Source organism: Dermacentor variabilis, chromosome 8 (genome assembly GCF_050947875.1).
Source record: "Dermacentor variabilis isolate Ectoservices chromosome 8, ASM5094787v1, whole genome shotgun sequence".
Taxonomy (NCBI): Eukaryota; Metazoa; Arthropoda; class Arachnida; order Ixodida; family Ixodidae; genus Dermacentor; species Dermacentor variabilis.
The window spans coordinates 125680633-125819209 of NC_134575.1; the positions used below are offsets into that span (position 1 = coordinate 125680633).

At 45.2% G+C, this 138577-nt stretch overlaps 1 protein-coding gene across 1 annotated transcript; it reads right to left on the bottom strand.

The window, feature by feature from the left end:
• Positions 1 to 24199: 24199 nt before the first annotated feature.
• LOC142591263 (glutathione hydrolase-like YwrD proenzyme) lies at positions 24200 to 106735 on the bottom strand. Its single transcript, XM_075703601.1, has 10 exons — positions 106564 to 106735; positions 103398 to 103551; positions 90961 to 91114; positions 66200 to 66403; positions 63880 to 64135; positions 44461 to 44629; positions 43321 to 43483; positions 42806 to 42976; positions 40563 to 40657; positions 24200 to 24565 (listed from the first exon to the last, which is right to left on the bottom strand). The coding sequence occupies exons 1-10, from the start codon at positions 106673 to 106675 to the stop codon at positions 24325 to 24327; spliced, it is 1719 nt and encodes a 572-aa protein (XP_075559716.1). The 5' UTR covers positions 106676 to 106735; the 3' UTR covers positions 24200 to 24324.
• Positions 106736 to 138577: the final 31842 nt, after the last annotated feature.

A 138577-nucleotide genomic window follows, 5' to 3' on the forward strand; every position in this document is an offset into this window, starting at 1 on the left:
TGAGGATTACACATTGCTGAATAATGGCCATGTCCTCTGCTATAGAGTTCTCCGGGATAAGAAGCAATACGGGGTAGGATCCCTATCCATAAGGACATAGCGGGCACCATTGACGAATTCTACAGCATCAACGAGAGGGTAGCAGTAGTGGTAACCAAACTCAATAAGAGGTATAGATTAAAGGCAGTACAAACCTACGCTCCAACGTCCAGTCACGAGGACGAGGAAGTAGGTCAGTTTTATGAAGGTGTTGAATTAGCGATGTGAAAAATGCAAACGCGGTATACATTAGTAATCGGGGACTTCAACGCAAAAGTCGGAAAAAAGCAGGAGTGTGAACAGGCATTTGGCAACTGCGGTGTCGATTCTAGAAACGCTAGAGGAGAGATGCTGGTAGAATTCGCGGAAAGTAATAAGCTGAAAATAATGAACACCTTTTTCAGGAAACGCAGCAACAGGAAATGGACCTGGAAAAGTCTTGATGGTGAAACAAGGAATGAAATTGATGTCATACTTTCTGCCGACCCCAGCATAGTGTAGGATATAGAAGTGATAGGCAGGGTTAAGTGTAGAGATTACAGGTTAGTGAGGGCCGGGATTCACCTCAATTTGAACAGAGAAAGAGTAAAATTGGTCAAGAAAAACAGGTCAACTTAGAGACAGTAAGGGTAAAAGCAGAGAAATTTAGGCTGGTGCTTGCAAACAAATATGCAGCCTTAGAACAAAGAGATCAAGATTATGACATAGAGGTAATGAATGAAACCATGACGAGGCTGACGTGAGAGGCAGCAATTGAAGTGGGAGGCAAGGCACCAAGGCAACCAGTAAGCAAGCTCTCCCAAGGAACGAAGGACCTAATAAAGAAATGACAAAGAATGAAAGTGTCCAACTAGGATAGAAATAAGTAGACAGAAAGATAGATAAGATCGAATTCGCGGAATTGTCAAAACTGATCAACAAAGCGAAAATAAGTGATAATAGAAGTTATAACGTGAGAAAGACTGAAGAAGCAGTTAAAAACGGACGCAGCCTGAAATCAGTGAGAAGAAAGCTTGGCATAGGACAAACCAAAATGTATGCGCTGGAAGATAAGCAGGGTAATATCATCAGAAATAGAAGCCATAATAAAAGCAAGGGAAGAATTCTATACTTACCTGTACAGTACCCAGAGGTCTAAGGAGCGCTCTATTGGAAGCAATAAGTAACTGTACACAGAAGGAAGGAAGGAAAAACTTTAATGCTCTATTTACAGCTTTCAGCGGCTAACAGAGGTCTTCATGTTTTACTGAAATCTCCGTCGTCTTGAGTGGTTGGCGCCCCTATTCCATAGTACCACTGAGCCTGGCCACTTTGAGAGCGTGTTGCATCAATCCTTTATGGACTGTGAGCACGCCGCTGGTGAGCAGGCCCACCCACTGCTCCGCACTGGGCTTTTTCCTTTCTAGAAAGTGAAGTTGTTTCTGCGCTCCATTTGATGTGATATAGTGTTGGAATGGCCCCACCCCATGGGCATGTGTCCCTGTATTGGTTGGGAAACATTTCATGTAGGATGTGTAGATTGGAGAATGTTTCCGTCTGCAGCCTTCGCCAGGCGACTGCTTCGTGTTGTGTTAAATATGGGTGGGGTAGTGGATATGTTATCCTTTTGCCTCGGTGATGGTTTAGTATTTCCGCGTATGTTGGTTCCACCATAAAAGGGCACCATTAATTGATCCATAAATATAATGCACGTAGCGCTGATCACAGAATTGCATGTGGTATGAGGCAATCAAGAAAGTCGCAGTTTCGTCCCAAAGGCGAAGCATCGATTGCGATAAAAAATTAGTGTCCATTTATACGAAGTAATGATAGTAGTTTTATCAGCCCTATAAGTTTGTAAACATAGACATTCTGCGCTAGTGGACAACTTTCTGTGGGATTGAAGGGACAGCTACGGGCGCGAGGCTGCTGCACATGTGTTACCGCGCGAACAAGTCTGATAGCGTTTGACAGTGGTATTTGATAGCTCGGAGCAGACGCGGAATCGACGCAGCTTCGCCTTGAGACGGCTTCGTGTTTCCCCAGTGGGTCCATAGAGTGTCCCACTCGGTATGTGAGCTCGCGAGCTAGACTGTCGGCCCTCTGGTTACCCTCTATTCCGGTGTGACCCGGCACCCACAAAATCGTATGCAGTATCTTTTCGTTCGGAAGCCCTGCCTCGAGGCCCCTTTGTTGATTCTACCTGCCGTGTAATTTACACCCAGTGTAATTACTGGGTGTAACTCCCCAGTATTATATAAATTATTTACTGAAATAATATCCAATAGAATAAGCCAACATTGAGCTCCAGTCAACCAAGGGAGCAGGCTGGCTTCAGGAAAGGTTGCTCTACAATAGATTGTATCGATGTCATTGATCAGGTTATTGAGAAATCCGCGGAGTACAATAAGCCTCTCTATATGGCTTTCACAGATTACGAAAAAGCACTTGATTCAGTAAAGATACCAGCAGTCATAGATGCATTGCGTAATCAGGAGTACAGACCACTTACGTAAATACTGTGGGCAGGCCATGTAATGCGCAGATTAGATAAGCGTTCGAGCATTTGGTTGATAGAATGGGTATCAAGAAAACAGAAGCGCAGTAATGGGCGGCAGAAGACTTGATGGTGCGACGAAATTAGGAAATTTGCGGATGCTAGCTGGAATCGGTTGGCGCAGGACAGGGGTAATTGGAGATCCCAGGGAGAGACTTCGTCCTGCACTGGACAGATAGGCTGATGGTGAAGAAGATGATGATCATCATGTTCGATATTGAACAAGACAAGGCAGATAAGTATGATAAGTATGCGTAGGGGTTTTGTCATGGTACAAAGTTTACGCAATTTATCACACTTATCAGAGGAGTTTCTGCTTTAATTTTCTGTTTGCTAGAAGCTCTTGGAATGTTTATTCGAAAATTTTTCAACTTTGTCTACTTAGGTAAATGGCCCAATCAAGGCAACGATCTCAGTATCAGTGAGAGGCGCTTGCTCGATAACCATAGTTCGGCAATTTCGCAAAACTTCTCTGAGCCACATATAGGTCTAAATTAAATTGAGGCAGAACTATTAGTATGCAGTTAGAAAGATATGCTTGGCGGTGAATAATCTTTTAGTCTTTTAGTGATAGCTTTTCATAATTCAAACATTTGCGAGCCTGGAAAATCGACTTTTTCACTTGTAGTGAATAACCCTTTTTTCCAGGAAATCTGAGCTGGGTCTCGCATATAGACGGTTTATTCCTTTCTACAGAAACATTTTACCCCTCCCCCCCCCCCCCCCGACGTAAAAATTTTTGGTCGAAAGAAAACAATATTCGCCCCGCCACCGACGCTGCTCCATTGTCCTCAGTCTGCTCTTTTCTGAAAAATCTGGTATCATAGTGTCCAGCAGGTGAGTTACATGTGCTACAGCGCTTGTGCACGGATTACACGTAAATACATTTTCTCAGAATTTATCAAGAATATTGAGAGCAAAATGTTTATTTTTGTGAGCTTTTCCTTTAAAATTTTAGTATAAATGATGGTGTACCATTTATAACAACTGCGCGCCGTGGGAACGTGAGCTTTGCCAATTTCCATAAAAGGGCACCATTAATTGATCCATAAATATAATGCACGTAGCGCTGATCACAGAATTGCATGTGGTATGAAGCAATCAAGAAAGTCGCAGTTTCGTCCCAAAGGCGAAGCATCGATTGCGATATAAAATTAGTGTCCATTTATAGGAAGTAATGATAGTAGTTTTATCAGCCCTATAACTTTGTAAACATAGACATTCTACGCTAGTGGACCATTTTCTGTGGGATTGAAGGGACAGCTATGGGCGCGAGGCTGCTGCACATGTGTTACAGCGCGAAGAAGTCTGACAGCGTTTGACAGTGGTATTTGATAGCTCGGAGCAGACGCGGAATCCACGCAGCTGCGCCTTGAGACGGCTTCGTGTTTCCCCAGATGCGGAAGGGAAAAGCTCCAAAATAACGAAACCTTTACACTCAGCGGCGTGTTCTGTTTAATGCAACTGTTCCGAATAACGTGTTTAAGCTTTGTCTTCGCAAACCGAAAGTAACGTGGAATAAAACGCGCTACTTTTATTAGAAGTGCTCTCCCTTCTGCCTGATTTGCCTCCGTAGCTTTCCCTTCATTGGCACAAGAAGTTGTGCGCGAGTGTGACAAAATAACAAGCATGGTGTAACGCGTGCGCATGCCAGCATGAGCACATATCACTCGATGAACGTGGAAACTCTCTGTCAAAACGCTGCAGTGAGGAAACGCTGCAGCAGCAGCGAGCGTGTCCACCTTCGCGCAGTCGCTCGCATCAACGGGAACTACGCCTTGAGAACACAGCGCACCACAGACTCTGTACCCGTCGCTGATGTCTTACAACATACAGTGGCCAGGCGGGCGCGCGGGGCAGCCTGGGTCGCCGGGAGTAAAAGGGTGAGTCACGATCACCGGCTCACCCTCGCCCGATTTCACTAGCACGTACAGCATACTACGCGCTGCAACGATATTATCGCTCGTGACCTTTATACGGAACCTCACGGCGACGCCAACGACTACGGCAGAAATGGGCCTGGAGTGTGCATATAATTGCTATTGCAACAATAAAGACTCATAATCATGTTTTCCGGCAAAACTTCGCATCCAAGAAAAAAATCCTAGGATTTAACAACGAAATTGCTGTCGACTTGAGCTGGAGTACAAGAAAATTGGACGCTGTGTCGACTCGGCAATCTGACGGATTATATTGTGCACGCACAAAAGGCTGCCGTAAGCGCGCGTCAGTGGAACAAAGGCAAATACTACGCGACTGGGAAGTTTCCTAATCCGCAGAACGAAGCTGAAATTTCGAAGTTTTTTAGACTACTTCCAAGCCCTCAGGCTATTGTGAATAGTTATTTAATATACAATCTATAGTGTATTGTCAATACACAATAGATTTGTGTATTGAAAATTTAGTGAGGGCTTGGACTTACTGGAGTAAACTTAAAACGGGGGCAAAATATAGTAGCACTGCAGAACAAAAACAGCAAGAAAGAGCTGGTGGGCTAGTTGAGAACCTCGGCATGCAGACAGCAAATCACATAGGCACGCCCACACACACAGGTAACAGCGTGAGCAGGGACACAACAACCGATCGCGCGTACACGCTAAACATCGAAGACGCACAGTGAGCATCACTAAACGAAAATTTCGGGAGTGATCATGATCTGATTCGTATTTCACTCTCCACCCCCAAATTACGTAGAAAGATTGGCGCAACGAAATTAACCGAGCGGTCAAAATACAGGGAGCTCCAACGGAACCTCGACACAGCAAAACCCTCCGGAAAACATACAAGAATGGACAAAACTCATCCAGTCAACACACAAGGACACTGCCAAAACCAAAGAGCACACGTGGGTGGCCCCCGTGGTAGACTCCCACCTAGTAAACTTGTGGGACGAAAGACACAGATTAGTTAAGCGTTGGAAAGAACAACGCCTCAACGAACAGATACGTACCCGCAAACACTTCTGTCGGAGGAAGCGCAACTCCACGCAGACGAATTAGAAAAAAAACGAGTGGGTTACGTTCTGCGGGTCCCTCTCGGGGACCTTGGGAATGGTTGGCGCGTGGCTCATTCTTCGTGGGATGCCTGACCCGGATAGCAGACGTACGGAAAACAACAAATGACTCAAAATCATAACGAACTGTTTCCCAGGCACAGATGCGGAACTACCAGAGAAACTGAAAGAGCGATACTTAGTACCGCCACTGGACACAGATTCCCCAAACGAGACGCGACCATACCTTGGAATGGCGAATTCGAAATTAGATGAACCTTTCACATATGCAGAAGTCTTTGAGGCAGCTCAAACAGCAGCAAAAAACTCGGCTCCTGGCCCTGATGTCATCACGAATGCGATGCTTCGGAACCTGGACGCTAGTGCACTGACTAAAATCACAGAACTGTTCAATGGCGAGAGCTGGCTCAAAGGGCAATTGCGCCTGGTATGGAAACACGTTAAATTATCTTGATCTACAAACCAAGAAAGACCCCCTCAATAGAGGCTCTGACGCCCATTTCTCCCACGTCCTGCCTGGGTAAATTGTACAAACTAGTAGTACCAATAGGACTCCAGTGGTAGCTTGAAGAAATAAAATGGTTTCCACACACGATGATAAAGTTCCGTACGGGGCTATCCTGCCAAGACGCATTCTTACTGATCAGAGAATAAGTTATAGCTAACAGCGCCCGCGGAGAGGGAAGACTAGTGCTCGCACTAGACCTCAAGGGAGCATTTGATAACATTTCACACAAAACAATATTGGAGGAACTCCAATTGACGGCTTCCGGAGAACGAACGTACAACTATGTGCAGGCTTTTTTGCCAACTGCACCGACACAATAGGAATCGGTAAAACCGCGTTCCAAAAGTTCAAGATTCCCAGTAGGGGAACACCCCAATGAGCAATATTCTCACCTTTGTTGTTCAATATAGGGATGTGTCGCCTGGCGCGACAAGTGGACCAAATCCCCGATTTGGGTTACACACTGTACGCGGACGACACAACGCCGTGGGCAGCAAGGGGCTTTCTGGGACACAAAGAACAACTACTAAAGAAGCAGCCGAGGCAGTAGACAAATTCTCGAGGAGTAGTGGCCACAAATGTGCCCCTGAAAAATCGCAGGTCATTCGGCTACACTCGAGGGGCTACAAATCCAATGAACCTGTCAACATCGTTGTGAAAGGACACACGGTCCAAGTAGTTAAGGTGATGCGGATCATGCGTTTCTGGCTTCAAAGTAGCGGGAAAGCATCCCACACCATAAAACATTATAAACCACCGCAAATAACGTCGCGCAAATGATCCGTCGCGTAACTTGTCGCAAAGCAGTCATGCAAGAACAAGACACGCTGAGGCTTGTCCAAGCACTAGTGGTAAGCCGAATCACGCATGGTGTGCCCTACCACTTCCTAAGTGGTGAGGAGGAGAGGCAATTCGACCTCATAATAAGATCCGCATGAAGCGGCCCTGGCACTACCCAAGAGGATGCCCGCAGAGCTCCTGCTAGCCTTAGGAGTAAACAACACATTCGAAGAACTAAAACAAGCCACACTAATCTCCCAGAGGGAATTGAGCCAGAGTCACGCAGGACGGGCCTTACTGAAAAGGGCAAGTATTTTACCACACCCACAATTTATCAGTGAACACGTATTACCACTACCGACCTCAACACCCGCTCGAATAACAGTGGCCCCCATACCCAAAAACACCCACCCTGAATACAATAAAGCAAGGAGAAAAGCACGCGCACAAAATACTAGAAGAATGTATAAAAATAATCCCACGTACAACACAATATACACGGGCGCAGCCGCGAATTCGAACGTGCACTGGAAGGCCAGTGATGCGCAAAAGAACGTCAGGAGATACGCAATGGCAACAATTTACGGCATCCGTCAAGGCAGGTACTTCCACGGCTGCCGAAACCTTTGCCTTGGTAATGGCCCTCGCTCACACGGAACGCACGCAATAGAGCGCACCATAATAACAGACTCACAAGAAACATGACACCGTTTTCTCAGGGGCCTCGGGACCAAAACATGTTACTCAATAATACCGACGAAATTCACGCATCACCGGATCCTATGGTGTCCAGGTCATACAGTACTTGAGCGGAACAAACTGGCCGATTCACTAGCCCGAGGTATTATTAACCGGGCCGACTCTACTGGGACGGTCCGAGGTAGCCACTGTAATGACCCCAATCCAACAAATGACCGGGAGATTCTCGCTCATCAGCGTGCAACCAGAAAAAGATACCCTGCCCCTCACCTACAACTCAGTGGAGAGGAAGCCGCCAGCTGGTGCAAAATTGAGACTATGGTATTTCCCCACCTTAAATTAGAGAATGCCTTGTTCCTCACTCGCTACAGGTCCATACTGCCAGTGGTGCGGCGGCATACCAACACTACAACACATTACTTGGGATTGTGAATGACACTCGTTTGATAAAACACGCCACACAATGGAGCAATTGGAGGCACAGCTAACCAGCTCAGACCTGGCAGGACAACAGTCCTTCATAAGACAGGTCTTCCGGGCAGCTGAGGCCAGCGGGACCTTGGGCTAAAGGGGCTCCGACCACTGCACGTAAATCGTTTAGGTCAATAGAAGTTTCTCTCTTTCTCCCAGCCATTCTTTCTTTGCGTAAATAGCATGAATAAGAACACCAACACGCTATAGTGATTGATTTTTTATGTTTGCTAAATATGATTATACGTGGAAATCACATTTAGCCATGATCACTTCCGCTCGCATATGAATCTTCAAAGGTGCGTCGGTTCAAAATTCGTGTCTAGTGGTGCCAACTGGAAAATAGTTGAGCACAATTAACCGACATGAATAGTTCCGATATTTTTCTTTACCATAGTTGCATGGTATCAGTAAGTGCCAGTCGCATTATGTATTATGTTTACCATGTCTAATAGTTTTTTGAAGCATGGCACAAAAGCGTTCCACATACAATAACAACGTCAATGCCACTTACAGAAGCCTATCATGAATTATTTGTCCAGAAATTACTATGTCCATTCATGCAACATCACCACAAGTAATGATGATATCCATATGCGTAATAACTCTTGCTTTCATTCGGCAATAAGAAAATTTGATGCTCAGCATCATCACAACTGACACCTAAGTGCCATTGGCGATGCGTGATTTGATGCGTCTAGAATGCATGCTTGAGTAGATAGTGCAACTTTAACATACTTATTTCATCAAGCAACGTACGGTAGAATGCCATTTCAACGCGATCGGGGTGCCCTGATTGGCAAGAAGGACATTCTGTTAGGCGTGCGTAAACGCTTCCAAATTGCCCTCCTACCTAAATTTATGCATCCTACCTACAACAAATAGAGGAGAGCTCAAAGAGCTAAGGCTCTACAAAAAAACCTTAAAAACACCCCGCGCATAAAGTAACGTACGTGGACTTCACTGCGGCAGAGACAGGGTTGCGGTATCGACGGTGGTTGATGGCGACGGGTGCGTTAAGTGAGCGTGCTCCACGTGCACGAAGGACGCCTGTACAGCAGAGGAGATTGCAGTAGCGGTTGCTTGTGCGGCTACAAAAGCGGGAGACATATTATGTGATAGCAAATTATCTATCCGAAATATTAGTAAATGGGGAATCTCGGAAGCGGCCCTCCAAATTCAACAGAAAAACCCTCCTAAGAAGGACATAACCTTTAGTTCGGTTCTGGCTCATTAAGAAGTCCCAGGTAACGAAACCGCTCAAGAGCACGTCCGAGCAGTCTACCACCGGGCCACTCTAGAGCAGCCAGTTCAGGGATCAAAGATTACATTAACACGTACAGGGAAATCGTAGATCATTACAAAGCCGAAAGAAGAATCTATCCGCCTCTGCATCGGTCTCTCTCTCTGGAGGACGCTCGCATTTGGCGGTGCCTCCAAGGAAACAACTGTACATCACCATATTGGATCTACTTAAGTCAGGCGAGGGTCTATAACGACGCCCTCTGCAATATTTGTAAGGGGAAATGTAGGCTAGACCATGTAATATGGGAGTGTGCTTGCCCCCTAGGAGCCAATGAAAAGATTGACAGCAGAGAAGTCTAGGAGGCTTTGCTCAAGAGCGAGGCCGAAGACGACTAGCGTCGAGCACTCCACCTCGCCGTTGAAGCCGGGAAGACTCAACGTCCTCAACGTGCGGGGACTGCGTTGTCCTGCCCCCTACCTGCGTGCAAGTTAAGAGGCGGGCACTCCAGCTCAGTAGAATATTAAAGTGTTCAATCAATCATTCAATCGTTCTATTGTATTCTGTAAAAGCAATCACCGAAAAAATATTTAGCGCATACGAGGAGTCCCGTTTACTCAGAAATATTTGCAGAGGTGTGGCACTATCTTTCATGCAACCTCATTACTCAGTGCCTTGGTAACATGTAAACTATCTTATACATACATTCGGCACACAAAGAATTGAACATAACGACTGGTTTGTCCCGTGGTTTGAGTGCCATCGGTGGCGTCTGGATTCACCTGACTAGATATGTTCGATTTCTGGGAGGCACTAACGACCAGTCAAAGGAAACATAAAAGAAGCAGCTTTGTGAGAAAGGAGAAGAGTCCATTGCGATAACAAATTATTTGACAGGCGTACTAAGTAAGTGTAGTAATATTATTAGCCGTATAAGCTCACGAACATTCACTCACTAAATAAATTAGCAAGCGTAGTGTCACGCGCGCACAGGCAAGCATACACAGGCAAAACGTAGACGCTTGCTTTCAAAGCGCTGCAGTGAGAAAGAGCGGCGGCAACAGCGAGCAAATTCACCATCGTTTTCCTTCCCGCTTCAGCGCGAACGAAGCGGCGAGAGCATATTACACACGAAGGTATCAGCCCTCGGCGCACCTAGACTCTGTACTCATCGCAGATCGCTTTGGAGATAGTGCCCGTACAGACACGCTGAGCTGCGTCATATGCAGCTGTCATCATGCATCATGCTGTTGCATGATGCATGAATGTTGCATGCATCATGCAACATTCATGCAGCCATCAGCAGCTTCGCACAATGGAAAAAACACTGCTTAACACTGATGAGAGGCAGTAGTAGCAATGATGACTAACATACTCGGTAACTACAGTCTTAGTCTTCGAAATGCCAAACCCAACTTCTATCGGACGAGAAAGCAATTAAAACGGTCATAAGAATTTACAAACTGAGCTATCAGATGTCCAAAAAAGCTAGACGATCTGGAAGAAAAATTTAAATGTTTAGAACTTTCGTATACTAATCAAACACGCATGCAAGGCACTGTAAATAGTCTACCTGCAAAGGACAGCTCCTGGGTTATTATGTCTTGGTGATCTGCAAGACAGGTTTTGTGGCGATAATTTTCTATTTGATGGCGTACTTCACTAAAACGAGACCTGGCAGCAGACCAAGTGACAACTAACCGCGGCACTAAACGCTGCTCTTGACTCTTTTCCCCTGCAAGTCAATTCAGCGAGCCCACCGGCCCAGATTTTTCGCAAGTACCAAAGGTTGCCAGCGCCATTGTCTCTGGTAGTAGCACGAGGATCACCTGTTAAAATAAAAGCTAACAGGCGTAAAAGCGGAACTGGCTACGTTCGTGAAGTCTGTGGCACAAACGGCGGTTACAAGCCTTCGCGAAAATCAATCGCATCTACAATCCTTCGCTATGTGACCTTGCGTGAAACCGGCACAGGTGAGGCTCATCCGCCGTGATAGAGAGCCGCCACTAATGAAACGTTGTGCTGTGGAAAAGACCTCAATGTATGTTTAGCTTTCCTAAATACTTCTGACAACTTCGAAGATAATTTTTGCACTAGAGCTTCAAGTCAACGTAGTTGATCCAGGTACTGCAGCAGATGATTTAGTTCTTTCTGTGCTTTTGTCATCCGTAGCGTTGTGCCAGCTTCTGCTTGTGTATTTGATCCAGCCGTGCAAGCCGTCGACGGCTTGCAAAGCTCGTAAGAGTTTACCACCAATCGTGCTGGCAGGATTCCCAAGAGGACCTCCCGTTTCATTGAGAACTAATTAGTGGCGCTGGTTCTAAAGGGATGGAGACTCCACACATGCGCTGTACTTGTTCATGAAGGTGTCGAAGTTGAATAATCTTTGATATTGGGGCGTGACTATGCACTCTCGCTACTACTACTGCACAGTTCTTCCGAAGCATTTGTCGTGCCAACAGTTCATAAGGCAGAGGCACCATTTCCACATCCTGGCAACACAACAGTCAAAAAATAGCCACAAACAATAGATTTGGTCAATAGTTCTTCACTGGGGTAATATGCGTGCACTGAAGTCCCTAGATATAGTTCCTTTATTTGCCAAGCAGCCTCCCCCGCACCACCTTGTTGTCGCCGCCATTATCGTCCTTCACATTCTTTCTAACTCGCACGCACAAAATGGCGCAGTACAGAACTTCAGGTAACCCATGGCTTTGTATACGTCACGATAAAAAATCGCCGCTGATGTCGACGTCGTAGGTTCAATTCCCGCCTCTGCGGCCTCATTCTCACGGAAGCAGCATGCAAAAACCTATACCTTAAAAAAGCGCAGGTTGACAACACTAATTCGCAGCCTACCTCTACGGCATGCGTCAGACCGTAATGGTTCTCGGAACATGCACAGCGTTGTGCTGCTGAGACGGTGAAGTAATTCTTGTATTAGTGCTGATCATCGAAAAAAAAAATATTCGCGTCTGAGATCGTGGCATCACTTTCGGTGATCGGTAGCCTTGCCACGTACTTGGTTTTCAACAGCGTCAGGTCGCGTTAGGAAGAAGATACTGGACGTTGCTGCCACCAGGCGGGAACCCAACGCCGACTAATAGGATGCGCCGGCAACTCCTCAAATGTTTATGCTATTCAGGCTTTAAAGGAAAAATCCACGACAACCCAGCTATGGATGAATGCTGATGGTAATGCGGTTAGCATTGAAACATTGCAGGGACACACCCTTTTGCCACCGGATGTGTGCATCATGCATGATGTGTGTGTGCAGCCAGGCTCCTCTCTCGCGCTGTGATGTAGGTGCTGACGATTTATTGGCATTCCCTTTAAAACACAGCGGTGGCAAATCGTCAACTAGCCTACACAGGCCAATTATACAGTCTTTGCTTGCTTATGAATCTACGATGTTGCCTAGCGCGGCTTCGGTCTTTTCTGCCGTTCGTAAAACCAATATATTTATCTTGTACGTTTTCCTACGCCTGCAATTAATTGAGTCTGATCAATCCTTTCCCAGCAGATTTTTCGCCAATACCCTAACGTGTCTTGCTTATAACGGCTGCTGAATGGGTAATGCTTCAAGTCCATATGAGTCCCATGCTTTTGTTAGGTGTACGTTGCCTATGGGTCTTACAGGCTGAATACCTTCGCATCCCATTTCTAAAATATGCTTAGTTGTCTCCTAATTTTCTTTGAACAAGAAAGACGCCCGGTACATGTTTTATCTTGCGCAGCAGCTCGGAGCAAATAGCAAAGTACTGGCATTTACGATATTCATTTTGAATTGGTTTATTGCCATCCTTGTGGATCTCCATGGCGGCTTTGTTTCCATTCTTTGCTTACAGTTGACTGTGTCTGTTACGATCACCTTCTTTTTGACGACTGCTGTCTGTCTATGTGCAGTTTCGTGTGCTGGGTTTTGAACTTTCTCGTCCTCCATTCCAGAAATTTTCCACCTCGAATTTTGGTACAAATATCTGTGCACTTTAGCGGCCAATATGTATTTTACGATATTTCTGAGCCATTCCTCAAAACAAATCTGGTGTGCGCTTCAACTGAGGCCCACCCCATGTTAACTGCACTGCCTTTATTTGGGGTTTGACCTTGGTGCTTGAAAGCCAACTGGCCTACCGATCTTAGGTAAACTTCCAACCTCGACAAACTGCCTGACTTTAAAGCATGAAATGCTTAACGGCTGCATGAACGGTTGCAGGGAACGCTAGCGCTGGCACCATTACTCTCGTTGAGATTCCTCGCTGCACCTCAGCTCACAAAGCCACACAGTAGCGCCATGTCGCGGTAATCCCAAGAAATTTTCGGGGTGGTCATTACCTTAGGTGCGTGCATGAGACAGGTTTTGCCTAGAACACGGGAGAAAACAATTTCATGCTAAGAAAAGAGAAGTGCGTTAAGCTCATAAGCTCAATATTTAGAGGCACCCAGCTGTTCCAGACCGTACCTACTGCCTCTGCCTACACTGGTAATGAACACGTCTCCTGCTATAACACATATACACACCAACACATACATTAAACATATATATATATATATATATATATATATATATATATATATCTATATATATATATATATATATATATATATATTGTAGTGGATATGAAACAATTTACGCGGGGTAGTTACAAGGCGTATATATACAGCAGCCTTCGTCGTCTCCACCATCGTCGACCTTGTCCTCTTTTTCCGCCGTAACACGACCCCCGGCACAAAAAGCACCATCCCGGGGCTTCAGACTGAGCCGACGGTAAGGGCATCGTAATGCTTAAGCCGAGAGACTTGTACGACGCCAGGTGATGTGGAACTGGGTGGCATGACGGAGGTCATGGGAATTATCTCGTAAGTGCCATTGGTCATCCTCATCATCATCAGCCTGGTTGCGCCCACTGCAGGGCAAAGGCCTCTCCCATACTTTTCCAACTACCCCAGTCCTGTACTAATTGTGGCCATATTGCTCATGCAAACTTCTTAATCTCATCCGCCCACCTAACTTTCTGCCGCCCCCTGCTACGCTTCCCTTCCCTTGGAATCCATTCCGTAACTCTTAATGACCATCGGTTGTCTTCCCTCCTCATTACGTGTCCTGCCCATGCCCATTTCTTTTTCTTGATTTCAACTAAGATATCATTAACTCGCGTTTGTTCCCTCACCAAATCAGCTCTTTTCTTATCCCGTAATGTTACACTTATCATTCTTCTTTCCATAGCTCGTTGCGTCGTCCTCAATTTAAGTAGAACCCTTTTCGTAAGCCTCCAGGTTTCTGCCCCGTACGTGAGTACTGGTCAGACACAGCTGTTATAAACTTTTCTCTTGAGGGATAATGGCAACCCGCTGTTCATGATCTGAGAATGCCTGCCAAACGCACCCCAGCCCAATGTAATTCTTCTGATTATTTCAGTCTCATGATCCGGATCCGCAGTCACTACCTGTCCTAAGTAGATGTATTCCCTTACCACTTCCAGTAGCTCACTACCTATCGTAAACTGCTGTTCTCTTCCAAGACTGTTAAACATTACTTTAGTTTTCTGCAAATTAATTTTTAGACCCACACTTCGGCTTTGCCTGTCCAGGTCAGTGAGCATGCATTGCAGCTGGTCCCCTAAGTTACTAAGCAAGGCAATATCATCAGCCAATCGCAAGTTACTAAGGTATTCTCCATTAACTCTTATCCCCAATTCTACCCAATTCAGGTCTCTGAATACCTCCTGTAAACACGCTGTGAATAGCATTGGAGAGATCGTATCTCCCTGTCTGACGCCTTTCTTTCTAGGGATTTTGTTGACTTCTTTATTGAGGACTACGGAGGCTGTGGAGCCGCTATAGATATCTTTCAGCGTTTTCACATACGGCTCGTCTACACCCTGATTCTGCAATGCCTCCATATCTGCTGAGGTTTAGACTGGATCGAACGCTTTCTCGTAATCAATGAAAGCTATATATAAAGGTTGGTTATATTCCGCACATTTTTCTATCACCTGATTGATAGTGTGAATATGGTCTATTGTTGAGTAGCCTTTACGGAATCCTGTCTGGTCCTTTGGTTGACGGAAGTCTAAGGTATTCCTGATTCAATTTGCAATTCCCTTAGTAAATACTTTGTAGGCAACGGACAGTAAGCTGATCGGTCTATAATTTCTCAAGTCTTTGGCGTCCCCTTTCTTATGGATTAGGATTATGTTAGCGTTTTTCCAAAATTCCGGTACGCTCTAAGTCATGAGGCATTGCGTATACAGGGTGGCCAGTTTCTCTAGAACAATCTGCCCACCATCATTCAACAAATCTGCTGTTACCTGATCCTCCCCAGCTACCTTGGCCATTTGCATAGCTCCCAAGGCTTTATTTACTTCTTCCGGCGTTACCTGTGGGATTTCGAATCTCTCTAGACTATTGTATTTTTTATTATCATCGTGGGTGCCACTGGTACTGTATAAATCTCTATAGAACTCCTCAGCCACTTCAACTATCTCATCCATATTAGTAATGATATTGCCAGTTTTGTCTCTTAACGCATACATCTGATTCTTGCCAATTCCAAGTTTTTTCTTCACTGCTTTTAGGCTTTCTCCGTTCTTGAGAGCATGTTCAATTCTAGCCATATTATACTTGCTTATGTCAGCTGGCTTACGCTTGTTGATTAACTTCGAAAGTTCTGCCAGTTCTATTCTACCTGTAGGGTTAGAGGCTTTCATACATTGGCGTTTCTTGATCAGATATTTCGTCTCCTGCGATAGCTTACTGGTATCCTGTCTAACGGAGTTACCACCGACTTCTATTGCACACTCGTTAATGATGACCACAAGATTGTCGTTCATTGCTTCAACACTAAGGTCCTCTTCCTGAGTTAAAGCCGAATACCTGTTCTGTAGCTTGATCTGGAATTTCTCTATTTTCCCTGTTACCGCTAACTCATTGATCGGCTTCTTATGTACCAGCGTCTTCCGTTCCTTCCTCAGGTCTAGGCTAATTCGAGTTCTTACCATCCTGTGGCCACTGCAGCGCACCTTGCTGAGCACGTCCACATCTTGTATAATGCCATTGGTCACTTGACATAGAATACGGCAAGGGACTGTGTAGCATGGAAGGAGTTTCTCAGAGAGCCCTACTCGGCGGCATGTGAACCGAAGTAGCACGAGAGAGCCTGGTAAAAATACTTGTGACGATTGCGGCGATTGTAAGCGCGCCGTTGAGATTCCGGCGACACTAACAGACGAGTACGGGCAACCTGGCATGCGTGGTGAGCGTGGACGATGGCGTCGTGGGCTTACTCGGTGATCAAATCCTGTGTCGTGGCATAATGAATTATAGGCAAACGTGACATAAGGGAGGGCCACATCCCAGTCCTTGTGGTTGGGTGAAACGCATTTCGATAGCATGTCAGTAATGGTCAGATTAATTCACTCAGTGAGGCAATTGGTCTGGGGATAATAGGAGGTAGCCAGCTTGTGCGTGGTAGAACATGGGTGTAAGATATCAGCGGTGACTTGGGAGACGAAAGTACGGCCGCGGTCACTAAGCTGTCGCAAGGAGCCATGTAATAAAATGATATCCTGGAGTAGCAAACCCGCGACGTCGGTTGCGCAGATCGTGAGAAGTGGCCGGGCGATGGCAAAGCGCGTCGCGTAATCAGTGGCGACATCAATCCACCTGTTTCGGGAGCTGGACTCGGGGAAAGGGCCAAGGATATCCAAACCCACGCAAAATATTGGCTCAGGTGGAATGTCGATCGGCTGTAAGTACTATGCAGGAAGCGTTGCTGGCTTTTTGAGATGTTGACAGGGCTTGCAAGCAGCTACATAGCGCCGTATGGAGCCTGCGAGGCCGGGCCAGTAGAAGCGGTGGCGCACGCGGGCGCAAGTGCGAGCAAACCCATGGTGGCCGGCAGTTGGGGCGTCATGAAGCTCCTGAAGCACGGTTCAGCGGAGGAGCTGAGAAAAGACAAGGAGAAGGGGAGGACCGTCAGGATGAAAACTGTGGCGGTACATTATCCAGTTGTTGAGGACGAACCACCGTAACGATGGATCAGTAGGAGCAGATTCCATTCGGTCAATGAGAGTCCGCAAAGTAGCATCATGGCGTTGCTAGTTGGCAACGTACAAAAACTGGCGAACGGAAGGAACACTTGCTGAAGCATCCATGATGGCGTTGGGCGGCGTGTGTACAGGGTAACGGGACAAGCAGTCGGCGTCCTTGTGTAGGCGACCAGATCTATACACCAACGAATAGCAATACTCTTGTAGCCGCAAATCCCACCGTCTAAGCCTCCCTGTGGGATCTTTTAAGGACGAAAGCCAACAGAGGGCGTGATGGTCCGTTACATTAGAAAAGTGTCTGCGGTATAAATAGGAGGGGAATTTCGCCACTGCCCACACAATGGCCAACCATTCGCTCTCGGCAATGGAGTAGTTCCGCTCCGCAGGTGACAAAAGACGGCTAGCGTACGCGATGACAAGTTTATGGCCGCGTTGAACTTGTGCCAAGATGGCACCGATTCCGTGGCCGCTGGCATCGGTGCGCACCTCTGTAGGGGGATAAGTAGCGAAGTGTCCTAGAATCGGTGGGGTGGTGAGCATGGTGGTAAGGCGAGAAAAGGCGGTGGCCTGATAGAATCCTCATGAAAACGGCACACTTTTCTTCCAAAGATTTGTGAGAGCGCGCGCTATGGTGGTAACATTAAAAAAAAAAAAGCTGCGGAAGTAAGTGCAAAGGCCCACGAAACTTCGCACATCTTTTGGGGAGCGTGGCACAGGGAACTATTTCACGGCGCAAACTTTCTCTGGGTCCGGTAGGATGTCAGTCGCATTGACGACATGTCGAAGAACAGCAATCTCACGGTGATCGAAGTTACATTTCTTGGAGTTGAGCTGTAGACAGGCCTTGCGAAAAACGGCAAGTACAGCTGAAAGGCGCTCAATCTTTTTGCTGAATGAGGGCGAGAACAAAATAACTTCATCTAGGCAGCAGAGACAAGTGGAACACTTGAATCCTTGGAGCAATCAGTCGATCATACGCTCAAAGGTAGCCGGAGGGTTGCATAGCCCAAAAGGCATAACTTTGAAGTGGTAATGACCTTCAGCGTTATAAAGGCGGTCCTTTCACGATCTACATCATTGACAGCGATTTGCCAATATTCGGAGCGTAGGTGAATGGACGAAAAATACTCTGCCCCGTATAAACAATCGAAGGCGTCATCGATGCGAGGTCGTGGGTAGACGTCCTTCGTGATGCGGTTGAGGTGGCGGTAATCGACGCAGAATCTCGATGAGCCGTCCTTTTTGACTAGCATGACAGGGAACGCCCAGCGACTCGACGATGTCTCAATGATGTCTTTCGCTAGTATCTCGTCTACTTCCTTTTTGATGACGCGAGGCTCCGAAGCTGAAACTCGGTAGGGTCGCCATAGGATGGGTGGATTATCGCATGTATGTATACGATGTTCGAAAAGTGACATGTGGCCTAATGGTCGGTTGTTCAGGCCGAATATATCCTTGTAGAAAAGTAATAGACTGCACAGGACTTCAGTCTTCACAGGAGTGAGATTCGGAGCGATCATTTTCCTAATGTCGTTTTCAGTACATTCGGCAGACCGGAAAGGCTCCCAGGAAGCGTCCACAGCAATATTCTCAACGCAACTAACTTCAAAAGCAGTGATCGTAGCCAGGGTGATATCTTTAGAAAGAAATTTCTTAGCGAGGCCAAAATTCACCACAGTGAGATAGGTGCGATTATCTGGTGCCCTCAGTATTGTATGGGGGGCAGCAACGTTGTGGGTGGGAAAAATGGCAGTTATGGGAGCGGAGATGTAATCCCCATCGTGAACTGGCGTAGAAGGCGACATTTCGATGTATGTCAAGACCTGTGGGGAAACAAAATCAGTCGGTCTCCAGCGAATTTCGTGTGGTGTCGGAGGAACGTCCAGTGAAGGTAGGCCTAGACGCACAGTACTTGAGAAACAATCGACGAGCGCTGAATGGGTGGAGAGGAAGTCTAGGCCTAGTATGAGGACATGGGGTCATTGGTCAAGCGCAGTGAAAAGGGCGACAGTATGGCGACCGGAAAGGCTCACATGTGCAGTACACATTCCGACCACGGTCACCATGCTACCGTCGGGGATTCGAACGAACCATGTAAAGGCAGGCTTAATATTTTCTTTAAATGGCAGCGTAGGCGGCTGGTCATAATCGATATGTGTACTCCGGTATCTATGAGTGCGGTGACGCGTGTGCCATCAACTTGGACGTCAAGAAGGTTATGTCTCGTAACCGCCACAAAGGAGGATTTTGCAGCATATCTGACATTGCAGCACCAATTCGAGGTGCCGTATTGCCTAGCTTTCCTTCTTCAACGGTACTGGGTAGGTCAGTGACGCGAACTGTGAAGCTGGGACGGACGTGGCTGGCGACGCTGAGGCGAGTGCGAGCGAGCACAGTGGCAAGTCGAGGTAGTGGCGTTGTAAGCGTTGTAGAAGCGACGGGGTGAACAACCTCGGGGCGAACTTGAATTCCGGCAGGTGTTTCGCGTTGGGAACGCTCAATGGCTACGGCAGTGACCGGAAAAGTGACCAATTCGGCCGCAGCAGAAACAGATCAGCCTGTCGTCAGGTGTACGCCAGTCCGATAGATTCCTGATAGTGTAGAAATAACGGACACTGTGATGTTGACAGCGATAGGAGCGAGGCATAGGAGCAGTACGGATGTCAGGAGGACTGAAGGAGCAGGCTTTGGGAAGACGCGCATTAGCAATTTCCTGGCGAACCACGGACTGGATCAGCAATATCCTCTCAGCAGTGTTGTTCCAAGAAGTCTGGCGAGGCGAAGGAGGAAACCTCGCTTCGAGTTCCCGGCGTATAATTCGGGTCATCTTTTGCTTGGTATTGGTCGGAGGAGTGGGTGCAGGAAGAGGTTGCTGCAATATTTGGAAGCCGTGTAAACTGATTGTATATACGGCGACTCTTCGCCTGCTCGAAGCGACGGCTTTTCTTCATTGTGGCCTCAACAATTGATAAGTTTCTAAAGACCAGAAGGTTGAATGCGTCGTCCGCGATGCTTTTGATAAAGTGGCAACCTTGTCTGCCTCTGGCAAGGACGTGTCGATTTTATGACAGAGGGCTAGGACATCCAGTATGTAAGAGACATGCGACTCGGTAGCACTTTGGGCACGCGTCGCAAGTTGTTGCTTGGTGGCTAGTTGTCGACCAGTCGGAATGCCAAAGGCGTCGCACAGCTTTTCTTCGAACAAGTCCCAGCTGGTTAGCTCTTCCTTCTGTGTGTAATACCACGTTTGATGTGTTCCGTCGAGGCAGTACACGACATTGACCAGCATTATGCTCGGATCCCACCTGCTTACCTTGCTGACGCGCCCATAGATCTTCAACCATTCTTCTACGTCAAAGAATCGGAGCCGGTCAACTTGCCGGGATCTTGCAGCTGAGGTAGAGCAGCGCACTGAGTATGCGCAATCGGCATTGCAGCTGCTCACGCGGTGCCTTCTGCTGGAAGCATGCTCCCAGGCTGGGTGAGACATCCGATGTGCAGCTCCGGGGCGAAGACGCGTACAGCGCACCTCCACCAAAATATTACGGGTATAAAACTATTGGCACGATGTATTTACACGGCTTATATAAAAAGCAACCGAGAATCCTTCGATGCTGTTGCCACTTCGTCGTCTTCACCGTCGACGATCTTGTCCCCTTTTTCCACCGCAACATATATATATATATATATATATATATATATATATATATATATATATATATATATATATATATATATATATATATATATATATATATATATATGTACATATAACAGCCGATGCACAGCAACACCCACAGACGCACAATATATATATATATATATATATATATATATATATATATATATATATATATATATATATATATATATATATTGTGCGTCTGTGGGTGTTGCTGTGCATCGGCTGTTATATTAATGGAAACATTCGTTTTGCATGCGTAAAGGTGTAAACTATTCCAGGATGGTTTGCTCATTATTCTCATTATTCAACCCATGGAAGAGGTGAAATAGGGATGGTCGAATATCTACTGCAGTCGAATCACTATTGAACTAAAATTCCTTCCTTAATTAGCGTTACTGTATCTGACACGGACACAGACTAACGTAAGCAAGAAAGCCTCATGAGAGTCTAAAGTGGCATAGGCAATATTGAAAAAAATAACCAATGCTTAAGATATTCGTAGAAAAAAATATGCTATTTAACGCTCCGATCCAAAAACAAGGCATATATTGAAAAGGCTTGCGAACTTGCTACACAGACCTCTAGATAGCGACATCAAGAAACAGCGAATGGTTTAATCAGCTTTAGCATTTGGAATCATTTTTTCCGTGTTTTCAATCATTCAAAACAACTGGTTCGTCTAAGATTTGAAATGAAGATTGCAATTACAGTAGCATGTATATTACTTTTTGACGTGACATACATCTATGACTTAACTATACAGATAAACAAGTAAATTTCACTCCTGTGACGTTTTCATTATGAACATATCAGAGCTTATTTACAGGGATACTTTATATTGCATTTCAGTGGGCCGTCTCATTATGTACTTTCATTTGGATGACGCAGAGCCTAGACAAATTGCCTTTTTCATTTATTACAAAAAAATGTCACTTATACAGCACTCTCGACTTCCATTAATGAGGTACATACTGCACATAGTCCTCAAATATTGAGTATCAGTCGCGCTTGCACGGCTTGGAATAAATGTGGGGAAAAAAGCGACGGAACCCATCTCACCATGACAGTCTACTTTAAAACAATTAGCATTGAATCAATATAGCGACAGAACGTATTTGCACCTTCGAAACTAGTTATATACGACGCGTGTAATGCAGCGGGATTCCTCTTTAGCTCTTCCTTACAACAACTGAGCAGGAGAGCCTGACCATGACCTCTGAAATGCATGACGTGCCGGTACGTGCAATCGCAGAGTAGTGCCTCATGCAGCCACCGGGTTGCCCTCTCGAGCTTCTTTCTGAACACGCTGCATCATCTGCTGGTACTGCCGAGAAGTTCGCGGGTGGTCTTTGAGACGAGGAGCGTGGCGCGCCGGTGCCTGCGAATACTCTTGCCGCACACTCAGTGGCAAGTACTCAGGGACGCAGGTTGGCGAGATACGTAAAGGGACAGTAAACGTGACTATCAAGTCCACGTGGACTGTTGAAATACTATCCCAGAAACCTTGAAACGCTTGTTTCGTGTGTAGAAGAGACTTACTTTAAGAGAAAATGCGTTCTGAAGCGTCCGAGTACCTAGTGACGTTGCTCCGTCGGTGAGTAAAACAGCGCCCGCAGGCGGCGCTACGGTTTTTCTGCGCGAGACGTAAACGCTCGGCCAGAAGTGTATCTATCTATCTATCTATCTATCTATCTATCTATCTATCTATCTATCTATCTATCTATCTATCTATCTATCTATCTATCTATCTATCTATCTATCTATCTATCTATCTATCTATCTTTATGTCTGTGATGTGTGGTGCGCGACATGGTGCGGTGGTCTGGACGGACAGGAGCAGACGACAAGGAGTGCGCGTGCCGAGGCGAATTCCGTGCTGGAAGGAGAAAAACAACAACGCCGAAGAGCGTCCGGCACGTGTACGCGCTGCGCAAGAAAAGCAATTAAAAGAAGAAAATCCAACCAATTGGGAAAGACCACGGGGCATCATGCAGCCAATCGGAGAATGCCTAATCGGCTAGAACGGAAGAAAAGGCGAGGCGCGCTGGCAGAAGGGGGGAGACGCAGGGGAGACGCCGGGAGAATTCCAGAAAGCGACGCCAGGACAAGGTCAACCACTGAACCGGGAGTTGAAGACGGGCCGTCGGGTTCCGGACCCGAGCCACCAGGACTTCACCCGACCGGGGCCTCCTGCCAACCTATTCCTGTGCGTCGCCCGTCTACCCGAGCGTGCCGCCAGCTCCTCAAGGCCGGTGAGCTTCCGCGCCCGTGGGCAGGACGAGACCAGTCGGGCTACGGGGCCGAGTTCTACGCCAGCTGGCCGGCCAGAACGCCGCCCCCGCTTGACGTGCCGCCTGCTGCCCGAGGCCGGCGTTCGGGCTTCTGTGCCCGTGGGCAAGACGAGAGCAGTCGGGCTACGGGCCGGAGTCCTACACCCTGCTGCACGACCAGAACGCCGCCGCCGTCTGCTCTTGCCGCCAATTCGCCTGTCTTACCTCTCCAAGCCACAGCTGGCGCGTTCCGGTCGCCGCGGTCAACCATCCCACACTCCGACCGGCGCAACTCCTTTCGTCAACTTGCCGCCTCGTCTTGGCGTGGAGACTGTTATGCGTCCCTGCTGTCGTGGCAAGCCCGGACTCGCGCACTAGTTCACTTCATACTAGCCCCAACTGTGTCTTACTGCCGTGATGTCTACTTCAGTGTTTCTTTTATGTTCTTTCTATTTTCTTCTATTTATTTCTAGCCTATTTTTAGTTTAATTAAAAGCTTTTGTGTGTTTTCGAAACAGACGGCTTTGTCCTCAATTGGGTTCTCGGAGGCTCCGCCTAACAGAACCGTCAGCACCTTTTGAGTACATGAACCTTGCATCACAATGTCTAGCATTTAAGCCACCTAGTGGCTAAAGTTGCCTACTAGCTTGGGGTCACTAGGTATACGCTCATGGACATGATGCTGCCGTGTTCGTTCCCTCATAATCACTCATCCGTCTCTCATTATACTGTCTTCGTCACGCCTCTTGCGCTGATCGAGGGGACGAAGTCGTCTAATAGCTAGGGTCAATTGTTATGGGCTCATAGTGAATCGCCCTGCCATCGCAGTCGTTGCATGGTCGTCATGTGCAGCTTGCACAACAGATTGAAACATCCACAGTCATCTTTAGACGGGTTCCGCCTGACTTTCCCAAATATTTATTGCATGTTATTCACTCTCATATCAGGTTATATTTGCATTGGCTAACTTTCTTAAGTCTTAATATGTTCCCACTGCCACCCTCTGCACCGTTGTATTCTTGGTCTTTGTCAATAACCAAGGGCAACACTGTTAATACGAGGCTCCGCTCCGCACCAGATAGAGCCATTGGGGTTTGGCTGCTGGTTTGCTTGTTCCTTGGACCACCAGTGTGTTGCCCGAGCAAGGACGTTGGCGTGGCCCGCGTGGTGAAAGCGCAGGTCCTCATGGTTGACGCTAAGTGTGTGACCTCGGCGTCTTAGTGTCACCTGTGCCTCCTGCGCAAAGCTCGGCTCCAAAACCAGTGGAGAGCTGCGGCGAAGGAGAAACATTGATTGTTTTGAATAAAGAAGATGCTCATAATACTGCGCGTACATGTTAGGGAAGAATTCTTAGGCTATTACTTACTAAAAATAGTTAGTAAAACAGACTGGAACTTAGTGACCGTTATAGCTACGGACAAGCTATTGTCGCCGCGATTGCTATTAGTACGACTGAGTATGCATTAGATGCGCCAAATGGTTAAAAACACGTGGTAATCTGCAAAAGATCTACGCACACCCACTGCGCTAACTCACTCACAAATAAACAGCAGATATCACGTTTCCTTAAATTGTGAGTATCGACCCGTACACGCCCCGAAACATCAAGATTCTCAGACTAATATACTCTTAGCGGAAGTTTGTTTTCACTTGATCATGTTCCTCCCTGCCAGGTGGATTTCCGTTAAAGTGTTTGTTATGGGAGTCCCCGTAAGAAGCACGGCTCGCTATTTATCACAATCCCTAAAAAAATTGGTTAACTAAAAGAGTGACTCGCCTCCTTGCAGGCTCACTGCAAAGCATATGATGTGATACGACAATCACTGCGGCTGTCAATACCGGTAGACACTTGGTTTGGAAGGAAAATTATTGTGAATTATTATTGGACATTTTTCTCGGGCTGTGGGTTTCGGGACAAGAAGCCAACTAAATATTTCGTCATTTTACTGTCTGCCACCAGTATCGCAGCCAAAATACAAGAAAAAAACGTGAACGTCAAGAAAACTTCACTTTGGATCTAACAAAGCACGAAAGTGTAGCTTACGAAACATGTGTGACCAAATGTGCCTACAGCTCTTTTACGCACTGCTGCATATACTCCACATCCTGCAGAACAATCCCTACAGAACAGACGCCGCTACTTCAACACGAACACGGCACAGAACCCAGCAAAGAGCAACAGTGATGCATTGTAACACTGATGATTAGCCTGCTGCCGGACCAGCTGTCCCTGACTCTAGCCCTTCCCCTGGATAGTCAAGTCAGTATACGCTCCGCGCTAAATGGACTACATCATCCCCCCCCCCCCCCCGCCAGCCGATGCACCGGACGTACGTTCCGTTTCATATCGAGCATGAATACTGTGTGTCGCCTGGTCACTTTTTATACACGACGTCAGCAACCACCGCACCTGTGTGGGCCCTACATACCCGGACAAGATGCCCAGCTCAGATGGGGCACGACACAGCACGCCTCATAATGCTTACCCCGCTTCTAACCTTCCAGGTTACTTACATTGGAATCTCAAACAAATTTCCTACCAATTACCCGTTATTAGTTACGGTGCCATGCCCCTATGACATCAACTGGTGTCGCGCCTTTGGTTTCTATTGCGATGCTGTAGCCTTGAAACTCCTGTACCAGCTTTCGGTACTACTTTCTGGTGATGTGGAACTCAACACTGGCCCAGCTGGGAGACGCAAAGTAGAGTGCATACTAAGTACAATTGAGCAATTAGAAGAACAAGAAAAGACAATTCTTTTTGACAATATTGGTGCAGAACTTACCCAGCACAAATTGCTGTGATCATTAAACAACCTATTAACCTTGTTGTAATTGACATAAAAGTATACGGTAACTGACAACCCCCCAAACAATACTGAGCAAATTAAATGTGACATAGAAATACTGAAAGCTGCTAATCTTAACGAGAACGCGAATGCGCAGAAACAACTTTCCCTTTCCTGTTCTTGAAAACCTACTAAACGAAACACAGGACACTTCAGAGGGAAACAAAAGGACATCTAAAAATACAATTATACGCGGGAAATATTGAACGTGTTCACCATATTGCCAATTTCTGTTCAGGCAAAAAGCGGCCAATTATTACCAAACTGAATCATCTTATGACGAAAGAGAAAGTCTTGGCGTGCGGCTGCGAAATAAATGATACTACCTCTGCTGTAAGGATTTCTTTCGCACCCGCCACCCGCTACGCATGCAGAAATGTGCTTAAGTTTATCCCTCGCCCCCGCCCCCTCCCCAGAAATGTCCGTTCAAACTTGCACTTGATCGCCTTCCCGTGGGCAAACAAAGAAACATTGTTCTACGACGCAGACACTGATGGCGTGAAACAATGCTCTCGCATGTCAGAATGCAATGCAATAACCAGATTCTTCTCCCGGACGCGCCATTGAAGAAAATACCTGACGCGCTCCAAACAGAATGACCCTGGTCTCTCGTCCAAGCCGTCAAACATGTTTTTTTTTCTTTTTCTTAGCATTGCCTTCACTAACATACGAAGAGTTGTACCCAAACATCATCACCCCTGCATTTAATCGCCGATATAGAAGCTGAAATCATAGTGCTCACTGAAATCTGGCTGAATGACGTCAGAATTAGCAAGTTTCTATCTTCAGACTTCATGCTATACCGCCATGATAGATATGGCAGGAGAAACGGTGGCATACTAATAGCTATCAAAAATAACTTACAACCTTCCATCATTTGTCATGGCAACAACCTAGAGCTAAGGTAGATATGTGTGCCTCATTCCCCTCTGAAATCTATCTTTGGAGCCTGCTACATAGCACTAGACAGCCAACAACCTTTTTCCTATTAATTCCGGGGCTCGTTGGAAAACACGAACTATATTTCCCGAGTCCCCCATCTTTCTCTCTGGGAATTTCACTTATTAACTCATTAAATGGACTATTGTAACAGCATCCCAAAAACATGCACCTAGAGAATCTGTACACTCATTTCACTAAGCATTACACTTCAACACTCACGAAGTCCTAACATGACCCGCTAGAGGAGAAAGCACACTTAATCTACTACTAAAACTTTCCCTGATGAGATCACTAGACTTACTGCTGTAAATCGGCTAAGTTATAACAGTTTATTTTCTATAATTCTAACGCTAACAAAAAAGTGAAGGTGCCGAACATGGAAACTAATGCCCGACTATAACAAATCTGATTATTGTCTATAAATGAAGGACTGAGACACTTCACTAAACAAATTCAGTGTACATATTGACACGGGTACTTCTCTTTATCGGGCGACACGTTTCGCCGCCTAACAGGTGTTGTCGCAGAGCGCGGGACGCGCTTGCATGTGTCGGAGGTTTCTGGAATGTTATGGATGGTTCCATCCGCTGTCTGTTGTCGCCAAACCTTGTGCAATCTGATCGCATGTATGCGCGACACGAATGGCGTAGAACTTTGTGGAAGGCATGCGGGTCCCAGCAATTACTGTGGAACATTCGACGACTGATCTATAAAAGCACATGCACCTGACCCGCTGATCAGATTTCGACGACCGCCGATCGTGTTCGCCGCTACCATGGTTATTTGAGTGTAGCCTGTTTTTGAGCGCACAAGTTCGCCCAATAAAACGCTCGTTTCGTTAATCGCAGCTTTGCTGCCTTCTTAACCGTCACTACCACGTGACAATATCTGAGAAGCAGTAGCCGCCCTTATCGCTGAGTTGAAATAGTGTTCTGATGCTAAATAAGAGGTCACGGGAGGGAATCCCGTGCACGGCGGCCGCATTTCGATGAGGGCGAAATACAAAAACAGCTGTGTACTTAGATGTAGGTGCACATTAAAGGTGCCCCCCATTATGGCATACCTAACATCAGACCATTGTTTTGAGGCGCAAAAGCACATAATTATTTTGAAATTAAGGACGTAGGCTGTACACCAACCGAGATCTTTATAACAACATTATGTTACTTAAAAACAAGCACATACCTGCAATCCTTGTGACAACAATCCAAAGAATCCCTGTTTTAACTAATGCTTAAAGATCTCCTGAACAGGGGAAAACGCCTCTCCAGGTCAGCTAAAACAAAGAACTGCCCAAATGATGGGGTGTTTAGTGTCGGTGGACGAAACAGTGCCTCATCAATTTGGACGAAGGAAAAGCAAGATTGTTTCTTTTGATTCACGCGCCATGCTGAGTACTAACCCTAAAAAATGTCTGCAGTATTTGAAGTGATGGAACGTAGCCGGCGGGTGGTGGCAGATCAAAGAACGCTTTATTGCTTGGTGTTGCTAGTTTTATAACGAAACAGAAATGGGTCACATGACTGGACATGATAGCAAGAGTTCGACACGTGTAATCTGTCTTGCTTATGCTATACATTAGCACGCGTGCTTGATAACACTACATCCCTTCCCCCTAAGCTGGAGCAAGTGAGACGATCTGGGGGCTTCCGTAGGCGAGTCGAACGACGTGGTGGCTGTTCGCCTTCGGCTTGAGAGCCGACATCCCGTGCGTCTGAACCTTCATGAGATGCGGCCTGCTCGGCGCTACACTCAGCTTCGTCGCCGGTCTCGACTTCCCTCGGCTTGCTAGGTGACGACCCTATGCCGAGCCGTGGCCGGAGTTGGTCTACGTGGCGTCGCTGCGGTCCCTCCGCTGTTTCCACTGTAAGCACGCGTGCTCTCGTCGTGGACACTACTGTCGACGGCATCCACTTCCGAGCAGACTGAAACTGGCGGGGCCATACTTGCCTGCCAGGTTGCCATGCTTGCCTGCCAGCAAAAACACCGTGCTGGTGTTTTCGCTGCTCCTGGAACAGGTTCGCCGGAACCATCATTTTCTGTCACCATTTTGTCAGCCAGTGAAGATGTCAGCTCGGTTCGGAGACGGAAGCCCAACAGCAGTTCTGCGGGCGATTTTCCTCCTTCGAATGGTGTCGTTCTATAACGAAATAAAAACTTGATTAGTCGCTCCTGCAATGTACCTGCCGGATTCTTTCGAAGCCCTTCCTTTACTGCCCGGGTAGCCCGCTCCGCCAGCCCATTTGACTGAGGATGGTATGGGGCTGTTCTGATGCGGTTCACTTGACTTTCCTTCAAGAAACTGGACATAGTGGCACTTGAAAACTGTGGTCCGTTATCAGATACTAAGCAGTAGGGTAGGCCAAAACGTGCGAAAATACCTTGAAGTACTTGAATGGTCGTCTCCGCTGTGGCGGTCTTCAAAGGTATGGCCTCAATCCACTTCTTCTCGGCATCCACCAACACAAGAACTTGACAGCCACTGATGTGGCCCGCGAAGTTCATATGCAACCTGTACCATGGTTTGTTGCTCGCCTGCCATGGAGACGGAACTTCAGCAGCCGGCATGGGCCAACATTGTATACGCTGAGGGCAGCTTTTAACCAACAATTCGATGTTCCTATCTAGTCCAGGATACCAAAATAACACTCGCGCTGTGCGCTTCATGGCACTGATAGCGGGGTGACTTTCGTGCAGTTACTTTAGCATGCATGGTCGCTCCGCCTCTGGCAGCGCTACTCGTTGGCCCCAGTAAAGCAGATCCTGACAGTCCGTGAGCTCCTTACGGCAAATACGGCATCAGGTGTTGCTGTACTACCGATAACTGCCGCGGCCAGCCATGTGTGATCCACCCCCTGATCTGATGAAGCGTATCGTCCTATCGGCTCACGTCCGCTAATTGCTGAGCGGAAAAGGTCATAAAATGTAGGCTCCGCGTATAAAGTACGTATTGCATGAATTCTTGCCCTACTCGGTCACCTAAGCACGGCAGTAGAAGGCGACTGAGAGCGTCTGCGTTAGCATTTAGCTGTCCTTGGTGGTACTCGAGGTCATAATGGTAAGCCGACAGTAGCAATGCCCACCGTTGAATTCTGGCTTCTGCCATGTGCGGAATCGGCCTCTCCGGGTGAAAGAGTCCTGTCAGTGGTTTGTGATCCGTCACGAGAATAAAATGCTTCGCCAACAAGTAATCTCTAAGTTTAGTGACGCCGAACACCAAGGCCAACGAGTCTTTCTCCAATTGCGAGTAATTCCGCTCAGCAGGTGTCAGTGCGCTCGAACGGAACGATATGGGATAGTCTGTGTTCCCAATTCGGTGTGACAGCACCGCGCCAACTCCAATTGGCGAGGCATCACATTCAAGCCGCTACGGTTTTTCGGGGTCGTAGTGCACGAGTAGTTGGGCTGCCACCATAGCGCGCTTGGTTGCCTGGAAGGCTTTCTCGTGTGCGGCTTTCCATTGCCATAGAACTCCTTTAGCCAGCAGCCTATAGAGTGGGGCTAACGTGGTTGCAAGGTTAGGCAAAAACTTGGCGGAATAAGTCAGCAATCCCAAAAAGGATTTTAGCTGGCGCACCGTCTCCGGTCTAGGTGCGTCGGCTTCCATATTCTCAGGAGGGTGTATGCCAGTTGCGTCGATCTTGTGGCCCAAGAACTAAACTTGCTTCTCGCGCGACCTGCTTTTGTCACGGTTCAACTTGAAGCCATTGTCGCGCAGCCGCTCGAGGACTTGCCGGAGAGTTGAGTTGTTCCGCTTTTCGGCTATAATGATGTCATCCAAGTACACCTTGACGCGAGGGAGGCCTTGCAGAACGGATTCGAGGCGGCGCTGGAACAAAGCCGGAGCCGATGCAATTCCGAACGCGAGGCGGTTGTCTGCAAACAACCCTTTGTGTGTGTTCAACACGGCCATTTCTCATGCCTCGTCGTCCAGTGGAAGTCGATTATACGCATGCCGTAAATCCAAAGTGGTGAACTCCCCCCCCCCTTTCAATGATGCTGTTCCAGATGTGTCACCTGTTTAACGGTTAGCTTGAAGTCGACGCACAGTCCAATATCACCGTTTCTCTTCCCTACGGGCACGACGGGCGTAGCCCATTCGGAAACTATCACTGGTGAAAGCCCTCCCTCCTGTACTTGGTGGTCAATTTCTGCAAACACCTTTTCCCGAAGCGCGTACGGCACTGGTCGAGCCTTGAGAAAGCGTGGTACAGCGGCCTCCTTTTTGTGTAGTTTCATGGGATGCCCTTTGCAACACCCCAACTTCTCAAAAATTTAGCCAAAAGTTTCGCTGTCGCTGCGTCGAAGTGAACCACATTTACGCTCTGCGGCAAGCATTCTTCCGGTAGCACCGTGCCAGCATTCTGGAAGGCTTGGATGGTGTTACGGCCGCACAACAGAGGCCCGTCGCAATCCACTACCACCAGCGAGCTGTCTACTTGCGTATGATCGCATTCGACTTTCATGGCCACACGGCCAAGGACTGGCAGAGGCCCCAGGAAGTGTGGCAGCCGCAGTGAAGTCTTCTCCAGTGTCGGCCACCATTCGCGATGGATTTCGAATGCCGTCCTTGGAATTACGCTGATAGTGGATCCTGCATCTACCAACATGCGCAGTTTATGGCCTTCCCAGATGACACCCCTTTCGAGCGGCCGTGCGGACTCGTTACTACTGTAGCTGTGAGCCACCAAAGCGTAGAGCATTTCTTCTACATTTTCGTCACTACCGTCTAGTTCTTTCACAGGGTACGTTCCTGAGGGGTTACCGCGACCACTAAAGTTCATCCTTGCCAGCTGTCCCTTCCGGCCGCATTTGTAGCACGTCGCTTTCTTGTGTGTGTACACTTCCGAAACATGATTCGAGCCACATCTCCGGCATTGACTAGCCTCGGTCATGGATCCATGACCACGTCCGGACTTCTGCGGATTTATCCTGTGCCTCTGTATGAAGTTCGCAGCACCATTGTCGTTGAAGCTCCTCTCTTGCATTGCCCGGACATTTGTTTTTGTGATTTCCGCTGCTAGAGCAAAAGCTCCTGCCTCTGCCAAGGTCAACTTCTTCTGAGACAACATGTGTCGTCGAACTTCTTTATCACGTATTCCGCAGACAATCCGATCCCGCAACATGCGTTCCAAGAACTTATCGAAACTACAATTTTTTGCAAGACGTCTCAGGATGGTTTTGTTGTCCCGCACCTTTGCGCCTTCCGCTTGGTTCCGCATGAAATAAGCATTATCATCATCATCATCAGCATCAGCCTGGTTACGCCCACTGCAGGGCAAAGGCCTCTCCCATACTTCTCCAACAACCCCGGTCATGTACTAATTGTGGCCATGCCGTCCCTGCAAACTTCTTAATCTCATCGCCCACCTAACTTTCTGCCGCCCCCTGCTACGCTTCCCTTCCCTTGGCATCCAGTCCGTAACCCTTAATGACCATCGGTCTACCTAACTTTCTGCCGCCCCCTGCTACGCTTCCCTTCCCTTGGGATCCAGTCCGTAACCCTTAATGACCATCGGTTATCTTCCCTCCTCATTACATGTCCTGCCCATGCCCATTTCTTTTTCTTGATTTCAACTAAGATGTCATTAACTTGCGTTTGTTCTCTCACCCAATCTGCTCTTTTCTTATCCCTTAACGTTACACCTATCATTCTTCTTTCCATAGCTCGTTGTGTCGTCCTCAATTTGAGTAGAACCCTTTTCGTAAGCCTCCAGGTTTCTGCCCCGTAGGTGAGTACTGGTAAGACACAGCTATTATATACTTTTCTCTTGAGTGATAACGGCAACCTGCTGTTCATGATTTGGGAATGCCTGCCAAACGCACTCCAGCCCATTCTTATTCTTCTGATTATTTCCGTCTCATGATCCGGATCCGCCGTCACTATCTGCCCTAAGAAGATGTATTCCCTTACGACTTCCAGTGCCTCGCTACCTATTGTAAATTGCTGTTCTCTCCCGAGACTGTTAAGCATTACTTTAGTTTTCTGCATATTAATTTTTAGACCCACTCTTCTGCTTTGCCTCTCCAGGTCAGTGAGCATGCATTGCAATTGGCCCCCTGAGTTACTAAGTAAAGCAATATCATCAGCGAATCGCAAGTTACTAAGGTATTCTCCATTAAATTTTATCCCCAATTCTTCCCAATCCAGGTCTCTGAATACCTCCTGTAAACACGCTGTGAATAGCATTGGAGATATCGTATCTCCCTGCCTGACGCCTTTCTTTATTGAGATTTTGTTGCTTGCTTTATGGAGGACTACGGTGGCTGTGGAGCCGCTATAGATATCTTCCAGTATTTTTACATATGGCTCATCTACACCCTGATTCCGTAATGCCTCCATGACTGCTGAGGTTTCGACTGAATCAAACGCTTTCTCGTAATCAATGAAAGCTATATATAAGGGTTGGTTATATTCTGCACATTTCTCTATCACTTGATTGATAGTGTGAATATGGTCTATTGTTGAGTAGCCTTTACGGAATCCTGCCTGGTCCTTTGGTTGACAGAAGTCTAAGGTGTTCCTGATTCTATTTGCAATTACCTTAGTAAATACTTTGTAGGCAACGGACAGTAAGCTGATCGGTCTATAATTTTTCAAGTCTTTGGCGTCCTCTTTCTTATGGAATAGGATTATGTTAGCGTTCTTCCAAGATTCCGGTACGCTCGAGGTCATGAGGCATTGCGTATACAGGGTGGCCAGTTTCTCTAGAACAATCTGTCCACCATCCTTCAACAAATCTGCTGTTACCTGATCCTCCCCAGCTGCCTTCACCCTTTGCATATCTCCTAAGGCTTTCTTTACTTCTTCCGGCGTTACCTTCGGGATTTCGAATTCCTCTAGACTATTTTCTCTTCCATTATCGTCGTGGGTGCCACTGGTACTGTATAAATCTCTATAGAACTCCTCAGCTACTTGAACTATCTCATCCATATTAGTAATGATGTTGCCGGCTTTGTCTCTTAACGCATACATCTGATTCTTGCCAATTCCTTGTTTCTTCTTCACTGTTTTTAGGCTTCCTCCGCTCCTGAGAGCATGTTCAATTCTATCATAAGCATAGCATATCATAAGCAATAAGCATAGCTCGCTGCTATCTCATCGACTTGGGGATCTAAGTGGTTGTCCAGGTGCTGTACGACGGCCTGATAGCTCAGGTGGTTCATCGATTCTGACTGACAGTGGCCTTGAAGTACGCGAACCACGTTGTCACCTAATGCTGATACAAGAAGCGCACGCTATTTCCCTGGATCTGTGATGCTGTGGCCCTCAAAAAAGGCCTCCTAACGGACCCGGTACGTGTTCCAGCTACTGGTCGTGTAGTCGAACTCAGGTGGCCTGGCTGTCATCGTGCAGCCGGTCCTGCCCCACCCTTGTCGCCACTGAAGTGATGGAACGTAGCCGGTAGGTAGTGGCAGATCGAAGAACGCTTGATTGCTTGGTGTTGCTAGTTTTATAACGAAACAGAAAAGGGTCACATGACTGGACATGATAGCATGAGTGCGACACGTGTAATCTGTCTTGCTTATGCTATACATCAGCACGCGGGCTTGATAACGTTACATCACCCGTGCTTGATAACACTACAGTATTATTTCCACCAAACCCCCTTTATACGAAATTAAACGCAAAACCTAACCATTGAAAAACAGCCCATAATAATCACTTCTCGTCTGTCTTCGCTGCCACTCCTGAGTTTGACCTTGGAACATCTACCAGGATCCTACTCCATAGCTGTGCTTAATGTTCAGATAGACGGGGAGGGTATATGAAAACTAAAAGACTGTCATCAGCAGGCTGCGACAACATTAACAATAGGCTACTAAAAATAACCTTCGAAATAACTGATAAAATACTGTGCCTTATATTCACCAAACCATGCAAATCTCGGTCGTTATGAAATATGGGAAAATAAGTAACATTGCCCTTGATGTTAAAACCGGAATCACAGAAAGTGGCACCAATTACAGACCAATCTCTCTTACTAGTATGAAATCCAATCTGCTTCAACACATAATCGCGTCCAACCTAATGGCCTATCTCGAATCGGTCAGCTTCTTCTACCCGCTACAGCACCGCTTCCGAAAACAATGATCCTGCAAAACTCAACAGGCAAAATTAGCACTTCGAGCACAAGGTCGCGGGATCGAATCCCGGCCACGGCGGCCGCATTTAGATGGGGGGAAATGCGAAAACACCCGTGTACTTAGATTTAGGTGCACGTTAAAGAACCCCAGGTGGTCGGAATTTCCGGAGCCCTACACTACGGCGTGCCTCATAATCAGAAAGTGATTTTGGCGCGTAAAACCCCTTAATTTATTTTTTTAAAACTAGCACTTCATTTGCTGCTTGATAGGAATGAACGGCTTGCGATACAGGCCATATTTCTGGACTTTTCGAAAATATTTGACCGAGCACATCATTAAAATTTGCTGATTAAACTATGTTCCCTTGGTAACACTGAGAAATTTATCCGCTGGCTGAAACACTTTCTAAAACGTCTAATTCAGTCTACCACTGCCAATAACAGTAACTCTCAATTCGTTAGCGCAACATTAGGCGCTTCTCAAGGTGCAGGTTTATCACCACTATTATTTTTTATCTCTGTCAGCACCCGCCGTGGTTGCTCAGTGGCTATAGTGTTGGGCTGCTGAGCACGAGGTCGCGGGATCGAATCCCGGCCACGGCGGCCGCATTTCGATGGGGGCGAAATGCGAAAACACCCGTGTGCTTAGATTTAGGTGCACGTTAAAGAACCCCAGGTGGTCAAAATTTCCGGAGTCCTCCACTACGGCGTGCCTCACAATCAGAAAATGGTTTTGGCACGTAAAACCCCAAATATTATTATTATTATCTCTGTCAGCGACCTTCCCGCTAAAACAAATGGAAAAGCATGGCCTTTCGCCGATGGTTGCGTTATTGAGAAGCCTATACATAACATAGACAACATCACTACACCGCAACGTGATTTAGATTATATCGCTGCATGATGTAATCAATTGCTCATGCTGTTAAACTTGTCGAAATGGAAATTGATAACATTCTCGCGCAAACAACTTTCATAAACAACCCTTCCCACATTAATTCGTCCCCTATCAGCTCAGCTAAAACTCTAAGTGCCAAGGAGTGCATTTAGCGCCATACCAATCATAGGTATCGCATATATATACCATGAGGCATCTCCCACTTTGATATCCATGTCACCATTTTAAGTACACATTTACTGACTTCAAGAAAGTGGCCTTCTTTATGTACGTGCGACCACAGTTCGAGCACGTGTCATCGATATGGCATTCACCACAATCATAACTCACCAGTGAAATAAAAGCAGTACGAAACCGTGCCGCATGTTTTATAACCTCTTTCTGTTCTCCGTACATGAGTACAGCCGCTGTTAAACCGACTCCCTCCCTTACAGGAATTGAATAGGCTGTTTCACATGGCGCAATTAGGGCAAAAAAATCGTTCCGCCGCGCACGTCGCAGAGCGATTTTCGCTGACAGCTTTCACATGCGTATGCAGCAGCGCGATTTCCGTCAAAGCGATGCGCAAGGTTGTCTCCTGCTGACGAAGTATCCATGTCTAAATCATTAAATAAAATCAACATGAAAACTAGTCAAATATTCGAATTTTCCTATTATTATTTGATAACGAGATAAGTACAGGATTTTTTAACATTTAAAAGCCTTCACCCTTTACGACAGCTTGCAGATACGGGGAGTGAGGCGCTGCACAACACCGCAAGTATGAGCGTGCGGCTTGAGCGGCATCGGTGGGGTGGTTCCGTTTAGTACACTCTAGTTTCGTTGTTACTATGGTAGCCACAACTTTGCTTCCTGGATGAGTATTTGCTTTTACAGAAGATAAAGCTACTATTGAGTGTGCGTGAGTGTGCGTCAGCACTATTGAGTGTGCGTGAGCATTATTGAGTCGGTGGTAACTCTGTTAGACAGGATACCAGTAAGCTATCGCAGGAGACGAAAGATCTGATCAAGAAACGCCAATGTATGAAAGCCTCTAACCCTACAGCTAGAATAAACTTTCCAACCTAATGAACAAGCGTAAAACAGCTGACATAAGGAAGTATAACATGGATAGAATTGAAAATGCTCTCAGTAACGGAGGAAGCCTAAAAGCAGTGAACAAGATAGAATTGGCAAGAATCTGATGTATGCGTTGTATGCGTTGTATGCGTTAAGAGAGAAAGCCGGCAATATCATTACTAATGTGGATGAGATAGTTCAAGCGGCTGAGGAGTTCTATAGAGATTTATACAGTACCAGTGGCCCCCACGACGATAATGGAAGAGAGAATAGTCTAGAGGAATTCGAAATCCCACAGGTAACGCTGGAAGAAGTAAAGAAAGCCTTGGGAGATATGCAAAGGGGGAAGGCAGCTGGGGAGGATCAGGTAACAGCAGATTTGTTGAAGGATGGTGGGCAGATTGTTCTAGAGAAACTGGCCACCCTGTATACGCAATGCTTCATGACTTCGAGCGTAACGGAACCTTGGGAAAACGCTAACATAATCCTAATCCATAAGAAAGGGGACGCCAAAGACTTGAAAACTTATAGACCGATCAGCTTACTGTCCGTTGCTTACAAAGTATTTACTAAGGTATTTGCAAATAGACTCAGGAACACCTTAGACTTCCGTTAACCAAAGGACCAGGCAGGATTCCGTAAAGGCGACTCAACAATAGACCGTATTCACACTAATAATAATAATAATAAAAATAATATTTGGGGTTTTACTTGCCAAAACCACTTTCAGATTATGAGGCACGCCGTAGTGGAGGACTCCGGAAATTTTGACCGCCTGGGGTTCTTTAACGTGCATCTAAATCTAAGCACACGGGGGTTTTCGCATTTCGCCCCCATCAAAATGCGGCCGCCGTTGCCGGCATCACTATCAATCTGGTGATAGAAAAATCTGCGGAATATAACCAACCTTTATATATAGCTTTCATTGATTACGAGAAAGCGTTTGATTCAGTCTAAATCTCACTAGTCATGGAGGCATTGCGGAATCAGGGTGTGGACGAGCCGTATGTAAAAATACTGAGAGATATCTATAGCGGCTCCACAGCCACCGTAGTCCTCCATAAAGAAAGCAAAAAAGTAATAATAAAAAAAGTCGTCAGGCAGGAAGATACGCTCTCTCCAATGCTGTTCACAGCATGTTTAGAGGAGGTATTCAGAGACCTGGATTGGAAAGAAGTGGAAATAAAGTGTTAATGGAGAATACTTTAGTAACTTGCGATTCGCTCATGATATTGCCTTGCTTAGTAACTCAGGGGACCAGCTGCAATGCATGCTCACTGACCTGGAGAGGCAAAGCCGAAGGGTGGCTCTAAAAATTAATCTGCAGAAAACTAACGTAATGTTTAACAGTCTCGCAAGAGAACAGCCGTTTACGATAGGTAGTGAGGCACTGGAATGGGTAACGGAATACGTCTACTTAGGACAGGTAGTGACTGCGGATCCGGATCATGAGACTGGAGTAATCAGAAGAATTAGAATGGGCTGGAGTGCGTTTGGCAGGCATTCACAGATCATGAACAGCAGGTTGCCATTATCCTTCAAGAGAAAATTTTATAACAGATGTGTCTTACCAGTACTCACGTACGGGACAGAAACCTGGAGGTTTACGAAAAGGGTTCTACCTAAATTGAGGACGACGCAACGAGCTATGGAAAGAAGAATGATAGGTGTAACGTTAAGGGATAAGAAAAAGCAGATTCAGTGAGGGAACAAACGCGAGTTAATGATATCTTAGTGGAAATCAAGAAAACTAAATGGGAGGGGGCATGGGCAGGACACGTAATGAGGAGGGAAGATAACGGATGGTCATTAGGAGTTATTCAATGGAATCCAAGGGAAGGGAAGCGTAGCAGAGGGCGGCAGAAAGTTGGGTGGATGGATGAGATTAAGAAGTTTGCAGGGACAACATGGTCACAATTAGTAGATGACCGGGGTAGTTGGAGAAGTATGGGAGAGGCCTTTGGCCTGCAGTGGCGTAACCAGGCTGATGGTGATGATGAGTGCGCATGTATAAGCAGGTCGCACAATTTGTAGTGATGAAGACGCTGACGACGGCGGCGATCGAGTGGGTACGTGCCCTATGTTGATGCGGGGTGCTTCTCTCGACCTAGAAGGCGTGCAACTACTCCTTTGAAAGGGATTGTGTAAGCAGAAGGCGAAAAAATGTTTTTGAAGGTCCTAAGCCACAAACGCTCTTTGGTACGCCCTATTAAAACATAGCTAAAACTTACGCACGAAATCGCTCCACAGAGCTAACACCGCGCCGTTACACAGGAAAGCGCCTACTTTGACGGCGCTTTGTTTGGTAACACATTTCCCCTCACACATCGCGCTGATCGCTGCGACTCAGCGACGGCGCGACGAACTTGTTGGAATCCAGTCGCGGCGAGCCCTCGACGTCGCGGCGGTCGCTGAGCGACGGAATTCGCACTGTCGCTGGCTGATAATCGCGCCACGTGAAACAGCCTGATCACGTCGCATAATCGCTAGACTTCGCCTGCTTCAGTCCTTGTTTGGTAAGTCGTGTGCAAAGGACGCAAATTAAACCCACGACTCAGATCATCCTCGAGATTAGCCCGCGCAGGTCCCGACGTAAACTTAAGGGGCCGAACATCGGCAATAAATAATTGTTTCTCGCGCACAATAACCTCGTGTACAACCCTTCCTAGCTTCATGCTCAGAATGACCAAAATTTCACGAACTAACCCATCACCGGCTCTCCGACAAAACACACCCAGCGTACGGTGCCGTTACCTTGTTTTCGTACTACCGTATGCTACTTTGATTTGCTTCACTTTTCTCAATTTTGCCACCAGTTGCTTTTAATTGTATTCTATTTGGAAACTCGATGTAAGCCCCCCCCTCCCTTATGTAATAGCTTCGGGCCCTTAAGGTGCAATAAATGACATGAAATGGAATTATGTGTACAAAGATGTGACCACAGATGCATTATCTGAGCACCATGATAAGACAGGCCATTCCATAGACTTAGACTTGGCGTATATTGTCCCCACGGACAACCTTTTACATTCGCGATTACTATTAGTAGCACCACGTATACAGACGACGTGCCAGGCTTTGAAGAGGACATGCGGTGATCTGCCTGAAATCTATGCACACGCACCGCGCTATCTCACCCATACTTTAACAACAGCCATTGCCTTTGCTGTCATTGGGAACACAGGACCTGTGCCGGCCCCGAAGCTTAATCTTCTCGTTTTTTATTACAGTCTTTGCAGGTGTTGGGTTTTCATTTTCTCGAAAGACGAAGTATATAGGAAAACCGTGTTTCCGTGGCAGCTTCAGCCCACAAGGTGTATGGTGCATGTAAGGTGTTCACCCTGTAAGTTGTTCAGCCTGTAAGGTCTTATGTTCTCGCAAAAAAGACGTTTTAGCTTTCCGACAAAGAAGATGTCTAAACTAAATGCTTACTCTGGATGTACACTCAGGGCACTCCCAACTAGAAAGCGTGGTCTGGATAGCGACTGTTGCGGGTCTTGACCAAGCTCAACCATGTTAAGCAGCACCTGCAAGAGATCAATGAGAACATTTACTGAAAGATGGTAGCAAGTGATTGCATATGTTCTCAAACAAAATATCTCGACATTGAACAGTGGATCAGTTCTACAAGGATAGTCAATATTTTTTTTAATAATTCTTCAGTGACTTAGGAACGTTTTCGCCATGACGGTGGCACCTCCCTTATATCGAACAATAGTAAAGCTAAACCTGAATGCTGCCTTGAAGTAAAAGTGGAGATACTGCGGGAGATTAAGTGGGGACGCGAACAAAACAGATCCTTGGTTCACACTCCGGCTATCCTTTGCTTGTCTTGTTAAGTATGTTAAGCTTGCCATAGGAAACCTCTATGACGATGTCCAACATTCAGACCCGTGGCATTCAATGGTTGTCAGCTGGAAGCACTAGTTGCTTCCTTCAGTCTTTATAGGAGTGAGTACACATAAATTATTTAAACTGGTTTCAATTCAAATATTGGCTCGCAAAAATAATACAATTATACACCGGCTTTTCATAGGCATGGGCATTTTACTTTCAGGCACAACTACGTATGAAATGAGTAAATTACAAACCATAGGAATTATTTAAACCTCTAACCACCTAGCGCTATCAATCGTTTCATATAATAAGCAGAAGAATATAGCATATTTTAATTCAGCATGTAAATAAAAATCGTGATTAGTACAAGGTGTCAAATGGGACTGCACACTGTTCTCTGTTCATTTTATTTCTATTTGCAAAATTGGCTTGTGGCTGTAGTATATGCTATTCAGGCATAATATATAGGTACAGGTAGTGCTTAATTTGTAAATTCTTGTTTGCATAGTCTCGTTCAAGAAGAGCAAGCTAGCATGGAATCGCTATGGGAGTAGGGTGGACAGAAATGAAGCTGCGTACTGCAGGAGCTTCCATTATTAGATATAAAAGAAAGAAATAAATATAAACGGCAAAGCTTCACTACCCGGACCCATATGAATTAGAATTGAGTACTGTAATTTTATTTCTTCAAGGTGGTCACACCCCAGTCTAACCACAGTAGAGACACTTGCTCTGTGGCGTCTCCAAACAAACTCCTATGTACACGGTGTTATAATGCATAAAATTCGCCCGACCCAACTCTCATATCTTTGCCTATCCTGCCCTTTGTCGCATGGGGATGGGTTGTCCTAGTCTTGCTGACCCCAATAGCCATGCAGCTCAACCAAGAAGTGAAAACAAAAGCACAGAAGAAGACCGCCAAGAATGCTGGATGGCCATGCCCACGCCCCCAGACTTCGAGGGCCAGCGAAAGCTGGTGAACCAGGCCAGGAAAACAGCAAGGGTCAATGACTGCCTGGACTAAGGAGGCCACCCACCTTCAGTGAAGAAAGAACTCTTTCTCACTCATTCTCGATAATGAATGTTTTTATCTCTCTGTCTAGGCCGTAATGTTCATTTATTCATTTGTAGTTGTCTACAGTTACTCTTTCTTTACTTTCATATTTTTGAGCAAACGTGTATTATACTCAATGAGTTTCGCATTTATATATTTACCACTGAATGTAATACATTCTTGTTGAAATGACTAAATTATAATATTCCAGAAAGATTTCTGATCGTTTTCTTTCCTAGTTCTACTTTTCAACTTTTCACACGTAATATGTGCTTAAATTGTGTTTTCTAGAAGACCTTGGCCCGCAATGTGAGCAATGCCTCATTTATTTACTTTCTTCCTTTCCCAGGAGCCCAACAATTATTAAATAACCTAGCGCACCCCTTCCCTTCATATCACTACAAGATCTCTTTTCTCCTTTTGAAGTTTGTTATCAAACCGTTGAATTACACTTTTGTATCTTGCTGATGTTCTTCGCACCTGATAAAAACTTGCACTACAAAGCAGTCCCAAATAAATGAAGCCTTGCACTAAAGAAGGCGAGGCTGCTTTGAAAAATACATTGAATAGAGGCTGAGGCGAACATTGTTCCCCCAAAGGTTATTATACATTCATAACGAGGAATAAAGCGCCATTATAAGAGAACTTCACTGCAGCCAACAAAAGCTACCTAAATACATTTATTTGTTTATCAAATTCACTTCTACTAAATAGGATTTACAAACCAAACTATAATTGAATTGTGTAGCCAAGTTGTGGTTTATGGTTTCAATTACGATCTTACCTGGGCAAGGATGCTTGTCTGTATGAGTCCACCCATACTGCCCATCGTGCATAGCCAATCTCGCGAGCATGCGTCAGTCACCATAACAGGCATGAGCGAGTGGTAGGGCTTTTTTCGGGGCCCGAAACAATTCGGGTGCCCGGGAACACGGTTGAATGCGGCTCCCCGTCTCTGTAAGAAAGCCTGCATGAACAACTCTTCAATAGAAAAATTTACCGAGATAGGGAAGCGTCAATGATTCGACTATTTTCACCATGAATTTCCGCCGGCAAGCAAAACGGCTTTCGAAGTACACATGCGAATAAATAATCCAGCTGCAATTTAAATGCAACCGAACGCACTATATAGTTCTTTTCTGCTAACCGCAACAAAAAGTTCTTGAAAGCGTTCTCAGTACAACTTCAAAACCAAACATTTCCTGTGTTTAAAGCGATCCGTGGCCTGCGGGCATAAAACGGACACAGCGGAAGCGCACCTTCTCTTGATGTTCTTCAATCGTGGTATTTGCCTCCTACCTGAACGGAAAATCCGTGCTCTTCGACGACAGCACATCCAAAATAATTCGAGAGGCTTCCGATCAGTCCACATACGTTTCCGGCCTCGTCAGCAGCCGCCACAAACGTGGTACCCAAATTCTCGAGAGGAAGTGCAGCTTCCGGGTAAACGGTTTTCATTCTTCTGCAAGTAGAAATAAATAATTCCGCGTTGCTCTTGGCGCAAATACTCAGCGCGAATCGATGCTGTACACACAAGTTGGACAGCGCTTAGTGGAAGTCTGTGCAAATAGCATCATCGTTTAGCTCAGTAAAATTGCATAACACGTAACTATTTGCATGGCATATACAACAAACGGTTACCTCTAACTAATCGCGCAGTAGCTGTTGCTTCCTCGAAGCTCCACAATAAAAAATCAACTTCTTGCCCAGCGAATATCTTACCGTTGACGAGATGGTATTAACAACGTCTCTGATTTACTAGTTACACAATGATACCTTTTTCTGAAAGCTAATGAAGAGAATTTTGCGAACAAGCTTATGTCATTTATTATAGCACTTTAGCATTTGTATGTCGTATCCTGAGAAAATATATGTTGATACCTAGCACTTGAGGTGGCTGCCTTGTCGAGTATGGATTATAAAACATTTGATACGTGAGACTGAGGATGAATTAAAGCCTACGAAGATAGTTCATTCGCAACTGTTGCTTGCGTAGCCCCGTCGCAATTTCTATCAAAGACTTGTCCCACTGGACGTGTACCGGGACTTCGGAATGCGGTAAGAAAAACCAAACGTGTCGCTGTAATGCAAAGTAGCATATTGATTAAGTGTCGGGGCCATGGAACGCATGAGTCTCAGTCCGCTGTTCACAGCTTCGGTGCGCTCCTTTACTCAGAGAGAGAGAGAGAGTTACATAATTTCTAATAAATAATACATCTCCCTCTGAGTATTGAAATGAACAAGACAAGTACCCTTATAAAAACGGTTTCTATTGGAATTGTCCTAGCCTTGCTGACCAGATCTATGTAAGTGTAATAAGGACGCTTGTCTGTTCCGCTTACTTTGTTAGTTGGGGCAGTTGTGAAAACATGTTACATGCCTAGCACATACAATTTCTGATCTTTCGTAGCAGCTTTCTATGTCTTGAAACGTATGTACCTGTCAAATTTCACCATTGTAGCAATGTTATGTGCACGCTGATGTGAGAGCATCTCATCCAGCGAGCCACCAGTTTGAGGGTCCCCCACGTATCGTAAGCCATCAGCGATGGCGTGGCGAAGTGCCTCAATCACGACGTGTTCGAACTGACCAGGGATTTGCTTCAAGTCTGCAAGAAGAACAGGACAGAATGAGCAGCATTTATATGCCACATCAAGGAAGGAGAGAAAAGTGCTAAAGCGTTCTAGGGCATGCTTCCGAACTAAATGTTCTTCGTTTTCACCTTAGGTTAGTGTTGAAGCTTCACCGTTCGACTCAGACACGGCTACATAGTGTTGAATGTATAACTTACAATGATTTCCTAACGTTCTGAGTTTATTGGTAGTAGCATGAACAAGTAGAAAGAAAGAAATCTGGTAGGCTCAATCGGGGGCGCAGCTGCACTGGGGTACGTGTGAAGTCTTGTGCATGCTGCAAAGGAGGCATGAGCAATAGGGCACAGAAATGACGTAACCAAAAATGCAAGTTGCATTCTTCTTACCTGCTTAAACTTACCTGAACTTACCTGAAACGTACCTTACCTGCTTAACATACCTGAAAACTTACCTGCTTAATTTGTGTTAAAGTTAGTGTTACCGTACTATCCAATTCTGCATTTGTCCACACTCCGACTTGGTATTGGTCGTTGTTGTTTTGCAGAAGATACCCTGGGTACTAGCATACACAAATTACTCCTCTACTGGTGGCATCCAAAATCATCCAGCGGTACTCGAGTCCGCCGTGATCGTACATGGCTTGAGCTTATCCGATTTCCACCATCTCCGGTGCTTGGTCTTCCCATAAGAGAGACAGTTTCCCATGGTTGATGGAGTTGGCTATCCCTCATTCATGTTACCCGAAGTTTTGCAGACAACTTATTGTACGTTGGTGTATAATGCTGAGGCAATAAATTCGAGCAAGTTTAATTTTCTACATCAAATTGCGCACTTGTAGACATATAACACCTGGTGAGCACTGGTTTGAGTTCGATAATTTATTCCTTCTATGATCATAATCAGCTCTCTCCAACAAATCCACTTCCACCGGGATCGACACGCTTGCTGCAAAGCTACTGCCATCTCAGCAGCCCGCGCGATGCTAAATTTACCCCCTATTGCTTCATACTACTAATTGGATTAACTGCCTTTTGTATTATGGTACGGGTTTTTCCTTCTAATTTATTTTTTCACAGTCACCTAAACTTTCATGATCTTTTATTTTCTATTCCATTGTCGCATGTTATGGTCTCTATTTCTCTCACTTTTTTGTGACTCCTGGTTGCCTATGCATACTTTCAATAGACATGTACTTGGTTGCAATCTGTGACATCAAAAGAGGCCGAAACAATGTCACCCTGCACTGTCTCATTCGGGCTTTTAACGCGGGCTTATGAAGCCTACCGGCCTACCGATGTTTTGTTAACTTTATCACTGACAAGATGTTCCATGTTAAGCGCAGAATGAGATTTGCAAACGTTAGAGTGGCACTTTTACTCCTTTCCAGATTACACAAACCACCTGATATGTACTGTGGCCGCAAAGTGCAATCTTGCCCATTGTTTCTGTGTTCCGCTTCCCCTTTGTTTAAATATTATCTTGGTGGGTGCTTGAGTAAGGCTTTCGTTCGTTTATGCATACGCCTAGGTAATTATATTGCTAAACTTTGGGTATGCCTTGATCTTGGACTCACATCCCGCAATTACTATTTCTTTCCTTTAAGCCCTGATTTGCCGCTGCGTGGTCACACATGTTTGCAAGTATCTATAAATCTCTTGCATTTTCCCTGTGCGCATTACGCATATAGAGTAAATCAAATGTAATTCACTGTTTTCCAGTCGTCTGTCTATGCCTTTGACATAGAGCTTGAACAACAACGAACAGAGGACAACCTTGCTTCAGTCCTCGGTGAACTTGCGCCCCGTAATAAAATGGTTGGTCTTTCGATACTGTTTGATATGAAAAGGAGGAGAGGTAGCAAAACAACCCTGTATATCTTCCTCAGAAGGTATTACAAAATTTTTTCCGTGCCTTTGCGATTGAGAGCTTCCACCAACATTTCCTTGTCTACGTGTACCTAGGCTCCCTTGATCTCTACAAATGCTGTCTACAAAAGTCTGTTCTGAGCTACTGAAATCCTTATGCACTTAGTACAAACGTAATATCATCTAAGCACCTGCCTCCTCTGAAACCATTCTTTATGTTCTAACCATTCCATTCTAACCATTCTAAGTTCTATTTCTGTGGCTTGCATTGTCATTCTATGTATCACCGACGTTACTGCAACTGTACTGTACGAGTTCGTGTTATCCTTACCACATTTGCCCTTGTAAATGAGGGTAATGCTTTACGCCATCGAACCGCAATTTTATTCGCTTAAATCGCTTGTCGTATGGCATTAGTCAGCAGGGCCCTAGTGTTTGGACAGAGCATTTTGATTATCTGCATTGGAATTTCATCGAATCTTCCAGTCGTGTTATCAGGGGCATGGTCTGCTGCTTTTTTTCTACTAAACAATTTTTAGGCTGAATTCTGATCTTCCAGACTTTTCTGTTGTTGCTTCATTTGTTTGAACAAGAATTACTCATACCGGATCATGCTTCCGTCTTCAACGCAAAAGGCCGTTTGCAAATTTTTAGGGACGTCCGAGTGCTCTTGCATTGTTATAGAATCTTCTGCATGCGTCCTTGTCTCTCTTGATAAGTGTTATACACCGAACGTTCCCTTATGCATATAATTTTTTCTTGCACGAGCTCACTCACCACCCTTTCCTTGTCTAGGCATATGTCCACTGAATGAGCAAGCTTTCTTGGCGTGCAGTACCTGAAGCTGCATGTTGGTTAACTTCGACATCGTTAACTTCGTCATATTCGTCGATTGTTGTAGGAAAGGCACCAATTTTCTTTGTGTTTTTTGCGATCCCTCTTATTTGTAATCTTTTAAATTTGGATGATACTCGTTGTTTTTTTTTGCATTAGTATCTCCGACATATTAAGGTTAGACATTTACGATCGCTACCTAAGGTATTCCTTATTTTTATGTTCGACTATTACCATTTGGTCTAGTCGTTCGTACATTTTTCTAAGACCAATTCGTATAAGATATATGACTGCCTTTTGCCGCATTGCCACGTCACCTGTTCATGACACTGATTCTGCCTATCAATTACTATTAGCTTCTGCTCTTCCCTCAGATCCAGCACTAAAAATTATCAGTGTATGCGTCAGAATCCACTACGTCCGCACTCACATCTCCTACTCATATCACCTGGCATGATTTGTTGAACTCATTTTTATCGCTTGTAGTGTAATCATGCAATTCTGTACTTTTGTCTTTGCCCTCACTGCCTGTCCATAGCTAAGCTACTCCAAGCCACGTCTTTCTGCTTTCCCATGTACAGCTAATCCAAATAATGTTGCTTACATGGGTCTCATACAATTGCCACTTCATAACTCGAGTATTTGGCACGCATACGCTCCCGCCTTTCCTTGATCTAGCAGCGGCTTGTCGAAAACAAACTGCTGCTGCAAATCTTAAAGGTGCAGTTTTGTCGAAACGTACACGCTAATAGCTTCGTCATCCAGGTACGTTTGACTTTCCCCCCAATTTTGTGTTTGCCAGCACCCTGTATGTTAATGTAGGAGATTTAACAGACTCCATACTTATAACTTGTAATTATGCTTTTTACTAATGTGTCGCTACAGTCAACACTTAATCATCATTCACCATTGCCTGGGGACTTAAATGCTTCGTGCGACGTCAGCGCCAGCTGTAGGCGATAGAGATGCATGATCGCGTTATGTCTAGGAACCTCAGACAAGAGGCTAACAGCTGTGATTGCATCACGCATTGCGCATCAATGGCAAAATGTGTGCACGCGACACATGCATGATTGCGTAATGGCTCATTTTCTCTGCACAGCGATAGGAAGATAAGGCACTTGGGCAGCATGGTTGCACTTATATAAGCGATAATAGCACAAGATGTTTTCGCTACGTGGAGTTCTAGCAAACGACCCCCTAAACCAAACTGAGGAACGTTTCACGGGAAAATCGGCGGACATGACAGAATCGTTATTTAAAGTATTAACTAAATCTGCAGACAAGATTTGTGAGTTCGACCCTTCAGCGCACAATAAAATTTCAAGTTATTCTAAAAAACATCATCCCAACGTTCTAGTACCACTGAATTCAAAGGTCCTGAGTAACAAATACAAGCTCGCTGCAAGTCTGAACAAGCCAGCAGCTTCTCGGCCACAGGTTACAATTGCAGGAGAAGTCATTCCGTTCCAACCAAGACATGTGAAGCACTTCCTGCTATCCAGTTATCGAGCCATGGAATATGTTGTCTGCACTATTACCTAAGTCATGTCCAGAATCCTATAGGTATGTACACTAGAAGAAAGCAGCGATATAACATCGCCGGCCATCTCATCATCGGAGTGCCCCCGACTGTGAATGAACTGGCGCTGTGATAGAGAACGCAAAAATTATCCTCAAATGTAGAAATAACATATATATTGCGCCATTATAGCAAAGAGCAGCCGAAGCCAGCAATGTTATTATTATTTATTTATTTATACATACTGCAGACTACACAACCTGGTCCAAGCAGGACGGGCATTTTTTTAAGAAATCACACTGCGTATAAGGGTGAACATACATTGTGTTTTACATCCAGAGACAAATGAATTGCAAAAATGAACACAATGGGTAAATGTACACTATGCTACACGATGGCAAGACGATCGCGCTCTGATGTAGAATTCTAAAGAGACACTGTGTGCGCGAAAAACGAAAATTTATAAGCATCTGTTTTTGCAAAATATGGCGTTAAAGATCTTGGTTGTTGATGGCTTGTATGTATTGTTGATAGGGGGGATAAATAGAAGGAAGGGTCAATAGCGAATTTCTGGTTAAGGAGATAATTCAGGAAGCGCAAGCGAAATTGCCTTCTTCTGTAATGAAGTGGTGGTATGTTATTGGCTTCATTAGTTCCGACGGAGAGTCCACACGACGAAATTTAGAAAAGATAATTCTAACAGCCTTTCTTTAATTCTTTCGAGTTTATCAATGCTACATTTTGTGTAAGGGGCCGATACTATGCTTGAATATTCTATCTTTGGTCTGATGTAGGATTGATAGCCTAGAAGTTTTACATTTGGCGGTGAATTACGAAGATTGTGTCTTAAGAAACACAACTTTGTGAAAGCAGAACAAATGATATCAATGTGTGATTCCAGGAGAGGTTAGCAGTGAACGTTAAACCTAAATATTTGTAGCTGTCGACATGATCAACTGTAGATGAACCTAGGGAGTAAGCATACTGAAATGGGGATTTGTTCTTTAGTTAGATATGGAAACTGTTTTTTGTGCATTTATGACCACACCCAACTGGTTGCACCATTGGTATATGTAATCTTGATTTTTGTTTAGTTCTTGTTGATCATGTATGCTGCAAACTTCACGGAATAATATACAGTCATCTGCGAACAATCGAATTTGAACCATTGGATCAATTATATATACGATATCATTCATATAGCACAAAAATAGCAACGGCCCTAGCACACTGCCTTGGGGCACACCCGACGTGACTGGTAGAAGACGCGAATTTTGATCCTCGACTGTGACAAACTGCACCAGATTTTCCAAATAATCAGCCACCCAAGCAGCCAACACCTTCGGAAGGCCAACGTTGTTTAGTTTATAGATTAGTTTGTCATGAGGAACATTATCAAAGGCCTTACAGAAATTAAAAAAAAATATGTCTATCTGAATATTATTATCAAGACCTTTGACGAACTCATGCGTAACAGTGACGAGTTGCGTCGCGGTCGAATACTTCTTTCTGAAACCGTGCTGAAAACATGTGAATACGGAGTGTTTGTCAAGTAATTATGTAATCTGAGGGGCTATAATATGTTCTATAGGTTTACAACATAAGGAATTTAAAGATATCGGTCTGTAATTAGATAGTAATAATCTGTCGCCTTTCTTGAATGTAGGGATTACTCGGGCCGCCTTCCAGTCACGCGGCAAGGTTGCTGTTGACAAGGAACTATTAAAAATAATGAGAAGGAACTTGGCGACGCGTTCTGCATATCGTCGAATAAACACATTTGGAAGATCGTCAGGACCACAACATTTTTTTCGTGTTTAAGTTTAAAAGCATAGAAACCAAACCAGTATATGAAATAAAATTGACTTCGCATGATTCAAATGAGATTGCAGTAGGCGTACATGGTCCGGATACTCAAAACACGCTATGAAAATAGGTGTTAAAATGATTTGCTATATCGTCATGATTTGTAACCATGCTACCATCAACTGATATCTTCGAAACTGCTTTCTTGCTTTCACTAAGATAATTCCAGAACTTGGAAGCATCATTCTTTACAAAATTGGGGATTACAGCTTTAAAGTAGTAATCCTTTGCGTGATGCGTCGCTTGTGCAAGGATTCTTTGGTGATCGCTGATAACTCTGCACTGCGCATGCTGCTTTCGTAGCGGTTTAATTTTTCTCTTCAATTTAATGATTTCACGAGTCATCTTGACAAGTCTTCACAAATTTGGCCCAAACAGCGCCCGTGTTTGGGGCGCCGTCATCAAAGTCTGTAAGTACGGTTTTCATGTATTCAAGCACACGAGCATCGTCAGCTCTGGAATAGTCCTTAAAATACCGAATGGGAGATTTCTGGTAGCTACTGGTTTTAAGAAGAGGAATTGACACGCTTACAAGTTCATGATCGGACAGCCCTTGTTCCACTAGAGTGGTATGTTCTGAAAAGCCCCGTTTACAAATACCAAATACCGCTTGTGGGTTGTTTGATTATGTGAGTTAGGTAGTGTGCGAGCATGATATCAAAAATAATGTTAGTGTTTTACTGGCCTAGGAAGAACAGGCCAGTCCCTCCCAGTCCACACTTGGAAAATTAAGGTCTCCAACCACGAAAATTTTCTTATTAGAATACAGTGACATATGTTCTTTGAGCACAGTTAAGTACTCCAGGCCCGCATCCGGCGGCCTATAACATGCGTAGAAGATCAAACTATGTCCCCAACAGGACAACTGTACGCACAAGCATTCAAGAATGCCAACATCAATTGTATTCGTAGCTTCTACTTTGGCCTTAACAAGGATGGCTACTCCCAACCTCTGGTAGCTCTATCTTTTCCATATACGTTGTAACATGGGGGAAAGATTTCATCGTCACTAATTTCCTTTCTCAGCCGCCACTCTGTTATAACCTCGACGTGAGGATCATGCTGTATAAGTATGGTTTCTAACTTATCTATTTATTTAGTGACACTGCGCGCGTTTATGTTAATTGGCCTCAGTTCTTTCCGTTTGGTTACGTCTCCGGTTATATTGGACGACCTAGCGATTTTCACTTTGGGTGTGGTTTCTGGACCAGGGATCTGGTCGCATTCCTCAGTTATGTCTGTGGCAATGGCACTTGGCTTCGAGTGTTTGGCCGTCGGGTTTCGCTGGCCGCAATGCTTCGCTTTATGGTTCCCTTTTTTGAACAGTACTTTATCATTTTTGTTTTGGTCCCAAACGTATGCCTTTTTATTGATATATAGCTTATCGTGTACCAGCGAGGCTTTGTCGCCGTTTTCTCGATTCATTTTGCACCTTTGCCATTGTTTCCTTCTGATTTCCCGCACTCTTACGGAAAAATACTCGCCAATAGAGTAATCCGTGCCTTTCAGTTTGCCTCACTGCTTTAAAATTGTAGTTTTGTCTCTTGAATCTAGGAGCTTGAGAATAAAAGGCCTGACCTTGCCACCCGATGGCCATCCTAACGTATGAATACGTTCTATAGCCACTGTTTCTAGCTCAAGAATACCTTTTATAATCTCATTCTTCACAGCATCCTCTAGCAATTCGGTTTTCTCTTCTTTAGCTTCAGGTAGACCATAAACAATGATATTAGACCTTCTGCTTCGGTTCTCCAGGTAATCAATTCTTGCTTAAAGGTGGGCAATTTGCTCCTGGCACGATGTCACCTTACTTTCTAGACAGACCAAATAATCTAATTTTTTCTCAATATTGGTAAGGCGTTTTTCTTTAATTTCCTTAATGTCGATTGCAATCTCACAAAGTTGTTTTGCTATTTGTGCGAGATCAGGGCCGGGGTTGGTTTCGATGTCGCCACAAAGCTGTAGTAATCCTCGAACAGATGAAGCACCATCGAACAATGCGCAACATATCCCGGGGCCGAACAACCGTGGGCACGGTAACACCACCAAGAATGGATCGTCAGAACGAAAGCACTTTCCGTATCCTTTGCTAACCTGTACAAACTACAGGATGGGATCAGTCCCGACCCACATCTTGGGGATGCCGCTGTGCCCAGTGCCAGAAAAGTTCGCTGGAAAGCCTTTTATAGCGAAATCCGTCAATGTCCGCATCCGCTCCCTGGTCACGTGGTGATTCTGTAACGTCTCTCTTGGGTGAAAGGGTAGCCTCTCCCATAATGATGCTTGTAGATTATCCGGTCCTTCGAAGTCTTGGAAATTCCGCTCATGCGCCGCTACGACGTTCGCGGTTCCACACGCGTGTTGTTGACAGTGATCAGCAGGCAAAAGATCTGTACAAAACACAGGAAGGGATTAGACGCGACCCACATCGTGTTGATGCCACCGTGCCCAGTGCCAGACAAGTCCGCTGGAAAGCCTTTTATAGCGAAATCCGTCAATGTCCGCATCCGCTCCCTGGTCACGTGGTGATTCTGTAACGTCTCTTTTGGGTGAAAGGGTAGCCTCTCCCATAATGATGCTTGTAGATTATCCGGTCCTTCGAAGTCATGGAAATTCCGCTCATGCGCCGCTACGACGTTCGCGGTTGCACGCGCGTGTTGTTGACAGTGATCAGCAGGCAAAAGATCTGTACAGCATACAAGAAGGGATTATACGCGACTGCCATCGTGGTGATGCCGCCGTGCCCAGTCTTACGTATACATCTTGCTGGACTATGGCATAAAAAAATGGATGCGACCAACTTTTTATTCGTTACCGTCCTTAGGTTACTTGAAGCGTTTCCAGGCTATCTATCTATTTTTATTTGTACGTAACCATTTTCTCGCCTACTTCGGTAATCAGTGGTTGAATCGGTAGTGTGACGGGCTGCTATGCGGAGGTAACGAGGTGCGAAACATACCATGGTATGATTTTATACCACTAAATATGTGGCAGTGTGTACATACGTCCTGCTCTTCAACGAATTACGGTAGCAAGCAGACGAGTCGCTAAAACTACATCTTTATTTTCTGAGTTTTCCCACTTATGCGGTATCTGCAAAAAATAAATTCTCAGTCTTGAGTCAGCGCTCGCCTTACTTCTTTCTTCTTTGTTCACCTTGCCTCGTTAGCGCTGCAAGTAAATATGCTTTGGAAGGTACCTATTTTCCGCCGACATGAGTCACTGTAGACGCGCGACTGGGTAGATGCCGCTGCTCCAAGAAACTATTCTGGACCGACTTGCAGTAGTGCCTATGGAAGCTCGGTCTGCACAAGTCCACAATAAAAATCTTTGATGCCAACATGGTTTAATGGGCATGTGCCAATAAGTGTGTGGCTTTCTTCATTCAGCGTCTTTGACTTCAGTTTAGGTAACTACGTATGCCACACATTGAATGTGTCATTGTGCAATCACGAAAAAGATTGCCTAAATATGTTCACTGTAGAGTCAAATCACACCCACCACACAAGAAACCCTCAAGAAGAGCAACCCGTGGCATTAACAGGCTGCGACACGAATGCAATAGGTATGTGCCGTTTCTAAATGAACTGGCCAACTTCTGTTACGGAGTATGTGCCGCTGAGTCCGCGGCGAGCGAAGAAAACCTTCTCACTATTAGCAGGCAGTGGCGCGCTAAGCTTCTCGTTTCAGACGCTGCGCACAGACTTCTCGGCAGTGCCACTAGCAAGCGCAGCATGCCCAGATAGAAACATGAGAGAGAAGCCCGGTTGCTGCATGGCGCTTTTCCCGGCGTTCCCACGCACGAGCGCGCCACATATTTTGGACACCTGCCACCGGCTTCGCAGCGGCGGCGCTAGATGGCACTGAGTGTTCTAATGAAAGCGCTACAGAAGAGTCCCGCTTCAGTACACGCCTCATGCATGCCTCATTCCGACTGTGGCGATACGTTGTGTCGCTCTATTGATTCTAAGCTAACGTATTACCTTCGCAATTCATCGGACGTTGAGTTTTGTCGTGCTTTCGCTATTATAGAAGTATATGAGTCTGCCATTCGTGTAGAGCCGAAATGTAATTTCACTCTCATTCATACATTAGGTGCAACTCTGTGGAATCTACACATAAAGTAAGGTCACCTAAATTTACCGCTCTGCGCATTCAGTCTATGCTTCGCTGCACGCCATAGGCTGCAAATAAAAATGATAACAAGCAAGTTGATCTAATACAACGTTTTAACAGCGTATGAGTAAATGGCTAGTTTGTTTCTAAAGCAAAATTACTTTGTTAATTTAGAACTGGGGTTATGGGAACATTTTCACAAAAGTAGATTAGAAAACACTGAACTGCTTTAAAGTGCGAATGCCCCACTGCAAAAATTATGGCAGAGACTCTACTGGAGTTGTCTCAGTATGCGTAAGAATTGTGGGACTTGATTATCCACATGCAATCCTGAGACATTATCAATCTTATTGAACTTGATCTGACCGCTACAAGTCTTTGTAAATCCATATCTGTCATTAGCAATCTTATAAGAATAGATTGAAGATGTAGCAACCCTTACCGGAGTGGATCCGATCCTTATCACCTCTTATCGGGCGTTATCAGCCTTATCGCAATCAATCCAATCTTTATCAACCGTGTTCTGTCCTTATCAACTTTATCGGACGTGATGTGACTTTCCTCAACTGTCCTTATCAACAAGTCCTTATCAGACTTGTTGTCAATCTTAAACCTCACCCGTACTTAGCAAGGTTCTGTTAATTTCTCTAATAAGTTAGGTCCTTATCGCTCTTTGGCACGATATCCATCCGCGTTGAACAAATATTAAACATGCCGAGATCCACATAACCCCCATGACTGCTCATCATTCTGTGTTGCGCGACGCGAAGTGCATGAGTCCTCGGAGATCGGTGGCCTTTCGTAGGCGAAGGAAGAACCTAACGGAAGGAGCGTCTCGTACCCACCGAAACACACCGGGTATCTGGCATGTATTACTTGAATTTTTGCCAAATTGGACTTTTTCGAATGTCAACAATGTTCCAAGTCAGCGGTACAGAAAGATTCTAGGCAGGTTATTTTTGTTCCACAATCACGACATTATTCCTGCCATCAGAGAAAGTGTTCTCCTTTGACATTTGTTTTGTAATGCCGGTACAACCCATTCATATTGTTACGCAAGGATGAAAGAGAGAGGACGAAGAAGATCGGGAGACGCTGGCGTGTTGTTGGTGGTCAGTCATCTTAACTGCTATGACTCAGCCTGTATATATATATATTTAAATTTAGTCTTTCTACACTCGCAACATCACCATAACATCTTGGTGGGGGGTGTGGGGTACCCCGGCTGGAAACGGAGCTTCGCAGTGGACGTCACCCCAACACCGTCCGCACCACGAATGACGGTGAGCACGCGGGATCAACGTCGTTGTCCAACGTTACCATCGCCAGCCACATCGCTGTAACCTTCGGTTGTGCTTGTGCAACCCAAGAATCCTGGAACTTTCTGTGGGACCGATGGCACCGAAGTCGAAGAAAGGGTGGCTATGTACGAACCACTGAGTGGAATCAACAGATGGGACTTACCGCCATGGCTAGCTAACCTGTTGTTATACCTAAGACGCACAGTAAAGGTTTGGTACGAAAACCACGAAGAGGAGCTAACCAGCTGGGATCAATGCAAACAAAAGTTGACAAAGATGTTAGGCAAGCTAGCGGGCCGTAAAATTGCCGCAATGCAGGAACTGGCCTCCCGTGCCCAATGCCGCACGGTGTCCGATGTCTCGTACTTCGTGGACGTGCTGGCACTTTGTCGCAAAGCCGATCACGACATGACACAAGCTGAGAATGTCGGGCACGTGCCTAGGGGCATTGCTGACGGCGCCTTTAATATGCTCATGTGCAAAAGCTGCTTTACAGTTGATGTTATCATTAAAGAGTGCCTACAATCCAAACAGGCCAAAAGCCGATGCGTCTTGCACCCATTGGCCAGACTTCCCAATACTGCCGCAAAGCTGACGTGTGAAGATCAACCCGCCCAGCAGCATGCATAGCCATCAGATGAACTGGTGCGAATCGTTCGACGTGAACTGGACCCGATGGCGTCCGCAGCTTTCCGTTCGCGTAGCCCTGATGCTACCAATTTTCCGTTCCTCTCGTACAAGCCCTCGTTCTCCAGGAACTTGAAAAGATTGGTTTACGTTCTGCATGTGCTGTCGCCAACCCCAGAGCTAAGGAAAGCTCTTATACTATTTTCGTTCCAATCCGATGCTTTCCCCCACGTTATCGCAACCCGACTCAGTGGAGAACTGTGGATCGCCAGCCAGTCTGTTTCACATGTCGCCGCATTGGTCATTTCACCCGTAACTGTCGCAATTCGTGGACCTGAACACCTCGCACACCAACCAACTTGAGCCGTTTTGATAGAAATACCCGCAATGTTTTGCCCACCGCCGAGCCTAACATCAGTGGCAACTCTGTTCGGAACATCTGGTACAGCCGTTAAGCATTGCCGCGCGGACACCAGTCTCGTTCACCACAAGCACGTGGTTCATCTTCCCATTCACTGCAGCCACGTCGCCTTTCGTCCCCTGTAGCGTTTGGCCGCAACCTTTCGGAAAACTAAGAAATGGAGCCCCCTGAGGTGGTGCTGCACTGCCTACTACCGCAGCAAATCCTTTGTCTGCGCCCGCAAGGAGAAGTGTAATAGACTTTAAAATAGACGGCATACCTGTCCAAGCACTCGTCTTCACTGGAGCCTACGTATCTGTGATGAGGGCAAGCCTACATAGACGTATAAAGAAGGTACTCACCCCAGCAGCTGCCTCCGTGCTTCGTGTGGCCGACGGCGGCGTGCTGATTGTTCTTCGAATGTGTACTGTGCGTTTAATTATAGCTGGCCGCCCTACTTCTGTTATCTTTGCTGTCATCGAAAACTGCCCTCACGACGCTACCCTTGGATTGGAGTTTTTATCCACTCATTCTGCTCTCACAGACTGCGCGACCGGCGTTCTTCAGATAGAACTGACTCAACTCGCAAATTCTCCGAGCACCGCCGCACCACACTTCTGCTCGCGTCACGTTGTGCGTCTGTCACCTGAGACAGTTACTCAGGTCACTTTGACCGCCCAGCTAGAGGTTCCTGACAGTGACTATGTACTTCGCCCCATCATGGACGTGCTTTTAAACCGGAACTTTGCTGCGAAACTTTGCTGCGGAACTTTGCTTTGCTGTCTTCTGCATACATTCGTCACGGTTACTAATGACGACGTCATTCTACCGCTTCTGAACTTCAGCCTGTGTCCTGAAGTGATTCCGGCGGGCATGTTCTTGGCCAGTGTTTCTAGTGGTTCCGAATTTGACGTTGAGAGTCTGAAGGCCGAGAGTGGCTCATTAGCGCCAGTTGCAGCTCGTAGCTCCGGTGGCTCAACGGATGACTTAGCGAAAATTATTGCACCCGACCTCACTCTCTGCATAGTCCACGGACATACGTCACCTGCTTTGATTGTGGAGTGACATTTTTGATTTCGGCGACAGGCTTTTAGGCCAAACATTTGTTGTTGACCACCGTATAAACACTGGAGACACGAATCCTATTCGTCGGCGTCCCTTTCGGGTATCGCATGCTGAACGTCGAGTCATCAAGTCACAAGGTTTCAAAATGCTCCACAATGGGGTCATCGAGCCATCAGCCAGTCCTTGGGCTTCGCCTGTCACCCTTGTGAAAAATAAAGAAGGTACATGGCGTGTTTCCGTCGATTATCGCCACTTAGGATTACGCGAAAAGAAGTGTACCCACTACCGCGCATTGATGAAGCATTGGAATGCTTTTACGGAGCTAAATGCATCTCGTCCATCGATCTTCGATTCGGCTACTGGCAGATTTCAGTTGATGAAATATATCGCCAGAAGACGGCCCTCATCATTACGGATGGCTTATATCAGTTCAAAGTCATGCCCTTTGGCTTACGCAATGCTTCTGCGACATTTGGACGTATGATGGACTCTATTCTGCGAGTCTACAAATGGACCACCTGTGTCTGTTGCTTTGACGACGTTATTGCTTTTTTTCTCCCACGTTTGGCAGCCAACTTACCCGACTCGCTGCCATTCTTACGGTCTTCCGAAAAGCCGGCCTTCAACTGAACTCCACGAAGTGTCAGTTCGGGTGCCGTCAACTTACCGTGTTGGGAAACCCCGTTGAAGCATCCGATGTGCAACCAGATGCGGAAAAAGTTCGCGGCGTCCGCAGTTTCCCTTTGCACGTTGTGCTTCTGACGTGCGCTGCTTCGTCCGGCCTGTGTTCTTACTTTCGCCATTTCTTCAACTACTACGGTGACGTTGCTCGGCTTTTGAGAGATTTTCTAAAGAAGAACACGCCACTCTCATGTGGCCCGGAGCAGGCTCTCATCGGGTTTCTGGCCACGCCTCCCATACTTGCCCATTTTGGTCTATCTGCACGGGCCAAAGTGAACACTGACGCCAGCGGCAATGGCATTGGCGCTGTTTTCGCCCAAAAACAGAATGGTACCGTGTGATAGCTTACGCCAGCCGCTTGCTGTCACCTGCGGAGAGAAATTACTCCATCACCGAGTGGGATTGCTTGGCTTTAGTTTGGGCTGTGGCCAGGTGCCGGCATATTTTTGCGGCCGCAAGTTTTCGGTCGTCACAGACCATCACGCACTCTGCTGGTTGTCTTCCCTTGGGGACACGCTACGCGATTACGCGGCACGTTACGCGATAACAAAGGTGTTGCCGCCTAGTTGCGCAACAGTCGTCGCTGATTTTCTCCTCCGTGACGTCATTCTCGACAATGGTGCACCTCGACAGTTAATTACAGACCGCGGTCACTCGTTCTTATCCCGAGTTTTCGACGACCTCCTTCACTCTTGTGACACTGAACCTAAGCTGTCCACCGCCTACCACACACAAACGAACGGTCTTACGGAACGTCTCAACCGAACAATCGCAGAGATACTGTCTATGTACGTTTCCAACGATCACCGCGACTGGCACGCCACGCTAGCTTACGTGACGTTCGCGCATAACTCGTCTCGACATGACACCGCAGGTTTTTCGCCCTTTTACATCTTGTATGGTCGCGACCCCACATTGTTGTTTCACACGATCCTCCCTTCTGTGCCGAGCTTTGCAAATGAGCACGCTCGTGAAGTCATCGACTGCGCTCACATGGCTCGTCATGTCGGCCGATCTCGTTTATTAGCCTCGCAGCATATACAAAAAGAGCGTTGCGACCGCAGCCATCGCTATGTTAAGTTCACGCAACGTGCTTGAGTGTTTCTCTGGTCCCCATGTCCTCAAGTTGGCCTCTCCCAGAAGCTTCTATCTAGCTACACGGGGCCTGATGAAGTACTACGCCAAGTTGGCGAAGTAAATTGCGAAGTTTCGCCCCTACACATTGATGCATCCTCAAGGCAGACGCCTGTTGACGTCGTGCACGTTTCGTGGCTGAAGCCATACTTTGCTCGCAATTATTCGCCTGCCATGAGCCGAGACGGCGCTTCGCCACCTGGGCGTCCTTTTACGGAAAGATGAAAGAAGAGAGGAAGAAGAAGATCGGAGACGCTGGCTGCTGCGTGTTGTCGGGGGTCAGCCATGTTAACCACTCTCGGTCAGCCTATATATATATTATAAATATAGTCTTTCTGTACTCGAAACATCGCCGTAACAATATGGTTTGGATGCATTCACCTTCTGTGAGCGTTGGTGCTTCGTCCAGAGGGTAAGATACTCGACTTCTGAACGTGGTATCGTAGGTTCGAAACTTACCGCCGCCAACGTTTCAATGCGTAAGCATTGTTTCGTGAACGCCCTACCAAAATCTGTCCGTCACGCGAGAAATGTAACAGCTTGTATTTACATAAAAATTCGTTTTTTAGAACAAGCACAGTTATTCGCTATATAGTGAAAATTTAGATTATTGCGATCCTTATAGGTTGTAAAGCACATTGAAGTCACACAAAAAAATGTTTTCATTGCGCAATATATTGGCTGGCGCGAGCAATCCATCTTTTGTGAAACGTTGCAAACGGAGCTAACTGTAGCGCCACTGCCTCGCTTATCAGGAAATCGTAAGGGCCAGCGCGTGGGTAACGCACAGGCGCTATTCACAGCAGCCGCTGCGCGACCCCGTCCCAGATGACGCGCGCTACTCTGGCACCATCTCGTAGCCCATGTTGCCGCTCTGCGCTTTTCCTCTGATCCTTTCGACATGCCCTCCGCTTACCGCCTTATGGCTTAGTTTCACCGTGGCTTTCATTCCCCGCTGCGCTCCGGGATCGCTTTTATCTTTCGCCGTGCTCGTTCGCTCGGTTACGAGGGACAACGCCGACGCTCGCCATAGGAACGGGCGCCTAGGAGCTGCGCTCTAAAAAAATATTGATGATAGAAGATACACATATGATCAGATTTATGGATACGCATAGTGTACATGGAGCGCAGTCGAAAATGCGTGGCGAAGCCTATAGCAGTGTTGGGCAAACTGAAATTTGGGGTTGTGCCATCTGGAAATGTGGTGAGCCAACTGAAATTTCGGTGGGCTAAGCTGATATTTGGGGCCCGGTCAACCGGTCAAAACAAATTTGGTTAGGGGCTAAATGAAAATTTGGGCTTGGGTGAATTTGAATTTGGGGGTGGGCAACCTGGAATTTGGGGATGGGCCAGTGCTTCCGCACCTAAAATTGTCTGTGGCCTCCGTAGCGCTCTAACTCAAGTATGATATGGAGTATACAGAGTTACGGTGCTCTGGTTGCTAAAGCGACGAAACCAGTTTACGCACAACCACAGTGCCGGAGTGGCGCCTGCACGCTTCCCTAGCTGATGCGTTTTTGGCGGCAGTAGTGGGGGCACCGCAGTCACTGACTATTGTAGGTGCAGCGAGGAGAAGCCCTTCGTTCTCCAGAGCACGAACCCTCTAGAGTGTGCGTTGCTCTGTAACCTGGCTATCACTTTGATTGCTTCGCTTTTCGTTACGACCTCTAAATAATTTTTTAACTGCGAAGTGGTTAGTGCAAAGAAAAGCATTGAGAACGTTATATGCCGGTATTTTAGTTTCACACAAAACACTAGATCAATCACGAATGTATTTTCCGGATACATGGGGATGTCAGAGACACAATATGGAAATCTGTATGCATTATAAGTTTGTTCGAGGTAACGTCAGTAAAACTGTTCAATGAAAGGATGACGATTACGTAGGAACATGGCAAGATACAGTTACGACACCTGTGGGGCTCGGTCGAACTTTCGATGTTTTCGACACAGTGAGTTTTAAACACCGTATTTTTAACTATCTTTTTCTTTGTATTCAGTCCTGTTTCGGCGCAAGGTTAGAATTTTTTTATTTCCGCAATCAGTGTTTAGCTTTGCATTACATTTGCATTTACCGTTTGTACAAATATCAAAGAAAGGTCTCACACACGGGTTGGTTACGCACACCTGGTAAAGAACTCTAACAATGTAAATCTGAGGGCGACAGCCAGGGGACGTAAATAAATATGTGCTTAGCTGTAAGGAGTACCGCTGCATTATTCAAACAATAATCAATGTAACGTCCACCGGAATGGTAAGAAGGTTTCTGCCGTGAAATTGAATACGCAGTTTCTTTTAGAAGGTTGTGCTAGAGAGCGAGTCTTTTTCACCTTAGTGCTTAGATTTGTTGTTGATATTTCCTAGTGGATGACCGACATTAGACAGAATTCCGTGGCTTAATCGTTGGAGAGCGAGACTGCTGTGCATTGGGAACAAAATTCGAACCCACCATTGTACAGTTGAACACTTAAAATATTTCTTAAGTTTTCAAACTTTCCTTGCTACCACATTCTGCCACACTTAACTGCGTTGAAACGCAGTGAAGGCTCTTTCTGTCGTGTACTCAATAAAATGAACGCTGGCGGAAGTGAAAGGGCAAGCATGTGCAAATAAATATTCCTATGCCCATTGTAACTATGGTAGCTGCTGTCAATTTCTAATGTCTGAGTTTTATTCATCGCTTTAGTAATCAAAGCTCGTCGTCTCCATTCTTTTATTTCTGAAAACATGCAATATAAGTTTTCAGAAGAGGATCACATTCGAGCAATTTCTTCTTATTTGCTTAGTTATTCGACGGATTCCAATTATATAGACTCTTCGCTATTCCCGTTGTTTCCGTCATTATGTCCCGGTATCAATGATGCTTGCACAGGCTGCTCGCGGTGAGTTGGGTTTGTGTAGGCATGAGAGAGGTTTAGTTAGTGCGTTTTGGGGAAATAACTAGGAAACAAAGTGAACGCAGTGACGCACTATAAGGCTTCACGCTGCCGACTGAGCAGCTTGCCTAACTGACTTCATTATTTTTCGTACAGGCTTTATTATTTCTTCTGGGACGCTGTGGGCACAAAGTGGTCCTAAAGGAACAGGCAGTAAATTTAATATCTGCAGGTGCTGAGACCTTTCTGTCTTTCTCGTCTTCTGCACGTTCGATATTCCACGCGTACAAGGCACTTCTCATCACACCAGCATCATGAGACGCATAGCAGCTGCCTTGGTGCCCTTTCTGCTGTGCGGCTTCAGTTGCCTTGCGTGCTGCATTGCGCCAGCATTTTGAATGAGCGACTTGCTACAGCACCTTCCTAGATGCTTAAGTAAAGGTTACAACTTGTTATCCCTTAAAGAGCGTTGCGCTTCAGGGGAAGCTGACTGAGTTTAATACAGAAATATTTGCTTGCTTAAACCTGCCATTTCGCTGTTTCACTTTGTCGTTTCTGTTACGAGTAGCACGTGACGAGTTTTTGTGTGTTGCGAGTGTGTGCGACGCTACGAATATCATACGGAGTGCCGCAGCAGTTGAAATGGGTCCTAGAAAAAGATCCCCCACCATTCCCTTAAGCAGAAGAGATTCAAGAATGGAAACGTTGACATGCTGCAGTCGAATGGACCCGGACGCCATAAAAGCTGAGGCAGTCAGAAAACTGCAATAGCTATGTTGGTTAGAGGTAGAATACAAATGAGATGCGCTAAAAAGAGCTCAAGAAAACCTTTTCTATAAATATAGCGAGTGTTGCTTTCTAAAATGCTCCTGCGCTAAGATAATGATCGTAATGTGCTCTGCTTCATTTTTTTCATAGCGTTTGCCTACTAGAGGAAGGGGTTGCGCGGCCGCTGCTCCACATTTCCGAAAGCGTACCTTTCAGATCAAACCTGTTGAGTATGTTAAGGGCCTCTAAAAGCACGGCACCCTGTGTCGGAAGCGTTGTCGTATGCACTGCGATCTCTCCTCGGTACGTGGTGGATGCCGACTCTGTCTCAAGGGGCTCAGTAGACTCCATGTGATCAGAAAGGTCCTCAATGGACAGGACGCCACCCGCCCGGTGCACAGCGTCCACGATTCCTTCAGCCACACGTCCCTTGTACACCACCTGCGGTCCCTCCTGGCCTAGCCTCTGCGAAGAACCGGTGTAATATTGATTTCTGAAAGAATATTTCATGATGCCCATTCAAAGGGCATGGTGTTCCCGTCTCAACATTGCTAAAGACAACAGCATGATTGCCACTGGTACTTTCGAAACTGCCAAATTATGTACAGCCTCCAAATGGGTTAGTCTTCAGTACATGTTAATAATAATAATATTTGGGGTTTTACGTGCCAAAACCACTTTCTGATTATGAGGCACGCCGTAGTGGAGGACTCCGGAAATTTTGACCACCTGGGGTTCTTTAACGTGCACCTAAATCTAAGCACACGGGTGTTTTCGCATTTCGCCCCCATCGAAATGCGGCCGCCGTGGCCGGGATTCGATCCCGCGACCTCGTGCTCAGCAGCCCAACACCATAGCCACTGAGCAACCACGGCGGGTATTCAGTACATGTTTGATGCTGTTTCTATTGATTAGTTCCATTGTCTTACGACAGCTTTTCAGCCGTTTTGTAAGGTCGGGCTAGAGAGCCACCGGATCCTATACAATGCGAGAAGGTGACATCATACTGTATAGTTCCGAGACATGTCAAGTTAGCACTACCGTGCAGACAGGGATATAAGATGCATGGTACTTCAGAAACCCATTGTGAAAAATTCCCACAGATCTTGCAAAGCAGGAAGAGTTCTGGCACACTGCGCATCTCTAACCCGTTTCGTAAAGTCTTTTATCAATGCTTGGCCTGTTTATCAATGCTCCACCTGAGTGAATCCAAGTCATTGTGTTGATCTTGTAACGCATAACTAACAACTGCACAACTGTCTTTCGATTTCACATTCACAACTCTCTTTCGATTTCATGAACATCTTATATTTATGTACTGCATGCAACCTGTAAATCGCGTCGACTGGTATTTTGGCCACATCAGTAGGCATTAACAGGCAACGCCAATTATGCGTCGGAAAATGAGGTTGGCGGCCTATGTTAAGCATAATTCAACTGATGAGGCTTTTGTATGAGCATTCTCTCTGGCCTAGTTTGTACAATCTTTCACTTGTGAGCACGCAATCGAGAGTGGCATATTTGTTTTCCTTCATTCTTGAGACTGCTTTCATTATGTACTGCAGGCGGTGTGCGCATTTTCATCCATGCGCAAGGTTATTTAGGCAGCTGATTTATTTTTCTTACATTGATTATTGTATACGCGTGGAGTATTTTACCCTGCCCGATTAAGACTAAGATTAAGTTCCAAGGAGGATTTATATGCTTGCCATAGCTCAGTCAATATGCACTCTTTGATACAGTCTGTTAGTGAGTGTTCACCTGTAACAATATTAAACTGCAGAGTGTGTACGTCAACTCTATTGCGCCTTGAATCACTGCTTGTTTGATTTTCCACAAGAAACAGATTTCTTTGTTCATGTGTAGTGAAATGAAACACCATATGAGCTTGGTACATTTACGGATAATATGCTGCTTTGCTATAATTCGACTCAGTTACACCACCTGTTGCAGACAGATTTAATGCTGCCTCTACGGAGACAGTGCAATGCCACAGTACCCTCACGAATGCATACATAACCGTCCGATTGAGCCACAAGTCCTGCCCACCAAGCTCTGTACAAACGCGGTGACAGCGGGAAATAAAAGCGTTACTTAACAAGTTATGAATTTTTATATTTAGGGCCCAAATACGTTCATGTAATACGAAACTCAAATGCGTTCGCATACTTCCTTTTTTTTGTATAAATGCGCGAAGCGCAGAAAGTCGAGACGTAGAAGCACTGGAATAGAAAGCTGCAGCAGCTCCAAGAAAGCTTGTCGAAGCGTACTCAAAAATATCATACAAAATCTCCAGAAAGTATGAACGTAGGCCTACTAACAGATACAACGAAGCAATATTTTGTAAACGATAACACCGTAAGGATTTATAGGAGTGACACAAGTAGCATTCACAGATCGAAAAAGAAATATTACCCAGAACACATGATAAATGATCAAAAGTGAAACACCCTCAACACTATATATTATGTGGCTGATCCAGGAGATAAAAAAAGTAAAAGAGTGATGCGCTGATTTCCGTGTACTTGCCTTCAAAAGTGTTGCCAGTGGCCTGTTGACCATTATTTGACCAAGCGGGGGCACATTGTTCTCCTCATTTAGGAAATAACGGCCACCGGGCAATCGTTGCAGACCGTTGTGCGCGGTCTGCCAGGTGCGTTGCTTCAGGTGATCCATAGGGAATCCGTTCTCGGCGTAGCTGATTGCGGGGGCTAAGAGCTCCGACATGCTAAGCTGCGTGATACAGGCGCCAGCAAAAAGTTCGATTGCTGTGAATCACAGCGCGATGCTTTCTACGGGTATAAATTACGAGGTCGACATTTAAAAGTAGGTAGTATTACGAACAAAATTGGTTTGAAAAGAGCTTGCTATCAGCGACATACAGCCAGTAGTTGACAACTGTTCAATATCATAACTGCAATGAATGTCTCTCTATCATGGACACCTTGTTATTTTGCCTTCATGTGCTCTATTTATTGTTGTTATACAAACTACGTCGGTAAACTTTTAACCGTTACAGCTCACAATTATATGGAGACATACAATACAGCATGTTATACATAAACGCTCTCGTCATATTATGTGGTATGTGATTACTGGTATCACGTTGGAGGCACCTGGATCCTTGTTGATCTCTTTCTGCTTTTTTCTGCGTCCCGTGAATCAAAACTACCAGCATCAAAAACCATTTGCACCAAAAAACTCCATTTGTATCAATAAGGCCGGCTAGGTTCGGCCGCAATGAATCTGATTCCTGAATGAATATGCACGAAGAATCCTCAATGTACTTTTAATTCTAAATTCTGTGCAAAGTTAATAAATGGCTCATGTTTGTGGTTGGTTTCATAAATGAATCCTAGCTTCACGGTGGCGTTGACGTGGCACCACAGAGTCTTTTAAGGATGACAGGCATTGAAACAGTGCTGTAAGAGTACTCCATCAAAGTCAGGTAAGGTATGTCTTTTAATAGAACAAATTATTCAAGAACGTTCCCAAATGGAGAAATTTCTGGTAGAATATTACGCACACGAACAAAGACATCTCTACGAATTTGCATAAATTTTATAGATATGAAATACATGTTATAGTACACAGGGCTTTTTTGCGTGTTCTAATTCCTCATACCTAGAAACACCTCAATATTTTAGTTCTTGTAAGCATTACTTCGCTGATCCAGAAAGGGGCAGAACACATTCCTAATGTCACACCTAAGCCCGAAAGGCAGCTTTCCTACAGACACCCCTGCCATAATTTATGCGTTGTAGCCAGGTAAAGAATATTTTATTTCATTTGCTTGCACGCGAATTGACGAAAAAACAGGCCTATGGCCAGAATAAACGATGTAGCAAGAAAAAATAAAAATTCCAAACGCTAAAATTTCAATGACGACTGAAACCTCATTAATTGTCACTGAGCGAGCACTTTCGTCCGATCTATCCAAGCAGCCTATGGCACGCGTAAAGACAAAGGCAGGGTAACAATAAAAATATTTATATTGATCCGAATTCAATGGAATTTTATGGATGAGGTAGTTCAAGTGGCTGATGAGTTGTATACAGATTGCTATACAGTTGCTATACAGCAACTGGGGAGGATCAGGTAAAGTAGATTTGTTGAAGAATGGTGGGCAGATTGTTCTAGAGAAACTGGCCACCCTGCTTACGCAATGCCTCATGACTTCGAGCGTACCGGAATCTTGGAAAAACGCTAACATAATCCTAAGAAAGGGGACGCCCAAGGCTTGAAAAATTATAGAGTGATCAGCTTACTGTCCGTTGCCTACAAAGTATTTACTAAGGTAATTGCAAATAGAATCAGGAACACCTTAGACTTCTGCCAACCAAAGGAACAGGCAGGATTCCGTGAAGGCTACTCAACAATAGACCATATTCACACTGTCAATCAGGTGATAAAAAAAATGTGCGGAGTATAACCAACCCTTATATATAGCTTTCATTGATTACGAGAAAGCGTTGGATTCGGTCGAAACCTCCGCAGTCATGGAGGCATTGCGGAATCAGGTTTAGACGAGCCGTATCTAAAAATACTGAAAGATATCGATAGCGGCTCCACAGCCACTGTAGCCCTCCATAAAGAAAGCAACAAAATCCCAATAAAGAAAGGCGTCAGGGAGGGAGATACAATCTCTCCAATGCTATTCACTGCGTGTTTACAGCAGGTATTCAGAGACCTGGATTGGGAAGAATTGGGGATGAATGATAACGGAGAATATCTTAGTTACTTGCGATTCGCTAATGATATTGCCTTGCTTAGTAACTCAGGGGACCAACTGCAATGCATGCTCACTGACCTGGAGAGGCAAAGCCGAAGGGTGGGTCTAAAAATTATTCTACAGAAAACTAAAGTAATGTTTAACTGTCTCGGAAGAGAACAGCCGTTTACGATAGGTAGTGAGGCATTGGAAGTGGTAAGGGAATACATCTACTTATGACAGGTAGTGACTACGGATCCGGATCATGAGACTGAAATAATCAGAAGAATGAGAACGGGCTGGGGTGCGTTTGGCAGGCATTCACAGATCATGAACAGCAGATTGTCATTATCCCTCAAGAGAAAATTTTATAACAGATGTGTCTTACCAGTACTCACGTACGCGACAGAAACCTGGAGGCTTATGAAAAGGGTTCTACTTAAATTGAGGATGAAGCAACGAGCTATGGAAAGAAGAATCATAGGTGTAACGTTAAGGGATAAGAAAAGAGCAGATTGGGTAAGGGAACAAACGCGAGTTAATGATATCTTAGTTGAAATCAAGAAAAATAAATGGGCACGGGCAGGAGACGTAATGAGGAGGGAAGATAGCCGATGGTCATTGAAAGTTACGGAATTGATTCCAAGCGAAGGGAAGCGTAGCAGAGGGCGGCAGAAAGTTAGGTGGGCGGATGAGATTAAGAAGTTTGCAGGGACAACATGGCCACAATTAGTACATGACCGGGGTAGTTGGAGAAGTATGAGAGACGCATTTGCCCAGCAGTGGGCATAGCGAGGCTGATGATGATTATGATGATGATGAATTCAAATTTTAAGAAAATAAATAATAGGGTTCGAATATCAAAATTTGTGAGTTCTACAAAACTGAATATTGTAGCTCTGTGGAGCCTGTCCGTAACGCAACCTTGCCTATGTTATTTCGCAGACGCGTATGCGTTAAAAACACTATATCATGCCAACCCAGAAACTTGCAGATGGGCTTCGACTGAAAGTGGCATCATGTCTTCTGTCCAATGATCATGAAAACAATGAAAAGGTAAACAGCCTGTCCTAGATCCAAGTAGTAGAGCCTAGTGCTCCTTGAATGAGCTATGGGAATACTACAGCAATGCCAATTGTTTTTACTGAGTACAAATAAAGTGAGTTTAGAAAATTTAATGCCTTATTTAAATAGAGAGGAAGAATTCATACGCTGCATAAGGCGAGAAAAGAGTACTCAAAGCCTGGTAATTATTTTATATACTAAGTACCATCCTTTAGGTTATTTTTTCGGTATAGGTTGGTCTAAGGGCAACGACGCTTCTCCTGAACCAGAATCATTTAGACGAGCCTCTATTTTCACCTGACTTCCTCACTATAGGCTACAACAAGTGTGGTTCATTTAGAATTCTAATGAAACGAATATTCGAGAACCTCAAAACGTGCGCTCCAGAAATGAATACAAATCGAGTATTAAAAATTATTGTATTTGAATTTTCTACTTGGACTATTAGCACGCCTCTAGTAAAATTAATAAACTATGTCGTTATGACCTTTCTATGATATACTGCACACTTAATAAAATATTTTGATCTCGAAAGTTCTGTAAGTTATACAAATATTATGGAAAGGGAGTGTTGTAAGATCTCAAGTAAGTGGAGAGACTTGCATTGCTTTGTACGGCGGTGCTAATGAAACAGGTTTATATTGAAACGTCGAAGATTTCACGATAGTAAGCAAAAAAGTAGCAGTTTCTCCTGAAATGTGAAGCATTAATGGCGATAGTAAATTCTTGGACAGCTATAGGACGTACAGTTGGTAATTTTATCCCCTGCATGAACAGTTACAAAGATTTGCTCACTAGATTATTTACAAGTACGTTGCAATTGCGTGCACAAGCAAATACGAACACATCTCACGCGAAGACCGCAGACATTTGCGGTCATAGCATTGGCGTGATGAAGAGCGGAAGCACCGGCCAGCGCATTGCAATTCGTGTTGCCTGTCGTTTCAATGTGGACTAGGCACGCGAGAACACGGTGCACACGAAGTTATTAGCTATCTCAGCTCTTTCATCCTTCTACCCCAAGGCAAATTACCTCCGAAATAGGTCAAGCGCGACCACGCTCAGATAAGGCATTCTAGTAAGAGGCCGAACCATTCAGCTTTATGATGTCATGCTACTTAGACAAAAATTTCCATTGCCTAGCCCGACGTGACGAAAGCGCTGACGTCGAACTCACCGCAGCTTACTCGGCAGCAATGTCCCCATTAGAACCTAGGGCAGTTTGGCAAGGTAGCTTGACGTCAGGGATTGAAATGCAGCACCATTATGCTGTCTAGGAGCTGTTGACTAAACTGCCGAGGCTGGAGTTGGAAAAGAGATGAGCGCAAGCATGTACCACTCCCCACTGCTCCTAGAGCCTGCACATTGCGCCCTACCCGCCTAGCGCGCGTAAGAAGACGGCGCTTGCCCTCCTCGCCACCCATCCGTTTGCGCGCATTTATTCAAGCCACCGATCTTCTCGGCTCACGCTCTTAAGCTTTCGCTTGCACCTACAGCATATTACGAGCGGCAGATTTCTTATCGCGCTTAGTTTACGTGTCCTTTCTTAAGAAGCCAACAAATACACAAATGACAACATAGGGGTGATTACTTCTATTTACTAATTGAATATAAAGAAATGGTAAATAAATGGCAATAAAATCTGACGAAAAAACAACATGCCCCAGGTGGGGAACGATCGCACCGGCAGAAAGTAGTTTTTTCAACCACTTTCATTGTCATTAGTACTTCATGTCTTTAATTCAATTAGTAAGTACAAGTAATTTCCCCCATGTTGCCCTTAATGTCTTTGTTCGTTGGCTTGTTACGACATGAATAATATAAATAAGGCCCCTCGCTTAACCCCTTTCTTCTCTTTGGATTACATAAGGAACGTCCCGGAAAGGGGGACGACAATGGCGGAATTGAACCTGGAGCGGCCATATAATTGTTATTGAAATAAAACATCGCGGTGCATCAATCCTTTGGAGTTGACTGGCGAAGCCAGTGCGACTCCTAATCTAACTTATGATAGCTGTGTAATTGGTGGTGATATTGTCACGCAGTATCACCAGCCAGGGCTGAAAAAGACGTTAAGACTGGGATGTCCGCTCTAACATATTGGGCTACAGACAAAGGAATAGTTTAGACTGAAGACGCAGGCTTTAAAGGATACGGGTGATCTTGACGAGCTCTATCGCTTGCCTATGCAGTGCGTGTCTTCCAGCGTAACTTAATCACAATTTCTTTTATATCTAACAATGAGTAATATGAAGAATTGCATATACCCAATGGTATACAACGTGATACAATCAACCATGTAACATTTTTTTAAGAGTCGTACATGCCTGGCCGCTCTTGCCGAGTCACCCAAGCTGTATTGTGATACTTCGTTCAAGAGAGGCACATCTCTTACGTCGCATAACATGTGATCGTAGTTGGTGTACAAGAAATGCTTTAAAGAGTGCCCCATGACCAGTATCTCACACCCACTGACCCATCTCATTCTGATTGCTGGTTCTCAACCTTCTTGGCACATTCAATACATTCGACCATAGACTAGAGATTGTTTCCAGTCAACTAAGTGTCATAAATCAAGGACAGAACGAAGTGCATGCACAAGGACCAAGAAACATACAGACAGACATACCGCAAACTGCATGAAGTTTCCAATGAATGGTAAGCTCATTGCAAGTGTTTTAGGTACAGCACATAATTCGCACTGCTCTTTATGCACTGCCCGTTACTTGTTACTACCGAGTTTTCTAAATAAATGCCAGAAAACTAAAGCATACCCCATTACTGGCCGAATAAGTACCTTTGTTGGAAGCTTGGTGGTTTGGTTAACATCATGTGCTCTGTACATGTGAGAAATATTTTAGCGAACTTTTTAACGTTATGTCGATGGGTCATCATCATTATTGTTCATTAACACGGTGCGCGTCGTGCGGCTTAAATATGATAAAACTAAGTGAGTCGCCCAATGTAAAGAAAACATGATGCACAGTAAACTTGCATGCTGTAGTACAAGTGAAGTGAAGCTGTTAATCAACTCTTGTAAATTTGTCCATTTATCTCCTGCGTCTTTCGCGTGCGGGAAACTGGCCCGCATGTACTTTCGTGCACCGGTGCTACGAAAATGCTCGAAATCCTTGATTAGCTTGCATTTCTTCATTTATTTTTATTTTTCTAAAGATACCAGCCGCTTTTTTTGCCATTTCCTCGTTGTGAGTATGTGCCGCAGTATGTACATTATAGTCATGTTCAGCAAGCAGCCATGATCTCGAAGTGTTAGTTGCTAGCAGGATATGTACCACCCGCTCCTTGGCCGATCCCTCTTTGTGATTATGTGCCAAATTATTGAAATCGCCATCATAAAAAACACGTGGACATGCTGTTTGGCCAATCCCTCGTTGTGGGCATGTGTTACAGTACAGAAATCCTAATTATCAGCACACCTGGCGATGAAATGAAAGAGCTTGTTCGCGTTGGAATACTGTGTACCACGCGAGTCTAGGCCAGTCTTCCATTTTGAGTATGTGCCATAGTATTGCTATATACCTCATAATTAACACATGGCGAACTGCTGAAAGAGACAGTTGGAGTTGGTACCAGAGAAGTGTGCGAGCGAGTGTCACTTAACACTTTCAACATTCTGCTGCTGTGCAGTGTGGTCCAGTGGCCAATTCTGCCGCAGGACGTGCTGCCTTTTACAGAGGAGAAGGAATAAACTCAGTAGGCACCCAAGCGAGCGAATGGCCGACCAAGGCATAACCTTGGGATATCAGGCAAAAAAAAAAACTGGGCTTTGAGAACCTCAGGCTTATATAGCTCACCTTCTGCGTAGATAAGCTTAGGGAGCACGTGGTTCAGACGTAGCTCAATAGGTACATGGAGGAAAATGGACTGTATCCGGACACCGTGATTGGTTTTCGACCAAAGCTGTCGGCATGCGACGTGATGCTGCAGCTCAAAGACCAAATTATAGACAAGCAAACGCGAGACACGTAAGTGATCGTGGGGTTAGATGTGGCAAAGACATGTGACAACGTGACGCACGTGTCCATCTTGGAGAATTTGAACTCACTCAATGTCGGCAAGAGAGTGTACGATTACATCAAGGACTTTCTTGCCAACAGGAAAGCCACTCTCAACACAGGGGAAGAATCTATAAAGAACATTGAACTGGGTAACGTGGGGACGATCGCATGGCTCGGTTTTATCACCTACCCTCTTCAACATTGCAATGTTGACACTCCCCGAACGGTTGGGGGAAATTGAAAATCTAAACCACACCATATACGCGGATGACTTAACACTATGGATGAACAAGGGCAGTGATGGGCAAAATGAAAGCTCCCTGCACATTGCAATTGACATCATCGAGGAGTACCTGAAACCCAAAGGACTTAAATGTCCGGTCGAAAAGTCGGAAGTACTGTTCCTGATGTCCCCTGAAATACGGCGGCTTCAACAAAAGCGCGAGACGGGCACCCACACGTACGTCAACGGAGCAGAGATCCCCGTGGTCGACAGTATCCGCTTCCTGGAGCTGAGGATTCAGGCAAACCGGAAAAATTATGAACCGCTTCCTACATTAGGAGCCAGTTCAAATCAAACATGTCGTCTTATTAGACGACTAGCGAACAGGCACTCTGGTATGAAGGAGATGAATCTCCTTAGGCTAGCACAAGCCTTCGTAATCAGTAGGATAGTGTACGTGGAACCCTAACTCAAGTTGGGTTCTGTAGAACGGAACAAGCTCGAAATCATTATTAGTAAAAGTGTCAAGGACGCGCTCGGACTCCTTCCGAACACGTCCACCGACAAACTTATGAAGCTAGGTGTGTCGAACACTCTCGAGGAACTGAATGAGGCTGCCGTTACCGAGCAGCATCAAATGCTACTTGGATCTAAAACAGGGAGGAATATTTTAGAGAAATTTGGCTACGAGCCCAAACATGAACAAGCGCGCTCAAGCGACATACCCAGACAGATCATGGACAAGATAAAAATACCTCCGCTGCACAGAAACATGAATCCTGCCTTTCATGACCGCAGACGTAAAGACAGGGCAGAGGCATTAAGAGCTAGATATACTGGTCGACAGGACGTCCTATATACGGACGCTGCAGAATATGACAGCAAAGCAGCACACGTGGCTGTGGCGGTTAAAGATGGAACACCGGTGGCGTGCTGCAGATTCAGTGGCGTCGAGACGGTTGAAGCTAAGTAACCATAGCTTTTCCCGACAGCCAATGTGGTGATCAGCGACTCCAAAAACGCTGTGGGAAATTACGAATCGGGGCAGGTGATGGACACTGCCAACCGTATAATAATCAGGCAAGGAGGAACCAATCAGCTAGTTCTGCTGGTTTGGGCACCAGCTCACCAAAGACTTAGAGGGAACGAGGAGACTCATTCGGCCGCCCGAGGTCTCACTTACTAGTCGTTCCCCGGAAGCTCCCAAATCAGGGAAAATATAAACAGATGAGAGGATATACGCGCCTACCAGAAAATCACTGTACACCACAGACCAAATCGACAAATTTACCCGGAGTGGACAAAACGCTCAGTAGAAAGATGAGGTTATGTGGAGGAAATCACAGACGGGGATTTTCCAAACCCCGTACTCAACAGAAAGTGGCATCCAGGAGCATTCAGGTCAAAGTGCAAATTCTGTGATTAGACAGCAAATCTGGTTCACATGGTGAGGACATGTCCGTCTAAGCATGATAGCTCGCGCACTCTAAAATCCTGGGAGGCTTTGCTCCGCAGACCAGACCCCAACGTCCAGCAGGGAATCATCAGTCAAGCCCTTGCTGCTGCTGTGTCTCAAGGTATTCCGGCCGACGGCTAGGGGCAAAGGGGGAGAAGCATTTCTCTCCCGATGCTCATTAACTGGTGTTTTTAATAAAGTTGTTCCTCCTCCTCCTTTTCTTTAAAGGAACGTATGTTCTGGATCCCCATCAGGTGCTTTATAAGAACGGGCTCATATCCGAACTCTCCGTTGGATGGCTCCTACAGAAATGTTTTAGTAGCAGTAAGTTTCGGATTTTTATTAGTCGGGGACCCGATGGCGTTTTCGGACTATAAATGCCATAAATGAATAACGGTTCACATGCCACCAGCGATACTGTCTATGCACAAGTTATATAGATTGTCAAATAATGGTCCCAAGAAAAGCTAAAAATAAAGCGGACACAATCAAAGCGTGCCAGCTTGTGCTAAGTAAAAATTATTTTTTGTCAGAACGAGCATGTTTATCTTCCAATGTTCATGGTATACAAACAAGCTCTGTTTCTGCAGTGCTGGCACTGCTCAACCCTGATCGTATTCAACCAGCAAACCACTGTCTTCGCAGTACTTATAGAATAATACTTGAAATTACAGATTCATGGTCAATGAAGAATGGTTCCCACATGAAGTAAACCGAATAATGTCAGGTAATTAAGGCTTACGAATAGCTAAGTTTCAGCATAACTGAAAAGGACGACACGCTTAAGTTGAATAAAAGGTAGTTACGATATCGAGAGCAGGTTACGCTAGACAGGGCTAAAGACGAAAAATGGAGGTGTACTTGCATTCCTTTCTTATTCTTTGCCTTTCTTATTCTTTCTGTTCTCTAAAATCATGTTTTTTCTCCTATATTAATATAGTGGTAGGTCGTTAAGTACAAATGTTGACCTTCCACTGCTCATCAGCAGTGTGAAGAATTTACACTATAGGTAAGATTTTCCTGTAGTTTCGAAACCGAATTTTCAAGAAAAGCGAACGTAGGAATTCTAATCAATTGCAATGCCGTCCTCTGCTTAAACAATATGAAAGAAGGAAGTTTCGTGACATGCGTTTGTCAATAATTGAAATACCGCTATTTTTTGCTTTGTTTGGTATCCCCAATGCCGTTTAAAACAGAACGCCCGGTAAACTCTGGAGCTTGTAAATTAGAAACAACGGATATTTTCTCGTAACAGGAGCACCATGATAATGGATGCTATCAACTACTGGAAAAGTACGTCTCAAGATGCATGCAAAACGCAACTACACCAAGGAAAGCGTAGGACAAAATATTTGTAGTCACTAATTGAAATAAAGAACTGATAATATAATGGTAATGACTTTCAATGTCGTTACTTTATCATTTCTTTTTCTCAAATAATAAGTAAAAGTAATTTCCCCCATGTTTTCCTTGGTGACTGTTTGTTACCTTCTCCTGATATGATTAATAACATTGGGCCCTTCAGTTAGCCCCCTATTTTCATGTAAAACGTATTGTTTATTAAAAGACGAAGATGTAATAAGCAACAGCGCATCATCTTTTCAACGAAATGCAAACCTGGCCACATTGTACAAACAGTAAATGGGAAAAAAAAGCTATTTGCAATAGTGGAAACATTGTCGACGTAATAAGTAACATTGTCTAAAATGAAAGTACCGATTGCTCCGCTGTATTGACCTAAGGCTATTGTTTAAATGCACAGAATTATTTGAACAAGTTTTGCGGTCTGCTCCATACGTTTGATCAAAACAGATCCTTCTGCTCCGGTCATTAGTATCATTCTGAAGAATCAGGAGTTTTGTCTATGGGTTGATCTTTAGACGTGTATTCTCTTATTCAAACCAATAGTGACGAATATTGGACAACATCGATTAGTGAAATGTTCGTTCGAACGATTTCTTAAAAATGATCTTTCACTAGTATTCGAAAATTCTAATAATGGTACCCCGAAGTTTTGAGCATAATTCTAGAATTCGTCATTTGTTGATCAGTCTCGTCCAATTTAGTATAAATTCCTTGTTTACACTTCCCGTATTGTTGCCTTACTGGCATGCATCTATCGAAATGTTATGGTGTCTTGTGTATTTCACAGTTGCTACTTTTATTCTGCGACTCCTCTACGGTGAGGAAGAAGTGAAAACTGGGTAAGTTGTGCGTGACAAAGCTGCAGCGCGCATAAAAAAATGAGGGACATCTACCAACCAGTATTACTTAAGGCGCAGGGCACTCCGCCTGCCACATTTTAAATTAAATAGGACACAGGTGGTTACGTTAAAGCTTCTGCAGACACGAATGTGCCTTAACCCGGTCATCATGAATAAAATAATCCGGGCTGTGAGGTTTCAGTCTGTTGTAGTAAGTGTGGGGATTTGCTCAATTTAGAACACATATTTTGGCGCTGCTTGGCGTTGGCCGGTGATAGTTCTCGAGGTGAACAGTGGTGGCAGCGGATGCTGCACAGTGAAATGTTGGCGGACTAAGTCAGGGCTCTCCAGGGGGTCCGTGTGACAGTAGAGGGGCTCGGCCTCTCGGTCCCAACAGGGAAGCGGCCCGGATCAGTCCCAGACTGAACCCTCAGGGCTTAAATAAAGTTTTCCATAGCATACGGTGGTTTCTCCTTATGTTCCCTGGTATAGTTAGCATGCTTTTTTTACATTGTGAATGAGCAACTGTCGCAAAATTGATTGCAGGAGATGATAGTCCTGTGTTAGGCAGTGCCTGCTGCTGTATTCTTTTTTGTTTTTGTATGCCACGATTAGGCATGTGCGGTTCCAGGTAAATAGAACACAACTCAACACAATGATTTGCTTCGTTCCCGTGTTTGTGGGTAAGCTACAGAGCCCAGCGCCGGAAATGAGACGCAAAAACAGTTGCTGCATTGAACAAAACGCTCTATAGCGGCAGTTGTAACGCCGCAGTTTTAAATAACATCGTTGTGGCGATCATGAGCTAACCGAAGCGTAGAGCGTGGCAGCAGTTCTGGCAGCTATAGCGGGAGAGCAGGAAACGCTTGTGAAGAATGATGGCAAAGTAGAATGAACGAAAGCTTCAAACAGCAGCTCGACCGTGAAAGGGGAACACCATTCGTGCTTTGAGCAAAATGAACTAGAACAGATGCACATAAATCCTTGACTTAGAAAAAGCAAGCGCTAACGAAGAACCACTGTAGAAACCGTGCAGTGCAACCGAGAAGAAATGTAGCTCTTATTTTTTTTCTTATTTGGAAATAGCTCACAAATCTGCAGAGAGGCATTGAGTGAGGTAAGCACGTGGTATAGTTGAATTACGCTTGACGATAATTCTGCTACAAAACATCGTTAAGAAAACAAACGATCACGCAATGTTAAGCAAACATAGGATGGAAAATCATGGAAAATTATAAAGTAGGACAGCAAAGCGCAAACAAACAGAAGTGTAAAAAAGAAATTTATCGCTGCTAGTATTACTAAGGTATGTTCAAGAACTTTGGGAAACTAGCGTAACGCAAAGAGCAATAAACGCGAAGACGGCAATGACACTTCACCGGCGATAAAAAAGAACGAAAGACGTTAGCACAGTCTTCATGAAAAATATTAATAGCAGAACAGCAGCAACATTACAAACACTCGAAAAGGTGAAAATGGCGCGTAATCAGAATTACCAGCAAGGTTATATGCATAGTTTGTCCAAGAAAGACAAAAAGGGAGACCAAAAGAAAAGAAAAAACCAGTATTTGTGAGCAGAAAACTGTTTGGCTAGGTTATTGCGGAAAGTGTCATGATTCGTATGTGAAGCAATGCCATCTGGAGGATTGTCCCATAGGCGGATAGCACATGAAAGTGGTGGAAAGTTAGGTGTCTGTATCACACTGTATATGCGAACACAGCAGAAGTACATTTACAATCCGGGTGTAGCAAAGACGTGGTATCCCTACCTTGCCGAAGGGAGCATGGTAGAGATGAATGATCAGAGTGAATGATTTACTGTAATAATGATAGCAATGCGATATCATGACGAGTGCTTAACGTCGGTAGCGATTGTTTAATTGTTACTTCAGTTGTGCTTGAATGAGCACTGTAATTACAAGAACTAGACGACTTGCCCTTTTCTGAGAGAGAAAGAAACACAAGCTTCAAAGACAAGCGGCATATGTTAGCTTTGCTCTTGGCCTTGTACGCTACTCCAGGCCCTGGAGGAAAGCTAACCGCGTTCCAGTAGAACCATTTTTTCCTGTTGTTCGTGCGCTGAAGGGCTTTTGTAAACGAAGGATTGGATTTATTACTGAAGATTATTTTGATGTAATTCAAGCACTTCAATACGGTAAATAATGTCCTGACAAGATTCGAGAGCAGTCCTCAACGGACTCGACCCAACGTTAAGTAAGAAAGTTAAATAACTCAGGCAAAAAGGTGCACTGTGCAAGTTGCGCCCCCCCCCCCTCCAGATGATTTGGCGCATTGGCTGATACGCGCCTAATTTCCTAAGACAGTGTTCATTTCGGTGTGAGGTTAACGACGAAATGCTTACCTTTATAGTTGTGGATACAAGGCTGTTGTCAACGTGACAGCAAAAGAGCGATATGACAGCTTTACTAGTGAACGCCATTTTTTTACAATTTGGTGTGTGTAGAGTCATGAGCCACGTTTTACACCAGTCAGTGGTAAGTACGAGGTCTTTTTGGAGTGCTAGAACATCATCACTGTCATCTATTTCATGATATATTATTCAATTCTCCAAAAGCATTCATGCGCCAGAGGATATGTTGTTCAAAAGGTCTTAAATCCAGAATAGTAATTGCAAAGGCCCGAGGACGCTGCCTTATGGCGCATCAGAAGTAACATCAGATGGGCAAGGCTTGAAGCCATTAACCGAAATAAAATGCTCATGAATAAAAAGAAAACTGCGCAGCCATATCAAGGTTCGGGAGTAAAATTTCAGCGCAGAAGTTTTCTATATCATGTGAGAACGAGCAACACGGTTGGATGCCTTATACGATCCAGAAATGAGCAGTCCGCCTGTTTATACACGCGCATGCTAATTACACGTCTGTTGTAAGTTACAGCACACTGTCTCACACCAAAATCCTTCTCTGATACCATGTTGAATGTGGCAAAAGAAACAAATTTTCAATATGGTTATAAATGCATGAAGCGATAACGCGTTCAAGGATCTTGCAGAAAGTACAGGTAAGGAAGATGGGCCTGTAACATTAATATGTATTTTAGTTCTATTTATGTAGGCCAGAACAACTTTTGATATTTTTCAGTCTTTGACAAGCATACCGGATAACATTTATTGCCTCAATATATTGGACAGAATATTTGTTAAAAGTAGTATTTTCTTAATGTCTTAGAGTTGATTTCAGCAATGCCACAAGACATTACTGTAAGATTATTATAGCAGCTATGCCCCCGACTGGGACCCGCCGTGGTTGCTGCGTGGCTATGGTGTTGGGCTTCTGAGCATGAGGTCGCGGGATTCAATCTCGGCCACGGCGACCGCATTTTGATGGAGGCGAAATGCGAAAACGCCCGTGTACTTAGATTTAGGTGCACGTTAAAAATCCTCAGGTGGTCGAAATTTCCGGAGTCATTCCCTACGGCGCGCGTTACAATCAGGAAGTGATTTTGGCGCGTAAAAACACGTAATTTCAATTTTCCCCACCGTGATATCATTCGTTGTCAAAATCTGGAAGAGATTAAACGTTTGGTCTGTCCGTTTTTGGGAATACGAAAGGGAAAACTATTTAAAGAATGTTGAGGAGTGCTTATCAGAAAGAGGAATTGCGTTATCCTCATGCGACAAAAAGCAGTTACTCTCGCGGCTAGGTCTGATTGTTTGACCGAATTTTGAAGGATTGTTCCACCTATCTGTAGAAGGTCACTCAAAAAAAATATTTATCCTTTGCGGCACTTAGGCTCATGCAAGATGATTTAAGATAGACTTTCCATTAATTCGACGATGTAGTTGTGCCTAAAGTTCTTAACGTTCCTGCATAACCATTTTCTTGTTCTTCATGCGCTGAAGAGCTTTTGTATACGAATGATCAGATTTATGATTATGATTTTTATTGTAGGCAGTGCACTTTTCCCTAACAAGGATACTTCTTCTTAAATAAAATACATTTTTCTTCAGCTGATTGGTTTCAAAATAAATGGTAATAGTTCGTTTTCACACAAAGCTTCCAGTTGGTCGGTGTGGCATTGTTTATTACTGGTGGTATGTCTTTTATTATAGCTTCAGATCTATTTCGTTGCACACATGAGTAATAATAGACGAAATATACGAGGTGAGTTGCAGTAAACTATTAAATCCACCCAAGTATTTTAAGTGACCTGCAGTTTCATGAGCTGTTGTAAGTATAAGATCTATTGGAGGTACTGGTTGTGTAACATACAGTTTATAAGAAGCCGCAGTCATAGGTCAAGCTGATGAACTCTGTTCACATGTTATATGGAGACGATAGCATGGTCCATTCGAATATAGAAAACTCAAATGACAAAAAGGCAAGCAGTGTCAGCTGGAAAACGTTGACAGGCCTGGTTTATGCTAATGCGTGCTTCATTAATAAAGAAACCACTCAAATCAGAAGGACGTTAAGTAGCTTTCTGGCAACCCAAACAATTTCATTATCGGCACCCGTATTTAAGAGGAATGACTTAAGATTGTTCTTAATGCTCCGCGAAACACTGCCTCCTCTCTTGCAATTTCGAACGCAGCTGTGTGCAGGGTGTTTCAGCGAACACTTTCACATTTTTTTAGAAATCTTGCCTGTGGAAGATATTACAATTCTAGTGCATGTGCCCGTCCACTCAATAAATCAGACATTACTTACACACGAAATTGAAATGCCTAATCAAGTCATTGCCAATTTTATTTATATTGGTCTTTTAGCTAATTAGTTTATGGCACATGCTGCCATTTAGAAATTTTAGGGGATAGATTGCTACGCGGATCCTCTTGGACCAGAATCTGAGCATGACACCTGTCCCGAGATATCATTTTGCGAATGTTGGCAGAAATTCATTGGCGTTTTACTTTTCTGCTTCAGTGCATAAAATGACCGTTTTTTAAGAAAGTAAGCGGAACGACCGTGCAATTAGAAAGCATGTTTGACGGCGCATATCTCGCAAATGTTATTACCCGCACAATACTTTTCAAATGAATATTCCTTGCCGTTTCACGCACCAGGATTTGTAAATTGCAATATGTGCCATAGGGTATTTAGTTAAAAATTGGATTAGTGAATTTTCATTATTCAAATGACAGGAATGATGAAAGACCCCGTTGAACAGGCTTTTCTTTTAGGTAATCACTCGCACATGTGGCGCGGCGTAACTACCTTCTTATGGCAAAGACGGCGTTAATGAAGCTATCGTAAACGTACGTCTCCGAGTCAATACAGATTTTGTGCGCTGAAGTCTTAAAGGAGTTCTGAGTTTTCGCGAGTTCAATCAACTTCTGTGGGGCCTGCAGAATTGAGAGAGAAATATATTGTATAGAAAATGCTGCTCCCTTAAGTTTCACCCGTAGCGAGAAAATGTGTTTTTTGTATTTAAAGAACGTCCGCTTAGTAACAATCGGCCTCCGCTTTTCTGCAACATTTTTCTTTTGTTTAAATAGCAAGATGCGAAATCTTTTTCAGACCCCTCTGTTCTCTACAAGACGCCATCATCTTCAATAAACGGAGCAAATTACTCAAGCGGACAAAAATTTCAGTGCGAGTACTCACAAAAACGTTCTTACGCTAAAAGAGTTCGAGCCAGCCAATAAGAGTATGGCACTTATAATTAGCAAATGCGAACAACCGATGATAAACAGCACTTATGAACGAAAATGTTTATGAAATCCGCCTCTGGAGGCTTAAGCAGGAGTGCCCGAGCTTGGCAAAGGTGGGTACCACCACGAGCTCCATCAATGCCCTCAGATGAATGACGTAGTGGTATCAAGACATAAAATTTAACCCTCTGTGAGCCTTCATTTTCATTGGCTTATCTAGCCAACATCTGCAGGCTTGGAGTGACGCCTCTCACGGGAAAAAGATACCGAGAGCGAGTGGGGCAATACTAATCCAGGTACAACCAAATTAGGCAGGTCCACAAAGCTTCAACAAGACACTCGCTCACAAGAACAAGAATTGTCCTCCCTGGTGCTGTATTCAGCCATCCCCTCCCAAATGCCTCACTCAATTACCCAATGGTCAACAGTCCCCAGCAGCTGTGGAGCACCTGAGCAAGGCGGCGGTCGGACCTGCAACACAGCAGAAGGTGCAAAGAATTTCTGGATCGGGACAGGCCGCCAATGGAAACTGACCCTTGCAGCGTTTGACGCCCGAACCAACTCAAGTGAGGCTAGCTTAGCAGGACTCTTTAAGGAACTATCAGAAATTGTTTGGGATATCATCGCCTTTCATGAGTTTAAAAGAACTGGTGAGGCTTTTACATTGCTGAATAACGGACATGTCCTCTGCTATAAAGGTCTCCTAGATAAGAAACAATACAGGGTAGGATTCATAATTCCTAAGGACACAGCGGGCAACGTTGTCAAATTCTAGATCATTAACGAGAGGGTAACTGTAGTAGCAATCAAACTTAATAACAGGCATAGATTAAAGGTAGTACAGGCGTATGCTTCAATATCCAGTCACGAGGATGAGGTAGTAGATCAGTTTTACGATGACGTTGAATTAGCGATGAGAAAAGTTTAACTCAGTATACTGTAGCAATAAACGACTTCAATGCAAAAGTGGGGAAAATCATGCTGGTGAACAAACAATTCACCACTTCAGTGTCTATCCTAAGAACGTTAGAAGAGACGCTGGTAGAATTCACAGAAAGGGATAAGCCTCGAATATTGAACACCTTTTTCAGGAAGCGTAGCAATATAAAGTGGACCTGGAAAAGCCCTAACGGTGAAACTAAGTGAAATTGACTTCATGCTTTCTGCAGAACCCAGCATAGAGCAGGATGTAGAAGTGATAGGTAGGGTAAAGTGCAGTGATCATCGGCTAGTGCGGGCTAGGTATCACCTCAATTTTAAGAGAGAAAGAACGAAATTGGTCAAGAAGAAACATGTCAACCTAGAGGCAGTAAGGATAAAAACAGACAAACTCAGGCTGGTACTTGCAAACAAATATGCAGCCATAGAACAGATAGATGATGACATAGAGCTAATGAATGAAACCGTCACTAGACTGGCTTCAGAGGCAACAATTGAAGCGGGAGGCAATGTACCGAGGCAAACAGTAGACAAGCTCTCTCAAGTAACAAATGACCTAACAAAGAAATGACAAAGAATGAAAGTGTCCAGCGCAAGAAATAAAGCACAATTCGCGGAACTATCACAAGTGACGAACAAAGCGAAAATAAGTGATATTCGAAATTATAACGCGGGAAAGACTGAAGAAGTCGCAAAAAATGGAGTCAGTATAAAATCAGTGAGAAGGAAACTTCGCATAGGACAAACCAAGATGTATGCACTGACAGATAAGCAGGGTAATATGATGAGCAATATCGAAGGTATAATAAAAGCAGCGGAAGAATTCTATACTGACCTGTACAGCACGCAGAGGAGTCAGGGTACCTTCATTAGAAACAGTAATGAACAGGATACAGAAACTCGTCGTATAACTAGCGATGCGGTCAGAAGGGCCTTGTAAGACATGAAACGAGGAAGAGCGGCAGAAGAATATGGACTAACAATTGATTTAATCAAAGATGGAGGAGACATATTGCTTGGATATATGGCGGATCTTTATACGAGGTGTCTATCGACTGTAAGGGTCCCAGAAACTGGTAGAATGCAAATTTTACACTAATGCACAAAAAGGCTAATATTAAATATTTGAAAAATTATAGGCCCATTAGCTTACTCCTGGTATTATATCAAATGTTTATACAACAATATCCTATAGAATAAGGGCAACACTGGCCTTTAGTCAATCAAGCGAACTGGCTGGCTTCAGGAAGGGATGCTTTACAATGAATCACATCCATGTAATAATTCAGGTTATCGAGAAATCGTCAGAGTACAATAAGCCTCTCTAAATGCCATTCATATATTACGAAAATGCATTTGATTAAATAGAGATACCAGCAGTCATAGAGACATTGCGCAATGAAGGAGTACAGAGAGCTTACGTAAATACCTTGGAAAATCTCTACAGACGTTCTACAGCTACCTTAATTCTACACATCAAAAGCAGGAAGATGCCAATAAAGAAAGGGGTTAGACAGGCAGACCCAATCTCTCCAATGCTATTCATTGCGTGATTGCAAGAAGTACTCAAACCTAATCACTGCGATGGCTTAGGAGTGATGATCGACGTCGAATATCTCAACAACCTTCGGTTTGCCGATGAAATTGTCCTATTCAGCAACACTGCGGACGAGTTACAACAAATGATTGAGGACCTTAACAGAGAGAGTGCAAGAGTGGCGTTGAAGATTAATATGCAGAACACAAAAATAATAATGAATAGCCGGGCAAAGGAACAAGGGTTCAGGATCGACAGTCAGGCTCTATAGTGTGTGAAGGAGTACGTTTACCTATATTAATTATGCACAGGGAACCCTGATTATGAGAAGTAAATTCATAGAGGTATAAAAATGGGTTGGATCGCATGCGGCAGACGTTGAGAGCTCCTGACTGGAAGCTAACCATTCTGATTGAAAATGAAGGTGTACAACCAGTGTATTTTACCAGTGCTGACATATGGGGCAGAGACTTGGAGACTGACTTGGAGACTTGGAGAAGCTTGAGAACAAGTTACGGACTGCGTAAAGAGCGATGGAACGAAGATTGCTAGGCATAACGTTAAGAGGCAGAAACAAAGCGGTTTGGATCAAGAGAAGAAAAATGGAGGTGGGAAGATCATGTCAGGTGCTGGTTAGATAACCGTTGGACTACAAAGATTACAGAATGGGTACCAAGAGAAGGGAAACACAGTCGAGTACCGCAGAAGACTAGGTGGGGCGATGAAATCAGGAAATTCGCGGGTGCTAGTTAGAAACGGTTGGCGCATGACAGGGATAATTGGAGATCACAGCCGGATGCTTCCGTCCTACAGTGGGCATCAAACTGGGTGATGATGATGATGGTGAAGATGGTCTAGATTTACTCTTGCGTTATCATCACTTGGGCGTTACTTCACGGGCGGGCGAAACACAAAAGTTCATGTGGCCAGAAGGTCGGTCTCTTCTTTCATTTGTTTATCGTTTCATCCAGTCGTTAGTTTGAAAGGAATTTATGAAAAAAATGTTTTGTAATGCATTGTATTACGCGTTCTAGGATAGGCTATAGGCATGTGTTATGTGCAAGATGCGCACTGGCTGTATTTTGAAACAATCTGGAATTTATTACATATTGCGATGTAGCGGGAGGCAGGGGTGGATACATCATTTCCAAAAGATGAGACACCTCCATAAGGCGCTCCAGTAGGGCGTGGACAGTAGCTTGCGCCGAAGATGTAGATATACGACGGTACAGTCACGATATTGCAACAGGCTGCGCTGATAGTAGCAGGTGGCGCTGCCGCCCAACGATGCCTAGCCCTCTGCGTTTGGAACGAGGAAGCGGCATGCGAAGGGTGCGGTCGTGTTGAAATAACTTGCTTTATATAGATATTTCGTTGACTGTTCCTTTTGCGCTGTGTTCTCTGACTGCTGTCGAGCACACTTAGGCAAGCTAGGAATCACAGCATCCTATACAGCTTCACAGCAGCAGTATTCTCCATTGATGTCGAAGTTAAGGAGGTCCAAAACGCCGCAAGCCTTAGAGCATGCCGCTCAATAACCTTGAACGCCCTTGTACAACCGTATGGCGTGGTTAACTCTTATACTTCTACTTCTTCTACAATATCTTCTACTGATTAACTAAGCGAGAAATTGTCTTGAAAGCACGAATGAATCTTCTCGCGATTTCTCTAAAAGCGTTACCGCCATCTGCAATATGTCATTGATATACCGGTAGCCTAAATACAAAATTTGGTGATATAGCCTATGCATTTTACCATTACTTCTGAACCATGCATTGCATAAACGTAGAAATTGAGAACAAAATTTTGACCATTGTGGTAATTGAACATAAGCTTTACATGACATCCCACTTTGCATAAAAGAAAGTATGCAACCTCATGGACAACATTCATTTCTATAACACTAAATAACGACTCAACTAAAGCTATGATTCACGTTGATTTTAAAGTGTGGGTCATATCTTCACATTTCTATTTATTTTTTGCTTGTGATCCTGAATAAATTTTGTTTACTAAACATTTTGGAGTGACTGGGGACCGGTCATCTGAAAGCGGACAGGAAAATGTTTCGGCATTTTGCTCACCTACTGCGTCGGCTATCAAACGAAACTTTTTTCTGTGATACCTGCTTACCTTTCTTTTGTTCGTTTTCTCTTCCTCTGAGTAGTAGTTAGATAGTACAACCTGTACACGTATAGATATACTCTGTTATTCTGAAAACTGGCTAAGAATTGCTTTTATAAAAAAAAAGCTGCCCTGCTGCAACTGAACATGTATCCTTTATACTGAAAGGGGCTGTATTTTAGTGACAATTTAAGTATTCATCCAGAGCCTCTATTTCTTAAAAGAGAAGAATAAATAGTTATGTTCAAAACGCAAGAGAACCACAGTCAGCAAAAGGAGGAAGAAAAGTGGTGAACAAACATAGCGCGAGCACGATTTTCCAAAATGAATTCATTTACCACAACAGATTGCCTCTATGTTTGTCGCCCGTAGCTGCCTGTATTTGAATTTGGGGTTGATAAACTCCTTTGATTGTTACAAAACAACCTAGAAAATAGGTCACCCTGTACGTTAGGGTGAGCTGTATGTTACGGTGCGGCCATCACGCAACGTCCCGACGTCCCATGGAACGCCGACCGTTCCAGAAGTGGCCGTCGTCCTCAGGGGGCTGCGTAGAGCAGCGCTTGCGTATCACCGTTATACTGTGAGGCGGAGCCCCTAGCAGCCTGCCATGCGCGGCGTCCTCCGGCGCTTCCTACACGAGCGGCATCGTCATCGTCATTAGCGGCCAAGACAAAAGGAGACCCGATTACCTCCCCCCTCCCACGCAACGCCGCCCCATCTCCACAGCGTGTGGGTGCTCGGTATCGCCGCCCACCACCGCCGCCGACGACGACGACGCTTATGATGATGAGCAACAGCAAGACATGGTGCAGTTTCTGAATGCATGCCTATGCTCGCCTGCTCTGTATACCCCAACGGCACGGGCAGTTTTGGCGTGCTCAACACTATCTTTTTTCCATGATGGCTGCGTGTCCATAATTATGATTTGCATACTATCGGACATACCCACAGGGGGGACTTGGCCAAGTAATGTGTCCGTTTGTTAGCATGAGGATGACTATCATTCTATGACACTGATCTACACACAACGGGGGTTCGCCAAGAAACGGTTGGCGCGTCATGCCAACGCCATCTTGCACTTTGCAGTGGTTGCCCCGTGTTGGTGATGATTCTGATTTGAATACTATGGCAGGTCTCCGCAACAGATCAACCAAGAAGCGGTTCGCAGATTTAAAATAAATAGGAAGGAATGAAGAAACACAAGCCTATATAACACGCGTTACATTGTCTAGCACGGCTACGCAAGAGCACATGTGTGCGCCATTTTCCTTTACCCCAAAGACGCAGAAATTAAAGCGGCAACTTGGTAGGCTCTCAGGAACCGCTTCATGCAAGCTTCGTTTCACATCCACTCCAACCTGGGGGTCGGAGTTGCAGATTTTTTTCGTAATACGTGTCCTTTTCACGTATGCTTTGTGCACTGTGACAACAAAAGTCGTCATTCTTTTAATAGTTCGGCGTGTTTTATAGTTAAATGATAGTCTACGTTATATGTAGAAGCATAGGTAGAAAGAGATTTGTTGCGCAGTCTACCGAAGTTCGCAAACTTTCACTTTATGTGGGCCCATTCGCATGCACTTATATTCGGCGCAAATTTACCTTTGTAGAGGACAATACAAGAACACTTTGTTCGACATATTGAGCAAGCCATCCAGTATTGGCGCCAAAGCCTGCAAAGTGGGCGAAGAAAGTTTGGCTTTAGAATAGTGTACATGAAAACACGTTGTGTATATAATATGTTTGAAAAAAACAAGAAAATCGAGAAACCGCTCCCTGAAGATTTGAACTGGATCCGCTGATGCTTCTCTGGGCCCCTCCTTGCCAGCTCCACCCGAAGATGTGTTGCTGATTATAGGAGCTTCCAACGCCGCAAAACACAATCAACACTGCCTATCGGTTGACATTAACCTCTTTTCATATCACGTATCACAACCATAAAGAAGGGAACGCCAAAGACTTGAAAAATCATAGATCGATCGGCTTACAGTCTGTTGCCTGCGAAGTATTTACTAAGGTAATCGCAAATAGAATCAGGAACACCTTAGACTTCTGTCAACCAAAGGACCAGGCTGGATTTCATAAAGGCTTCAGTCATAAAGGCTGATGCCTTCAGTCATGAAGGATTCAGTCGAATCCTGGGTTAGGTGATCGGACGAGATTAACAAGTTCGCAGGGACAGCATGGCCACAAGTAGTACATGACCGGGGTAGTTGCAGAAGTATGGGAAATGCCTTTGCCTTGCAGCGGGCGTAACCAGGCGGCGGCGGCGGCTGCCGCTGCTGCCGCTGTTGCTGGTGCTGCTGCTGCTGCTGCTGCTGCTGCTGCCGCCGCCGCCGCCGCCGCCGACGACGACGACGACGACGACTACCATGTTTCTGATTGGCATCAGTGTGCAAGTAATTTCAGTTTTAGTGGAAACTGATAGCACTAGAGCTCCCTTTGTGAGCGCTATCGGATTTATACTGGAGCTAAGGAGCGTGTTCCTCGCAGTGTAAAAAAATGCAATCACCTAATAAACATTGGTGGTATTACTGGCTTCAGCAACGCCATTTGCAATTTGGCGCGTCTTTGAATGTGTGTACGAATGAATTTACACTTATGAAATGTTTTCTTTTGTAGATGGCGCGACTTTGCCAAATCAACATTATTAGATGTGCAGTCAAATATTGCCTACATGAGCAATTGAATTTTGATCCCACATATTATGAAACTGTAAGTATAAATTTTGTACTTCCCTCTAAGCCAAGCGTCTCAATTGTGAACCAGAAATTTGAGCAGCAATGAAGTCGTATCCAGTCAGCAGGTATCTTGTGTTTTCCCGCTTTGACGTATGCATCCTCTACTTATATGAAGAAATAGAGTGATCTTGGCATTACAACTTATCACAATCATAGGAACTTGAAGCTGAAAATAAAACAGTGGTCAAAAATTAGCCCCTACTTTCACCAGCGACGCATATAGTTTTGGGTGGCCAACGTAGGCACGTAGCAGTGCAAGTCAGCACGTTACTAATGAGTGTATAGTGTAATTTACACAACAAACAATAACTACTTGCTTTAGTACCGAATCGCACACAGGGAACCAAAAGTATGACCTTTTGCTTAATGGTTTAGCAAAAACAAATAGCGGTTATATTGTTATCACTTGTTTGATCCAAATTTCTAATACATTATCCAATAATATCCAATACATATACAATAATACAATAATCAATACAATAATCCAATACATTTAGCATAGAGTTATACTTTATTCTTTTTCTAGTTTTCTCCAACTTCTAGAGCACTTTCACTGAGGGCCGGTAAATCATTTGATTCACTCACCACTCAATATTTGTAATACCAATTTCATTATAGGTGACACTACGCTGACAGCATGCACGCAGCAAGACGCACCTTTCCCGAGCCGAAACGAGTAGCGATGTGGAACCAGGCCATCGCTGCACCGGGAACAGTCGCCTGCAAGCCGTACATGTACCTCTCACGTGTCCAGTCGTAGCTGCTTTTAGACTCCACCATCTCCAGCGTAAGCGCGGCTGGGCTCCTACCGCTGCGTGTTTTATACGTATGTTATTATGTATATAGCATGACAACCATTCTCAAACGCAGAAAGTACCGCTTAAATGCTACTGACAGGAGGGTGAAATTTATATAGCGTTAATGAAGTTGTGGTTGCAGGCAGCTTTAGCGAATGAGTAAACCAGGTCGCAGTTCCAACTTGCTTATAGGGTATTCTAATATATGTCTGGGCGAGCCCTTTTTTCGTGAGCGATGGCGGGAAAAGGTGTTACTAACCTGATTGACCTAAACAGCCGCCCATGCACGGCCAAGCATCCACAACACACAGTAAACTTGGTATTTGCACGCCAAGACACTTGTACCTTTCGTGCTCGCACTACCATTGTTCACCGCTTGGAACAGCTAGTTCATATGCACACGGTGCTCCAGCGATGTTTTGACGTAGGCTGACCTACAAATGTTCTCTAGTGCCTGGTAAGGAGTTACGCTTGTCACCTGCAGTATTTTGCGAGGTATTTGACGCTCTTAAATCTATGAATGTTTTTAGCACATTTGTCATTGTCGTAGTTAATTTATGTCTTCCTATGTCTTTGGGAAGTATCAAACAAGACGAAAGGGGGTTAACCGACGGGTCCAATTTTTTATCAGTCATTCCTGACGAACCCTGACACCAAGGACAACATAGGGCAACTCACTTGTGCATAATAGGTGAAATAAGGAAACGATAACTTATAGTGAATGAAAGCGGATGAAAAAACAACGTGGCACAAGTGGGGAACGATCCCACAACCTTGACTTTTCGCGTGCAATGCTCTACCAATTGAGCTACCGCGGCGCCGTTTCCCCGTCAACTTTCTTGGGTATTCATGTTTCCTAGTAGAACCCCGGGAGTGTTAGCCAGCGCCACCATTCACAGACCTTGGCGGCGGATGTGGAACATCCTTCCTGCCACAGGCGTCACGAGAAATTGAAATTTTTGGATGAAGGCAACGGTCAACAAATCTAATAAACTAGAAGAAAGCGGTTTAATCAAGGGGCCGATTGCTTATAAGTCATATCCTAAGGAGACAACAAGCACTTACACCAAGGACACCAAGGATACGACACTAAGGAAGCGAAGCTTGTGGAGTCGTTCCCCACCTGTAGCAAGCTGTTTATTTCTTCCACTCGATTCCATTTCTTATTGTTTCTGTATTTAATTTATTAAGCGCAAGTAATTTCCCTTATGTTTCCTTCGTGTCAGTGTTTGTTGTCTTCTTACGATTTGTGGAGTATCGTTTGATAAGACAAACAAATTCTTTGAGATATCTGCCTAGCTGACTTAACGGCTAAGGCATCGCGCTGCTGAAGCCGAGGTCATCTGTTTATACTGCGACCGCGGCCGCCCTTTCTCGTTGGTCGTGGAACGCGAAAAGGCTTCAGTACGGTGTTTGGCGGGCCTGTAAAAATTGAGTCTCCGCAATTCACTACGGCGTCCCTCACTGCCCACTGTTTAGTTTCGGGATGATAAACCACACAATTATTTTTAATGTTGTCAGCTATCCCGAATTATTCGACAATACATATTTCAACGACTGAAAATCTGGGCCTGTATTCACGAAGTGCACTTAGGCTAGAATTGTTATTAAAGAAAAGATTCCGCCAATCCTGATGTTGCACTTATTACCGAAGGCGGTCGGCCAATTTAAAAGGGTACTTACAAACAAAAAGCTCTGCGAATTTCACCTCTGGGGCTTTGTTCACGAACGTTTCCGTTGGTAACTGTTCTTTACCATTGGCCATCCTGCTTCGCTTATAGATTTGTGCAGCATCCAGATTGGCTGAGATTTGTTTATTAAAAATTCTAGTGTAAGACGCTTCATGAATACGGGTCCTGAACTCGTATTCACGAAATGTTCCTACGCTAAAAGCGTTCTTGCCAGCTAATAATGATGTAGGACATATTATTAGCGTATGTGATCAGCCAATGAAGAACAAGAATTACGAACGAAAGCTTTGTGAATTCGGCGCTTTATGTTTGGGTGTTCTTATGCGTGCGGTTTTTGCTGGAATGTCGTGAATTGCGAGTGACGACATGCTTGAGTGCACCTCAGAATACACTTTCTATGTAGTTGCGGTAGTACCAGACGACAATCAGGCGGCTCCTCGAAAATGCTGTCTAGAGCCATCTATATTCAATGACGCAGTAAAGCGATTTTCTTTTGCTGGTGTTCTACAAACTTTTAAGTCTCGGTCGCTTTTGAAGGTGGCTTACTAAAGTGCAAATAGTTTGATTTTGCTTCCTACTTTGGTAAGCTCACAGCCAGCAGGCTGTATCCTTAATATTAGGGTGCTCATTCTTGCAGCTGGCGGGTTTCTAATCGGCTTTGTTTTTGTTAGTAAAACCTTAATGAGCGATTCTGCATGAAGACTGGGAGCTGGGCTAGTTGGTGTGGCTCTATCATATAAAGAAAAGCGCGAGGAAACAAGCAACAACAAATTCTACAGAAACCTTTTAATCGCAATGCTTTAGCAATGGATAAATATAGCCACACAACATATTGCCACCATTGAAACAAATTATGTACGAGGCGTGCACGGCATCGGGACTCCAGTGTCGCGCTTCGATGCTAATGTTGGTTTTAACCTTCTGGAACGGGCGGCCGCTAGTGCTATGCTCTAGCCATGATAACAAGTATTAAATAACAGAATAGCAATGTCGCAAAAGAAAAGAAACATGCAAAGCACTAAAAAGTAGCAATATCCTAATTGTCATATTGACTGTATGAAATAACTTCTGTTGAAGGACGTGGGCTCGCTAGACTCCAACACTGTTGCAGCTTTTTCTTCGTGGTGGTCGCTGCTAGTGCGAACGCTTCAGGAGTACCATCGGTTTCATCACGAGCATATGCTTGAATGACAACGGGAATTGCCAGCGCTTCGAGTAACGTGATTCTCTCTGTGTGGCTAGGCTCACGTGAGGCTTCTGCAGCCCAGGACCAAATTATCCGCGTTCTCTACCTCTTCTCCGCAAGCCCGGCACTTCGCCGCCATCACTCCCCGTCTTCCTGCTGAGCACGAGGACGCCGCATTTTGATGGGGGCGAAATGTGAAAACACCCGAGTATTTAAATTTAAGTGCACGTTAAAGAACCCTAGGTGGTCAAAATTTCCGGAGTCCTCCACTGCGGCGTGCCTCATAATCATAACGTGGTTTTCGCACGTAAAACCCCATAAAAAAACAGTGCCGTTGATACACAAGATCGTGTAGAGTTCCTGCGCGAGCCTGTAAACAAAGACCGCCCCGATTGACGTTGTCATGTTTTCCGCTGCAATTGTTGTTTTGTTGGTCCTGTAGGATTGCAGCTTTCATTTATAAAGCATTGCTGATTGCCATAATGCGGCTACTCTTGCCTAGCCTGAGCCGTCAATGCCTTCACCCACTGGCGTTCGTTGTCTTCCTGCACAAGATGAGCGAAACACCCAAATTTACACTGAATAATGAATAGGCGTCTACTACACTGAGCTTGTGCGCCCTTAAAATATAGATAACCTAATACTTGTCGAGCCCGCCTTTTGTCGTTCATTACGCTTAGACGACCGTCGAACGAAATCTTGCTGGTCGCTTCTCTTGCATGTAAAGAAGGCCAGCCGATGTCGCCCTGAATCGCCTCGACAGTGACGCACCCATGCCCCCCCCCCCCCCTCAGCCCATAATTGTTCTCCCAACTTAGCGTTCATTGCGTTCTATTCATCCTCGCATGTTCGCAGAGAGGCATGCAACACCATTAAAAAAGTTGAGACCACGCACGAGTACCACCTTCAAGGGCGACTCCAACCCACAGACATTGTCTTCGCAGCAAATTGCATGCTCTCTTAGCAGCCCGTTTGAAGTGGTCATCGTGTTGCTCGAAAACCTTTTATGACAAAATAAGCATTACACCAAGGAAACGGTATTCCGTTACCCATGGTAAAGTGGTACCATTGGGAACAATCACGAGTGTGTCACCTTAAGAAGAAGCTTTAGATCGGGTGCTCCAATGCAAATATGTGTAAAAGGCCAATAATTTTTTCGCGGCAAACACTGCATCAAATTTGATCAGGTTTGCTGCATTTATAAGAAAAACGTTAAATTTAGTGACTGTCGGTTTATAATGTTCGATTTAGGTCGTCAGTTTTTATTGCAAATTTGCAAAAATTTTAAATTTTCGGGAAACGAAACTACCCAGTTTACAACTTTGTACTTCAGCAAGGAATATAAATATCCCAATTAAATGAATTGCATTTCAGAGTACACCTAAATCAGACAAAATTGTTGTGTTACTCATCAATTTATAAACTTTTTGTAATATGAGAATACAGCTTTAGCAAAACCCTTTTAAACAACGTAATAATTCGCATAAAACATAAATTGACAGACGCAATTTGTCTGGTTTGAATGATCTAATAGATGCAGTTTACAGAAGCGCGATATCTATTCTTAATGGAGAGCTATTATTTTTTATAAATTTCCTGCGTCTATATTTTTCGAACTTCCAAATTTTTTTAAATCTTTTAACAAAATTCAGGATATAAATCAAAGCTCCGTTTCCAACAGTCACTAGAATTAAACATTTTCTCTGAAATGCAACACCTTTTATTAATATCAGCCCAGGGGTTATCGCAGAAAAACGTTTTTTGCGTTTTACTCTTATTTGTGTAGGCCGCGTCGGAGTTTGGTCCGAGCTAAGGCTTCCTCTTATAAACAGGAGGACTGCAGCACCATAGACATCCTGGCATTCAACTTCAGTTCCAGCCGAGATAGGTGGGCATTAGCCAAAGAGACCGACGGCTATACATGTTCTACGTTCTCGGAAAACAGCACTTCGTCTTCCGCAATCCGCAGCCCCAGCAATCTCCAAGAGTTCGGGTGACCGTCCACCATGCACTTCAACTGGAAGCGGAGGTCACTCCGGAGCAGCCTTCATCATCGACATGTGTACCATGTAAAGTAAGGGGGACAGAAGGCACCCTGGCTTCAGACCTCTGCGTGCTGCCACCGGTCTTGTCGTGAGCCCATTAAAGCAGGGAACAACGTTTGTTGCATACATCTGACGAAGATGATTAATCGATCCCAATTCGAGATGCCCAATTCGACCAAGCGGTGCAGCATCTGGACTTGCGGGACGCTGTCAGACGCTTTCGCAACGTCCAGAACGCATCCCACGAAGATCCACGGCTCTTTTTGCACTCCCTCCACCGTCTGGCTAAGCACAAACAGACTGTCCTCCAGAAAGCGGTTCTGCCTTTTGAGTAGGAATGCCATTAATTTCGGCCCATACGCCGATCCACTTTTTGACTACCTGCGCGAACAGGTGGTATAAAACCCTGCTGACCGTGAGCGGCCCGTAGTACTTTAGCACTCTTGTGTTTCCAGCCCCCTTTAACGAGAACGTAATGCGTCCGCATTGCCAGTCCGATTGAATGATTTCACCACGCAGTATGCCGGTAAATATAATGGCGAGGCACTCTCGGGCTGTATTGTTCAAATATTTCACGAGTCCCGCTGGGATATTGTCCAATCCTTCGGTTGCATAACCCCAATGCGCACAAGGGCTCGGTCAGGTGCGAGTGGTGTTATCACCCGCTTGCACTTGTCTACACTATCTTCAGTGCCCTTGCATGGGTAGGCCGGAGCAGCTTCTGGCGGTAGTGCTGGCGGCAAAATGAACAGTTGCTTTAAAGTGCTTACAAGGTGTCCCTCGAGATAGGACAAATGGCGGCCGGTGTCCTCGTCGCTATGTTCTTCGTGATGATATTTCCGATCGAGAGTTCGGAGATACAACCAGCGAGAGAGAGCGGGAGAGAGAAAGAGAGAACACACAAGGGAAAGGCAAGGAGGTTAACAAGGCTGAGCTCAGTAGGCTATCCTGCACTGGAGAACGGGAAAAGGGAAATGAAAGAGGAGAAGGAAGAAATAAGTTCACAGTTTTCACAGTACAAACACAAGCGTTCATCGAGCAGACTTTTTTACTCCGTTTCAAGAAGACACGGTGACTGAATGGAGCCGACAGTAATCACAATCGGCAACATTTCTTTGCACTATTACTTGCGGGGCCTCTTTACGTCGGACGTATAAAATGCAAGTCTCCTGGCATTCGTCGGCGGGCAGCTCTCTCACAGCCCTGCAATGGTGCCTGTTTGCTGCCTTGCGCGCTTGGAAATGCACGTGTATTTCCGGGTCCCAGCATCCTTTACAACGCAATCCAAGCTTGTATTCGTCTAAACTTCATGCATTTTCATACTCCGTCTCAGGTGCTTAATATATTCTTCACAGCTCGTACGTTTTTTTTTTCAACCACAGGTGCTCCTCAAGTTCCTGCGCGATAGTCACGGTGGCAGTTAATGGCATTAATGGCAGGCGGCATACTCCTGGGGATCTTTCTTGCGTGCCATATGCCACGTGGATGTAGATATAGTTATACGCATGCGCTTTAGATCACTTCCTACGCTGACCTGCCGTGATAACGTTGTTGTACATCCCCCTGACTTCACGTACCAGACCATGCGATGAAAGTCCATAGTGAGTGTATGTACGACTGGTCTTGTAGCAGCAAGTAAACCCGCCCTCATAGTCGACATGAAGGTTCAGCACATCAAGGCAAAAGCCCTCGGGTAACGGCTGAGGACACTAAGAACACTCGACGGCACACAGCGCCGCCATCCCGAAGCCTGGTGTGGCGTCCTAAATGCATGGCACACCGGTGCGTGTGAGTGCTTGGAAGTGCGTCATGCGGGAATCAGACTCCTCAGTCACCCTTCTTTTTGGACACGCTGTTACTTCCAGTGCGCTGCCGAGAAATCCACTCGTGGCCCTCGAGACGAAACGTGCGGCATGCCGGTGCCGGTGAACAATGAGAATTGTTCCTTTGCTTGCCCACATTGAGTGATCCGTACTCAATGACCCAATTCGGTGAGACATTCATTGAAAAGGGTCACATACACCAGTGAATTTTTGCCACAGCCTGCTAATCAGACGAGGCCGTTTACTTGAGGCACCTTTCTGTCATGGGTTTGATTCCGCTTAGCATCCATCAATGTCACGGGCACCTTTTAGACAAATTTTCAGTGCACATATCTAGTTACCCAACATGGCATTAAAGAGCATTATCGAAGCTCAGAACAGAACAAGCTGCACATACCTAGGGCTCCAAGTCCACGTCAAAGGGTTTCTTGGAACACTGGTGCCTACACAGTCCCACATGTATATGGGCACATGCCAGCGTGAAAGAGCTTCGTTGAATAGAGTCATAGTCATAGTACACACATAGTGACATAGTCAGTGAGCCAAGTTGAACCGATCTTGCTCTGGGACATTTTTACCTGAGCACAGCAACCCGATGAGCTAACCATTCTACCACGAACTACCCATTGAGCCAGATAGGGGGGAAAGTGGTTACATGCGAACATAAATATACGTACAAACATAGTGTAACGAAGAAGAAGCGCCGGTTAGCCCGGGGCATCTCCAGCGTATGAAATGTAACGAAGAAAAGCCGGTCACTCAGGCGCATCACCAGCGCTTTAGGGATGGGGCTGGTTAGGACTGCTCGCAGGGTTTTTTACTACCGCACCGAGTTGGGCCTCTCTCTCCTTGCGTACCCTGTCAATAAACACCTTGATAACAGACAGACAGACAGACAGACAGACAGACAGACAGACAGACAGACAGACAGACAGACAGACAGACAGACAGACAGACAGACAGACAGATAGATAGATAGATAGATAGATAGATAGATAGATAGATAGATAGATAGATAGATAGATAGATAGATAGATAGATAGATAGATAGATAGATAGATAGATAGATAGATAGATAGATGCCGGAAAGGGCGGGGAATATCTTAGGAATGCTATTGCGTTACAAAAAGGCGACGAAAACAGTGCTGACTCGAAACCGTAGGTTTAATTCGAGATATGTAAAGGATAGCTTTTGGATTAGGTAAAGCAAGGAGAGAACAAATGATATAGGAAATAATTTACGCGTTACTTACGTATTATTAGCATTAAAAATTATAGATAAGAGGTCACCTCACCAGTAGGGTATGGCATGAGAGACGCAGGCACGCACATTTAACTGGATGCGAACTTCACTGGTCAAAAGAGAAACCTAGGCACTTTACGATTCATGTCACTTTTCCATGCGAAAAGCTGTCAATGCTTCACCTAAATTTGTGCAATGAACTGAGATAAAAATAAATGCGGATCCCACGCACTGTGGGAATCGATGTAATCGAAGCTTCGTATGCTGTTTGGTGTAATTGGCGGTAATTAGGGACGATGCTGACGGCAAATGTTTAATTTATTTAACGGTTGGTCCAACACGATAGGGGTGAGTTAATATCAAGCCTTACGTTGCGTGCACTACTGCTGTTTGTCTGCGTAGGCACAAATCTCAGAGGGAGAGGTATTTGCTTGACGTGTTGTTTGGCGCCGTACTTAATAACCTCTCACAGGGTTGAGCGTAGTCATTTAGTCACATAGCACATGCGATCGTGGCAGAAATATTAAGCTTTATTTGTGTTATGGGGCTGTGCGTTCTGAAGCCACAATCGGGTTATGAGGTATGCCGTAGGGCCATACTCCGGATCGATTTTGGCACCATGGTGTTAGTTAACGTGCACATAAATCGAAATACACAAGTGTTTTTATTTCGCCCCATTGAAATGATGGTGCTGCGGTGGGGATCAAACCGGCGACCTCGTGCAGTGCCATAGCAGTAAAGCTACAATGGTACTCACAAAAGTAGTTATTTGACGTACGACCAGATCCGTAGTGTCGCCTAGACCTTACGGTACACTTTGGTGCGGCTCTGCCTACTGCCTGCGTGAGTTATCCGCCTGAGAAATTTGCTTGGTTTTTATTTTTTCAGAAATAATAGTAACGTACTGTGCCATACTTTGAACTTAAATTTGTGGAGTCTGCCCTCTACTGCTGTCGTGTCTCTAGTAGCAACCTTTGCTTGCCTTCTCACATCCCATTTTCCCCTTCTACCCATCTCTCTCCTCATCCGCACCCTCTTGTACGGCAACTGCGAGCGAAGGGTTGCAAGGCTGTTATTCACTAATTTTCTGCTGCGTCGGTTTTACCCATTACCTGCCCATGCTCCACCAACCTGCTACCGTTCTGCCTAGCTTCGCTCTAGTCGTGCACGTAACCTAAAAGTTCAGGTCTTCAGTTTCTGCAATGCTTGAGCACGGGGGTCACGGTTAAGTTTCACGGAGCCAGGGGTCGCGGAGGGAGGAATAAGGACAGCGGCAGCGAGACTGACCCGCGACAGGGCGTTATGGCTGGTATAGACATCTGGACGTGCGGCTCTTATGGCAAGATCGTGCAAATGCATGCTGCTGGCTGAGCGTTACCGTCCTTGTTCATCGATCGCACGCTTGCGACCGGTACAATAACAGTGCGCAAGTGCCCCGTAACGTGGTATTTTTTTCATATTTCGCGGGCTTTTTTGGAACGCGGAAAGAGGACCACGTGAGATATATCATGTTGGAAAATATTTCTTGAGGAGTTTCTCAACGTTCTCTAGAACAATGCGAATAGCACTTGGGGTCTGCAGCTAATACTTAAAAAGTTGCTCAATTAAACATAACTAATCCGCTAGTTGAGGGGAAAATAAATATGACCTGATTACCTCTAGGCCAGTGCCAACATTGGGCGTTTGGTTCCACTTGCGTCCGGCGTTCCTTTCCTTTTTAAAACGTTGGCTCAAGTTATGTGGGACAACCTGTATAATACGACTTTGCAGCATTTACTGTAAATTCGATTATCTTAAAACTTCATTCTTCTGGCACTAACACCTATGGAGCCATTACATTTCCATCATTGTTGGTTCCATTCCTATTACTAGCGGGATGCAAAAGTGCTCGTGTACTTTTCAGGTGCACGTTAAAAAATCACACGTGCTCAAAATGAGTCAATGGTCCCCATCTACAAAAATTAATTATGGGGCTTTATGTGCCAAAGCGAGGATCTGATTATGAGGCACGTCGTAGTGAGGGACTCTGAAAATTTAGCCCACGTGAGGTTCTGTAACGTGCACCGAAATCCTAATACCCGAGCTTTTTGGATTTCGCCCTCATCAAAATGCGGCCACCGTAGGCAGTATTTGACCCTGTGACCTCGTGCTTAGCAGCCGAACGCTGAAGCCACTAAGCATCCGCGGCGGATAGGTCTCCAACTAAGGTGGGCCTTTTATTCATTAAGTGGTTATTGATGTGTTCACACAGAAATCAATTATTTGTTTACGTGAATTTGTGAAGCATCTCTATGCACGCATTTTTTTATAATCTTAAGCTGTTTCATGACAGTCCACACCTCTAATAAACTTTTGGGAAAGGGTCCCGGCATCATGACTTAAACATGTACCTTAGAAGAGAAGAACCGGGTATTTTACCACCATGCGGGCTCCTAGGAATGAACATAGATGGCAAATGACGCCCAGAGCAAAACGAACGCTTCAAATCGCTCAATTAATTATATTGTGTAAAAACTAAGCTGACGATTCCAGCGCAATATTTGCAGCACTTATTTTGTTCCATGCTACATCTCCCTGCAGATTCTTAAACATAAACGCTATCCAATCAGAAAACAACGGTATTCAAGGTAAACTGAAGGCATCAGTACGACGTATCTTCTCAAACTTTGCTTTGTCTTTCAGCTGAATACACGCAAAGCTACACCCTAATGTTCGCATGTTCCCATTAAAATGACCGGCCATGGCGGCCGCATTTCCATGAGGCGAAATACGAAAACACCCGTATACTTTGCTTTAGGGGCCCGTTGAAGAACCCCAGTTCTGCTAAATAATTGTAGTCCCCCATTACGACATGCCTCATAACCAGATCGCGGTTTTGGCACATAATACTTAAAAAATTAGCTGTTTTTGCTCAAAACGTACTTTGTGACAACTGAGTACTGCAACAGGATGTCAGTCTTATGTTTGAGCGAAAGCTCTTGTCATAAACATGCGTGGCAGTTACTAGCATTATCGGCAAAGTATGGGATCCTATATATGGAACCACAAAGCTGACATTTAACAACTGGGTCAGTTCTGTGCTTGACGTTTTGAAGAACTTCTTTTTGTGACACATTGTTTAAAAGCTCCACACGCAAAGGAATAAAACTAAGTTTACGAAGAAGATAATGATATTCACAAGACACAGATCTGCAGGCGTAAAAAACTACAAAAAGATGAACTCATAGCAGTCGGTATGAAGAACTCTAAAAGTGGCATAAATTTTCATAGGAAGGTCAGACAGATTAGGCAGTTAAGATATACGAACAAATATAGCTATGTAGACACGTTCGAAGTTAAACTACGTACATTCTGAGCTTCGTGCATGCAATAAGGCCATGTGGAACTTTAGCAGGTGCGTACGGCTGTCAAAAGACATTTAGCCTGCCTAGATGAATCGCGATATGATTTCAGCGACCATGACATGGTTTGCTATCAGTCACAGCTTAAATCGTTGTTCAGCGACATCAACCTTCCTGCGAACACTGTGACACATTTATTTGATTAAATCCGTTCATTAATGAGATTACAGCTACCGGGAAGGCTAAGATATGGTTGAGTCCCCCTCTCAACCAGACGGAGATCGTCGCGGACAGTTTCTCGAATATAACTTCTTTGTATCTGCGGTACGCTGTTGTTATTAAATGATAGGTAACCGCTGAAATAGGTGAGCCTGCCAGAATAACAGTGGCTTACCGAGGTGAAGTGTACCCAGTTGCGTTGGCACTCTTCTTTCTAGAAATATACATGTACGCAAAACCAGCTAAGTGGTAGGAAACCACTGAACAGCATTAGCAGCCTCCCACCACAGCTCGGCCGCGCGGTATTCCGAAGGATCTGCAATAACGTACTTTGTCTTGTGTTATTCAATATTCCGTTGCGTAAAACACATGTACTCGGCGCGTAAGAAATACCATGGAAAAGGAGGAGGGTCTGTTGACTTTTTATGTATAATGTAGAAGTGCTGTGCTAAAGGAAAATGAGCAAAACAAATAACTTGCCGCTATCGGTAGCCTGACCCCCACTTTACTGCGCTTTCCTAGACTTCAATATCTGTGCTCTTGCCTCACAAAATTCGTGCTCACAATATTCGTGTGCTCGTGCCTCACAAAAGCCGGGCCCATCAGTTGCTGTTCTCCACGTCAATAGCTCGGTCAAAAGTTTTGTCGCGTTCGGAACGAGAACGTTCCTTTGAGTTACATAGAAACTAACTGACAAATGTCGAGCTATGAGGGTATGAGGGCTGTGCACGCGCTCCCCTGCCACTCACCATCCATCGACGCAGCGAACGTTCTTTGTGCGGGCGTCGTAGTGCAGGGCGAAGCAGTCACCTCCAATGCCGGTGGCATATGGCTGAAGAACCTGCATGCAGGCTGCCATGGCAAGAGCCGCGTCAGCAGCGTTGCCTTCACGGCGCAGCACATCTGCGGGTTTGATGACAATTTAGGAACGAAAATTAGGGGTAGTTTCGTACGCCTACAAGCTATTGCTCCTGAAAAGAAGATTGTACTGTAGAACATGCAAAAGGGATAATTGGAGATCGTAGGTAGAGGCCCTTGTCCGGCAGTGGGCATAAAATGCGCTTTGGATGGTGGTAGTGGTGTTGATGACGATTATGATGATGATACATTTACATTCTTGCTATATGTATCTTTGCAAAAACTATTCTAAATATTTCTAAATTCTGTGCACTAAAATTGGACGTGGCTGGAATGTGTTTAATCCCACCTAGAGAATTTAGAAATTTTAGTTTACTTAATGTAGCAATCCTACATTTAACTGTAGCATTTCAAAATAAGGAAAGACTACAGCGGTTGCGGGGCCATTTTTCGTTTCCAATAAGCGTCAAACTGCTAGACAGCTTGCAGTTCCTGTCATTTTCAAAAGCTTTCGCTACATTAGTTGCACGAACATTATTGAGGAATTTGAGGTTCAACAACGCTACTATAAAAATAATAGAGTCATCTCGTCCAAGCTCGCTCAGCACGTTTTGCATATCAACAAAAATTTTAAAACAAGTAGATCACATAGTAGAGACATCAACACTCATAACAAAGAGGTGAGTAAACAGCATTTATATCCAATACATTGTGTTCTTGGGCAAATTTATGTGTCATGTTGTTTGTTGTTTAGATTACATTACCTTGTGTATGGGCACACATTTTCGGGCCGCACTATCTCCGAGACTGGCCCAGACATATTTATGAGTAGAGCGACGCCTTTCGTTGCGCTTAATGTTTTTTTAATATTCGTAATTTTGGTTATTTTCTTTCAGCTTTGGCTAATTGTGCAATAGTACTGCTCTGTACATGTTCTGATGCTAACTTACATCGTCGTTCTTGTTGCAAGCTATATTTTGAGGTGTAGTTTTTGCTCACCAATGTGAACTACGATACCTCGTAGTGCCGAACTTAATTGTTGAAAAGTAAGCAGACACCTAGAATCGACGAACCCAAAATCCGAATGCGAAATATCCCCCCTCCCCCCCCCCTCCCCAAAGAAAACACCTTGTCTCCAGGCCGGTTGACCGGCGCATCATGCACAGACTCTAGACATGACCTCTCTCTCACGTGTGAATTGAAATTTCGCTCAGGCCACATGCTTCCCCACAACATATCCCAGTTTTTGTGCCGCTAGAAACTGCTCAAGCAGAAGAGAGAAATCTCCAATAAAGTGGTTGTATTCGTAACGTTGTGTTCAAGTAAGGACTGTTCAATAAAGCTGCTGAACAGTGATAGCGTAAGCCAATACTAGCGCTCCATAAACTCCATAACCTCCACAAACTATACAAGTTGGGCTATCTAGTATGTGTTTGCGGCGAGCCACTATCTGGGTGCGCAAACACAAGTTTTTACATCAATGGCAGGTTGGCACATGAAGCGGTGTATATCTTTGCCAACGCGAGGAGGAAGCGGAACTACGCGAGTAAAAATGTTATGGGGAACATTATCGTGAAATTAGCACTGCAGTCATCCTATCTAATACACCGGTTATTCAAAATGATTTACGGCGCACTATACTACTACGTATGGGCTGGTACCCTCTAAGGTCAGTGCCATAGTTTCTTTCGAAATGCGCGAGACTTTTGGCTTCCTCAGTCAAATTGAACTTAATTCAATCAGCGCACCTTTGAACCATTTTAGCGCTGCAAGAGGCTCACGGATGTTTAAAAAGCCTAGAAAACCGAATATTTCATAAGAACATTATGTAAGAAATGAATGACGCCACCGTTATAACGACCGAATCGGTCCTGGGTTAGCATATTGCATTGTTGTCATACTGTTTTCTTATTGTCACAATCAACGCACAATATGTTGGTCTTTGATAGTGCCGGAGGCAGCATTTCATGCTGTCTGATTAGGTAGTGGAATTACTATACTTTTTAGTCGGTCTGGTCAACATCATAAACTCATTTTTCCTGGATTCTACCCAAGGAAAAAACAACATTCATTGCATATATAGCACATAGACAACCACTTCCAACAAGTAATTAAGAACGCAGGCAACCAACGGAAGTATTTGAGCTGGGAAAAATTTTAACAAGTACGGAGAGAAATATTGCCCTTACAAAAATACGCATATGAAGCCACAGTTCTTTCTAAATATGTGTAAATTTACCACCTAAAACACTTTTCACGACGCATTAATCATATGCCGGCTATTATTACTTGCTGATTTCCCCAGAGTTTCAATCTGAGAAGGTGATTCGTTAATTGTTGGGTTACACTAAAGATTTCCGATGCGGTCGAGTGAGGACGTTACTTATTAAGGGACTGCATCTTGTATTTTTTTTACTTCCCATATAGCAGATATTTTACATACGTCAAAGGAGTGTTCAAAGTTTTTATCGATGTACCGCTGGAAATCTCTCTGCAGGTCACTGTCATCTTCTGCTCGGTCTCTAACATCTTTGTCTAAGTAAGGCTGAAGTTTATATTATTTCAATACCTTCAAATATGAAGGGGACAGCAACAAAATAGACGAAAAGTCCTATTTAGGCGCCGGCTTCCTATGAACAGCTTCGCATGGGTTAAATTGTAAATTAGTCGTTGAAACAACACGATTATAACAAGGTAACGTTGTTATAATAAGAAAGTTCCACTCCAGAAACAGACATAACCTTTATGAATACTAAAGTAGTATTTGTATACTCCAAGCACATAAATTTACACATTTCATACTCCTTTATTCAAGTCTCGAAATCAACAATTATCCTTTCGCCACAAACGTCATAACTGCCTGTGTAATATTTATTGTTTCCCCGAGCAATGTTTAACAGCCGGTAGCATTTATTGACACGAAATATGGTAAGTTCCACTGTACTTCCAATTGGCAACAAGATTTTGCAGACAGAAGCTCAGCGAAGTTGACAGCCACGTAATACTATTCATAGTTTGTTCGAGAAGTGAATGAATGGAAAAAAATGCGGAGCTTACCGAGGCCAGCCACGCTGGCCAGCATCTCATCGCTGACCACAGCCGCTTTTGGTACAATTGCGGGAAATCGAGTTGAGATTCGCCTAAGGCTTCTGTAGCTCAGGCAGGCCATTGTCGAGTCTGTTCGAGTCTGTTCGCTCGGAATCTCGTAGTTTTTTCGCAGCTGTTTCGACAACGCATGTGTGGACGCGATTCCTGAAAAGCCAAACAACTGTGACAACTCCACCTGGAGTCCCAGTTAACTTGGATCAACCTTTTAAAAAAAGCCCCAGAGTTGTAGAGAAATTGTACCGGCAGAATGGTTGCGGTAGTCATGTGTAATTACAACCAGTATGTTCTTAATCACGAAGTAGTAATTATTTGCTTTTAATTAGCGAATTTTTATATTATTGCTTGAATAAAAAAAATATCAATTACAATGTTGTAGGTCACCTCAAATAGCCTCCGAATGTAGCATTTCTTTCGTGCTCAGCCTTTCCTCGTTGGTTTTTCCAATAAAAGAACGGAAACACGCGAAACATCCAAAATATCACGTAGAAACGCGCTCGCGCGCCGCCGCTGAACCGCTCCCAAGCGAATAGCCGCGCATACGCGGCTTTACCAGCGACGGCAGCTCGATACAAGGCTTGAGGCTATGTGATGGTCGAGGCATCATCAGAATACGCCGTTGACGCATTGGTAAGCGTAACGGAGCCTTGGGCGGGAGGGGGGATTTTGAAGTCGCGGAACCGTGACCGCCCACTTGGGAGGGTAATTTTGCGCACGCATGTTGTTCTGTAAATAGGCACGCCCGAAAGGTATGTTCATTTTATTCGGTTTAGCTCTCGCAGCAAAGCTTACATGCGTTTTGGCGGATCTGTACGGCCAGCATATGCTGTTGTGGATTACGTAAATCCTTATTGATTGACGTGTCGGTGAGATCTCAACAATACCACGCCAGTGGCCTCCTCTTTAAGAAGACAGTCATGCCCTTCACGAGTGGTCAAAAGAGCTAAATGATATTGGCTCTCAGGATGGCACAGGGCAACAAGAGCAAGGCAGCGAAGCTACTCCGGATGTGGCATCGTTGAGGACGCCCTAGTCTGTCAACAATACTGAGAACAAACGAAGTCCTTTGCGAGACTGTTAGCTTCACAAGAACGCGACATGGATGAATGTTTTGGCCTTCTTTGCTGCTAAACCTCATGGTAGTGCGCGCCACGCCAGTGCGGAGGGCGGAACCTCGAAGGCATCAGTGTGGAGGATTTTAAAAAAAAGTTCATGCACACCCGTGGCATTTACATCTTCATCAAAAATTTGATGACCGAGATTTTGAAAACTGACTAAATTGCCAATTGAATTTTCACGAAATGTGAACAACAACCGGACTTACTCATTCGCGTGCTTTCGACAGAAGAGGCTAACTTCTCTAGAAGTGCACAAGTTAACGTTCATAACGCGCACTACCGGAGTCATAGGATTCCCCACTGGCTGGCACGAACACGACACCAATACCAGTATTCGTTTAAAGTGTGATGCGGTATTTCCTCGGTATACCCTGTGGCGCAAAATACATTTCTTGAAAAGAGACAGAAGAAAGGAAGACAGTCCTTTTTCAAGAAATGTATTTTGCGCCACAGAGTATACCCTGGAAATCTAAGCACCAACTTGCCCGAGAAGAAGTCCTTTCGGTGATGCGGCATTTTTGATGGCCACATCATAAGGCCATGTTTTTTGACAGCACACAAAAGACGCAACAATACGTCAACGACATCCTCAAGCACCCTGTGAAAGAAGTCTCTTGAAATCTTACACTTGCCCACCATCGTAACGTGTGGTTCCAACCCGATGGTGCTCGAGTGCATAGTAGTAATAAGTCTCGAGCGTGGCTCGACAATGTCTTTCCTGGACAGTGGATTGGTCGCCACGGACCTGTACTCTGGCCTTCAAGATCACTGGATATAACACCGCTGTACTTCTTCTTGTGGGCTAACGTCAAAGAACGCGTGCATAACAGCGAAACTACCACACCAAGCGTCTGAAAAGGAAAAATACGCCGAGTCTGCTGCGAGATTCGAACGTCGTTGGTCAAAGTAGCAATAGCCCAAGTGTTCGAAAGAAGCAAGTACTGTATTGCTTCAGACGGTAACCTGCCGGTGCTATAAATGTTAGCGCAAAAAGCCACACAAAACTGGTGTAAAATGTAACAGTCTTGCGCATTGTTGGATAGGGACTTTATTTCTGGCATCACTCAAGTTCCCCGACCGCATCCACTCGCCGTCGCATTTGAGTTAGGGTGTGTCGGCGCGCTTACCACGTTACCGCACCCATCAGACAGGTTGACGAAACTCACCTGAGGAGCGGCACGTCGAGCTATTGTCTCCCCTCCTGCTTGACTCTTCCAGAAAGTGCAATGGGGGGCTGGCAGGGTTCCAGGTAATTATTCTTGGTCCCGATCAATTATTTTATGCGGCTCTGGAAGCTCCCTTGAGAACAACCTCTCTCCTCCAGCTGTCGGCATTTGGAGAGATATGGAACGCTGCTTAGAAAGGTGGTTGGAGCTGCTTTCTAAAAATCGGGAAAAACAAAAACAAAACCAGGATTGATTTCGACATTGTAATAGCCTGGTGAGTCCGGGGTGAAGAGCCTGCGCTTGCAGGTGGTGCAGCCTTATGTTGTTTCGTTTGTTTTACGTACGTTCTCCAGGTTCCAGGATCCAGAAATTCGTCACACGAGGCTCGTCACCAGTACACTACATGTTCCATCAGCGTTCCTCATGGGCAGCGAATTGAGTTCACCGGCCATTCCGAACTTCTGGGGCGAGGAGGAGCTGTTGAATAAGGGCCCTTTTCCTGGTATCACTCAAGTTCATTGACCACATCCACTCGGCGTCGCATTCCAATTATTGCGCGCCGTGTTATGTCTACCACGTTACCGGACCCGTAAGACAGGTTGGCTACCTTCACCTCAGGCCCCGCATGTCCAGCTATTGTCTCCCCCCCCCCCTTGCTTTACTCTTCCCGAAAGTACAACGGGAGGCTGGGACGGTTCCAGGTAGGTGATCTTGGTCCCGAGCCAAGCTGTTTTGCGGCTCTAGAATGTCTTTCAAGAACAACCCGTCTCCTCCAGCTGAGCGCTTCCAGACGAGGAGGCGACACCGGAGGCAAGTCAATCTTCGGACAATGGAGCCCTTGGAAGGCCCTCACTGGGCGAATGTGACGGCAGTTGCACGGGCCCCTATCATTGGAGGAAAATGATGACACCTGAGCTGGCTCGACGATTGACCGTAAATGAGGTGACCCCGAGACATCGAAGGAGGTAAAAGAGGGAGACAGGGAGAGCAGTGCGTTCTTACCAGGGGCCACAGGGTATGATCTTCTGCCGGCCATCGATGACTTTACGACTGTTCTATACTTTGTGTTATTACTGTAAATATTGTATATAAACCTTCAGTGTGCAAAATCCTCCTCAACGTCGGCCAACTCCCGTACTAATAGCACTTGCATGATGTGTCCCTGTCCTTACATAAAAAGAAGCATTTCGACAAAGATAGAAATAGGCACAAAACTGCTTCGTTTTGCCTGTTTGCCGGAGATCAACAGACATAAAGGGTGAAGGGCTAAACCAGCTGCAACTTTGGATGTTTCCTTCTGGGCGGCTGAGGCGCCTTTTGTGCTACTGGTGTATTTTTTATTTAAATAAAGCGCCTGAGTAGCTCTTTTTTGTTCTACCAATAGCAGCCTTTTTTTTCGTGCTCTTTTCCGTACTGTCTTTTTTAACATTGGTTGAACTTCGTTTTGAAGCTTTGTTTCATGACACGCGAAGGTTAACGAAATCCAGCGTGCCTCGTTATTGAGCACAACCTTTTTGCGTCCGCAGCTGCTCACGGTTATCGCACCACGCTGGTTAGGTCGCGAAACCTCTCGAGCCATCTTACATGACGAAGCCTTTTACGATGTGCCAATAAACGAATACAGCCGGATTTTGTTCCAAGGTAGCTTGGAGGCGCTTGCGTAGCGGCGCGCGAGCACGCATACATTTCATATTTCGTTCGTTTCGCGGGTTTCTCTTTTTTCTTTCTTGGAAAAGACTACCAGGTGCACGTCAGCAAGAATAAATGCTTGATTCAGAGGTTATGTAAGGTGCCCTGCAACTTTGTAATTGACATGTTTGCCATTCAAGCAATAAGCAAAAATTTCACTAAGTAAAAGAAATGATTAATACTGCGTAATAAAAAAAATACTGGTTGTAAGTACGCACGACTGCCGCACCCATGCAGTTGGTATGATTTCTCTAGAGCTCTTGTGGTTCATTTAAATGGTAGTCACAGTTTAGTGGGAGACCCGAAATATTTAGGAAAGCTTCCTTGTGCTGCTGAGAGTTTTGCTAGATGCTGTCGCAAATAACGTTTGGTCGCATTCAGGTCGAGGCTACATCAGCGCAACGTGTCCACTACCACTCATCCCCCACCTACAACAGGAAGAAGAATCTTAGAACGCGTAAGCAACGCTACACAAAAACTTTAGAAACCCAAGGGCGCTATAATGCAAAACTCTTCTAAAGTTTTCTATTCCAAGTTCGCAATCAGCACACTGCGATTGGTCAAACTTTTTGGACCACCCCCCCTCTTCACCTGTCTGTCACGCGGCGTCACGAAAACCACGATAGCTCCCCATCTGATATGATGTGTACACACTGATTATGCATAATTTGAGCGAACAAAACGAAAATAGTTATTTCTGATTCGACGCCGTTTTGCCATTAGCCCTCGGTTATTGGTCAAAAGTTTTCGGGCTGCACCCACTTCACCTGCCTCTTACGCGGCATCACAAAACCGCAAGAACTTACCACGTCAATGTGACGCGTACGCGTTAAACATGCATTTATATGCCGAACAAAACTGAATTTTCTTCTGAATAGCCACAGGCTGCCCCGTTCCGAAATGAATAAAAGATCGCCGCCGCCGATCACCTCGGCAATGGCTACTCGCCCCTGCCGGAGAGCATGGATTTACTTGCGTGTAAGAAAACATTTCGCTTGGCCGTGTAACGTTTCGAGAAATTTCGGCACGTTTCCGACCTCCTTCTGCCAACTCTTCTGCACTAAGGATCCGTTTTAGCGTGATTCTTAAGCTTCCGTTGCATGCCGCCGCGATTGTCGACGAGCCACCGCAAGCATATTAAGAGAAAGCAGAACAATCGCCGACGCCGGCACCACCCTCTTCATCCGGTTATCGATATTCAGTGCAGTACTGCACTGAATCAGTACTGCCCCATCGAATCCCTCTCCACTTGAGCATGTTCCTCGCCTCTTGTGAGCCAATTAGATAAGACAAGCAGCTCAGTGCAGGCAATGTTATGTTTTTCAAGGAAACAAAGTGACCTCCTATGAACGGGGGGAGCATCTGATTGGTTTGTTCATACAACCCTGCGGGTGACCGCCAGATGCTTGCGTCGGCGGTTGCGCAAATTTGACGTCAGGAGATTGGAATAAAAACTTATTTTTATAGTTTTACGTTATATGGCCCCAAGTCGAGCTGTTGAACTTTCACGCAAAAGGCAATCATGCCTCTGTGTCAAACTGCACACTCTGGTTAACTTTACTCTTCTTCAATAAAAGCTGCTCCAGTAGCCTTCCCATTGTCGCAGTTGTGGGAATACTGATATAATTTACACGCTTAGTGAAATCTTGTTTTTTTTGTAACCTGCAAGGATACACACATCGGCGCGTACAGTATACGCTCTATATCTGTGTAAAAATAATGCCATTTTTCCTATTTGACAGTATGAAGCATGTACAATATTTTTCTTCCTATTTAGATGACGTCTCAGCAGCTGCTGAAAAATGCCCCATATCGCTTTTAGAAAGTCCTTCGTGCGAGGTTGTGTAGCTGATTGTAGCTTTATTTGGTTCGTCGGAAACATTACTTTTTTCCTGAAGGGCACATGCTCTAAAATGCATTTATTTTTTCGCGCTGTTGTCGGAGAACATTTATTGGAAACTTAGTGAGAAATTAGATATTTAAATAAGTTAATAATAGTATTATAATAATATTACTAGGCTTAGGCACGTATAGAAACATAGCAAATCTGATGGCAGCTGCCTCTGAATTGGGCAGAACGCCTGCTTGCTTGTTTTAGGAAGTAGAGTACATAACAATAAAAATAGTGGACGCTGCCGATTTAGTGCGGCGTAGGAGTCGGTAACTTGAAGAACATAAATGGTGGTGGTCCATCTGTTCTAGTCTGCACCCGACAAGCGATGTACACTCCCAAGCCTTTTTTTATTGTGGCTTACGATTACAGACCTTCAAGTTGTGTATTGTACTTGGCGAGAAAACGCTAGTTTCTCTAATCACACGACCGCCACCTCATAGCGTCGCCAACACAACATAAAAGCCTGGCCACGGGCCTCTAAAATTTGATCGTGGGCCGCACATTGCGTAGAACTGCTACGCGATAAGATGAATATAAGAACTCAAACTATTATTTGCCTGCCATACTTGGAAAGCTCCTATCAATGTACAAAAATATGTGATGTAAAACATTGTGAAAAACAATAAAAGGGGTTACCTTGCTACGTGCCGATTTTAATTGGTATTTCACACACATTCCCGGCATTCAAGAATGTCTTCCTGTTTGTATCGCCTCCGTGCATCAACCTGCCAAACTAGGGCACGTCGTTTGGAATTCTCAGTCCCGACGTTTCTCGAATTCACTGCGTGTGCCGGAAACATGTATAACGTTTCCCCACAAATTTAGGTATTGCACCCGGTGATTTATTAGGTGTGCCTGTGCTCACTTTTCCATTGAACTGCAGTTAGTTTGGTATCCTCGGCAGGGAACACTAATTATTGCGTCAACCTAATCGATTAGGACGTCCGAATCACTTGTGCTGGAAACTGTTCTTCATTACTTCAAAAGTGGAAGAGCAATGAGAGTACCATATGTATCTTATGCACATCATGCATCAAGTGGCTCCTGCAGCAATCGTTCATGACAGGTATGCGTCCACATTCACAAAAGGTCCTAAACAAAACGCTTGATCTCATGGCAACTGCACAGTTTTAAATTTATTCTATACACTTGCCTACTGAACGCCAAAAATGTGCCTCGGGTTGATGAGACTCATTTGTTTTGACACGTGTCTGAGGTCATACATATGTGTATGATGCACGCAGCTCTACTGTATAAGGGTTCGACGTTTTTCTGGAGCAATCGATAGTGCCGGCTATCAATTTCTGCCACGGTATATACACTGAGCCTTAGCAGGAAACAAACAAGCCTGACAGGTCTTGACACATTTGTGTGGCATCAAAATATTGATAAATGTAGGTTTAAACCAAGCTCTGCCGCGAGGATGGAAAGTGCACGGTGTAGCACAAAAAGATTTCGACGAATCCCACATACTGCGAAAATTGACGTAACCGAAGCTCTGTGTGCTCTTTGATTTTGATTGAGATTAATTAGCGGTAATATTGGCAGCAAACGTGTAATTTCCTCAGCGTTAAGTCAAATGCGAGATTGGTGAGTTGATGTTACACGCCACCTTACGCGCACCACTGCTGTTTTTCTGCCTAGTCCGCAGAACACAAAGGGAGACCTGTTTACATGAGACGTTCTTGTTTGCCATTGTTCATAATGTCTGAGAGAGTTGAGCATTATGGTTGCCTCACATGGCACAACGCATAGTTGCGATAGTGTAAGTTTTAAGAAATTGTGGGGCTGTACGTAATGTACATAATATATTTGTGTATATACACTCTGCACACACATTCGCCGTCGGCACCTAATTTCGAGCCTGGGTGTCCTTGACATTGACTGCACGTTTTGGAGTCAATTTTCTGACGCAATTCTATGTGTTTTCTTTGCATACGCGGCAGCACGCTGTATAGACACCATGTCCAAGCGTTGCCTTCACGCTTATGAACGATTGTAAACTTTCAACTATCACTGGCAAACACGCGACCTCCACAGCCCAGCACCTGCACTTTTGTCGCATATTACAGCAGTCACACCACGTGCCATACGCACAGACTGTACACCCCAGCCCGCAGAGGCGATGACTAGGATGCGCGGAGGCGAGCCCTGCGTAGTAGTGTTGCCGGAAACCCAGCAACGACGCGTGCGCGACCTAAAGCCGCTATACCTTCGGAAAAGCTCTCTACTGCCACCGCCTCTGCTAAACTGTTTGTTTTTTCTTTTTTTCACCTTTTTCTTGCGAAAACAAGTCGATGGGGACGCCTGCTTGATAGTCGCCATTGGAGATTTCATGCCGGGAGCGTGCCGTCGTTGCTGCTCAGTCCGTCCATGGCTGTTTGTCCACATGTGGCTGCGTGGAACGCTTCACTATAAATTGATGTACAGTTTCCCTTCAGCTGTGGCTGAAGGGAAACTGTACATCAATTTATAGTGAAACCGGCTGTGAAACTGTGAAACCGGCTGATTTCCGTACTGCTACAGGACGTTGCAAGACCGGCGGCAAGCCACGCACGATTCGGAGCGTCCCTGAAATGCCATTTTGTTTCCTATCGCGTCTTTTTTTGTCGCTTTAAGCGCAGCGCTTCATTGTATATGGCGCGTATGTCGTATAGTTCATCAAAAGCAGTTTAAAATTAAAATGTAGGGAAGCTCCATGCTGGATATTACACCACCAAGAAACATTTCCGTGGCTGCGGTGGCATTAGGCCACCTCGCTTCAGCGTTCGCAGCTACTCGCCTTACTGACGGCGATGGACTTGAAAAAAAAAAATAGCGGAATGGTTCCCCTAATTTGCACTTTTGACCTTCGATCATTTTCCTTTCTAAGGACCTAAAATGAAATGTACACTTATGTAACCTCTTTTTGCCCTTCCACGGAACGATGTGCGCACTCAGTTCACCGTTTTCGTATGTGCGACGAAGCTTGCAGTGGTATCGTGAGGCTCTCAGTACCTTCATGGGCCTTTCTGCGATTGTTGATGAAATTGATAGTTGATATCCACGAACAGTATTCGCTGCAAAACGACCCAGCTGTTACGTCTTGAAAGTAGAGACGTCCGACTACTTATTCACTTTCCCGTCACTGCTAGTGCCAGAAATATCGCTGGTACGCACTCAGTGCACTCAAAAGACGTCCAATTTATACTGCTGTGTTTTCTACCCACGCTCCGACGCGCGACTTGCTTGTTACGGTTACAGCAAAAGCTTCATGCATTGAAAAATAGCTCTGCACCGTCGTAACTATTCCCCCAGGGACGTTCAATTCAAGCGACCGTGGTTGAAGATTACAAATGGAGCTCATACATAATTTGTTGGGCATTGGGTTGAACAATGTGGATATGCCTGTGGACAGCCAAGTTAACGCTTGAACTTCGAAACGAAAGCCAGCTTTCGAAAGATAAATAATTTCAATAGAAAATAAAGGTCCGCAGCACAAAAGCTACATCAATACCTATGCTTACCTTCAGAGCAGAGTTCCCTATCACGTTTTAACAAAGCATATATACGAGATGGTTATAACAGCCCCAGAAAGCTGTATGCATGGCGCTTAAACTTTAAGTGTCTTTTAACAAATAAGCCATTAAAACCTTTTTATCCCGAAAATAATGTTGCAAAAGATCTAAAAAAATTGCCTTCCAAAGCCTCAACGATACACATGGTCATTCTATTTCAGTGCTGTGTTCCGAACACACATTCTGAACATGCAGTGGCTGCAATGCGATAAAGAATAAAGATCCCACTCAACGAGCACGCGTTTCTATAAGATGTTTAATTTCCCTATCTTTATGGAAGACAAGATATGGAATAAGTACAGCACAAATGAAATTGAGCCCTTATTAGTTTTTCGAACAAAGAATGGCGCATCCGGTAGGCAGCAGGTACTTTTATATTCTTCGAAACGCTGCTGAAGAACAGAAACGATGATTCAGAACAAATAAATTACTTGTAAACCATGTCACTGCGAGGATAATGAAAAGTCAGGCAATAAGGACACAAATAGCCAGGAGAGAGCATAATATAGCAAAATTACCTGTAGCAAAAAAAAAAACCAGCACTAACTGAATGATCTGTAGAAGTCTTCTAGTGCACTGCGAAAAAAGAAAGAAAATAAAAATACAATGACTGAAAAAGAACACACAGGGTTATGAAACACGAAAGGCACACGTCCTTGTGTTGTAAGGAGCATTTGTTAAATGACAGTGAAATGTATGGCGGCTACCAGGTGCAGTGAACTGTCATTGTTTAAAGAAACACTAGTAGTACATGCTAAAGTACATGTCTCTCAGGGATGGAGGAAGCCTAAAAGCAGTGAAGAAACTAGGAAAAGGCAAGAATCAGATGTGTGCGTTAAGAGACAAAGCCAGCAATATCATTACTAATGTGGATGAGATAGTTCAAGTGGTTGAGGATTTCTATAGAGATTTATACAGCACCAGTGTCATATACGACGATAATGGAAGAGAGAATATTCTAGAGGAATTTGAAATCCCACAAGTAACGCAGGAAGAAGTAAAGAAAGCCTTGCGAGCTATGCAAACGGGGAAGGCAGCCGCGGAGGATCATGTAAAAGCCGAATTGTGGAAGGATGGTGGGAACATTCTTCTAGAAAGACTGGCCACCCTGTATACGCAATGCCTCATGACTTCGAGCGTACCGAAATCTTGGAAGAACGCTAACATAATCCTAATTCATAAGAAAGGGGACGCCAAAGACTTGAAAAATTATACACCGATCAGCTTACTGTCCCTTACCTACAAAGTATTTACTAAGTTAATCGCAAATAGAATCAGGAACACCTTAGGCTTCTGTCAACCAAAGGACCAGGCAGAATTCCGTACAGGCTACTCAACAATAAACCATGTTCACACAATCAATCAGGTGATAGAGAAATGTGCGGAATATAACAAATTCTTATATATAGCTTTCATTGATTAGGACAAAGCGTTTGATTCAGTCGAAACCTCAGCACTCAAGGAAGCATTACGGAATCAGGGCGTAGACGAGCCGTATGTAAAAATACTGAAAGATATCTATAGCGGCTCCACAGCTACCGTAGTCCTACATAAAGAAAGCAACAAAACCCCCTTAAAGAAAGGCGTCAGGCAGGGAGATACGATCTCTCCAATGCTGTTCACAGTGTGTTTACAGGTGGTATTCAGAGACCTGGAGTGGGAAGAATTGGCGATAAGTTAATGGAGAATACATTAGTGACTTGCGATTCGCTGATGATATTGCCTTACTTAGTAACTCAGGGGACCAACTGCAATGCATGCTCACTGACACGGAGAAGCAAAGCAGAAGGGTGGGTCTAAAATTAATCTGCAGAAAACTAAAATAATGTTTAACAGTCTCGGAAGAGAAGAGCAGTTTACGATATTTAGGGAGGCACTGGAAGTGGTAAGGGCATACATCTACTTAGGACAGGTGGTGACCGCTGATCTGGATCGTGAGACTGAAATAATCAGAAGAATAAAAATGGGCTGGGGTGCGTTTGGCAGGCATTCTCAGATCATGAACAGCAAGTTGGCTTTATCCCTCAAGAGAAAAGTGTATAACAGCTGTGTCTTACCAGTACTCACGTATGGGGCAGAAACTTGGAGGCTTACGAAAAGGATTCTACTTAAATTGAGGACGACGCAACGAGCTGTGGAAAAAATTACAGGTGTAACGTTAAGGGATAAGAAAAGAGCAGATAGGATGAGCGAATAAACGCGAGTTAATGACAGCTTAGTTGAAATGAAGAAAGAGAAATGGGGGGGGGCATGGGCGGGACATGTAGTGAGGAGGGAAGATAACCGCTGGTCATTAAGGGTCACAGGCTGGATTCCAAGGGAAGGGAAGCGTAGCAGGGGCCGGCAGAAGGTTAGAAGGGCGGATGAGATTAAGAAGTTTGCAGGGACATCATGGCCACAATTAGTACATGACCGGGGTAGTTGGAGAAGTATGGGAGAGGCCTTTGCCTTGGAGTGTGCGTAATCAGGCCAATTATTATTATTATTATTATTATTATTATTATTATTATTATTATTGTTATTGTTATTATTATTATTATTATTATTATTATTATTATTATTATTATTATTATTATTATTATTATTATTATTATTATTATTATTATTATTATTATTATTATTATTATTATTATGAATTAAAGTGCAAGCCGACCACTGCAAGGACTGCGAACACACATATGTTCCTACACTGGCTTCATAAATCGCAAGATAAATACAGTGTAAACGTGCGCATGAAATCGTTTACACATTGTGAATTCACAAGCCCTAACTTTTGCAATGTAGTGAAAGCAGATGCAGCAGTACGCTGATAAACTTTTTATTGGAAAACGCGCGCCCACAAGAAAGGACCACTTATTTTACCCATAAAATGAATGTGCCCTCCGCCTAAGGACCTTTTTTAGTGGAATTATTTTACGTTAGTATTACAGCTTGCTTGCCAATGCTGTGACTACCGCACTTTGTAGTGTTGTTTTCAGTTCTCAACTAGTTCTTTTTTTCTACCAAACCATCCGCCTCCTTGTTCGAAAGATCATCTTCAATAACGTTTCTTCAATTTCGTAGCATACAGGAAAACACTTCTTGGATGTGAGACTTGCTCGAATTGAAACCTCAAGATGGGGAATGCTTACTGTATTGAGCAAAACCTTGTCAGTGTTTCCTCGAAAGAAGCTTTCTGCCACTTGTAGTAGCTCAATAACAGCATGTGTAGCGTAATGAAAGATGGATAGTTGCAGTGTACGACTTGAGCAAATATGCTGATCTTATCACATGTTATGGCTTGTCTGCACTGATCGCAGAAAGTAGTGTTTTATCACATTGCGCACAACATACCCTGCGAGGTAATCAAAAGACTGCTATTACAAACAACTCAGGTCGACCACCTCATCAGGGAAGGTGCCAAGCGCGTTGTGACATTTCCTCCTTTATTGGTCAGTGCAGCCACTAGCTAAAGAATGGAAGGTGCGTTTGCTTGAGTGCAGCTGCCACGCTTGCTTAGCTTAGAGAAATGTGACAGTGTAGCAGAATTGATTGTATTGCGAAAGTGAACTGGCCTTGGTTTTGGGCTTTTCGACCGTAGGGCAAAAAGTAATCTTTCAAGTGCATCGTGACGAAACCGGCTAAAGAAGATACAAAAAAAGTTTAACGTTAAGCTTGTAATCCTACGATTCAAGGGAAACTTTGCAAACCAAAATTATACCAGCTTGCAGTGGGTTCCACGCAACTTTCTCAGCCCACCCTATTGACTTCTCCAAAAAATAAATTACTTGTTTCAGGAAAGACACTGTATGCTAATACTTCTGGCCATCTAGCTTACTAATTGCAAGCTTGGTAGTTCAAGACGATATTATGTTGAAATTTAAAAATTTAGTTATAGAACCATGCTGCTGTCAGTGCAGCTTGAGGCAAGTCTCTTTTTTACACAAGAAACCATAAACAGCTGCGGTGTCATGGTTCAAACGTGAGAACGCCAGACCCGCTTTAATTTTTTTAAATGTGCCTGGATTTAAGAACGTTGCCTTCAGGTGGGGCGCAATGTTTAACTGATGCTTGGAATCAATCTCAACCAGCTCCTAGAAGTGGTCAAGGCTGACCTCGTTACAAGGCAGTTTGTATTTAGCACTGTGTCAGGTGATATAAAAACGGACAGTCCTCGGGTCAAATGATTCCCCAGGTTTTTGAAGAGGCGTAAAACGTCTGCTATAAAATACAGTTTACGGCCTGCATCACAGGAATAAACATAAGATATTGTACGAGCCGAGTGTTCGCCAACAAGTCCGAACTACCTCCACAGTGGCATGTTTTCCCCGCTCATGTTGCTTACTGCTGCATCCATTCTCACACCTTCTGTCTCAAAATCTTTGATTATTTCACTAATAATTGACTTGACTGTACCAGTACTAAACGAATTTTCCTTCATATGGTGCCAATTGTCTGTTTCCAAAGTGGTGTCACACCCACAACATGAAAACAAGCCGTGCGTGGCAATTGCAATAGGTGAAAGAGTCCCATCTACCAAGAGTATTGTGGCTTTGCCGGTGACAATACTAGTAATTTGGTAGCATGCGAGGCCCGCAGGGAGCTGAATTTCATTGACCATCAGGAGAGCATGGTGTTTATGGTTCTGCATGAGGTTCACTTCAAGAAACCCATAAGTACATGAGGGTGGTTCTACGAGCCCACTATTTGGCTGCGTCAGCTGGCAAGAGGACCCCCGTCTTGAATGTATTAGCAACCATATACTCCTAAAAATTAAGCTAGCTATGATATTTGAAAACCCCACAATCTCCCAGCACTTGCGCCATCAGTTAATCAACATCAACAATAATCAGCGACTCCATGTTGGCTATTGGGAACATCACAAAGGACTGGGTCTCCACCGAGGCGGCCAAAATCCTGAACCACAGAACAGAAAACCTTAAGAACGGCAACATTGCACCCAAATACCTCCAATGGATCCCGGTACATATGGGAGAAGTAACCACAAATTCTCCTCCCAACCTCAACGAGAAGGCCCACCGAGGCGCGAAAACTATCCCACCGCAGCATGGACAGCGACGGCCCAAACCCCACAACCGGGCAAGGGGAAAGGACTGCGGCGGAGCCGATGGGGAACGCAAGGAGGCGAAGACGACTAAGAAGCGATAAAAGACGACAGGGACAGACTGGTCGCTTACCACGACATTCTGACACACTACAATAAACAAAGAGAAGCCTACCCACAACCCCACAAACAACTCGACAGGTCTCAAGAAACAGATTGGAGAAGGTTAAAAACCAGAAAGTACCGAGAACCAGTACGCTTAAACCGAGTAAATTCAACCCAATACCCAGAAGCGAGCTGCAAGCTCTGCAAGCACGAAAACGCAGACATGGCACACATCTTATGAAAATGCTCAGAGATCCGAACAATATATGTAGAGGACAACATAGAACCGGACCTTCTCGGGGAGCGATGGTTAAGCGCTCTGACTAGCTCGGAACTAGACGACCAACTATGGGCCCTCCAGCGGGTCCGCGAAGCGGTGGGAAGGCTATGCCTCACCGCACATAGTGCCCGGGTGGCCTGAGCCCGGGCTGGCAACCTCGCAGGTCCTTTTCCCATTAAAGTTTTTCCGTCCGTCCGTCCGCTGTCTTCCGCCCACAACCAGTTCGAAAATGGGGGCCGGATCTGGTGACGATGATTATGAGGTGAACCTGAAATACACCCGAAGTAATGGGAGCGCTACTGAGGATGATGTTTATGGAATGAACTCAAGCTGGGAGACGAGTAGTCACAGCTGTATGTCTTCTCTCTGCGTTTGGGCTAGTTCAGATACGGCCAGAGCAGCATGAATACCGCAGTGCTCTTCGAGATTGGTGCTGCCAGATCCGATGGGAGTGCTAGACCTAGAGTCAGCATTGCAATGTTTCTGCCCTGACTTAGGCACAATTACTAAATGGAAGTCTTACAATTGAAGACCCTATCAAGCGAACACAGAGAATTCTGGTCACTTACCACATGGAAGACCGGCTGTGCAAGTAAGGTCGAAACTTCCTGATGGCGCTCACAACGGCCAAACATTCCTTCTCACTAGTAGAAGAATTTCTCTCCCCAGATGATAAAGTGCGCCTGGCGTATGCAGTAGCTCGTTCAACACCTTGCTCTAGCTGCACAAGAACATCACTTATGCCAAGGTTGCTTGGTTCCATGCGTAGTTCTGTATTGGCATCCGCGTCAAGTAGCCCACAAATGGAGAAGACTGCAGGCGAGTAAGGAGCTCGCGGAAGCCGTCTTGTGCATCTTGTGCTAAAACAAAAGGGACGGCGGCCTTTGTAAGCCGAGTTATTGGTTCAGCGAGGTGTGAAAAATTCTGAATGAAGCGACGACAGTAGGGGCAAATCCCTAGAGAGTATCGGACTTCGGGCTTGTTTGTAGGCGTCGGGAAAATACAACAACCGTAGTTTTCTCTTGGTCAGGTGAAGTTCCAGCATTACTGGCAACGTGGCGAAGTAATTTGAGTTTGTCGTAGGCAAAGTCACGTTTTTTCAGGTTTAAAAGGGAGACTAGCCGTGCCGATGGCCTGAAGGACCATATTAAGATGCTCCATGTGTTCTTCAAACGTCGCAGAGAAGGCTACGACGTCATCTAACTACACGAGACAAGATTGCCACTTTAGAGCTTGTTGAATATTAAATTAGACCAAAACCATGTCGATCAGTCACTGAAAAGCTGTCTGCGCAGAAAACAAGCCGTGAACATTAAACTCATACAGGCTGCCCGGTGTAATAAAGGCAGTCTTTTCACGATTGCGCTCATCCACTTCAATCTGCCGGTAGCCACTGCGCACGTCTATGGACAAAAAGTAAGAGGCATGCTGAAGGCGATCTCAGAAATGAGCTATTCGGGATTACGTCGTTTTGTGACGTGGTTGAGTTTCCTGCAGTCAACGCAAAGCCTGAGGCTTCCGTCATTCTTTTTCATAAACGCAACCAGTGATGAGCATGGTCTAATGTAAGGTTACTTAATGTCGCCCTCGAGCATCTGCTCGACTTGGCAGGCCATGCTCTTTCTGGAAAACTCGGAAGGCGTGTTGGTGCACGGACCTAACAGTCCGCGTAATAATGGTGTGATGTTTCGTGAGCGCAGTCTGCTTAACTTGAGAAATGGACGCAAAACAATGTTTCAACGAGCGCAGAAGGCTGAGGAGACCCCTTCTGTCCCGGCGTTTGGTGCGCGCTATCATCAAAGCACTGATAGAATTTGCATCGTCGGTATTGCTCATTGGCGGTTCTGCAAAAACGCACACTCTTCTGAAGCATCGAGGTGTTTATAGTGCGCTATCGCACTGTGCTGAACCGAATGATTTACCTCTCCACAGAAATTCGTCCCCATGATAGCCGTTTGCTTGAGAGGGAGGTGAAAAACACGTCTTGCAACGCAGAGTTGTTGATCTAGTGGGGCGGAAACGTTCCCATCGGCGATTCGGGGGACATATTGATTGGACTCGCACTCGACGACAACGAATGCGTACTCCGTAGTGGTGCTGTAACTGCGTGATTACCGACACGCAATGCTGATGATTTTGTGGGGTATTCATCCGGCGTTAGGATGCGTTCTTTGAAAAATGTAATGAGCAGGTCGTGCATATTAATGACAACTCGATACTCTCGAATGAACTCCAGCCCCAAGATTATGTACCTCGAACAATTAGGCAGTACAACGAAAGTGCCAATAAATATAGAATTGCGTATTTCAATTGAGGCCGTGCATCGTCCCGTTGGTGTTACAAGATGACCAATCGCTGTGCGCACCATGGCACCTTCCCGAGGCGTCGTACCCTTCCGCAGTGCACCTCAGAATATTCCATGTCCCATTAAAGACGAGAAACTGACTGTGTTTGCACTGGCGCATGCAACGATTCGTCGTAAGTGATCATGGGCTGCTCGAATGGTTACATTGCTTGCTGGATCTCGTCACGAACAACATCTGTAATTGCTGTAACAATCGGCCGGCGTCCCGCTGCTTGCAATTTTCGGAGTTCTTCCCTTATTCCACAACACTCAAGGTATCCGAGACTTTAATTTTTGGTTCATGTCGCGAGGGAGCAGGTGGTGGCTGTACGACGCTCATATTGCGATGACCGGTGCCGAAGCATCCTCTCTATGGTCGATGTCTCACGAACGATCTCGGCTACAGTGGTAGCAGCATTACGGGCAAGGGGAGCAAACAGTTGCTTTTTGACTCCACGTACCAAGAGCCGCACCTCTTCCTGCTCGCACATGAAGGGATCTACTTGTCGAAACAGCCGAGACATTTCTTTGACGAGCATCGCAACGTCCTCGTTTGGCCTCTGAATTCGCGAAACGAGGGCCTGCTCATCTTGTTCATTTCTTTCAGCGCTGCTATAGGTGTCCCGAAGCTGTCGCTGAAATTCCAGCCAGCTCGTCAGAGCACATTCGTGGTACACTCAGCGTGTGTGTGCTCAAATCGCAAGTGCTAACGAGCCTACCGGATCTTTTTGGTGTCTGGCAAATCGCTGAGGCTGGCGACTCGTTCGAAGTCACCCAACCAATCCTCAAAGTGCTGGAATGTGTCGGCGCGGTCAGGTCAAGGCGTGCGTGGCGCATATGCAGTCAGTGGGGCACGAACAGTTTGGGTCTCTTGCGTCTTGCCTGCAGTAGCGGCGAACATTCTTCTCGATAGATTTGCCAGTAGATCGAACTCAGGCAGCCGCCCTTGCAGGCGACGGCTTCTTCTGGCGGCTTGGGGGTGGGAAACCTAGTGGCGTGTGCAGCTTTGGGTGCAGATCGCCTTAGGTGCAGCCTAGGTCTACCATGCACCTCCACCAGTTTGTCGCGTGAGAAAAGGTGAGAGAAGTCAACGGGCAACGAATGGCGCCTTTAGTGAAATTGTCGCAACAACCAACAACGTCCACTTCGCCTTCTACCCACAACCAGTTCGAAAATGGGCGCCCGATCTGGTGATGATGATTATGAAAAGAATATGTAAAACACGAGTCACCATATTTACAGAACTTTATACAGCTGATAAAACGACTATCGTTACCTCATTGAAGTATCTAGTTGTTTGCTGTTGCCATCCCTGCTTCGCCTGTAGGCCGAAAGTGTGACTTGTTGTTCAATGGACAGAGTTATATTTTTAATTTGAGTCGAGAAATGGGCACAAATATGATATGTAGGGTCACTGCCCGAATAAACAGCATGAACGAAGATTCGTACTTCCAACAAAAAGAAGAATTGCGCAAACGAGCAGGAAACAAGATAGGAAACACGGACCAGCGCAGACTAACAAGAATGGTTTATCTTGAAAAACACGCCAATTATATACCCTGCCAGAAACACGTGTGGCACCTTCAAGATTAGTCGTTTAAAAGTCAATTTCTAGTTCGTGTAGACTCGCTCATGGGCTCGCCATGCACATGTCGAAGGACTTATGAATAAAAGATTTCTCTAGCATTTTCTATCGCTATCCTATCTTTTTGTCTTGACAGCAGCTTTGTTTCGTTTAACAATGGTTTGCACTTACATTCTTTGCAATGTCGGCACAGATACCAGGGTATATATTTGTCGTGTTTTTCAAAATAAACCATTATTGCTCGCCTGCGCTTGTCCGTGTTTTCTATCTTCTCCCTGTTCGTTTGCGCCATACTTTTTTGAGTATGAATTATCAACACGCCCAACAGTAAGTATATGCAAATCCTACTGTAACCGTATATAAAACGAGCATGAGGAGAGGCACATTGATTTGATACATCGATTGATAATCTAAAGCGAAAATTTATACGTATCTTTGAACAGCGATTGCGCCATATTGTGATGTCTTCTTATTTACAGTTATGATATGTTTTAAGTCGAAGCTGCCTTAGCCAAGACAATCTGAGTGGCGCATCAACAAGTGATGAATTCTGCCAACTTCGCCTGAAGACATTTATGACTGGAAGTATTGCGATAGTCATTGTGTAGTTGCGATGCCGAAAACTCATTGGACTTTAAGGCGTTTAGGCGTCATCAAAACAGCAGCGAAGGCATTACTTATAACATTGTGTCTCCACTACGTTCAACTGAAAGGCGTGGAATTTTGATAGCAGTGCAGACGGAGAGACACAGACTACTCAGATTTCGCTGGTAGGCAAGGGGTTAGGTTAGAGGGAACTAAAAGGTAAAAGCAACGCAGAAACTGCACTCGACTTGGCTAAAATGCGCAAGCATAATCTCAAATTTATGTAACCCAACCGAAAATTTCATGTTGGTCCAACCCCAAAATTAAATCAGCCCGCCCCCAGATTTCAAGTTGGCCAAGGCACCCTTCTCAAGTTGACCCAACCCTTTGTTTACCTCGGCACACCCCTCATTTCAATTTAGCCAACCCCTAAGTATGTCGTGGCCCACACCCACTTTCAAGTTGGCCCTTCCCCAAATTTCAATTGGCCCAACACCAGATTCCTAGTATACCCATCCCCAAATTTAAGTTGGCCAATGTACAAATTTCAAGTTTGCCCAATCTCAAATTTTAGGTGGCTTAGGCCTACTTTTGAACTTCTCCTAGCACAGAGGAGGAGCTGTGCGTGCATTGCCCTGCGTATCCCTACGCGCGTTTTATTTTCACTATTTCGAAGGTGTAAATTGTGCCTGACCACTTATAGAGCTACCAATCGTACACTGAGCTAACATAACAATTAGATATCTTAATATTGCCAATTATACATTTTACAGTGAAGCGCGAAGCTGTTTAGGTTTAGTTCCCCAGGTCGATATCCGTGTGTCGACACCAAACTCGAGCCTTCTCCTCTGCCGTCCGTATGAGACGCCACCTGCGTTTGTGCCATCGAGCACGCGCCGTAAGTGACGCGGCCCTGCTCGAAAAAACGCCATTACATGGGTCGATCCCGAAGATTGTGAAATGCTGGGCCCACATGCTGCGGAGCTGAAACAGACGTAAACACCCACGATACGTGGGCCGTTCCCGAACATACTGCAATGCCAGGGCTCCAGTGGACTTGGATAAAGTCCAGTGGAGCCTGCATCAGCTCCGCCATGGAGGTGAAGCAGGCGTTAAGCACTTTTCGTACGTGGGCTGATCCCGAAGATAATGCAATGCAGGGCCGAACCGCGGCGGAGGGGCACTTTGCCATTAAGGGGCCCACACACACAGCTTCGCTGGTCATCCTTCTTCACACAGTGGAAAGGCACTGAATTTTTGTGCAGATACAAGACGTGACACTTTTTTACGTGAAGAGGCTGGTGTACTGGCCAAAGAATGCTTACGCACCAATACCTTATCCAACCAATTACGTGCTCAAGACAGCAATTAGGGCAATAGTTTCTGTTTCTTCACCGTCACTGTTCTTGTGGAGAGTCTGTGTTCTTTGAATTTCTCACTTTAGTGTCCTGGTAGCGCAATCGCGTGAAGTAGTCAGTATTGCAGGCGTCCGTACACAGCTTAAAAAATAGTCTACGCAGGCTGAAAAAATAGTGTTTTGAAACTTTGTACTATCGGATGAAATGATCACTGTAAACTTGTACTATTCAAATGGTAATTGTCTCGCTTGCAGTGCAAGCCAGAGCAATATGACACAGCGTATGGTGTTGCTTATAGCTCTCAGAATGGCGTCTATCCAGTTGCTATCAGATTTGGCGAAGAATATAGGGTTAAAACTTACTTTTCCTTGCTGGTACTCTTCCGAAGCTGGGAAGCATTGATATAGGCGTTCAATTTACGGGGCCATTGCAAATAAAATTTTGATTGTCATCGGTACTTTTTTAAATGTAATTTTCACTCTCACTCTCGATCTATATATTAGAGTTATTCCAAAAAACTTCTACTAGAATTACTGCATAGTTCCCTGTATTCAACGACATCCTTGATTTTACCGGCATTTGAATAAACAACTAAATTGACTCCATCATAATGTCTGAGCACAAAGGTTGCACAAGGTGCGTATCAGCGTCCTTAGAAATGACCTTCTAGAGCACACCTCTTAGGCACCCGTTCTTGCGGCGAGCTTCGGTGTACTTGGACGAACGAGTGCAGCGCTTGAAATAACAGCGCAGAGCGTAGCCAGGGATAAAAAATTGGCAAGTCTATTAAGCTTTCGCATTTAAGAGTGCAATGTGACAACATTAAAATATACACTCACTGCTTCTCACACTCACAGGCAACTGCAGCGTATGTAACCGTACCGTTTGCCGGGAAACGCTTGTGGCGAACGCTATGCACGAAAGGGGGCTGTCGGGTATTAATGCGGCACCTTGCAGGGGTCGCAATGCGGCGGAGGCGAGTGCCATCTGGAAGTGTTGCAAGAAAGCGGGCATACCGCTTTGTGAACTCCGAGATTTTTGCGCTCCGGCGCGCACAAATTTCGGACGTAGACTCTGGTCAGGCACTGGAGAAAGGCTGGAGAAGGGGACTGTTTGAATTTTCACTTAACAGAATTATGTTTTTTCGTATATTAAAATTGCAATTGGAAAGCTGTCGTGTGTTTAGATTGTGTGTGAGTACTAGTTTGCAATTTGTGCACCTATATAAGCTTGAAATCTTCAATGACTTCAATAATTTCTTTGTGTGACATGGAAGGCCTGGGCCTGCATGGTTCAAAAATCCTTTTGCCGAAACGGCATCAGATTCCGGGCGTTGGACGCCGAAGCCGGCACCGGATTTTTGGCGACACGTATCCTTAATGCGATCGCGTTAAAAAGCGGCGAGAGCCAAGAGAGCGTCAGGCGCAAAGTGTAAGCGGAGTGTGCAGTGGAGGCACGAGGTGGAAAGCGGAGGAGGATGTGGCAAAAGCGTGAGAAGAAAAGCGTAGTGCTACACACGAGACGCAACGATGCGATGATGGCTGCGAGATGGCGCCAGAGTAGCATGCGTAGTCTGGAAGTTTTGTCTACTGCAGCTGCTGTGAATCGCGCCCACGTGTCGGCCACGCACTGCTTCTCGCCACCTCCCGAGTAGCGCGGCAGTCGCGCCAGACGTCGCTTCTTTTCCAACATGGCGCATGAGAAAGATTGTCCGTTCCTGCCAATATATCGCGAAATGAAAACACGTGTAGAGCTGCACTAGAATTCCCGTTAGGGAATATTTTAATCGTCGGTGAATTTATTCGTGTTCCTTCAGTACCGTGACAAATCGGTGCGTGTCTGCTGGCACTGAAGGCGCATGGAGACTTGATCTGAATATTTTATTGAAGAGAGAGATTATTATAAAAGACGTAACACGCTTTCGGCAGCGTAGAATATAGCAATATGAGATTTTTTGTAATAGGAACAATAAAAGATAGCCGGGTAGCAATTACTGCCCTCTTACAATGAGAAGTGGCTGAATGAACTGGACACCAATTTGGGAGGGGCAGTGTTTCAGATAAGCAAGGTATTGCACGAAACTAGCACCACGCGTGCTTGCAGAGGCCAGTGGTAAAGAATAACGGGAGAAAACGGGAAGTACCAGTGATTGCTCTGGAACCTTCTACGAGTCATCTATAGAAGCTAGCGGGCTTGACCGGCAGTTCAAATTTTCGACGATTTCCGACTGTGTTCGCCGCGGCCGTTGTGCTTTGAGTCTAGCCTGTTTTTTCTGTGCACGGGTTGGCTGATTATTTAGTTTCACAATATACAGTTTTGCTACTGTATTGGTGAGTGTCCCCAACAAGTGAAAATATTTTGTATACTGTGCCTCCCTGTAACGTCAAATGAAAGTGAATGCAGGTGTAGTTTATGAGGTACGCTAGGCCTATGTATATGCTATGAAATTGTGTTGGTTCTCAAAGTATGCATCATTATTTTCACTTATGTTGGGACGTAAGATTTCTGCTGGCCAAAAAATATTCACAGGTGGTTGCATGCATATCGAAAATAGCGATAACGTCAACATTGCTGTTTTTTGGGTCGTTTCCTTAGTGGCTGCTGACAAAAATGACAATGCTTTTTGTTTGCCTTCCCCAAATATATAAATATGTGTCAGTAAATTTATTTACTGAAAAGAATATAAATATTTTATTGCAATTGATAGAAACAAATATATTTTATGTCAACCTTATGGGAAATTACAAAGTACGATGGAACAGAAAATGACAAAGGCGAAATATATAGTCCTACCAGTCGAGCTGAGTTATGGAATAAAATAGCGGATCCCGTATTCGGAAACCGTGGGCGGGTCTTTTTCGCACGATAGGTCACAGTCTTGCAGCAAAATTACCACCAAGAATATCTTGCAACAGGATTATAATACGGAAAATCCAATATTGACGCAAGAGAGGTCACCATTAACTTGAATGTTTGAATCACCATTAAAGCAAGTGATGAATGCTCTGCTATTGTACGCCTTAGTTCAGCGTGCAATATAACGTACCCATCAGTATGAATTAATAAACTAGCATTGCGTAACTTAGGGAAAACCACAGCAAGTACATTCCTTTTGGCTACCTACATCGTATGTAGGATTCTTGACGAGTAAAAACACCCACCACACAACGAATGATTCTCACTAAGATGAAAATGTTTCAACTAGACCGTCATACGTACCCATGCGAAAGATAATTTGACCATTGAAATTAACCGATTATGTTAAAACTCTGCTTCAAGATCTATCACAACTTTCGTGTTTCGCTCCCATAAAAGCTCAGCCCACTTTACAAAGTAAACCTTCGTACAATATTCAATAAGCACAATTCACAAAATTTTCACAATCAAGTTACACTGAAAAAATGCCAGTGCGTACCGAAGTAAAAAAAAAGTGGCTGATGGTTTTTTCTTTGACAATAGACACAGACAGCATAATAACAGACACGGACATGCGCATGTGTGCCGGTCCAGATGTGCGCCTGTTTGTGTCTGTTATTATTTGTTCTGTTTCTTATTTTTTTGTGCCTAAAGCCATTTCTAAAATATTTTCAACAACTGGAGTTCTGTATACTCATTTTAACGTACCACATGTTTTCTAGTTTTGCTACATGTGCGTTTCGGGCTTTCTATTTCTGGATTGCGGCAAAATGATTTGCTATGCAACCCCTGAGAACTCCGTTCAACGACCAATTTCTTCGTCATGATTTGTCGAACCGCTTACGGAACAACCTTTGGCATACGCAGCGCTCAAATACCGGTATTGGGGGCAGACATGCCTGTCTATAGGAATATTCACTTATTACAAATAAATGCAGCAAACATTTGAGTGAGAAATGCAGAAACGGTATAGTACATTTTCCACCTTGTTCACACAACCTCCTTGCCAACCCAACCCCATTCTTCGCAACGTCAGCCTTTAACTCGCATATGAAAATTGAACACTCGATTCAGCTGAACATTCTCCAGGGTGCATTTTGTGGCTGTAAAAACATGACCTAGAAAATTGTAAATATTAACCGTTGCTTAATTTCAGGCTGCACACCCTGATTTTCCCACAAGAAATGTGTGACTTGTGTGTCGATGCGCTGTCCCTACCCGGCCTCCCCTTTGTTTTATTTTCATGGTGATCATAACTTGCCAGCACTGAGTGAACATTTTCAGCATCTTGATTGTGCTAAACAGTGTAAACTTTCTAAAAGGGTAGCTATAGGAGATATTGTGGTGTAGCAACAAATGCCGTTATTGTATTGATAAATGTATAAGATATACTGCATTCTCCAGAATAGTTGTATTAGAGACCAGCGTGATTTCACATAGAGCAGCCATAATGGAGACAACAAGCACCTTCCTCATATGATCACGCATTGTCAAGGCGCCTCTGGGAACAGCTCCCTAGACTCAATAAAAAAAATCATCACCGAAGCCCTCCGTACTGGTTTTTATCCAGCGAAGCTAAAACGCACGGCCCCGGCGTTATCACTAGTGTAGATATTTGGGCTTGTTGGTGTAACATTTTGAAGTTTTTCTTGTAGCGTAAAAAACACGATGACGCAGAAGCACCTGTGTGGATCTGTTCTTTCTTCTCCGTCCTCGTGTTTATTGCACTACAAGAAAAACTTCATCAATAGGTTATTGCCGACGGTTTGTTACGTGACGGCTTCGCAGGCTGCCGGGTCCTGTGCACGCAGTTGCTGTTTGCGCGCGGCTGCATCTATCTATCTATCTATCTATCTATCTATCTATCTATCTATCTATCTATCTATCTATCTATCTATCTATCTATCTATCTATCTATCTATCTATCTATCTATCTATCTAATTATCGATCGATCTATCTATCTATCTATCTATCTATCTATCTATCTATCTATCTATCTTATATCTATTTATGTATAAAGCTATCTATATGTCTAGCCTCTAAGCCACCCACCAACTAATGTTGCCTACTAGCTTAAGGTCACTAGGCATGGTCTCATGGTCGTGAGGCGGCTGTGGTTGTTTACTCACTGTAATTTAAATTTCTTCACCCAACTCTCGTCACACGGTCTTCGTCACCGCTATTGCGCTGATCTAGTGGCGCTGGTAGTCTGATAACTTGCGTCATTTATTATGGCCGCTTCGTGAATCATCGTGCCATCGTGGTCGTGGCATCGTCGTTATGTGCAGCTTGAACATGCGATTCTTTCCACGGCCTCGTCTTCACGCTAACGTCGTCTTAGAGTTGTACGCGTTCGTTGTTGTACCTTCTTCGAGATGCTGCCATACTCTATCGATAGACATCATTCAATTTTCGTCATCAGAGTCGCGTCACATTGCTTAAAGCCATCGTCACCATAATATCGTCGTCACGAAGTCGACTTCACGCCGTCGTCCTCATACACTCGTATCCCTCCTATTGTCCCTTTACTGTTGCTATGTCATCGTTATTTTTACCGCGTCCTCGGTCAATGCGGTGTGTGGCTGTATTTATCAAAATGTAATCCCAGTACTATCGACAACCATAGTGAGGTGAGGTCTGGTGGATTTTTATTTAGCAGTTATTATATATTGAAAATCATCTTTCAACTGTGTTAGCTGTGCCCTTAGCATTCTTTGCCTACTTCAGATATTTTCAGTCTATCTTTTATTTATATAAATAGCCTCTCATGCAGACATAGTGGCACAAGCAGTCTACAAGCTTGGGCCACTGGCCGTGATGTCATCATGGTCGTGCCATTCCCGTTTCGTCACCAAACTTTCGTCATGCTATCATAGCCACTATATGATCATGCTACAGCAGCCGTTGTCTCTTTCCCAGATGCCTGGGTCGTCCAGCTGTAATCATCTTTATACCTTCGTGCTCATTTCAGATTTGTCATACGAATATCGGTATGTTTTGCCGTCATACTGCCTTCGCCGCTCCATGGAGGTCATTCCTTCTACGTCATTCTCTTGGCGTCAGTGCATCGTCATCAGGCTTTCATGGCATTGGCAGTCTCTGGCAAGTGAGTGTCTCAGCAAATTGGGCTGATTGCGGTGAGTGTTTGCTTCGCATGTAGCCGAAGCAATGAAAATTTCAGAATGACAACTAAGGACTTAAAAGAAGCTATATATTGACACAATGATGTGGGCTCCCGCACCACGGGAAAGGGCGCGCAACGGCCGGCACCATGGAAGACGACGAAGCGCGTAAGCTGCACGCTCTTCTTCTTGCCCGCCATTAAAGAGAAGCCTTTATTTTGTAAGACTCGTCTTCAATCTACGTTAAATTATTCTGGTTGTGGTGCTGGGTACATGCTACCGCTCTCAGATCGAACGCTGCCTACAAGCCCAGTACGAAGTCCGGTCGAGCTGACTCCTGTTCACGTACGGACAAGCCGTCGACTTCAAGGACTGCCACCTAAACACGAGCCTCTACCCAATCGAGTCGGAAAGATTAGTACATCAGTTCCGTCTTCTTCCTCAACTGCACCGACGGAGGTCGTCCTTAACCAGCCGTGAATCCACACATCCTTCCATGGGGACACTTTCGAGGATGTTGAGGACTGGCTCGATCACTTTTAGCGTGTCGCAGAATTCAACGGCTCGACTCCAGAGCGCAAGCTACGCAACGACTACTTTGCACTCCAGGACTATGCGCGGACATGGTTTGAGAACCTTGAGGCGGCCTTATCGACATGGGACAAATTCACACGACAGCTAATCAGTACATACACCAGCCTCGATCGCAAGGAGCGAGCTGAATATGCAATTCAGGCGAGAGTACAGCGGCCGAAAGAAAGCGTCGCAATGTTTGTCGAAGATATGTACCGAATTTTCCGACGCGCGGATCCATCCATGCCAGAAGAAAAGAAGGTCAGGCACCTGATGCGTGGTGTCAAGCAAGAGTTATTCGGTGGCCTAATACGCGATCCACCAAAGACCGTCCAGAATTTCTTGGGGGAGCCATATCAATGGAAGAGGCACTGCAGCAACGAACAAGGCAGTACAACCGCGAGGTGTCCACCCTATCGCGTGAGCCTCTCTCTACCCTTGGACAATACCGACGCCTTGCGGGTGCTCATTAGGCTTGTTGTCCGAGAAGGGCTCCAAAAGTTTCATGTGGCTCCGGTATCGGTACCGCGACTCACTCTGGCTGAGGTCATCCGGGAAGAAATCAGGCAGGCAGTACAAGTCCCGGAGCGAAGCGAGGCACCACAGCATGAGGAACAGCAGCCACGGCCTCGCATGTCGTATGCGGATGCTGCGCGAAGTTCGTTGTCTCCGACTTTTCACGATGCGCGCGATGTCCCGGACTTTCATGGTGTGCGCGCCGTTGAACAAGCGATTGCCAACTTCAGGACTCGCCGCACGCCATTCATGGCTGAAGCACGACCACCCCGCAAGAGCGAAGTATGGCGTACTGCAGGCCGGATACCCTTGTATTTTCATTGCGACGAAGCCGATCAGCCCTACAGTGCTAGTCCTTACCGCAGAACTGGGCTTCGTGGATTTTCACTGAATGCGCCGTGCCCGCGCAATGGTGAACGCCCACTCTAGATTGAAGCCTACCTTGCGGACACCGGGAGCTCGTTTGGCCCACGAATCTGTGACCCCCGGTCACCGTCACCTGCCCGGTACAGGTCTTCCAGCCCCGTCTTCACGCCGAGCGCAACAAGGCGTCGCTCACCCAGCCCTGCCTCCCGGGAAAACTGAGGCCAGCGACCTGCGGAGGTGAGGTCGCTGACGTTGCGAACTCTGAAGATCCTCCACTACGACGACCGCGAAATGACGTAATTGAGGCGGAGAGAAAGCAGTGTAGTTCAGTTTCAGTATCTTGCGACGTACCAGTTACCATAGATGACCACGAAGTCACTGCGCTACGACGCGCGTGCGGACACGTCTATCATGAGCCAGAATCTCGTGCGCACACTCAACAAAGTTTCGACTGAAAGGACGGGAACTCATTTTGGTACTGCAGGAGGACATCTCATAATTCCAATGGGCCGGTGCACGGCACGAGTCAACATTCGGAGCTTCACGTACATCGGCGACTTTGTCGTTCTTCCTGAATGTTCAAAGCATCTTACACTCGCCATGGATTTCCTTCAGGCGAACGGTGCCATCATCGACCTGCAAGAGTCCAGAGTTACCTTCGCTACGACGCAAGCCATAGCGAACAGTAATGACAACGACAGTGACATCGCGTTTCGCGTAGCTGACAATCACGTCATGTTGCCACCCAAGAGCAGCGTGCTTACCCTTGTCCGACGCGACATGGAAGACGACGCCGAAGGAATTGCTGAGGCCAACATCTCCCTACCTCTTGAGCGCCACATTTGCATAGCCAGAGGGCTTCCTCAGGTGCGAAACAAAGGTTCAGTCATTTTGCTAACAAACTTGAGCTACGAGTATCGGCATGTACCGCGAGGAACGACAATCGCATTTCTTCACGAATTCATTGATGTTACTGACATTGCCACGTTGGAAATCACATCGTCACAACAATCTCAGTTACCCAGCCTGAAAGAACGGATTCACGCTAACGCTGCTCTGCCAGCCCATCAGAAAGACCGTCTACTGAGTCTCGTGAATGAATTTGCGGACTTTATTTCAATGACGTCCAAGGTACGGCCCACGTCCATTACAAAGCACCGCGTTATTACGAACGAGTCTGCACGTACTGTTCGTCAGCATCCTTATAGAGTGTCTGCAGTGGAAAGGGAAGCGTTCAAGCATCACGTGAAAGAGATGCTCCAAGGCGACGTTATCCAGCCGTCTACAAGCCCGTGGGCCTCCCCTGTAGTGTTAGTCAGAAAGGAAGATAACACACTACGGTTCTGTGTAGAATACAGAAAGTTGAACAGTGTCAGCAAGCGCGATGTTTATCCATTGCCCCGCATCGGGGGCGCATTAGATCATCTAGAACATGCCAATCTTTTTCTTCGTTGGACGTTAAATCAGTGTATTGGGAAATCGAAGTTGATGAACAGGATCGTGAAAAACCAGCGTTTGTGACACCTGACGGGCTTTATGAGTTCAAAGTTCCCCCCTTCGGTCTCTGTTCCGCACCTGCCAACTTTCAGCGGATCATGGATACCGTGCTTGCTGAACTCAAATGGCAAACCTGTCTCGGATACTTGGACGATGTCCTCGTGTTCTCGAGCACGTTTGACACACATCTCGCACGACTCGAGAGTGCCTTCCCTGCGATCCGTACTGCCGGCCTCACCATCAAGCCCAAAAAATGCTACTTCGGGTTGCAAGAGCTCAAATTTCTTGGCAATGTCAGTGGTCCTAAAGGCGTCCGACTAGACCCCGACAAGTTAGCTGCCATCGCCGAGTTTTCGCCACCCACAGAAAAGAAGGCTGTCCAACGCTTCCTTGGTTTGTGCGCATATTATAGGCGCTTTGTCGAGGCATTCTCTTAGAACTGCTGAGCCTCTGACACAGCTTTCACGCGACGATGTGCCTTTCGTTTGGGCGGACGAGCTGCAGCAGTCATTCAGTCAATTGCGCTAGCATTTGCAAGCGGCCCCGATACTTGCTCATTTCGATGAAGACGATGACACTGAAATCCTTACTGACGCCAGCAATACGGGTCTTGGTGCAGTTCTTGTGCAGTGGCAAGCTAATGCGGAACGCCCCATTGCTTATGCAAGCCGCAGTCTCACCAAGGCTGAGAAGAACTACTCAAACACTGAAAAAGAATGCTTAGCGCTTGTGTGGGCAATTAGTAAATTCCGACCCTACTTGTACGGTAGACCCTTTAAGGCTGTAAGCGATCATCACGCCCGGTGCTGGCTTGCCAACCTCAATGATCCTTCAGGCAGACTAGCCCGTTGGAGCATGCGCTTACAAGAGTACGACATAAAAGTCGTCTACCGACCTGGTAGGAAGCACAGCGACGCTGACTGTTTGTCACGTGCACCACTCCCTACGACTTCATCGGACCCTCACCATGCCTTGCCATTTGTCGGCGTTATTGACGCCATAAAGATGGCTGAGCACCAGTGCGCTGGCTCTGAGTTGCTGCCCCTGATCGAGCACCTTCAAGGAGCTGAAGGTGTTCTACCCCGCTCGCTCGTGCGCGGCTTATCATTGTACTACTTGCACATCAACGTCCTTTACAGGAAAACTGCGGAAGCGGTCCCAATACGTAGCTGCTTGTCGTGCCATCGGTGCTGCGCCAAGACATTTTGCAAGCCTGCCATGATGAGCCAAGCGCGGGACACCTGGGATTCGCAAAAACATTAGCAAAGATACGACAGAAGTATTACTGGCCCCGGCTTTATTCTTCTGTGAAACGGTACGTGAAGACCTGCCGCGATTGTCAGCGCCGCAAGAAACCATCAGTTAAACCGACTGGCTTTCTCCACCCTGTGGACCCTCCTCAAGCACCGTTCCAACAAATAGGAATGGATCCACTTGGGTCATTCCCAGTGACCTCTTCGCACAACAAATGGATTGTCGTCGCAACCGAATACTTAACCCGGTACGCCGAAATCGAAGCTATTCCGCAAGCAAACTCGTATGTAATGGCCAAGTTCGTATGTAATATGTATCTTCGTATGTTCCTATGTAAGTTTGTAATGGTCCTATGTAATGTCCTAGTACGCCACATCGTACTACGACATGGTGCACCGTCTGTTGTCATCACCGACTGCAGTACAGCATTTACAGCCGAACTTATGCAGGGCGTTCTCCGGCTGACGCATTGCTCTCTCCGCAAGAGGACTGGGTATCACCCTCAAACAATGGATTAACGGAATGTGTGAACATAACGCTGGCTGTTATGCTCTCCATGTATATCGACGTAGAGCACAAGACGTGGGACGAGATTTTACTCTATGTGACCTTCGCGTATAACACTGATGTACAGTAGACTACACAGTATACGCCGTTTGACCTTGTGTACGGGCGCCACGTCACGTCCACACTTGACGCCAGGCTACCTATTGCTAATTATAGCCTGACCAGCGAACACGTAGAAGAGTTCGTGCAAAGAGCTGAAGAAGCCCGCCAGCTAGCTCGGCATCGTATCCGGAGCCAACAGCATGCCGACACCCTTCGGTACAGTCAGGGTGGACGCGATGCCCATTACAATACCGACGCCTACGTGTCAGCCTGAACGCCCATCCATCGCCGTGGACTCTCGGAAAAGTTGCTCCGCCGGGATTTTGGTCCCTACAAGGTTACACGTCGCCTCAGTGACGTGACCTGCGAAGTCGTCCTCTGCAGTTC

Excerpts from the sequence above, each read along its gene's own strand:
- LOC142591263 (XM_075703601.1), bottom strand. The coding sequence starts at position 106,675 with ATGGCCTGCCTGAGCTACAGAAGCCTTAGGCGAATCTCAACTCGATTT. Across the intron at positions 66,404-90,960 it reads CTCGTTTCGGCTCGGGAAAG|CTTAGCATGTCGGAGCTCTT; the intron begins GTGCGTCTTGCT and ends TGTATCACGCAG. Across the intron at positions 24,566-40,562 it reads GCCCTGAGTGTACATCCAGA|CTCTCCACTGGTTTTGGAGC; the intron begins GTAAGCATTTAG and ends CCTTCGCCGCAG.